This window comes from Leptonotus elevatus, chromosome 15 (assembly GCF_054856555.1).
Source record: "Leptonotus elevatus isolate MCC_2025b chromosome 15, RoL_Lele_1.0, whole genome shotgun sequence".
NCBI lineage: Eukaryota > Metazoa > Chordata > Actinopteri > Syngnathiformes > Syngnathidae > Leptonotus > Leptonotus elevatus.
Genome location: NC_141253.1, coordinates 1,862,752 through 1,977,500, shown reverse-complemented (window position 1 = coordinate 1,977,500; position 114,749 = coordinate 1,862,752). Strand labels below are relative to the sequence as shown.

Here is a 114,749-nt window from a genome sequence, read left to right as displayed (position 1 = left end):
CACCAATTGTTGGGAAAAATCTTTAAATTTAAATTTTATTCCAAATTATTTTTTTTAATTAACAAAAATAACCACAAAAATTTCATTTTCCACCCCAAAATTTAAACTTCTGGATTACTTAAATTTCACAGTACATGATTGATTTTTTTTTATTTTTTAGTAATGACATTTTTCTCTTATTTCCATAATATTGCTACTTTTTTCATGACAAAATTAAATTACGACTCAATTTAAAAAAAAATATTTCTAGCTAAAAAAATAAATACGCAAGAAAAAAAAACATCCGTTTGAAAAAAACTAATTCTCAAAATGTTTTGGCCAAAAATATGATTAAAATTGTCATTTTATATTTAGAATATCCATCCATCCATTTTCTTAACCGCTTAGTCCTCACAAGGGTAATTTTTTAGAATATTAAAACTTAAATTTTGTAAAATACTTTCTTTTTTTTTTTTACTTCTATGGGGAAAAAAAATCTTGAAATGTTTTTAAAAATGTATTTTCTTATTTGTGTAATATTACTACATTATCTTTAAGATTTCATCATTGAATTTTCGGGGGGGGGGGGGGGGGGTACACTTACAGAGAGAGCCCGGCAGCCCCGGTTGGTGCTGGCCACCAGGCAGCCCTCGGTGGTCGCCATGGGAATGTAAAACTGCTTGTCATCCAAGGGCAGCGGGCCGGCCACGCCCACCGGCACAGGCATGTAACCAATGACATTCTCGCAGCACGTGCCCATCACCTATCAAACGGCAACGGATGAAAAACTTCACATCAATTTCATTCTGTTGGAAATTTTACAACTGAAGTTTCACACTCCCTTCACCTTGGCGTAGTCGTAGTTCTTGTACGGAAGCGACGACAAGGCGGCGGGAACGGGAAGCTTGGAGGACAACATCTCCCTCCTGATGGCCACGCCCCTCTCGGGGGTCTCCAGAACAGATTCCAGCTTGTAACTGAGGATGTGACGCGACGCCACCAGGTTGATCACCTCGCCGTTGCTGAGGCAACGGGGCCCTCGCTGAGAAGACGGCAAGCGTTCGCGGTCTGACACGGTGGGCGCCGATATAACCTTGCGGGGGTTGGGAGGGGAGCTCACCTGCGGATGGCCGAGGACGTCCAGACATTCCTTCAACGTGCGTGGACATGCTTCAGCTTTGGACTTTGGATCGGGAGCCACTGGAGACGGGCTGGCCTCCGCTGCGGACAAAACCCACAGAATGACTTCTTTGCCACTTCTTTTTTTTTTTTTTTTCTATAAAGAGCTCAGTATTGTTCATTCGGAAATGTCATCATCATTGCTCTTTTTTTAAATTTATTTATTTATTTTTTCTTCTTTGCCACTTCTATTGAAAACCTTGTGAAAAATATTTTTGGTGGAACATTTTTTCCCCCCCTGTGAAAAATATTACTTCTTAAAAAAAAAAAATTCAAAAAACTTTTGTGAACCGTGACATTCTTGTCTTGAAATTTGTGAAAAATATCACTAGCTGAAAAAAATACATCAAAAAAAATCTTAAGCGGAGTGGAAGAAAGTACTTTTTCCATAAGAACTATTCTGTGAAAATTTGGCATTTTGGCCCCAAATACGACAAAAACAGAAATGTTTGTGTTTTTGTAAAAAATAAAATAAAATAAATAATTAACAAAAATCTTTTGGTGAAAAATGTTGTCAAAGAAACATGACATATTGCATAAAACAATATGATTATATATTTGGAGGGAAAAATTTTGTTACAATAAAATAACAGAACACTTGCAAAATATAATATTTTGCCCTGCATAAACAACAAACACTTTGTGAACCAATCCCACTTCTTACAAATGACGATATTTGTGCTTTCTCTTGAACGGAACCAGTCAGGAGCCTTACCTTCATCATTGCGCTCAAATCTTGACTCTGCCGCGGCGGCGGAAAAGTCCAGCCTGCAGCAGCAATCGGCCGGCGCCAGCCTGCAGGTGGGAGGCGAGCCGCCCGAGGGGTTCTTGATGGACAGCGACGACTCGGTGTCGCTCTGCTCGAAGAAGACGTACTTAACGGCGAGCAGCAAGGCCAGGCCCAGCGTGATCACCTGCTCCAGGTCCACCCTGAGGTACGACAGCGGCGGGATTAAGACGCGAGCGCAACACCACAAGCGCCTTAAATCTGTTCTTCCCTTTTTTAATTGGCAAATGAAAATCAACAAACGTTTACACGTTAAATGCAATATATGGCCGTGCTGTGAATAGTGAAAATTTGTGAAAAGTTGACGCACGACTTTTATATTTGACATGGCTACAACCTGATTAAATCAATCTCCTCCACTCACTTCAACATAATTACTTGGCAACAAGTTGCCACAAGATGGCGCCAAAGCAGTACTTCTTTTATTAGACTCCATTTTTGGCCTGACAACAAAAATAGCAAAAATCGGGGTCTTTATAAGACAAAAACTGTAATCTTACAAAATAGTCCCCCGCCCCTGGGAATTCTTCTTCTTTTTTTTTTAATAAGAAGAAAAGTATTTCCCTAAAAGTACAATATTAAACCAAGTGTATAAAAGACTTTTAAAAATACATATATATTTATTTATAAAAGTATTTTATTCTTTTATTCAAGATTTATTTATTTACTGAAAAAGTCAATTGATTTAAAAAAGCTACATTTTCCACAAATTTCTTTATTCCTCAGATCAAAGTCATATGGGGGGGGGGGGCAAATTCACAAGTTGTTTTTTTTAAGAGAAATCAGATTTGTCACAAAGGTTTTTTTTTTTCTGGAGACGTTTCAGAGAGAAAAACTAGTAAAATAAAATTCTAAATGATAATCAATGTTTTTTTTTAATATATATTTTTTCATATTTTGTATTAGTCACAAAAACAAAAGTAGCAAAAAGGTGAGTTTTTCAGTGAATAATAAGGCAGTGAATCACAGTGACAACAGGTTTAAAAACAAAATTGTGAATAACGACTATAAAGAGGAATACTGTAATTATAGTCACCTAACCAATGAATTACTAAAATCAAATTACATTTTGTAGTTTTGATGCGAGTGAGCCTAATATTCAAATGAAAAGTCCAAAACAAACAAGATAATCCCATTTTGATTGCCAATTGAAAATGGAATAAATGAACGATAGAAAAATTCAGAAGCAATCTTATTGCTGCCATTTTTTTTTTTGTACCCGTTCAGCTGCAGCGGCCACATGGACGCGCCGTGCTCCAGCCTCTTGTGCGCCGAGCCCGCCGCCGTCCTGTTGTGTCCGGGATGCTCGGCCGCCAGTCGCGCGTGAGCGTGGACCAGAGCGAGTCCCAGCGACTTCAAAGAAAGGCGTCCATTGTTACGCCGCAGCGTGCTCGCGCCGAACGCCGCCACGCGCCGAACGCCGCAACTCACCATGATGAGTTTAACCCTCTGCGTCACAGGATTGGGCTTGTTGTGTTCCTCTTCGGCCAGCACGTGGGCGAAGTGGCTCAGCTGCCAAATGGGACGACCCTCGCGGCTTTCCATCGACAACTGCGCACGCGCGGGATGGGAAACGTTAACATACAAACAAGCAAGGACCTCCACCAAGGCTTGGAAAAATGATAGATTTTAAAGATTTAAAGTGCTAGTTATCAAACTGTTACTTTGCTGTACAAATGGACGACAAGTTGCCCCACTTCGTGTTGAATATTGAAAGATAAAGTATATTACTAACTAACATGTCGTGGCTTTTCCGCCATCTTACCTCAAGTACCAGCGAGACGCAAGCCGGGAAGAAGGTCATGAAGACAAAATAGTTAGCCAGCACCGACATGCAGCCGAAACAGCACATGATCTCCAGCTGCGGCACACCTGGACAACATGGAATCATGTCAGTGATCTTGACAACATATCGTCATCATCATCATCATCATCATCATCATCATCATCATCATCATCATCATCGTCGTCGTCGTCATCGGGTGGTGTGAGGTGAGAAGGAAAAGTGTCCTACCCGACATGGTGCCGATCCCGATGACCAGACACTCCACCAGAGCATCCAGGGTGAAGGTGGGACCCAAGATGGCCATGCCCTGAGAGATGTTCTCCCTCACCTCCTCCTAAGCGCGCACACACACGAAGCATGTCAAGTGCTTTTACGCTCGCGGCGTGAAGGCGAGGCGTTATTGTGGCCGCACCAACCTGAGAGTTGGAGCTGAGTGCAAACTTGGCCAGCGTGCACGCTTTGGACAGGTCGATGAGGAGGAGGAAGAAAGGGAGTGCTTCGCTGAGGGAGGAAGAGGACGGACTTCATGTAAGTTACTGTGAATGATGGAATGCACATCTTCAGAAATAAGAGGGTGTGCACACTTGTGTTTGTTTTACTTCACATCGAGAAGATTTTGTGTGTGTGACCGAGTAGTACATGTTTTAGGTCACAAAGTCATTTTCATCATTTTCCAGTGGTCTCTTCGGGGGGGGGGGGGGGGGGGGGGTGTTCAGAGCCGTTTATGCCCTATTCTTAATATTTAATTGGAACATATATTTAATTGGAACATATATTTAAATATAATAATTAATTTGATGATTTATTAATAAACTGGGGAAAAACTTGTTTTGTTTTTTTAATGTTTTCATTTTCATTACCCCTTTATTCAATAATAAGACATTATCTCAAATTGGCAGGGCAGAAAAAGCACAAACTTTTTTTTTTTTTAAATTAAGATCCAGTTCCCGGTTTGGTCAGTAACATGGCAGAAAAATCGGACAAAATATTAATATAATTTTACAAAGTAAAAGCAGATATTTGCAAAAAAACAAACAAACACAAAGTCAGTCTGTTTTCATGGAGAACGACAGATATCAGAGAATATTTACTTTGTGAGTCTGAAATTGAGGATTTTGACTATTTTAAATTGATTGGATGATTAATCTGTTATTAAAATATTGATTAATTTGATCATTTTACTTGATTAGTAAATCATTATTGTATCTCTAGTTTTAACATTAAAACAGAATTTTGAGAAATTATCCAATCAAAACTAAAAAAAAATTCATGGAAAATAATTTTTAAATAAATAGATTAATAAAAGATGACTGCATTTATTATGCTTTTTGGCTACAAAGGGAACAGAAAAAAAAACGATTTGTGAATTTTTCAAATTAGCAGCTTCGAACGATGTGGATGACTTACTTGAGACCTGTCAACTCTCTGCCAAAAAAATGGATGACGACCGAGCTGAAAACAAAACTGGAAAATAATGTGAATAAGCCGACAATACCTGCAGGAGATGAAAAGAAAAAAATAGAGATTTAATGGGAGCACAAATATCTAAAAAGATGCCGCGTATAGATACCAACCCAGAATGTACTTGGAGCCCAGCTGGCGGAGGTTCTTAAACTGGAAGTAGATGTAAATGATAGCGACGCAGCGCGTCACAGTCAGGATGACGGCGTCGCTGCTGGGGGCCGGCTGCAAAGGAAACGCGTACGATCAGGGTTCGGGACGTTCGTAACACGGCCAGCGAGTCGTGCTTAGAAGCTTCACCTCACGCTCCACTTTGGGACATTCCTTCCAGCTGCACACGTGGCTGCTGGCGGTGAGGCCGTTCATGGACATGAGGCAGACAGCGAGCGCCAGGGTGCCGATGATCACCTCCAACGGGTGGGCGGCCACCAGCAGGCCGTGGAGCCGGAACAGCCGTGCCAACATGCTCTCTGCAAGGACAAACGCGTCACACTAAATATATGTCCCAAACAAATGCAATCATTATTTCACCAGCAAAAACTCCCAAAAAAAATTTGTTTGCTTCAGGTGCAAAAAAAGATCACAAATGTGTGGTTAACTTTTGAAGAACTAATGTGACTGAAAAACTCCCATATTCACTGTTTATGAGCACTTGGACCCACCAATAAAAAGTATCGCTTTGGCGCCATCTTGTATTAGACAGGTGTGCCAAGGAACTATGATGAAGAAAATTGAGAAGCTCCATGCCAAGAAACGTTTTGCTGCCATTTTGTGACAACGTTGTTCTTAGAAACTACGTCAAAGTAAGATTAAGAACTTCATTTAGACAAAAGTAGTGCTTGGCCAATGGAAAAACTAAGATGAAGTCAATTGAGTAACTTGATTGGTCGTATTTTTTTGCATCTTGGTGCCAAGGAATCGTACTGAAGTGATTTCCAATGCTTCATTTAGACTAGTACTTTGCCGACATCTTGTGAAACACTCGTGCCAAGAACTAGGTTGACGTGAGTTGAGGAGCTTCATTTAGTATATCATGTGGCATATATTAGCAATTTGTCAGCAACAAAAAATAATTTGCACTTCAAAGGGCAAGGAAAAAGACAATTTTTGGAAAATGTTGTTGAATTTATTTTCTAAATAATAAGATCCTGATCCCTACTATTTACGTCAACGTTAATTGGAGGCTGCAGTTGACATGAGGCCAGCATTTTAAGACAGGGACTTCAATACAAGTTTTATTTTAGGAGATGACACTTTCATACTTTTGTACTTTGTACGTTTTTAGTCAGAAACACATCCCCTTGAATTTAAGTAGCATACACGTAACTGCTGCCAAAACAATCATGAGGCGAAGTGTAGCTACATACTCCCGTGGTCATATTACAACTACAGACAGCCAGCTAACGTTTAAGGGACAGCTAATTTACCGATTATATACAAACACATACACAAACACAAATATGAGACAGACTGTCTTTCAATTTAGAGACATTTGTCGCGTCAACAAAAAATAACCTGTCAACTTTAAAGCTGGAGGTAGCGCGGTGACATTAGCATTAGCCGTCCGTCACGCCTACACTAATGACGACAGTCCGGCCGAAAACAAAAGTTATTTGGTGGGTACGAGGCGACAACACTCCCGTGTAATAAGGCGGTTAATAACATACTTACTTTTAAAAACGTGTTCCGGTGGTCAGGGAGGTGTTTCCATGATAGTGACCCAATGTCCCTTCCACGAACGTGTCGATTCGCTAGCTTAACTACGATGAGTAGCCGAAGGTGTAATCCGGAAGTGATGACGCACGGAAAGTACGTCACTTGCAATATGCGTAACTGACGCCATATTGGTGCGGGGTGAAAAGGGGTGGAGCCAACGTCGTATCTTTAAAACAAAGCAATTTAAGAGATGTTTTAACGTTTTATATATATATATTATTGATTGATATGTTGCTACTGTAAGAGTTGAGTAGAGCATAATCAGCTAATCATGCAATAGATTTAAATAAATAAATGCTGCCTTGCGCTGAATGGCACTTTGTTGTGAGACGTCAGCGCATCTGCCATATTGGATGTGTCAAATATGCCCCTAAACCTCTTATTCTCCCAAATCACTTCCTCCGGAAAACTTCCTATATTTGCATTTAAAGATGCACAAATGCAAACGTTTGGCCTCTGTGCTTACCTGAAGTTCACAAAATAAACAACAGTGACACTACTGCTTCCAGGTTGCATTTCAAAACAAACGCCTCTGATATTTATTTTTCTTTTGAGAAGACGATAAATATAGACCACTTTAACATTGAGCTTAAAGGGTTTACTTAATTTGGTTATTATAACGGTTCTGTGAGTTGTTGTCCTAAAAGACTCATACTTGGAAGTCATCTTTAATTTATTTTGAAATGTAGCAAAGTTTGACTTCCTCTATCGGAGTCGCTGACGACAGCTGGGAAGAGCCGAGGGAGGAGTGGGCAGAGATGGACCACCACCTGCAATTGCCTCCCAATTCTGAACGAAAACTACAAAACGAAGGTATGCGTGAGGTTTTGGTTTAGTTGCAGAAAATATTTCGTTTTGCGAGCACAGCGGGGTCTGCACTCTGCACTCAAGCTAAACTGAGTGGCGGCTGTCAACCAGATTGCTAACCGTTAGCTGCTGCTCCGGTGTTGTGATGTTAGGATGCTTTCTGCACTGTTTAGTTTATTAGGTTTTCAACTGTTGTCAGCCTGGCTGGAACGCAACACTTTTCCTTTTGTCGACCTGCATTTATAAGTTAATAACAATGAAATAAATTGCTTGTTCAAAAATAACCATAGAAAACGTATCGAACATATTTGTAAGCATAACAAGAAGTCAGGCATTTTGTGCTTTTTGGGGTGAAATTTCTGAATTTATCCCGAAGTGACTAGACCTTTACAGTGCTTTAGAAGTGCAGCCCACGTTTCCATATCATTGCCAGTCAGTCAACACAGATTAATGAATGTATTGCTTGTGTTTGTTAAAAAATAATACGTGGGAAAAGGACCTTGAAAAACAATGACGTTTAATTGCAATCACAATATTAAGGGGATGTAATTGCATTACATGATTTTTTTTAAATCACTCATCCCTGCTCGTTCTTCTATACATCACTGTATGTTAATGTTTTCCTGTTGATTTTCCAAGTTATTTCAGCGTTGCCGCCTGACGTCTTGAAAGTGACCGTCGTCAAAGAGGAGAGGCAGGAGTGGAGCTCTGGCACGGAGCAAGAGGTGGACATTTCATTGACTCGCATCCGAGTGAAGAGCGAAGATGAGGAACCTCACTCGTCGCACCTAACCAGCAGCCAGGCGGGACGCGACGAAGGATCCGAAACGGACCCTCAGTTTGATCTGCTCTCGGCCTCCTCGGAGACGGATAACGGCGACGAGACCAACGGACACTTGGCCATCGCCGACCGTCGCAGAGGCGAGGCCAGACGCCACGACGACAAGAAACCATTCAACTGTTCCGAATGCGATAACATTTTTGACCACAAGCGCAACCTGAAGAGACACATGCGGCGCCACACAAGGGAGAAACCCTTCTGCTGCTCGGTGTGCAACAAAACATTCCGTCAGCGCTCCAACTTAGTGGTGCACTTGCGTACTCACACGGGGGTGAAGCCCTTCTCCTGCTCGCTGTGCGACACCAGCTTCAGCCAGCGCATCTCGCTGGTGCTGCACGTGCGGACGCACACGGGAGAGAAGCCCTTCCCGTGCTCGGTGTGCGGCGAGCGCTTCTCTCGGAAGGGCACCATGATGTCACACATGCGCCGGCACACCGGTGAGAAACCCTTCAGCTGCGCTGCTTGCGACAAACACTTCACCTTCAAGTGCCAGGTGAGCAAGCACAAGTGTGCCGGGGCCCGCAGCAGCGCTAAATGAAGGACGGTCCAAGAATTCGGGCAACTTGGACGCTTGAGCCCCTTTTACACTGCCTTCGAAGCAAATTTGACAATGTCACCATGTGAAAAATAAAATGATTTATTTATTTCAAATGTTGGTCTATGACTGTTGAAGCAGTTCAAGGGTCAAGATGCGCATATGCACATTCATTACAAAAGGACAAATAATGAGACAAATCGGTTGAAATTGCGGGAAATTAAGAAATATTGCTAATTCTTATTTGTTTTATTCTCTCCTCCCTTTGTTGACTGTACCTGTCGCCATTAACTTATTTACATTTTGATAAACTATTATGCATACTGTTTTTTTTCAGGAGTAGCGTTTTTATGGTATTATTTAGCAGAATCTATTTCACCAACGGGGTACTCTGATTAATCTAATTAACATATTTCTAATTGTGAAGATAATTTGTGGACACCATGTTTTATAATTTGCTACTGTATATCCATTCATTATTTGAACTGCTTAATGGTGTATAGTGTTTAAAAAAAGAAAAAGAATGGCAACAGTAAATGCAGGACTATTGTTATAAAACCACAAATAAAAATGTCCAGAAGATGGCAGTAATGCTATGCCATTACTATTACATATCGCCCTCTACATAATCGAAATAAACTATACAATACGGAACTAGTGCAATGTCTGTAGCTGACAATTTATAATTTTATAAATCGTATTTTACACGATATCCTTAATGATTTCCTGTAAACGGCCGTCTTTGTTTTGTTTATGTAGCAATTAGTTGATGAGTATGTAAGGCGGGTTGCAGATACAACGTGATGTTCCTTAATTGCACTCGTGAATATGGTAAAATTCCACGTGTACCGTTGTGACAATCGCCCACTGAACAATGGGAGCCTGGCATATTATCCAAAATTGACCTTAAGCAATCTCAAAATCAAAATACTGACTGTTACTCGTTTGGTTCCACTGCGCTTCTGTGGCCGCTGAGGAGTTTTCACCCCTGAACCGGACGTATAAGAGCCGGGGGCCGCGCATGCGTACTGACAATTCAGATTCGGTTTATTGATTGAACGTTTGAAATAAATAGAATTTGTGAGAATACACGTACGCGCGCGCACACGCACGCGCGCGCGCACGCACACACACACACACACACACACACACACGTGAATTCATTCATTTTCTTTCACACGAAAGTGCGCAGTGTCATTTACGAGAAGAATATAACACAAAGGGAAATAAGGGCAAAAAGATCACGCTGGTAATGTCAGCCAATCAGAATGTGGCGCTGGCACAGTGACATTTGCAAGTCATGAACACGTAAAGCAAAAAAAAGAAAAAGTATCACGCTGGTAATGTCAGCCAATCAGAATGTGGCGCTGGCACAGTGACATTTGCAAGTCATGAACACGTAAAGCAAAAACAAAAACAAAAAAGTATCACGTGGGTAATGTCAGCCAATCAGAATGTGGCGCTGGCGCAGCCATATTTGCAGTAAGTAAACTTAGAGGAAAAAAACGTTTGAAACAGGATCAAGTAAACACTATCAGCCAATCAAGAAGTGGCGTCGGCACAGTTAGCCAATAGAAGTGCGGCGTTGGCACAGCTTTATGTAAATGAGCGCACTATAAAATGCGCCATCATACCACGACCTGGAGAGCGTCTAACTGACTATCACCATGCCTGAACCTGCAGCAAAAGCAGCGCCCAAGAAGGGCTCCAAGAAAGCGGTCACTAAATCTGCTAGTAAACCCGGCAAGAAGAGAAGAGCCCGCAGAAAGGAGAGCTACGCCATCTACGTGTACAAGGTGCTGAAGCAGGTCCACCCCGATACCGGCATCTCATCAAAGGCGATGAGCATCATGAACTCGTTCGTCAACGACATCTTCGAGCGCATCGCTTCTGAGGCTTCCCGGCTGGCCCATTACAACAAGCGATCCACTATTACGTCCAGGGAGATCCAGACCGCCGTGCGTCTCCTGCTCCCCGGTGAGCTGGCCAAGCACGCCGTGTCTGAGGGCACCAAGGCCGTCACCAAGTACACCAGCTCCAAGTAAACGGTTTTCATCAACAAACCCAACCCAACGGCTCTTTTAAGAGCCACCCACTTCCTCTCAAGAGTGTGTTTTCATTTTCCCGCTTTTTATTTATTATATAAATCTCGCTGTCTGATCTGTCTTTATAGTTTACGTATTTGGGTGGAGTTTTTAATGAACTAGACTATGTATTAGTTATAATATAAAATAAATCAACTACTGTAGATGACGTTAGTGATGGGATTGTGTCGTGTGTATATAGTAATTTAAGTGCAGCAGCGAATAAGACATAAGCTACTCACCAGATCCAGGATAAAATACATGCCCCTCCCCTTTCTCTTCCCGTCTCCTTGTACCGACTCGTTCGCGAACGACCCATCACTAGTCCAGTCATTGAAAACTCAACAGGGTTTGCCAAGGGTAAATGTTTATTTTGCTTTCTCAAATGGAAGATAATATGCCTGAGCAGTGACCACAGTGTTATAGCACACTTGGCCTTCCACATTTTTACGCAGATAATCTTATTAGTTTTTGGGGGGTTATATTTTCTATCAAGCAATACATAATAGTATAATCAATTTTGAGACTATATGGGGATAGGAAGGGTGTGCTTTTTCTTTGTAGCATCAATATAAAAAATATATATATATATATGTTGTGTGCTATAAATGTACATGTTAGAAGAACGGACCTCTGACAAGCCGTGATATAAACCTTCTAAAAGGCCAAGGTGTGTGTGTTGGAGGGGGGCTTGTGAGAGAGGGGGGGGCTGCATAGCAACAAAATAATTTATTTTAATACAATTTTTTTCTACTCCGAAATCACCCATCTTTTCTTTCCTATGCAAAAGACTGGGAAGTATGCATAGTGATTTCTTCACATTATTCCAAAAAAAAAAAAATGTCATGCTGTTTTATGAGCTGAAAGCCCAAAATATGTAAAAAATAGACAAATAAATACTTGAATCACAAATTGTGGGCCCTGAATCCATAATCTATGAACGTTTGACTTTTTGAATGGAATTTTGAGGATATTCTATTTTTTTGACGAGCACCTGTTCATACATACATGCATATGTACATACAATTTGTTTTGTTTGCACAAAAGTATTTTACGCAAAAATGGGACACCACAAGTATGGAAAAAAATAGCGTGAAGAAGTGTTACTAAAGCACTTCCGGCACTGGATGAAAAAACAAGTGTGTGTGCTAGCTGCCATCACAAAAATGGTGTCTTACTCCAAACTGACCATCAAAATATACGTTGGTGCCCTTTGACGACCTCGACAAAGATGTTTTGTCATCTGCAAAACGACCGCCGTTGATCTGTGAGCGATTTTCAACATTCGAGAGGTTTAACAAGTGAGAAAAGTCGGCGAGCTTCGTCGCTCCCACCGACGACGATGTGCCGCATGGAGGCTCGGTGACGCGAACCAAGCGCGCCGGCGAACTGTGAACCATTTCGATGTGGATGCTTGCTTGTTTTTTATAACTTCGAGCGATCTTTGCTATTTTAAGTTGGCTTCCATTGCGATTTTTCACCTTTTAACGTGTGTTAAGAAAACACAAACGCGTCTGCTTGACTCTCCACGGTTCTCATGGCTTGACTCTCCACGGTTCTCATGTGGGTTTTATGTACCGCCTTGGAAACTGGCGGAAGCATTTTCCTCAAGTCTTGAGTCTTGAGACACCAAATATCTGACTAAAATGGCCGCCGAAGTTGCTCCAGCTCCAACACCGGCGGCGAAAAGCAGCACCAAGAAGAAGACAGCGCCCAAGCCCAAAGCGCCCGGACCCAGCGCCGGCGAGCTCATCCGCGAAGCCGTGGCCGCGTCCAAGGAACGCAATGGCATCTCCTTGCCCGCCCTCAAGAAGGCTCTGGTCAACAAAGGTTACGATGTGGAGAAGAATAAGTCCCGTCTCAGGACCATCATCAAGGCCTTGGTGGCGAAGGGCGTTCTTATTCAGACCAAAGGCACCGGCGCTTCCGGCTCCTTCAAGATGAACAAGAAGACAGAAGGAAAGGCGGCGAAGGCGCCTGTAAAGCCTGCGAAGAAAGCAACCAAGCCCGCTGCCAAGAAAGCCGCCAAGGCGACGCCCAGCAAAGTCAAGAAGCCGGCAAAGGCGGCGGCCACTAAAAAATCTCCCGCGGCAAAGAAGATTTCTGCAGCCAAGAAAGCCCCAGCGGCTAAGAAGTCTTCAATCGCCAAGAAGGCTCCGGCCAAAAAGGTCTCCAAGCCCAAAACAGTCAAAAAGACGACTACACCCAAGAAGAAGTAATTAAAATATTGTCTTACACAAACGGCTCTTTTAAGAGCCACCACATTTCCTTTTAAAGAGCAATATTTCTCCTTTACATACGATGTGTAATATCACATTATCGAATCAACAAATTCTACCAATGCATGAACGCAACAATTTTAAGCAACGTTGTTAGCTGCAGTGCAACGGGACGACAGCGTGTGGCAGCCAGGGTAGTTACCCAACAAGGTTGCAAAATAGTCCATTTTATTACTCTACATATATTGTTTTTACTATGACGGGCTTAAAAAAAAGTGATATATCAATTTCTGTGATGTAATTCATTCACTTTATTAAAAACATTTTTGTTTAATCACTGTAATGTGCTTTTAGTATCACCGTGCTTTTGCCATAGAATGAGTTGCCTCGTCAAAAGCAGTCAATCTTTTTTTCTTTTTTTTTTACTTTATTCAATAATTTACAATCACGAAAAACTCAGTCAATCTATCTATCTATCTATCCACGTACGTACGTATGTAAAGCATTTCCTTCATTCAATGTTTGCAAGCCGTTCGTCAGTTGTACTCCGCGCTGATTGGTTCGATTTGATTGCAAGTCATCCAATAGTAAAACAGCTTTCGCGCGCGCTCTTCCAAAATGCACCAATCAGCGCTGTCTCGTCCGTATAAAATTCGCTGCTCGGGCGGCGTTTGAGTATTCGAACTCCATTCACGAAGATGGCAAGAACCAAGCAAACCGCTCGCAAATCTACCGGAGGCAAAGCCCCCAGGAAGCAACTGGCCACTAAAGCGGCCCGTAAGAGCGCACCAGCGACCGGCGGCGTCAAGAAGCCTCACCGTTACAGGCCTGGCACAGTGGCTCTCCGCGAGATCCGCCGCTACCAAAAGTCCACGGAGCTGCTGATCCGCAAGCTGCCTTTCCAGCGCCTGGTCAGGGAGATCGCTCAAGATTTCAAGACCGATCTGCGCTTCCAGAGTTCAGCCGTTATGGCTCTGCAGGAGTCTAGCGAGGCTTATCTGGTGGGCTTGTTTGAGGACACCAACTTGTGTGCCATCCATGCCAAGCGCGTGACCATCATGCCCAAAGACATCCAGCTGGCCCGCAGAATCCGCGGAGAGAGGGCTTAAATCACACCAATCCGACCCAACAACGGCTCTTTTAAGAGCCACCACATTTGCAACTAAATGTGACATTCCTAGAATTTTCTGCAAAAAATAATTTAGTTAAATGGGACCATACGATTATAAATGAATATAATTTTATATAACACAACATAAATCGTTAACACGTACATTTACCGGAAACACATACCCGGGAAATACATAGTGAGCTGCCGTGCAATGTATTACTCCTTATTCCAACTTTGATTTTTAATATATATATTTACCATGAAAGCATTTATCATATTTTTGGGATGTCATTTCTCCCTCGTGTATTTCCATGTTTTAAAAGCTCTCGTTATGACTTTCAGTTAAATAAAACTATCCTTAAAAGACACGCGATGGACTAATTCTATTTTGGGGGTAGAGAGCAGATTGTCATATAATTTTGACCATATAAGGAATGCTGTTTTAGACGTCACATTAGAAACAGCCCAGCTTTTCACAAAACATTGAAGTGACAACGTAGCTTGTTGCTGATTGGACAACCATTTTGCCGCATGAGCTGGCCAATGATGCTTCAGCTACTAAACAGAGCACCGATAAACCTAGCTAGTTGTTGATTGGACAACCGTTTTGCCGCATGAGCTGGCCAATCACGCGACAAACGTAGCTAGTTGTTGATTGGACTACCGTTTCCCCGCATAAACTGGCCAATCACTCTGCAGCACCATTGTCTATAAGTACCCTGCTCCTCAGACGCTGTTGTATCGCCACATAATACAGGCTCGAGAAAATAACTTAACGCAAGATGAGTGGAAGAGGAAAAACAACCGGCAAGGCTCGCGCCAAGGCAAAGACCAGGTCATCCCGTGCGGGACTTCAGTTTCCCGTAGGTCGTGTCCACAGACTGCTTCGCAAAGGAAACTACGCCCAGCGCGTCGGTGCTGGTGCACCCGTCTACTTGGCGGCGGTGCTCGAGTACTTGACCGCTGAGATCCTTGAGCTGGCCGGCAACGCTGCTCGCGACAACAAAAAGACGAGGATCATCCCACGTCACTTGCAGCTCGCCGTCCGCAACGACGAGGAGCTCAACAAACTTCTCGGCGGCGTCACCATAGCTCAGGGTGGCGTGCTGCCAAACATCCAGGCTGTGCTTTTACCAAAGAAGACCGAAAAGGCCGGCAAAGCCAAGTAAACGATCACGACCGCCCAACACCAAAACGGCTCTTTTAAGAGCCACTCACACTTCAGAAGAGTATTTCCACTTTTGTCCTATACAATGACAGCTATCTAAAGTCATGTACGTTACAATATTTACGCAAAAGACTCCCGCCATTTGGCCTAAGTGCTGGGGATGTTCTAAAAGTAAACTAGTTTACCAGATTTTTTACTAGTTTGTTTTGTTTGATTACCATTAGTTTACTGCTTGTATTATTTGCCCATATAAAAAGGACTTATTTTTTAAGTAAATATATACATGATCATAACTTGTAAGAGGTATGTTTGATACATTGCTTCAAACTCTGAAAATTTGTTAAGTATGATACAGTAGCTAGCTACTAGCATGCATGATTAAAATGTCATTGAATACACAGGTCTATTTTTTTATTTTGTAAGGCAAACCAGTTAACTAGTTTTAATTAGTACATTAAGTTCAACAGAAAAACCGCAACATGAGTAAACCAAAAAAGGCGCAAAGAAAGATGTTTGTTACAGTGTGATTAAAAAAATTATAAAATGCGCTAAATTGTTTACAGTGAATACATACGACAGGCGAGCTACAGTGAAGTGTCCGTTGAAGTTCTCCTTGACCGATTAAAACTAATGATTACACAAAAATCGACACATAATTGTCACTTCGAGGTTGAGGACAATTTAACAAATTAAAAACATCTAAAGAAATGATAAGACATCATGGAGTTAACATATTAATCCATTCTCGAAAGAACGCGTCATAAAGTAAATGTGGCGTTGTGTGCTCTCAACCAATCAAAGAGTGGCGCTGGCACAGTGCTATTTGCATGTGAATTTCTATAAGAACCCTGGCTCTGCTCCGTCCTCCCTCTATGGATTAGTAATTCCTAGAATTAAGACCTAAACCGCCATGCCTGAACAAGTCAAAACAGCGTCTAAAAAGGGCTCCAAGAAAGCTGTCGCCAAGGCCCCGGGTAAGCCCGGCAAGAAGAGAAGAGCCCGCAGAAAGGAGAGCTACGCCATCTACGTGTACAAGGTGCTGAAGCAGGTCCACCCCGATACCGGCATCTCGTCCAAGGCGATGAGCATCATGAATTCCTTCGTCAACGACATCTTCGAGCGAATCGCCTCCGAGGCTTCCCGGCTGGCCCTCTACAACAAGCGATCCACTATTACGTCCAGGGAGATCCAGACCGCCGTGCGTCTCCTGCTCCCCGGTGAGCTGGCCAAGCACGCCGTGTCTGAGGGCACCAAAGCCGTCACCAAGTACACCAGCTCCAAGTGATCAGTGATCACACCAACCCAACGGTTCTTTTAAGAGCCACTTACTTTTTCTCAAAAAGTGTATGCTTTCCAATAGCTTAGCATATTATGTGATAAATGCTAATTTAAATACTGATATGGTAATTCAGTCTGATTTAAATAATGTTGCGGTGATGAAGATTGGCTAGTGTATGAGTGTGGGCCCCAAAACGCTGATAAAACTTTCGAACTAGGTTTTCCCTGAGGCAGGAGAGGTGTGAGTAACCAGTTGCCCAAAAATAAAAATATTTTTTTCAAGTGGGATAAAAATAAAAGTGAATATGCAATTGTCAAATGTAGATGCTAAACTATTTTAATATTCGAATCCATGTAAAAAAAAAAAAGTTTTTTTTTTTTTTATAAAACATGTCCACGCTTGAGTTGGCATATTGCCGTGGCCTTTAAAAGGCTCAAGGACTTTTTTTTTGGTAACTGGATTACAGTTGCCTTCAATCTGACCTGAAAATCAAATATTTTAGTCGCGGCCGCCCATTGTGAATGCACGGGACGGTAAATGTTCACATTATGGCGTTTCAATAGCAAGACAAAGTCGGGGGGAGCTCAAGTCAATAAAAAGAAAAAGCGCGACAAACCTTACAAAAAGAGGGCAAAAAAAAAACACATTCATTTTGATTGAAAGGATCATTTACTTCACATAATCAAAGACCAGACAAAATGATCGAGCAAAGAAAGTAGATGACGCGATGACGTCATCAGAAGAGCACCACTTTGCTGTGCTTGGGTTTGCTCTTGACGACGGGAACGTGGACGTCCTCGTGGTCGGCGCTCATGTTGTTGGACAGCCAGTCCAACGTCACGTTATGGCCTGCATGAAAAACAAACAGGTAGCATCTGAAACATTGTTGTACTGTATAAACAGAATAATTATGTTAAAAAATATAAACGCATGCATGAAATCCTCGTTCTGTTTTCCCCCTCCATCCTTTTTTTGTTTTTTTCCCCCCTCTATTTCCCCCAAAATGGAATTTCCGCCCGGACAACAAGCCAGTGTTGTGTGTGTGAACGTCCACTAGGTGGAAGCAGAGTGCGGCTTTGGACTCACTGGAGGCTTGATGTTCAGGACAGTCCTTCTGGAAATGTTCCACTGATCCGCAGACGCGACAGCTTCCTCCTGGGATTCAAACCAGAGAGTCAAAATGGAGTCCACGCCAACAGTTCGTTAAATCATTGTTGATCGTTATTGTGCAAAATCAGCAGTGTCTTCACAATGTTATTAACTAATAATAATATATCATTCAAGGGTACTTGATCAAACTTCACGTTGATCAGCGCCCAAGAAATATATGAAGGACCGAAAAAGACAAAATAAAAAATTAATGACTAAATAAAAGTGAAAATAAAAACGGATATAAAAATATATACAGTGTTCCCTCGCATCTCAGATTTTCTTTTAGTGCAATTTTGCATGCATTTTTTTTTTTTAATGGTAATGTACCTATTTTATAAAATGTATGAAGATTTAAACAGTGAGAATGTTTAAACAAGAGAGAAATGCGAGAAAATGTAAATGCCTCGATGAGAAAAGTTTATAAACGGTGTTTTAGAGCCTTAAAACATTTATAATAAATGTAAAACATAACGCTAACTACTTTGCGGATTTCATTTATTGCAGGTATTTTTTTCCGAACCTAACCTCAGTGGAAAACGAAGGAACACTGTAACTAAAAATTAAATACAAAAATATATATATAAATGGCAATAAAAACAATATATATATATATATCCCTAAATAAATAAATAAAAGTTTTAAAAGAATAAAGATTCAAAATTAAAAATATAAAAATAAATGTCGAAAGAAAAATAAATATATAAATAGAATTAAATATCAATCCATAAATAATAAATTTTTGTATTTATTTCGACATGAATTTATTTGTATTTTTTTAATCTTGTTTCTCATTTAAAAACATATGCAATGTAGCGGGGGCGTCAAACCACAGTGGCTTCGGGGATGCAGCGTACCTTGAGCGTAAAGACCTTTGGGGTTGTCCTGGCAGGAGCGTGACAAATGTCCCGTCTGACCACAGATGAAGCACTTGGCGTACGGGTAGTCGCCTGGAAAAAGCAAAAGTCGCGTTCATCAACTGTTGTCATTTACAAAAGGAGGAGGAGGAGGAGGAGGAGGAGGAGGAGGAGGAGGAGGAGGAGGAGGAGGAGGAGGAGGAGGAGGAGGAGGAGGAGGAGGAGGAGGAGGAGGAGGAGGAGGAGGAGGAGGTCCTGACCGACGGCGGGGTCCACTTTGGCCCGGCAGCGCTGGATCTCGTGTTCAGTAGAACCGCATCGGTAGCAGATGCCGCGACCCATCTCCTGGTCCCGCTCAGCTTCGGGACAGTCGGCCAGGCCGTGGCCGGGCTTCCTGCATTTGAAGCACAGCTGCAGGCGGGATTCAAACCATAGCACAAAAAGCTGACTGATTATGGATTCACACTGTTTAGCAATTCATATGTTCAATCAAGACTAGAGATAGACCCATATTGTTTTTTTTCTGGGCCGATACGATTATTAGTAGTCAAGGATGCCGATAATCGATATTTTGGCCGATATTCGTTTCCACTAAAAGAAAAAATATTGGCATCAAAATAAAAATACAAACTCCTGTTCTGAAATTTTTAAGCATATGTTTATTGAACAACTTTTAGAGTTTGTAAAATATTGGAGTAAAAAAAAAAAATTTTTTTTTTTAAATATCTAGCATAACCCTATTGTTTTCTAATGTAAATAAAGTTCAAAATTTCTAAGTATTCACATTGTACTTATCTTAGTTTTAATTTCAAACCAAAACAGAAGGTGGAGAGGCTCTGCACTCTGAAAATTTAAATAATGAGTTGCCTGAAGGTTTTTTTTTCATGAACACTTTTTTAAAATGGAGCTATTGTCAAAATGCTGAATATCAGCGCGGATGGTCTATCCCTAATCAAGACATGAAAAAAGAAGAGCTTCACAACTAAGGGACTCTTTCACAGAATACATGGCCGAGTATTATGTTAGCTCACCATTTTGTTCTTCTTGTCCGTCTGTCTCTTGACCCTCCGAGTTTCTCTCCTGTGGTCCTTATTTAAGGCCACCTCCACCTCCTGCCTCAGCTCCCGCTGCCCGTGCGCCGTCGTCGCCGTTTGTCCTCTCTGCTGCAGATACTCCAGGAAGCCGTTGACATCCTGGTCCGTGTAGTCCTTCTTCTTCTTGTTGGCCTTCTTCGCCGCAAAGCCGTCCGGCTGCGTTCCCCGAACGTGGCTCCTCTGAGGTTCTCCTCGTCCTCGTCCTCCCGCCCTCAGCTGACTCCAGGGCGTGGCCTCGGACCCCTGGTGCTTGTGAACGTTGTTGGCCCTTGCCCACCTCGTCATGGCGACGTTGTCAAACTGCGAGGGGCTGTAAAAAGACAAAAACAAATTCATTAAGGAGGATGGAGGGACTGTCACTAGTCAAGTGCTTGAAAGTTTACATCCATTTATGAGCAGATTAACTGTAAATGTACAAAAGCTAATTGTCACTCAATGACACACAAAATAAAAAAAAAATGCTCTGAATGGTCACCAAAATTCACTTGCAGATTTCAACACATGTCAACTTCAACCCCTGAAATATAAAACAATCGCCACAATATTTTGGATTTTATGGGCATCAAGCCTTTTCACCAAGTTTTGATTGACATTTTTGCCTAAATCAGTGAAGAGCTTGTCGATGTAATGTGCAGCCTGGGAAAACTACAATCGCATTCACAGCGTTTTCAAGCAATTTCTCACTTCCGGACTAACGTGCTCTGCGTCTGTACGTTAGCATGTTAACACTATAGCTAGCGCGCCTGTTGTCGCTATTCAGTAACGTTACACAACCCTGCAGTCAATTAATCTAAGATTAAACAGCGACGTTTTGGAACAATTAACCCATCCTTTGATTTAACACAAAATCACAAGATTACCTTAAAAAGTTAAAGTTCTATCCATGTGGCACTGCTTTCCCGGAAGCTGCTTCAGTTGTTTTCTTGTTTAAAGAAAACAAGACAAAATGTCTCTCTATCGCCACCCTATGCTTCGGAGGACTTGATCAACTGTGATTACTTTTCTCTGACTAAAATACCATATTATCTGCAAATTATTGTTCTGAATGATTTTTTTATTATGCTTTAAACGTATATTTTACTTGTATGTGCGCATTGTCCCATCAAAAGATCCCTATTTAATTTTTTAAATCGTTATTTGTGAATCACATCGCTCGGCTCGGAAGTGGCATGATGTAAAAAAGCAGCGACGCGAGTGTGGCGTGACGTAGAATCTCTGCGACGCACGTGCGTGTTTGTGCAGTGAAACTCCAGCAATGGAGACTGAGATTCTTCAATTCCACGAAATGGGCCTTGACGACCGTCTTTTAAAGGTAACGAAGTTCTGCTCGATGTTTTACAGGCAAAATAAACTCAAGCGAAAGAGTTGAACCGCAGAACAGTCACATAAATGTAGTTTGCTACGTGCCTCGCTGCCCATCGTCATTCGTAAACACGTAATGAGAATAGCTGTTGTTTACTGGGCCACCTCCGAACTATTTTCCCCCATACTTAAAATACAGTTCAAAACCATTAAAAAAAATTGTTTTTAATGGAGGAATTGTAATAGAACGGGCTGGATACTATGTAATCTGCCATAATTATTATTATTTTTTTTAATTTCTGTCTAAAATGCTAGTGAAATGGGGCATTATCTTTTTTTAATGAAGAGGCTTGTAAGTATTTACAGTTGACACAAGGAATGGTCTCTGCTTTAGGCGGTGGCCGATCTGGGTTGGTCCAAACCCACCTTGATCCAGGAGAAGGCCATCCCTCTGGCTCTGGAAGGCAAAGACCTCCTGGCTCGGGCCCGGACCGGTTCTGGAAAAACCGCCGCTTATGCCGTGCCTGTCATCCAGCGCATCCTGGCCTCCAAGCAGGTGACAGACGCGAGCATCCGGCTTCTGAAAACCGAACGGGCCAGCTGTGACCGCTCGTGTCTTGTTGTCGTCTTCAGAATGTTCGCGTGCAGGACGTGAGGGCTCTGATCCTGGTGCCCACCAAGGAACTGGGCCAGCAGGTCCAGTTTATGATGCGGCAGCTGACTGCGTACTGCTCCAGGGACGTCCGCGTGGCCGATATTTCCGGGAAAGACGACGTGTCTGCACAGAGGTCACTTGAGTTCACTTCTTAAACCTGGCAGTTGTGTTCTGATAGTATCATATTATTCCTATTATAAGCAGGGACAATATTGAGAGGTTTTAAATGAAACATAACCAGAATAATGGACATGTTTTATTTCTTTCCTGGTTGGCACGCAGGCCCATCCTGATGGAGAAGCCCGACGTGGTGGTGGGCACGCCGTCCCGCGTGCTGGCCCACCTCAATGCGCACAATCTGAGCCTGCAAACGTCGCTGGAGACGCTGGTGGTGGACGAGGCCGACCTGCTCTTCTCCTTCGGCTTCGAGGACGACCTGAAGAATCTGCTTTGGTGAGAGAAACCACGCCAGCTTCGCGTTTGTCACGGCGGCGCCTCGGGCTGGACCAGGAATCCGATTCATTCAAATGTAGTTGTCAGGGTGATTTGTTTTTTTTAAAGTGGAAGTTAAGTCAAATTCTTTCTATGTTCCTGCACTAATCTAAATAATCAAGCAACAAATCAAGCAAATCAGACCAGTCCACTTGTTGTCGTCAGTAACAGGGCGCAACCGATTTGACTGGCTAATGGTTAGCCAGTTAGCAGCGAGAGGCTAACCTGAGCTCACAACAGTCAACTACACTTATTCGCTGACACCCACGTCACTCACCAGACCAGGCCCCACCTTTGAAAGCCACACACACTCAGTCACAGATACTACAGTGCATAATGTTGGATGGCGAGTCATGGCCCTAAATAAATCAAAAATATACCTGCAACTCATCTGCACACTGTTTTTTTTTTTTTTTTGATTGATTGATGGTATTGCTGATAGAATAATCTATTCTTGCTTCAACCCTAACTGTAAATGTTTTTAATTGAAAAATTAATCTTATTTTGTGGAAGTTAACACCTCAAAGCAAATTAATGAGGGGAGGAAACTATTTCAAAGATTATTTCGTATCAAGAGGAAGAAAGAAAAACTTGTTTTGAGTTGTGTTGTTGTCATTAGATTTTTCTATAAAGTCGATTTTTGTAATTTTTTTCCCTTTAACTCATTCACTCCCAGCTATTTTCACTGAAGCAACCCCCTGCGCTCCCGTCTGTTTTACTGGATTTGGACTGATTTTGCAAGAATATTGTGTTCCATTGCTATAAAAACATGGAACCTACCAAAAGAAAGATTAGAGTCTCTTCTTTTATCAGGAAAAAATATATATTCTATGGTTGATCTCTTATACTCTGCTGCCACCTGCTAGCCATTTTTTCTAATAACTACCATTGCTTTTAGCAATCTCTTCGAGTCAGAGGCTGCATCAAAGCCTTGTATGTTCTAGCATAAAAAACGTCTTTGGGACACTTAAAGCCTTTTGAAATGGAACGTGTGTATATATATGTTTTGGGAGCAAATGAGTTAATAATGTATTTGGTATTTGTGGTGATTCTAATGTATTATTTTGTGTGTTCATCTCTCCTGCAGCCACCTGCCAAAGATCTACCAGTCCTTCCTCATGTCAGCCACCCTCAGTGACGACGTTCAGGCCTTAAAGGAGCTTCTGCTGCACAATCCTGTAAAGTCCTCCCTAGAGCTGACATAATTAATCGATTAATCGACAAGTCATCGATTAGCAAATTAATCGACTGTTTTAATAATTGAGCAATTGTTTTGGAGCCTTTTATCACTGGTTAATAAACAGTAATCAGGGAAAGAAATACTTTTGTAATACACTTTAATGCAAAATTAAAATGAATCTGATTAATCGATTGAACAATCGCTAGATTAATCGGTCCTAAAAATATAAAGGTACACTATCTTAACGCATGATGAGAAACACCATAGGGATGCTAATAGAAATTAGCATAGATGTTTTGGTAAACCTTAAAACTTTGAATTCAGTCAACTGCTCCACCAAGAAATGGAATCGATTTGTGTATGATGGCCATATGTGGCGCCCCCTGCAGGTGACCCTGAAGCTGCAAGGCTCTCAGCTGCCGGACAGCAGCCAGCTGCAGCAGTTCAGCATCCGGTGCGAGGAGGAGGACAAGTTCCTGCTGGTCTACACGCTGCTCAAGCTGCGCTTGGTGCAAGGCAAGACGCTCGTCTTTGTGGGAACCGTGGACCGATGCTACCGCCTCAAGCTCTTCCTGGAGCAGTTCAGCATTCCTGCGTGCGTGCTCAACGCGGAGCTGCCCGTCCAGTCCAGGTCAGACCCCAGACCTCAACACCCAGTGGCATTTTTTTGCAAAATTGACTCACTTCGTGTCATCTGCATAGCCAGGCTAGTCAATATTAGAGTTCGAAAGGATTGAAGCTAAGGTTAGCGTTCACAAGTTGAACACAAGGGATCTTGTTAGCCACTCCAGCTAGTTCTTGCTAGCTCCTCGTTAAAGTTAAAGTACCGCTGATTGTCATGCACACGCCCAAGTGAAGTGAAATTTGTTCTAGCCGACCCAACTAGTTCTTGCTAGCCACTCTTGTTAGCTACTTCAGCTAGTTCTTACTAGCTGCTCTTGTTAGCCGCTCCAGCCAGTTATTGCTAGCTGCTCTTGTTAGCCGCTCCAGCTAGTTCTTGCTAGCCGCTCTTGCTCGATGCTCCTGCTGCTCACTCCAAATAAGAAATGGTAGATTTTTGGTGGTAGCCTTGCAAAGTGTGGTCTGTCTGAGGCACCGCAGTGCGCATGTGTCAAAATTGTTGCATTCTATTAGTTCACCACTAGATGGCACTCAATAATACACAACTCCACAAAAGTGAAGGCTTGGCCACCAAAGTCTGTTTGACTCTCGTTGTTTCCTACTGCAGGTGTCACATCATCACACAGTTCAATCAGGGATTCTACGACTACATCATCGCCACGGACGAGCGCAGTCTGGCCGACCCCGCCGCCACTTCGGGGGGAGGCAAGAAGAAGAAGGCGGCGGAGAAGGCGGGAAAGTGAGTCCTCATTCAAACAGGATTGGAACTCTTCCTTTTGGGAGTGATGGCCGAATGCCCTCAAATGGGATGTGTGCTGCGTTGGTAGGGCTAAAGAGAAAGAATACAGCATTTCCAGAGGAGTGGATTTCCAAAACGTGGCCAACGTCATCAACTTTGATTTCCCCGCCACCGTGGAGTCGTACATCCATCGAGTGGGAAGGTAAACAAACACGCTTGTCATCGAAAAAGGACGAGAGCTTGACGGTCGGTTTTCATTCAGGACGGCGAGAGCCGACAACCCGGGCACGGCCTTGTCCTTCGTCGCTAACGCGGAAGCCACTTTGCTCTCGGAGGTGGAGGAGACGCTGACGGGAGGTAAACCGAGAGCGTGTTCGCATGCGCGCGTTTTCACGCGCGCGTGATTGGCCTCGTGACAATCTCTTTGTTGTCTGCAGATAATGCAGAATCCAGCCTGAAACCTTACCAGTTCACCATGGAGGCCGTTGAGGGCTTCAGGTACAGATGCAGGGTACGTTTGTAGTCCCAAAGCAATGTCGGACGATAAAGTAAGGTATGTTTGAGGGGGGGAACGACGACAACGGAAATCATTTTGGAATTAATTGAAGAAGCGAATATTAATACTATTTTAGATGGAAAACCGTTGATCACGAATTACAAACGCAAACTCATATGACGTCATCGCACGGCGCTGTCGCTTCCTGGTTTTCTTCTTCTTTTAAGTTACTGGTGGATCACATCTCTATGGTGTATAGCGCCACCTACAGAGGCGGAGTCCCCTCTCGACATTGGCAAAAGAAGAACAGATGGAAACGGGCATAAGTCGCATGTCCGTTTTGCGCATTGTCAGCAAATTCGGCTAAAAAATTATTTTGGCAATAATTGAAATCATGATTATTCAAACGATTATTTGTTTTTGGTACAAAACGAGAACATTTTTAAGCATTTAAAAATATTAAGACCAATTAAAACAAAAAAAAAATAGAAACACTATAATTAGGCAAGTTCCCTTTGGACCAATTTATAATAATATTTATTTATTTATGTTGGCAAAAACTTGAAGTTGAAGTGCAGCTTGTGCAGTAGGACGATTATTTAGTTTTTGGTACAAAACGAACAAAAAAACACAAAAAAAACATTAAGACTATATTCTTTGAAACACAATAAACGCAAGTTCCTTTTGGATGAAACAATGTATTGTATAAAAATGTATGAATTTAAACAAATCAAAAATTTGTATTAATAATATTTTTTTTTACGATTATGCTGATTATGTAATTGTGCAGTGTAATAATTGAAATTGAAAAAAAAAATTGATTAATTGCACAGCCCGAGTAGGTCTCATAATAGGACCACGAGGAACCTCACAAATCAAGTCAAAAAGGCTCAACAAAAACAATCCAAAATTCCAGTGTAGAAAAAAAAAATTTTTGTCCCGTGTCGCTGACGTGATGTTCATTCTGGACTATTTCCCAACAAAGGATGCGATGCGATCGGTCACCAAGCAGGCGCTGAGAGAAGCTCGACTGAAGGAGATCAAGAAGGAACTGCTCAACTCGGAGAAACTGAAGGTGAGTCACGGCTGCTCATCTAAAGTGAAAGTGCAAAGGTCACGAGTGATCGCCCCCACTTGTCAACCAGACGTACTTTGAGGACAATCCCAGAGACCTGCAGCTTCTCAGACACGACCAAGACCTTCACCCTGCCGTCATCAAGCCTCACCTGAAGAACGTCCCAGAATACCTCAGTCAGTCACGGTAGCATGTTAGCATCTTCGTCTGCTCCGGGGCTAAAAAAAAATTGACTTTTGACCTCACGCAGTCCCCGAAACTCTGAGGGGTGTCGTCAACCCTATGTCCAAGAGGAGGAGGCGGAAAACGCTGAACCAAACGCCAAAACCACATGGAGTCAACAAAAGCAGCTTCAAGGTAAGACACGCCCCCTTTTGCCACATACTGACTCATTGGCGCCCCCGCACAAAGCATTTGGTATTGCAGTAGTGTCTGATGATGTTTTTCTTCAAGGGGAAGAATCCTCTGAGGAGTTTCCGCTACACAAAAAGGGAGCGGACCAAAAAGCCGAGCCATTCGTAATAAGTTGGGATGAAAGGTGATCCAAAATTCACTTGTCGACTTTTCCAAAAAAGACCCCCAAAATATCTAACCTTGTCTTATTTTTGTTTAGTTTTTTCTGTAAATTTCCATTCATATTAAAATGTCTACGCATTTTACCCAAATACATTTTTTCTTAATGTTTGACGCCATTTACTAAAAAATATTCTGGAACAACAGCCAAAAAATTGAAGTCCTGCACAAGTGCATATGTGACTATAATGGAATATTTGATCTAATGAATCAATAGAATCAAGCAATGGAATAATCAATTCTAAAAAATATTCCGCAGTTGGCAGCCCTAATGACACTTCCACCACACTTTCTATTTAGCATTCAAATTATTTTGTGCTTGAGTTGTGACTGTTCAATAAAAAGACGTGTGACCCAAGAAAGTGTGGTGAAATGTGTTATGCTTTTATTTTGAAGGTCTGACTTTGTGACATGATGTGTGTACGTAGAAGATCTTAAATTGTGGCCATCCGTTGAACCCTGAAGAGAATGGTTGAAGCAATGGTAGTTAACACAAAAAACGGCCAGCAGGGGCAGCAGAGCATAAGAGATCACCCAGGGCCATGTTGCAAAAAGCTCGAGTTGCCCACAGTTTTAAACAGATTTGTGAATAATGATGAAACTTAGCGATATTTTAATGCAAAATGGAAATAGATTGATATATACTTTTTTTTTCTGATGAAAGAGACTCTAATCTTTCTTGGCAGGTTCTATGTTTTTATAGCAATAGAACACAATATTCTGTGGGCCTTGCAAGTTCAGTCAAAATCCAGTAAAACGGGTTACTTCATTGAAAATGGCTGAGAGTGAATGTGTTCATGAGGGTTTTAGTCTCGTCGAGTTTTAGTCCAGTGAAAAATGTGCGTTGACAAAATTACTTTTGTTTAGTCTCCGTTGACGAAATTAACACTACTCCGTATCTCTGAATGATCCCTCTTTATTCCAGCCCCCACCAAAAACCACAACAATGTTTTAGGTTTTTTTAATAATGTAAAATAGCACTGGTTTGTATAAAAACGAGATTACAAATAAACAGTTTTTATAGTGTAATTATTACTGTACGTACTGTAATATTTGAGTGCTTGATGCGTGGCCTGCTGGTGTCAGTCATTCTGATGATGAGAGTCCAAGTGTGGCTTGTTCTATTTCCGTGTGACCGTTTGTCCCGTCTTCAGCTGTCAACTGAAATTGACATCAAAATGCCCTCGGGCTCGCGTTGGGGACCTTCAGATGGTTAAAAACCGGATGCGGGAATCTGCTTAATTCTTAATCCGCCAACGCAATATTTTGTGGGAACTTATCGCAAATGAATGTTTTGACTCAAGGTCCATTTTGCGTCTTGTCCCTCGGGAGGGTTTTGGTGTCAGTCGATGGTGAAGTGAAAGGGGTAGTCCTCAGTGGGCACCGAGTCAAAGATGATGCTGTCAAAAGGGTTCTCGGTGGATAAGTTGTCGACAGGGAACCAGGAGTCGTACCAGGAAGTGGTGGTCTGGGGTTTCCGTGTGGTGGTGGCGGCGGTGGTGGCGGCGGCGGCGGTCGTAGTCGTCGTGGCAGCGGTCGTCGGGGGCGTGGTCCTGAGGCCAGCGCGTTGCTTTTGAAGTCGTAGCCGGCGCAGCCGCAAGATCCTCAACCGGCGCAGTCGCTCCGCCCGCTGGGCGGCGGCGTGCTGCTCCTCCGGGGAGAGGCTGCTGGTGGGGGCGGGGGCGGCGCCAGTCGGCGTGGGCTTGGCCTTGGCCACCACGCGGATGGGCCGGTTGCCGTTGAGCGCCATGATCTGCTTGATGCGGTCCCAGTTGGACTTGGCCAGGACGAAGCTGCAGGGCGTGGCGCCCGAGTCGTAGCCCACTATGCACAGGCGGGTCTGCGGCGTGTGGCCGTCGGCCTTGGCCGTTACGTGGTACTCGCCGGGATTCAGCAGGCGCCAGTAGTCGCCGCTCGGAGCTGCCAAGAGAGACGACGGCGGCGTCAACCTTCCCTCACATTCCAAAATAAGGAAACCGTGAACCTCCGCTTTTTTACGGCGCTCACGACTTGTCTTGGTGCCAGCGCCATCAATAGTTGGGTTTTCCACCCCACCCATTTTTATTTGAATTCTCAAGAAATGTGAAAATAAAACTGGAAATGCTAGAAATTCGAAAAGGACCCAAAATTCGCAAAAACCTTTTTACGCATGGGGGGGCGTATCCAAAAAAAGGAAAATTCGAATTTTGGCGATGGAAACAACTTTTGCGAAAAACGTACGTTTGTAGTCCCAGAGCAATGTCGGACGATAAAGTAAGGTACTGTATGTTTGGGGGGAGGGGGACAAAACCAAAAATATTTTTGGAATTAATTAAAGAAGTGAATATTAATGCAATTTTAGATTTAAAAAAAAAAAAAAACAGCAAAGAAACACTACGGTTTATCAAGAATTACAAAAAGCAATCTCACACGACGTCATCGCACGGCGCAGTCGTTTCATGGTCTTCTTCTTTTAAATTACTGGTGGATCACATCTCTAAGGTGTATAGCGCCACCTACAGAGGCGAAGTCCCCTCTCAACATTGGCAAAAGAAGAACAGATGGAAACGGGCATAAGCCGCATATCCGTTTTGCGAATTTCCAGTAAATTCGCTTAAAAAATTTTTTTTGAAACAATTGGATGGAAACCTGACTATTGGCTGCGGGTGATTACGCTACATTGTTTGGCCCATCTGAACTGTTTTGAAGTGCGCCATAAATTGAGTGACGAGACTCAGCGTCCCAACTGCCTGATTTGCAATGCCGAGTTGAGCAAATCTACTCCAGCGCGTAGAAAAACGAAAGGAACAAATTTCCGTGAACTGCGTGGAGATGATGGGGAATGCAAGGACAAAAGACTTTCTGAATTCAAGGTAAAGAAAGCCAGATTAGCTGAAAGCGCTACTCTCGCTGTTCATTTTGCGCACCAGTAAACCCTTTACCTATGTTTTGAATTTGAAAAAAAAATACATATATATTTTTTGTTGAAGGGGTTCAATGAATAAGCCTAAAAAAACTGCCCGGTTTCAAGTACCTCCTATAAAGCTAAAGAACCACTTGGCTAAGATCTTATGTGGGGGAAGATGCTAAGTTTAGCTTAAGATGCTAAGTTTAGCTTCAGTTCTACACATTATGGAGGATGTCAATTAATGGTGAATTCATGGCTTTCGGGGGGGGGGGGGGGGGGGGTATACCGGTGATGATGTCATGACGAATCCCCTCCACAGATATGGTGGCATTGGCCAGTGCGTTTCCCTCCATGTCTCTGACCACACCTTTTATCCCACGATGTACCTGGACACAAAAAGTAGAACTGGAATGAAACTCTGACTTGGGGGGGGGGGGGCGTCCGTCGGCAGTTTCGAGGCGCCGCCGTGGTTCAGACCTGCTCGATGAAGGAGAGCAGCGCCTCGCGGTTGTTCTCCCACTCCAGAGGAAGTTCGCTCTCGTGCGGGAACTTGTCGCAGCCCAGGAAGATGGAGATCTCCAAGCAGTTGGTGTGCAGGTAGCTGAAGTCGTTCATGCCTGCGGAGGCGGGGTCACACTAAAGCGGGCTAATCGGAGCAATTTCCCGGCTAGCTGCTAGCGGAGGCTAATCTGAGAATCGGGGGGGGGGTTGAATAGAGACCACTGGATTCTCGGTGGTTGCTGAAGACGTTCCACGTGAAGGTTGTTGTTTGTTTGTTTTTTAAGTGTGGCTGGTGACCTGTTCTTCATCGGCCTGCTGGCAAAACGGTTGGTTGGTTGTTCAATTAATTAGTTTGTTGATGAATTTATTGCCTGGTCGGTCAGTTAATTGATTGTCCAGTGGTTCTCAGCCGCGGTCCTCGGGTACCCCCTATCCAGCCTGTTTTCCATGTCTCTCTCTGCTAACACGGGTTGTTTCAAACGATCAGCTAATCAGAAAGCTCTGCATGAAGCCTGATAACGATCCTCAGCTGTGTTGGCTAAAGGGAGACGTGGAAATTAGGCTGGATATGGGTACTTGAGAACCACTAGACCAGGGGTGCTCAAGTTCGGTCCTCGAGAGCCCCCTATTCCAGCCTGTTTTCCGTGTTTCTCTCCACTAACACACCTGATTCACGGTCAGGATCGTTATCAGGCTTCTGCAAAGCTTGCCGATTAGCTGAGCATTAGATTCAGCTGTGCTGCAGGAGGGAAACATGGAAAACAGGCTGGATAGGGGCTCTCGAGGACCGAACTTGAGCACCAGACTCTAGTCAACTCTTTGGTTAGTTCAGGGGTGGGCAAACTCGGCCCTCGAGGGCCGGAGTCCTGCAGGTTTTTTGGAGGTTTCAGCTGTGTTGGAGAAGGGAAACCTCCAAAACCTGCAGGACTCCTGCCTTCCTTGAGGAAGGACATTGTGTGCCCACTGGGTTAGTTGGTTGATTATGTGATTGGTTGGTTTGGTTGGTTGACCAATTGATTGGTTGGTTGTTCAAGGTCCCCTATTTCCAGTATTTACTCTGGCGAACGTGTCCATTGCTGGGTCTTCTCACAAGGTTTGTTGTTGTTTTCACCAGATGTGTTTGGTGGTTGATCATTTTTGCACAATAACCAGTTGTTTGCAAAATGACTTATCAGCGGACACTTTTCCCATGGAATGAGACTTCAGGACATTGTAAGCAGCAGAGCTCGGACGCGCAGCCCAAAATCTGCGTTCGCTATGACCGAATACCGACTTGAATCTTGTTACTTATTGTAATTTCCCACAAGTTTCCAGTTCCCTCCATTCAATGCACACAAGCCGATGTTAGAATCCACGCGGGCACTTACTTCCCACCGTGGGCTTCCAGTTGGCGCCGTTGGTGATGCCCTGGCCCCTGGTGACGTCGTCGCCGTGGCAGGACCCACGCTGGACCTCGGTCATGGTCAGGTGACTGTGGGCGTACGACATGGCCAGCCAGCGGAACATGACCTCGTCCGGCGTCTCCCGCAGGGCGCCCTCGTTCTGGCGCTGAATGCGGGCCCAGGTGTCCTCGCTCATCTCGTCATTGGCCTTCCAGTGGCGGCCATCGCTCAGCTTAGGACGGCAAAAGGTCGTCAGGATTCCGAGGTTCATGTTATGGCTCCCTATTGGCCAGCTTATAGTGGCGAGCTTTAACTCGTTAACAAATCTCACCTGCCGCTGGGTTTTATAGAGATGGAAAAAAGTTAAGATATCGTCCTTGGTGTCTCTGTTAACTTTGACTGAACGAACCATTCAGTTTTTTTCTGATTTTAACCAACACACAATCCTATAATCCAATTCCAACAATCTTCAATTCTCCTTCTGTTATTATTCATTAGGTGGTCTCTGGAATCCACTTAATGGTGGGTTGCCAGGATAAAACCATTTTGATTTCACAAACACTACCATGTCAATTTAGATTTTCAAATGTAAAAAGGTAAGACTCATCAAGTAACGTAGCTGAAGTTGAGGTTAAATCCAGTCTCATGGATACCAAGTCTTTCACTATTTTAAGGCGTGCAAGTCCCGAGTCCTAAAATCGCTGACTTAAGCCTAACTCGAGTCAAGTCACATGACCCTGGTCCCCCCCACCTCTACTGTGGGCCTTACCGGAATCTGCGGCCGCTGCATGTCGAAAGGGAACGTGACCAGTTTCTCGCCGCCTTGCAGGTTTGCCCCCAACACGAAGGGGGTTCGCTCCATCCACGAAATGATGGCTTTGGTCTCCACGGCCATCTGAAGGCCGGAAAGAAAACACCGTTTTTGTTTTAGCGGTTTGCGTTCGCAGAACAGTCAAATTGGTTTCTGAGCGCTGCTTCCCAGTATGTGTTTGTGGATGTTCGAATTTTTGTTTTGGTCCAATCCGAATTTAGCCACCGTTATTGCCTTGTTTTCCGATTCTGCCCAGAACCTTCATAAACAGTCACGCTAGGCCATGGAACTAAAAAACTACTTGCTGGTTCTTGATGTCGTCAGCATTTCTGTATCCTCTGGTTTGTCGGGGCAAAGATTGTTGTGGTTTCAGTTTTTTTTTCTTCCTTTTTGTATCGTATTTTTTTTTCTTCTTCTTTAAGAGCTCAGTATTGTTCATTCGGAAATGTCATCATCATTGCTCTTTTTTTTTTTTTTTGTTTTAATATATATATATATATATATATATATTATTTTTTTTTTGTGTGTGTGGGTGAGTATGTGTATGTGCGTGCGTGCGTGCGTGCGTGCGTGTATTTGTTAGCTCACCAGAAAACCTATTAGAAAAAATCTCATACCGTTCACCTAAACCGAACACCGCCGTCAGGAGACCCGAGGGGACCAAAGAAAACCAAGGAAGGCGAAATCCAGCACCGACCAGACACCCCCCACCAGAACTCCTCCCCAGCCCAAGAAACATCCAGACCCCAACAAATCCAAAAAACATCAAATCAGGGAGGCCTCAAGAGACCGAAGGAGAGACCGAGAAAAGGAAGGAAGGACAGGATTGTTGTGGTTTCAGTTTTTTTTTCTTCCTTTTTGTATGGTATTGATGGTTCGTGTCATTACGTTGACGTGATATTGGCGGTAATAGGAGACGCATCAAGTACAGTAAATTCCCACCGAAGGTCCATCTACCAAATGCAACGATAAGCATCAAACATCTCAACTCACAGATCCGTTGAGGAAGTTCTCCGGCATGGGAATGTGATGGTTGGATACAAAGCGTGGGACCCACCCACGGTCCTCCGCCCCCCACAAAATGCTGTTGAGATCCGGGAAATTTTGGAAAATGTCATAACCCTCCTCCGTCCAGTGGCCCACGACCCAGTTGCCCATCTCAGATCCCTGAAGGACAGAAAGACAACCGAATCAAGTCTCTTAACACGACCCAAAAGTGACACACCGGGTCGGCCGCTCTCGGTTCTTCGTACCGCCTCAAAGGCCAGCTCGTACGCGTCGGGGTTGAGGGACGGCACCAGGTGGATCCTCACTCCGTCCACCAGGCGGCGCACTCGAGGGTTTTCGTCCTTGTACTCCTTGCATAGGAACTGCATCAATAGGAGTAGGAGCTCCCGGCCCAGAACCTCGTTACCGTGGAGACCCGCCGTATACCGGAATTCTGGTTCCCCTGGACAAGAAAACATTGACTTGTTTTGTAAACATTATTTGACAAACAAGCGATCCCGTACCCATCTCGTGCTCCCCCGGGTTGTCGGAGATCTCCATGGCGTACATCTTCAGACCCTGAGAGCTTTTACCGATGTTGTAGATTCTGGTGATGTTGGGACACTCCTCATTTATCACCTTCATCATCTGAAACCGGCAAGAATATTAGGATGTTTACTACTCGTAAAGTTTATACGGTATTGATATTCAGTACTGAAGAGATACTGACCTGTCTCATGTCCTTGTAGTGGTGGTGTCGGAAGTCGAGCTCGTCGGACGACTTGACTTCGTTCTCGCTGTGGTGACTACCTGCGAAGATGATCATGATGTTACAGCTTCAAACATCTGACCCGCCTTCATTTCTAGGGAAAAGGATTCTGGATCAGGATCTGCTGTATGAGGTGCGTGGGAGTGTTCTCGGCACACTGACTGGGAAGTTGACACGCCAGAATCTCTGCCCGGAGACACAAGCTGCCGTTCCAGCTTTGCGGCAAGATTCGGATGTAACGTGCCACTACCGGCCAAGAAAACTGGTTCAGAACCGGAGTGTCTTTATCCACATTCCCGTAGAACAACTGGAAGAGGGAATGTTTGTTTTGTTGTCACTTTTTTTTCTGTCGTGAAAGTTCTCACCTCGCCCTGGCAAGGGTCCCGCTACTTACCCATTCGGCGTAGCCGTCGTGGAGAATCGTCCAATCGCGACTGTCATTGCTGAAGGCCACGAAGTAGGACAACACAAAGTCTTCGCTGCAACAACAAACAAATACAACGGATGGACAGTAATTAAAAACATAAATAGTGAGTTTTGTGTCTGGAACATATCCCGGTGATATTGAGAGACCCACATCTGCTCAGAATTTCTTCCCTGTGTGATGACGCCCGAGAACTCCACCTCTCGTCGAGCATCCACCTCAAACCAGCTGTTGGTCTCTTCGGGCTCTGCGCACCACGCACCCCCGTAAAGATCTTCATTGTTGGTGGAACCCTAGCACGTAGGACAAGCGTAAGTCCAGTCTGGTACAGTCAAGTGTGGAGTTGGTGGCTAAGTGTGATCTGGTGTTCCAGTCAAGTATGGTCTGGAGGTCCAGCCCAGTTCAGTCCATTGTAGTCTGGTGGTCAAGTGTAGACTGGTGTTCCAATCATGCCTTTGGGTTCTGGTTCTCCAGTGCCGTCTTGAGTCCAGTAAGGTCCAGTGTTATCTGATGTAATCTGGTGGTCCAGTCTAGTATGTTCTGTAGGTCCAGTTCAGTCCATTTTTGTTTGGTAGTCAAGTGTGGGCTGACGTTCCAGTCCTTCATTTGGGTTCTGGTTCTCCAGTGCGGTCTGAGACCAGTGAGGTCCAGTGTTATCTGATGTAATCTGGTGGTCCAGTCTCGTATGTTCTGGAGGTCCACTTCAGTCCTTTATAGTTTGTTAGTCAAGTGTGGACTGGCAATTCAGTCGTTCCTTTGGGTTCTGGTTCTCCATTGCGGTCTGAGTCCTGTAAGGTGCAGTATAATCTGGTGGTCCAGTCTAGTATGTTCTGGAGGTCCAGTTCAGTCCATTTTTGTTTGGTAGTCAAGTGTGGGCTGACGTTCCAGTCCTTCATTTGGGTTCTGGTTCTCCAGTGCGGTCTGAGACCAGTGAGGTCCAGTGTTATCTGATGTAATCTGGTGGTCCAGTCTAGTATGGTCTGTAGGTCCAGTTCAGTCCATTTTTGTTTGGTAGTCAAGTGTGGGCTGACGTTCCAGTCCTTCATTTGGGTTCTGGTTCTCCAGTGCGGTCTGAGACCAGTGAGGTCCAGTGTTATCTGATGTAATCTGGTGGTCCAGTCTCGTATGTTCTGGAGGTCCACTTCAGTCCTTTGTAGTTTGGTAGTCAAGTGTGGACTGGCAATTCAGTCGTTCCTTTGGGTTCTGGTTCTCCATTGCGGTCTGAGTCCAGTAAGGTGCAGTGTAATCAGGTGGTCCAGTCTAGTATGTCCTGTCGAGTTTGCGGTCTAGTGGTACAGTCCAGTTAATAAAGTGTAATCTGGTAGTCAAACGTGGACCAGTGTCCCATTCAGTTCATTGGATTCTGGTAGGTCTCGTCTGTTGTAATCTGCCAGTCCAGTCCAGTGTGTTGTGCTGATCGATCAATGGCGACGCTTCGTCACCTGCATGTTGAGTCTTCCCCTCTGAGCGGCGAACCCGTGTTGGGACTGCGAGGAGGCCAGCAGCTGGTCGTCTTCCACGCGGTGAGACTCCAAACCCAGAGGAGGACATTCTGAACACGCCACCAAAGACGCACTTCAGATACTTCAGCGGACACGCGAAGACAATCTTCATGTTTGGCTGATCGTCGTCTTACTTTTGGGTTCTGGTGGCTGTGAGATGTTTTTGAGTCTCTCCTCTTCTTCCTCCTCCCATTTCTTTCTCTGACGCTCGGCTTCAACGAACCACAGAACAAAAAAGACGTGTCAACGTGAGCTTTTGCGCAAACCACTTCCATGTGTCGACCCCCCCCCCCCCCACTGGTTTGATCATTCCTGACCTTTTTCCGCCTTTTCCGCCTTTTCTTTGCGTGCTTTCTCCTCTTCTTCCTCTTGCTTCTTCTTGGCAACTGTCAAAAAAAAAAAACAACAACAGTAGTTGACGATGATTTATTCCTCGACGTGCTGCGGGGCGGCGGCGGGCGGCGGACGTCGCGTACGGTCGTCGTAGTCGTACTCCTCGTACCAGGGGATGACAAAGGGGACGTCTGTGGTCTCCTCTGCAACACAAGCAAAAGTTTCTCCCGAGGGAATCGAGCAAGTTACGTGAGCCAGCGCCGGGGTTTGGAGAATACCTGGGATGTACATGATCACCTCCGGAGTGGTCAGTTCGTTTTGGGTTCTGCCTAAAATTCACAAACGATATCGAAATTATGGCTCCATTTAAACCAACTTGCATATTTGTTACTAAACCAACACTGACTCGTTTAAATGTCTAATCAGCCGTAACAACTGTTGGGAACTGGAGGTGCAACAATTACTCGACTAAAGGGCTGCGAAAAAAAAAGGCGACCAAGTCGGACAAGTCGACTTTAAAAAAAATAGCTTGACTGAAAATGTTTGCTCCACCGTCCATATTTCTACATGGACATTTTTTTTTGCAGTGGAGTGGACAGGAAGTTATTGTAGCCAAGAGGTTTACTGAAGCATCGGCTGTAAATCACTTTAAAGAGACTATTAAGATGCGTAATGGAGATATAATGACGTACTGTATGTGTGAACTAAATGGTAGCTAGTGTTTGTTTACCTTAAATGGTCATCACTAGTGCGCTCATGCTAATTGCGGTTGCTAACCGTTTAGCACGGGCTAAATTTGTTGATGGTTAATCATGCATAGGCTATGTACAAAAGTGAATAAATAATGAGTAGTTAAATCCACTCAATTGGATTAAGAAAAAAAAATGGAAAAAATGTGATTGAACATTTGGTTAGTCGATGGAATAATCGACAATACACTACTTTTTTTTTTTATGGATAGTGAAAGCTCTACTTGACCGTTAATCGATTATCCAATGAATATTTATTTGTGAAAAACGATGAATCATTTTAGATAACTTTTCTTAATTTATAATGTTTAGTGTTCTGTTTGTGATTGTTAGATGAAAAAGCAAAAATAATGTGTTAAGAACAAAATACATTGTGTTAAGAACTGATCAATTTGATGTTTGTAATCGTCCTTGAGACAGCAAACAATCAGTGTTAACTGCTGAGTCGAAGACTGCCGTAGATGGCACGTACTTCCGACTTCCGGGTTTCACACAGTGGCCGCGTTCCAACACGCCCCCCCCCCCCCAACTGCGCGCTCCCGCCGATGTGTCAACTCTCTGAAATGCTTCGCAACTGAGACAGACACACTCACTACACACTCGCACCCGTCGACGGGATCGCGCAACAGAGGGAGACAAAAGCGGAAGTGCAAGAACTGCGACACAGCCCACACGTCGCAAACAGGAAACGTAAACAAAAGCTGATGTGTGAAAAGCAGGAAGTTGGAAGTCCCGCCTCCTCTGTGGCATATAACCCATAGAAACATGTTTGTAGTTCTTTTTTGCAAAGCTAAATAAACCAAATGAACAACTGCATTATAGAAAACCATGTTAGGAAAATAGTAAATGATGGATTACTTTGAGATTTGTGTCGACGTTTAGTTAAACTGCAAAACATCTGAAGTGAGAAACTATTTTTTATGACGTGTGATGTCCATCTATGTGAAAAACTACATTAAAACAGAAAAAGATGCTCAAGCCAAAACTAAATGCGGACACTTTTCTAAATAAACTACATTTCCTTTGTTGGCCACACGGTGTCAGCACAAACAACACAGAGAATCGTCTGACCTTGACCACGTTTGTTTTTTTAGTTTTCACATCACCCACTGACCTGGTATCCTCCTGATCAGGTCTGGTTCTTCTGGCTCCTCCCATTTGGGCTGCGCGGTGGGGGGGTGTCTGGTTGCTATGGAAACAACAATAATTTTGTTACTCACCCATCACTCGTTGGAGAACATTGAGCTCCCGCTTGAACGGAAAAACAAATCAAAACCCACATACTTGCGTCTGTGGCGGGCTGAGTCAGTGGTTTGGTGTCTGGCGTCGCCGTTGCGGCGGCTGTCGCGGTCGTGGTGGCTTTGGGTTTTTTGGCCGCTTTGGGCTTCTTGGTGGCTTTGGGCTGTTTGGGCTTCTTGGTGGGCTTTGGCGTCTTCTGCTTCTTGGCCTTGGCCTCCTTCTCCGCCGCCTTCCTGGCTTTGGCTTGACAGAAGCACAACACGCGGCCCGTGAGGCCAAACTCGACTACTTCTTTACTAATTTTGACACCCCTAGTTAGCGCACTGTGATCACGTGATTGTTTTTATGCTTATTTATACTTATTTATTTATAATTTACTTGTTTATTTTTTTTAATTTATACTTATGTATTACTTACTTATTTGATACACTCCAGCTGCGGTAACAGATTTCAGGTTTAGTATTTCAGTTTAGGGTGGTTAAAAAACAAAATAGCATTTTTTTTCCCATAATGCCATGGGGTAACACCACAATTACATATGCGCAAGTCATTATTATTATTATTATTATTTGAAAAAAAAATGCTGTTTTTAGCATTTTGCCTACAGACAAATACGTTTGAACAACTTTCAGTACTTTTGAACAGCATTGCCAGTCAAAACTTTTTACTACAAATTGGCAGTTCATAGCGAATAAAAAAAACTAATTCAAGTGAACTAAATTGGTAAATTAAATACTAAATTACTTCTACTTCTCCGTTCAAAGTAGTGATGGGAAAATGAAGCTTCATGAAGCACTTACAATATTTTTTTTGTACTCCTCCAGATGGTGCTCTTGGTTTAAATTGAAATTCCCACTGTTTGAACCAAGAGCGCCATCTAGAGGAGTCCAAAAAATATCACAAGTGCTTCATAACGCCTCATTTGCCCAGCACTCGTTCAAAGGTCATGTCGGGTTCAACGCAGCAAATGGCCGGCCCCTCCAACGCAAGTCTTCATTACGTAACTTCCTATTGTGGAGAATTAACGGTGCCGCCGACTCTCACCTGCTTCCACCTCCTGCGGCGTTTTCTTCTTCTTCTTGGCTTTTGGCTTCTCCACCTCCGACGCCGGCTCGTCCGACGCTCGGTCCCCGGGGTCGTCTGGGGGGTGGCCACGGGGCTGGCCCGGCCCCCGTCTCTCCTCCAGCCCCCGGGGCTCCCTCACCTGAGCTCCCCCTCCCCCGTCCGGCTGGCCGCCGCACAGCAGGACGGCCGTCAGCGTCAAGAGCAGGCAGGCGGGCGCCAAAAAGCGCCTCATGGCTGCGGGAAGAAAAGCGACGAAAAGAAGCTGAGCGAGGAGCGACCCAGGGCCAGATGTGCTCCCCGAGAAGGCGGACGACGTGAGGCTCTCGCAGGGGACGAGACCGACGATGATTGTTTTCAAGTCTGGAAGCAGCCTCCTCCTCCTCCTCCTCCTCCTCTTCTTCTTCTTCTTCAGTCCTTTTTCTCTGTCCCGGCCAGAGGAGGAGCTTGTGGAGACACATGAGACATTGCAGTCTCAGAGTAGAAGAAGAAAAAAACAACAACAACTGCTGAGTCATCTGGAAAAGAGCGACCGAGGCCTTTCGTCTGAGTTATGCGATGAGCAGCTTTTCTCGTAAACCGACCGCGATTTTGGAATTTTTCCTGTTTTCGTTGCTGATCAGCGAACAATAAAACAAACGCAGACAGAAAAGAAAGTCACTCGTGCAAATCGGCTTTCCAACTCTCAGTTAGGGCTTCCAATTCCGGGTTCAAGGCAAGATTAGGGTTTTAAGCAAAGGGGTTGGCTTTGGAATGATGATCCCAAGATGGTCTCAATATATGGCCTCCATTTTGAAATAGGATTGTGGATTAGGGTCTGAAGACAAGATTGGGCTTTCAAGCAAGGGTTAGGGCTTCAAATTAGGGTTTGAAGGCAAGGTTCGACCTTAAATGGATTCTGGTTTCAAATTGTCGAAACCAAGATTAGGCTTTCAAACTAGGTTTAGGGCTGGTTGAAATTCGGACGCCTCAGGCAATGGATAGGGTTTCAAATTAGGGGTTGGAAACTGGGATATGGTTTCAAAATAGGGATTCAAATGAGTTTTAAGGCAAGATTTATATTTCAAACAAGGGTTATGGTTTCAAGATGGCAACGTTTGACGAGTGCGTCCACTCGTTTGCAATCAAATAGTTCGTGACCCCCGCCCGTCGCGATTTCTCTTGTGACCATTCTGTGTTTTACTGTCTTTGTTTACTTTGGCCTTCATCTGGTTCTCATTGCTGACTTTTTTCTTATCACGCCAGAAGGGGGAAAACAAAAACCCAAAACATCTGAGCAACATGCTGGACTGCACAACACACAAATATTCAAATCATTTCCCGTAACATTTTTTTTGTGTGGAAAAAAACTCTCTTAAATACCTGCCTTGACTTTTGTTTTGTTTTTCAGCCTTTTTTTTTTTTGCTACAAAAAAGGATTTGTGTGAGCTTCAGGCTTTCCACCACTAGATGGCAGCAGCAAACTTCACAACAACTCAATGTGCAAAAGTAAATATTGTTTAATTATTTATATTGTATTACATTTTTTATTACTGTATGTTGCCACAAAGTAGCCTACAATACAGTGTGTGTGAAGTCCTTTAAAAAAAATTAAAAAGCACATACATTTTGTGGGAGACTGAAAAAGAAGAATCACAGACATTTTTCAAATGCTGGCAATGTAGTTCAATCGACTTAATGACTTTTAACTGTGGCTTGACCAATATTGGATTTTTTTTCTCATGATTCCCCCTCACGAGGCCAAACAAGCAATAGGTCAAAATATATTTAAAAAAAATTATAATTTATTTTACATCACTACAGTTATAAAATATTTATAGTATGTCAGCGTTCACATTCTAGTCTCCACTTGTCACGTGATCATCTTTTCAATCATGTTCACGTGATCACATCCATGCTGATGTCGAGTTTGTTATTTCATTGGTCGATTACTGATCTCGATCTCAGCTGTAAAAAAAAAGTGGGCGTGTCATCTGCGGTGCGAAGGGGCGGAGCCGCGCGCCGACGATCTGACGACTGAAGGCGAGCGCGGACGACGACCACCAGGTGGCGACGTCGGCTTCGCTCAAGCGGTGGACGGGGTGCGCGCGCCGGGGCTCCTCCATCCTCAGGCCCTCCTCCTTCCTCCATTTCGTGCGCCGGTTCTGGAACCAGATCTTCACCTGCGTGTGGGTCAAGCCGAGTGTGCCGGTGAGGGCGTGGCGCTCCACGAGGCTCAAGTAGTGACAGTGATGGAAGCTCAACTCCAGAAGTTGAAGCTGGTCCAGCGTGAAGGCGGTACGCGCGCGGCGGCTAACGCACTTTGACCTCGCTGGCTTCTTCGCCCGCGTCGAAGGCGGCGGTCCGCTGGCGCCACCTGCCGACGGATCTGGCTTCTCTCTGGTGCCCACTCGCGCAGCAGCTGGGAAAGGAAGAGAATTAAAACTCTGGTCGTGCGTTCAGAAGTTGATTTCGCTGACGCTAACGACCCCTAAACTTAAAACGGAGGAATGTAACTCTCGAAAAGTTACACAAATACTCAATTAATCAAATGATCAGCATAAGTGATATGAAATACGGAAATGTTTGTTTGGCAAATACTTTAGGGACCTAAATACTCCTATATGTACTCAAACGCCTGTTAAGTTACTCTTGAATCTACTGAAATACTCTTAGATGTACTCAAATACTTTTAAATTGACTGAAATCATTTTTCAAAGGTACTTGTCGAATCTATTGAAATACTCCCTAAAAATGACCTGAATACTCCTTTTTGTACTCAAATAATAAAAGTTACAGAAAATACTCGTATAGATGTACTCAAACACGTACAGTACTCCTAAATCCACATAAATGCTCCCTAAAAGTGACAGAAATAATCCGAGGTGAAATACTTCGACGTGTATTAATTATAGTGATGCACAAAAGTATTTCTTGTACAAGACCTCGAAATGTCTTATCAGCGCAGTGTCACCCACAAGTGAGCGTGATGACGTCATCGCAAGGCGTACCTAATGAAGTGAGCGCGCATGAGCGAGCCGTATCGGGCTGCGCGGAGGCCCCGGTGAACTTCCGCGGGTCCAAGATGTCTTCCACGGAGAAGGCGGTGTTCTTCTTTCTGTTTTTGCGGCTGCCGAGCGTCACTTTGCCGGCGAGAGGCTCCATGACATGCGGGGGCTGAAGTGAGGAGGCTCGCGTCCCCCTCCGCCGCTTAAATGGTGCCCCGCTGCACGTTGTGCGTGTGACGTCAGTGACGCCGTCAGTGACGCCGTCCCCCGCCGTCCCTTCCCTCCCCTCCGTGGGGGGGCGCTGCGCTCAGTTATTTATTGACGGACATCTGCTTGAAATGTTGGCTTTTCTTGAACTGCGTGTCGCGTTTTGTGCTCCGGCTTGTCATGACTGACATGCGACGCTTCTTATGCTAATGGTTTAGCTTGTAATGCTAATTGATGGACTCCTCAAAGGGAAAGTGGTTCCCCTTTTGTCTCTTTGCAAATGGCGACATTTGTCCTTTTTCAGCCACAAAACATGTTTATGACTCTGCAAGCATCTGATGGACACAAGTCGAAGAGAGCAGCCTGCAACATTAGTCACCAGTATTGTCTGGAACAAAAAAGTGAAATTACTTTTCTAAATCGAACTATTGCGAAAACGTCCTTTGTTTTCATCTTCTTCTTCTTCCTTTTTTTTTTTTTTTTAACAAACTGTACATTAACTTTTGGAGTTCATTTAAAATGTAGCTATTTATTTTGCTGTTGCTCTACATCTGTAAAGAGGAAGGAAAGTCAAACAGTTGTTTGACTATTTTAGTTTATGTTATAATTTAGCGACCTTTTCTTTAACCTTTGACCTTTAAAAACTAAAACGAATACTATAAATAATAATAATTAAGAACTCAAATTAGGGACGGCACCAGGAATTTTTCTCTCTGGGTAGTCGGGACTCCTAAATGGGGGAGCAAAAAAAAAAAAATCTAAATAATTTCGGAATATCAACAAAAATCCTTTACTTCCTTTACTGGCACGCTTATTTAGCTAAACATCCTCAGTGACAGACAGCGGCTCAGTCGCAACTTGAATGCGCCTGAAAGAATTTGGGTGGGTTGTAAATTTTTTTGTTTGAGCATCACAGATGTGCGCCCCATTCAGAGACAAAGGGGAGGTGAACCTGCTGCCATTACACAGCTAAACAATAGGCCCTGAGGCCTTTATGGTGTCCCCCAGGGCTCTTGTTCATTGCTCTGCTCCTTTGTGCAACCCTTAAGACCCTTGAAATGCGTAAAAACTCCGGTGGTCTCGCACGGGCATGTGTCGTGTACGTCAACAACTGAAAGCTTCCTTTGGAATTTCCTAGTTGTTAACACCGCTACAAACATGACGCCATGACACTGCTCCAGGTACGGGGTGTCCTTTATTGAAAATCAATCAAGTGCCGTGTTCTTGAACAAAAGGTTTGTAAAGTGTTTTTAAAAGCACAAAAGAGGGAGGAAAAGGAGATTTTAAGTTCTGCTGCTGATTGATACCAGTCATCTGCAGCAGAAAATGGAAAAGAAGGTAGGTCAAAGAAAGTAGAGATTCTTGGGATTCTGAGATAAATGAAGCTACTGGAGTAATGTAATTATTAGCAGTTTGTAAATAAATAGAAAGCAGTGAATTTGTCTGAGAGAATGCAGCGAGGGACAGTTTGTTTAGCAGAAAGAACAGATGCTCGGGTGGTGTGAACGTGTTTTGCACCTCCCTGTCACCATCATCAAAAATTGGGATAATTCACTAAAATGTGTTTTGCAGAATGAGTTAAAGATAATTTGTTACGGTAAATCAAATCAATTCCAGATTTGACCTTTGTGAGCAAAGTGTTTAACTTGTAGCAGGTCAAATCTGTCAATGTCATCTATTGATGTGGATGTGTATATTGTCTATGCATGTCCAATGTTACAGACAACCGGGTTGGATAAACAACGATGATGATGATGATGATGTCATTCGAGAGGTCACGAAAATCGAAAGCGTCAAATGTACTTAAAAAAAAAAAAAGAAAAGAAAGAAAGAAAAAAGCGTCAAACTTAAAAAAAAAAATAAAGAAAAGAAAGAAAGAAAAAAGCGTCAGATGTCCTCCGTGCCTGCGGTGTCGCTGTGGAGCCGAGCAGGTCTCGCTTTGACGTCCCATTGCCACTCTCGCGATATCTCCTCTTGAACAAATTCAAACATGGCGTCAGAAGGAGAGGCGGGCAGCACAGTTGTGACTGAAACAGTCGCAGCCAGAAGGTATGTTCGCTTCTTTTACACATTGAAATGCTTTTAATGGCGAGAACATATCACGTTTTTAACGGCGCACTTATGAAGCACGTCTCGACGCCGTTTGGCTTCTAAAGCGGTCCGCAAACTGGCTAGTTGTCGTCGTAGTAGTGCAGAATGAGCCGGCGAAAAAGCGGCGAGCTTTGTTTTGGGGAAGCAAAAAATATGTTCATATTTCCTAGCGATTCATCTTATGATGCCAAACATATTTCACGCAATGTTGCAGGCCTGTGATCAAGTTGACGCTAGTTTTAACAAAAGTCTGCATGTAAATGATATTATGGCGTAATATAACGTGGGACAAAACACAAAAAGACCACAAGTTAGTAGACTTTAGTCGTTTTCATGGTGTGTTTGGCATAATTTGTTTATAATTGTTTTATTTAAATATTTAGCTGTTTTTGCTCATCTGCAAATCGTCCCGTTGCACCAAATGTGCTTTGTATAATCAGTCAATATAAATAAATAAAGAAAGAAAATAAACAACCATGTAGGTATGGACCGATATTAGATCCTGACGGTATAACAACCGTGAGCAAAATTTTGCGGTACAGTATCGTGGTAATTACAAGTACAGTATCATTGTAAGCAATTACAGCTCTGAAATGATATTTTTGTAAATAGTCAGCATTGTTTTCCCCATTGAGCAAAATCTATTTTATTTTTAGACAAAATGTAAAATATCTGGTACAGAAGAAATGTGTCCCGTGTTAAATTGAAATCAATAAATGCTACCATTCTTTTGTTTTTATTCTTTCCTAGTAAGTCACAGTTTCCTATCATTGGTGAGCTATTTTTAGAACAGACTCACTCAGTGTTGTCCTTGAGGCTAACTAGTACCCCTGACACTTTTTTTTTTAGGACAAAGTACATTAATAAAAGCAAAAAGGCATCTTTATTTGCAGTATCTTGTCTTGCTCCTTCCCTCCTCCTCCATTATATGCCGAGATGGAGGGAGAGAAAAATTAATTTGAAGGGAATTAGCTTTAATGAGGCGTCTACTTTACTCAGGATTATTTTGTGGCTTTATAACCTTTAAAATTAAGTATATTAAAGAATGTCATCTTTTTCCAGTGATACCAATCAACTAATTACGATGCAGGCATAAATCTGATTTTTTTTTTTATTGTAATAGAGATAGGTTTATTGCTTGTGTTTGTTAAAAAAAAATCACGGGAAGGAGGCCTTGAAAGAAATAATCGGGTATTGGAATCACAATTGCAATATTGAGGGTTAAAAAAAGCGCAATTACATTCTTTTCTCATGTTCTTAGGTCCTATATTGTACACAAGTTTATCAATCAAATCACATTTTATTAATGCGCATGGACCCAACTTCTATGTTGTCGTTAACTGTTGAACTTCTAATGGAAAATATGTAACTCCGTAGCGAGGCGGCGTTCAGTGAACTTCCCGTCAGCATGGACACGGAGTCTTCCGGCGGCAAGGAGGGCCTGGCAAGTATCTGATGATGATGATGATGATGATGATGATGATGATTATGTCGTTGTTGCGATGATTGTCACGTGACGAGTGGCCGTGTGGGCTCAGGAGGCGGCGGGCGACACGTCGGAGGCCGCCGACATGCTGACCGGCTCCGGGGACGAGGACAGCGGACGGCAACTGGGCGAGGTGGAGCTGCAGTGCGCCTTGTGCACCAAGTGGTTCACCGCCGACACCTTCGCCATCAACACCACGTATGTAAAAACACAGAAATCCCGCATCCAAATCTTAGGGACAGGATTTCAAGGCCGTTCTGTTGCCACGCCGCCGTCTTCCCTGCAGGACTTGTCTGCCCTTCATGACCAACTACGTGTTCCACTGCAACGTCTGCCACCACAGCGGCAACACCTACTTCCTCAGGAAACAAGCCAGTACGTCTCCTCGCGCCGGTCCGGTTCGGTCCGGTTCGGTCCGGCTCGGTCCGGCTTGGTCCTCAGCCGCTGTTTGGTTTTGTGCTTGCAGACCTGAAGGAGATGTGTCTGACGGCGCTGGCCAACCTGACATGGAGGTCCCGGAGCCAAGACGAGCATCCCAAGACCATGTTCTCCAAAGACAAGGTGAGCGGCGCTCATTTGGAGTCGTACAATTCATATTCATTTCAAAATAATGAATTCCTTTTTTTTAAATTAACGTTTTTTTTTTTTTTCATTTTAAAATGAACTCTGCCCCCCCCCCCCCCCACCCCCCCCCATTTTGGGGAGTGACTCATTGACTTGACTTTGCTTTATTTTTTTGGGCGGGGGGGAACAGGGCTTGATTCTTGTAGTTTTTCCTTTGTACAAAATTCAGCTCCACCTTATTTGCACCCGCAGCCTGAGTGACTGCTAATGAATGAGTGCTTTAACATTATAATGGTCATATTCTTATTAGAACTATTATTCTTATTATTGAAACATGGAATTATTATATGTTGCCTGTAAAAAAATAAAAGTGAGTAAGTTGAATTTACAGAATACGAGCATGTTACCTCGGCGGCGCCAGCAGTGAAGAAGACGGGCCGGAAGTGTTTACACGTGATAGGGCTGGGAGTGAATATCGTTATCGAGTTTTTTGAAAAAACATTGAGATTTTTTTTGGGGCCCATATCGCCCAACTTATTAGAAAGTAAGTTCCTCAATATTTTACTTTTATTAGCCGTATGTTGTTTTTCCGCATTGCTAATATGCACAAAAGCACAATGTTGTGCTATTTTTTTGTGTATGAGCTCATTTTTTTAGAATATTGTGAGCTTTTTTTTTTTTTTAAATATCGCCAACCCCCCCACAATATCGTGATAATTATCGTATCGTCTTCTTCATATCGTGATAACGTGATGTTAAGATATCGTTAAAACCATAGTAATTGCACAAATTATTTATTTATTTGTTTCTATTTTTTATTTGCATTTTTTTCTTCTTTTTTTTTAATAATCATGCCTTTACAGTCAATGTAATTGTTTTGCTGGCACTGGCAAAAAAACTATTTCTATTTCCAATGTTGACGTCTTCCAACTCGGGTGCAGGACATCATTCCCTTCATCGACAAGTACTGGGAGTGCATGACGACCCGCCAGAGACCCGGCAAGCTGACGTGGCCCAACAACATCGTGAAGACCATGGTAGCGTGTCACTATCCGGATGCGGTTCACGTTGGCGGCGCTAGCATGTGTCCTCATGCTACTTAAAAAAAAAATGTTTTTTTTTTGAATTCCAGAGCAAAGAGCGAGATGTTTTCCTGGTTAAGGAACACCCGGACCCCGGCAGCAAAGACTCCGAGGAGGACTACCCCAAGTTTGGCCTGCTGGACCAGGTATTAACGCTGGCCTGGTTGTCATGTTTGATTTTTTTTAAAATTGTTTGTATTGTAGAAAAACTTTGGATTACTAGTGCGTTTTATTAACAGGATTTTACGGTAATTACAATTAGTCCAGAGTGATTTCCTGTAATATAAATACATGAATAAAATAATATTTAAAAAATTCCCAATCATTTGGTGGGATATGTACAGAATATGGCGGAGTGGTTTTCTGAAAAACATAAAATTGTCTCTGTAACCCCAAAATTTAGAATGGCATTGAAATGAATAGTTACGATTTGTATGTAAAGTTTATTGTAGTAGTTAAATAAGATTCAGTTTAGGGCTGAACGATTATGAAAAATAATCTAATCGCAATATCCCCCCCCCCAAATTGTGCAATCATATGCGAATTTTTTACCCAACAAAAAGTTAATTATAATAAACAATATCAGATCTATTATAGGTTACAATATCTTAAGATAAAGGCAAATGAAGCCTTATTATGGCAATTTTTTTCTACTACAATTAGTTACAATTTACCAAAACATATCCAACTTTTAATTTTTTTTAAAAAATGCATTTATCAATAAATACATTCAATATACATATTTAAAAAAATAAAACATAGCGATCTCCAGTCAGTAAACTCACAAGTGTAATCAAAGTTGTTATACCTGCTTATATGACGATTTAATGTAAAAAAATAATAATAAAATCGCTCGCATTCTGTAGCAATCCTTGTGGGTGGGTCATGGGATTGGGTAGTTTCCCATGGTCTGGACGGGCCGTGAAGGCAGCACAGACTTGTTTTGGTAAGCTAAGCGCCTTCGGGGCATCATAGGGCCACATGCAGACCTATTTTAGTCTCAAAATATGAAACAACTCAAATTGATCAGCCGCTGCCAAACACTTGCGTCTACACTCGGTTTACGAAACGCGCGACACTACGGCAGCCGAAAAGCCATAAATCATCAAACGGTGAAGTGTTGTTTTAAAACCAAGATTAATCATGTTAGACACTCGTCTCAAGGTCTCATGAAACAAAAAAACTCACCAAAATGACGTGCACTTATGGCGCCAGCGGTGACGTTCCTGCCCCCCCCCCCCTTTCCTTTCTTCCGCTCAGTTTCAATGGCATTTAAATCTCAGCTTTTCACAATTACGCAATCGCGTTTTGTCAAGCCGCCACTTAATTGCAAATGCAATTAATCATTCAGCCCTAATTCACTTTTAGATCGGGCGAAAAGTCACGTTTTTTTGACGGAGATGTTGACAAATATTTCTGGAAGTGTCAGGTTCGAACCTCGTTTTGTCCATGTGAGCAATAATCAGAGCAGATTTTCCTCATCGGCCCGTTTAATTTGGTTGTGTGGGCGATGCCGTGCAGGACCTCGGGACCATCGGCCCCTCGTACGACTCCCAGAAGCAGACGGCCGTCACGCCCACCGCCGGAGGCCTCAACGGTCAGTAAAAGTTTGCCAGCCAAAAAAAAAAACTCCTTCCAGCGCACTTAAGGTCGGCCGCGAGAAGACGCGCTTGACCGTGATTGACGTTGTGTCTTCCCAGGTGGATCCTCTTACTCAGGTGAACGCTCGCTTTTGCGGCGGCAGACGGGTGCGCCGTCGCCGCCGCCGTCGTCGTCGTCGTCGTCGTCGTTGTTGTTGTTGTTGTCATGTGACCCGCTGGATGCAAGTTAGCTGTTTGTCGTTAGCTTCAGTTTGATTTCAAGCCAAATGGGGATGGGCATGAAAAAGACACAATTATGTTAAAAAAAAAAAAACAACAACAAAAAAAAAAACGGATTGCACGACTTGCCGCGATCGTCCCTCGCCCGTTTTATGAATATTATGTCACACATTTTTCGCTATCGTGTAGGAGAAGCCAGGAGGAAAGAGTGCACGTTATGATGCTACATACAGCGTTAACATGATGACTACTTGCAAATGTGCAGTTTTGGTTTTGCCGGCCTTTTTTACTTTGTTTTTAGCAAAAAAAATTAGTTTTAGTCTAGTCCTTATGTTAAGCTGTTATTTTAGTTTTTATCAGCTTTCGTCATGTTCATGTTTTTTTTTAGTCTAGTCAAGCTTTTTAGTCTTTTTTTTTTTATGTCAACTTTTAGTTGGGGCTGGGCAATATGGACAAAAAAATAAAATACATTTTTTTATCCCAGTCATTCTTGGTGATTATGATTTTAATTTTAGTAATAAACCCAACAAACATTTAACGTTTAAAGCTTTTATTGATTCAAAAATAAATCCTGTGCAAAATGTTCACGCAACGATAATGTATACTGTTTTTAAATCAGTTTAAACTAGAGCTGCCAAACGATTACATTTTGAATCTGATGAATCACATCTTAAAATGTTGATTATTCACTTAATCAAAAAGGCATTTTTTTTGGGCAACATTTTTTGCCTGGCAAATTTGAAGAGCGCGTTATTATTAATTCTTTCGACATTTCATCTTATGTAGACGTCGTCCACGTTTTTTGTTCCACTGCGCACACTCATTCTCCTCTTTTTCTAATTACTTGCATTATTTAAAATGAAAAAAAAAAACAAGACCCGTTAGTTAGACATGAACAAATATTCAGAATGTCCTGCTTTCCGCATCATCGCTCAGGTGGTCGTAATTCTTTAAAAGCTTCAGCTGGTTTGTTGTAGCCCCGTTTTTGAGGGCACCGACCGTCCCCGCAAGTCGGTGTCATTCACGCCATGTTGCTTAGGAGACACCATCGCACTCGCGGACGGTTACTCGCCTTTCTTGTCAAAATAGCGTCTTTTGCGGAGGATGCCGCCATTAATTATATGATTAAAATAGTCAATGTTAATTCAGGGGGGAAAAGTTGCGCCCGCGTCGTCCAATGCCCATCCTTAGCGCAAACAAAATGGCCGCTCCTTTATCGTGCTCAATGTAGTCTGTGTCCAGCCTTTTTTGCACGGGCAGCTTCCTGTTTGGTGGCGAGCTGTTGCTTATGGCGTCCCAACACCCTCACCCCCTTTTTCCCCTTGAAGGTCGCCCGTCGGGCCACGTTGTCCTCGCACGTGCCACTTCCTGTTTGCCGCCATCCAAAGCTACCAGCCTTTTTTTGCGTACCTCGTTGCCACAGTTGCATTCCGAATGTAGAAATATGCGATGTTCAAATGAATGAGCTGGAAAGACTTGTAGCGTTTGGAAGATGCCTCGCTGACTAATTCCTCCTCCCCCTGCCTCGTCCCCGTTCACACAGTTCCCGATACCCTGCTGCTGTACCGTGTGTGTGCGTGTGCGCGTGCGTGTGCGTTGGGGCTGGGTGATGAGGCCTTACGTTTTTTTTTTTTTTCCCCCCACCTAGCTCTGTTTAACAACAAAAAATTCTCCCCTTTGCTAATAATCAAAAAAAACAAATGACATTATTAGAAGTGCAACAATTGATCAAATGAATTGACAACTACTTTGATAACTGATTAATCATTAACTTTTTTTTTCTTTTTACTGAAAATTTTCCACATCCTGAGAAAAGAGCATCTATTCTCAGATTTCTGGACTCCTGCATGAAAGCAGACTGCAAATGTCACATTTTGATTAAAGATAAACACAAAGATAATCAAATCTCAGCTTTTATTTTGAAAATCACAATAAAGAACGTGCCTGTTTTCTGACACGTTACACACCAAACTCGTAACTTTATCATTATCAATTTGGTTGTGTGTTTCCCGCAGTCTCAATTTGGAACGATATCCTGTATTTCCATAAAGAGATTGAACTTCAATGTTAGTTTTTTTTTATCCGATTGTTTCATTGAAAAATTAATTGATAGATTAATTGATTGATTGAATAATTGTTAGTTGCAGCCCTAGACATTATTCTAAACAAGATTTGCCCCCCCCCCCCCCAAGTCAAAATGTACTTTATGTAAAGTCTGAAAATTTTAATCATCCTGACAAATAAAGTCAAATGAATTGCTGAATCAGCCAGCCCGACTTGATTTTGAATTTAAGATCAAATATGGAAATTGTGTATTTTGCGGATGCAAGATGTTCTGACTCGTCGTGTTCTCCAAGGCGCTCTGGCTCCAGTGGCGGGCAAAGGAAGAGGAGCCAAGCGTAAGCAGCAGCAGCAGCAACAGCAAGAGGGCGCCACCGCCAGCGCTACCAAGAGGACACGCAGGTACCTCGGGAGTTTCATGTCATGGTTATCAAGATATTGCTGCAAGACTGTCGTACGGAAAAATTTCAATCCTGGTAAAGATCCACGTTCGTCCCCAGGATCGTATAAGGATGAATGAAAATTCAGTTTTTTTTTCACATTTTAATTTTATATATGTAAAATTTTGTTCATCACAAAGTACATGTTCTGTACTCGTGTCCTGTTTGCATCAGTTAGCCACATTAGCCCGCTAGCATTGGCCACAGGCTGTTCGCCGGCAACCATTTGTACAGTAAGGGCATGTCGTGGACTATTTGCATACGAGATTCATCCAAGCGTTGTTGCTTCTTGCAAAGGGGGTGTGGAAATATGAGAAAAGATATATATTGTATGTGGCCATTCAAAATGTCACTATTTTTTACGGCCACTAGATGGTGACATCTCTTATATTTGAGTGCTTCAACTGCTTCAACTTTTTTAGACACACTGATATTCATAAATTTTTGCAAATATTTCTTACATATTTTCCCCCCTAAAAAATAAGAACAAATACTGGGGGGAGGAAAAAATCCGCAAGTATGCCGGGGGTTGACTGTACTGCTTCGAACGTGACGTGCCGTCCTGCGCCTCCCCCCTGCAGCGACCCGCTGTTCTCGGCCCAGCGCCTGCCCCCCCACGGCTACCCACTGGAGCACCCCTTCAACAAAGACGGCTATCGCTACATCCTGGCCGAGCCGGACCCGCACGCCCCTGACCCGGAGAAGCTGGAGTTGGACTGCTGGGCGGGCAAGCCCATCCCGGGCGACCTGTACCGGGCCTGTCTGTACGAGCGCGTTCTGCTGGCTCTGCACGACCGAGGTCAGCTCGCAAACGTCAACATACCAAAGAAAGAAAGAAAAAAAAATCGAAATTTGTATTTACAATTTTTGCTTTCCTTTTCCCACGTAGCGCCCCAGCTGAAGATCTCCGACGACCGTCTGACGGTGACGGGTGAGAAGGGCTACTCCATGGTTCGCGCCTCCCATGGCGTGCGCAAGGGATCCTGGTACTTCGAGGTGTCCGTGGAAGACATGCCGCCAGACACGGCCGCCCGGCTCGGCTGGTCCCAGCCTCTCGGTGAGTCAGTTGTCACTCTTAACTTTTTTTTAGCATGAGCACCACACGACGGAGGTCTACTTGGTATTCAGGAGCACATTTATCAGCATCTCACGTGTTTAAGTACAGTGCAGTATGGCAATTTCAGAGCCGCTAATTAACTCTTAGGAATTACACATTAGCGCTTTCTTTACCTTAAAATGCAACCTTTGCTGAATAGTTGTATCCAATCAGGCCACCATACTTGTTTTGTGTTGCACCAATGCCGAAGGACGCCAATACGAGGCCTAGCGTTAGAAATCACTTGCTTTCAGTAAGCTCAGTTTACAGACATAAAATGTAGCACTCACTAACCTAGCACCGAAATTAATATAGCATGCTAATATATGGCAGGTGAATTGGACACTCCAAATTGTCCATAGGTGTGATTGTGAGTATGGTTGTTTGTCTCTGTGTGCCCGTGCGATTGGCTGGCAACCAGTTCAGGGTGTACCCCGCCTACTGCCCGAAGCCAGCTGGGATAGGCTCCAGCAACCCCCTGCGACCCTTGTGAGGACAAGCGGTACAGAAAATGGATGGATGGATGGATGGATGCTAATTTAGTAATTTAGCATTAAAATGTTTCCGCTAGTTATCCTGAACAGGCAGCCAAAATAAATATAGCATGCTAATTTAGCATCGCATTTTTCCACTAGTTACCCTGAAAAGGCAGATATAGTATGCTAACTTAGCATAGCATTTTTTTTTACACTAATTACCCTGTTAAGGCAGCCGAAATATAGTGCGTTAACTTAGTATCACATTTTTCCCCCCCCACCAGTTACCCTGAAAACTCAGCTGATATTAATATGGCTTGATAGCTTAGCATTGCATTTTTGTTCCGTTATGCACCACGCAAAGGCGTTATTTAGGGATTGCAATAAGATGTGTTATTTATTTATTTATTTATTTGTGAGCAATAGGCCCTTTGCGTGTGATCTTGCAGGTAACCTGCAGGCGCCGCTGGGCTACGACAAGTTCAGCTACTCCTGGCGCAGCAAGAAGGGCACACGCTTTCACCAGTCCATGGGCAAGCACTACTCCGCGGGCTACGGCCAAGGGGACACTCTGGGCTTCCTCATCGAGCTTCCCGACAGCACCGAGACGGCTCGGGCGCTGCCCGACACCTACAAGGACAAGGTGACGCGCCCGGAACCCCCCCCCCCCCCCCCCGGGCCGCCTTGCCCCCGCACTCCTGACAGCTTGCTCTTGTTCTTTTGCCAGGCACTCATCAAGTTCAAGAGCTACTTGTACTTTGAGGAGAAAGATTACGTGGACAAAGCTGAGAAGAGCCTGAAGACGATGAGCCCCAGCAGGGTGAGAGCAAATCTAAAAAAAAAAGAATCGTGCAGATGGCGGTTGGGTGTTATCGGAGATAAACGCACTTAGAGTAGATGAGAGGAGGCTAAAAATGTTGTCAATATGACAGCCACGTTAGGGGTTTGAATATTTTTGCTTGAAACTGTTCATTTATTTCCATCCATCCATTTTCTGTACCGCTTGTCCTCACAAGGGTCGCGGGGGTTGCTGGAGCCTATCCCAGCTGGCTTCGGGCAGTAGGCGGGGTACACCCTGTACTGGTTGCCAGCCAATCGCAGGGCACACAGAGACGAACAACCATACTCACAATCGCACCTGTGGACAATTTGGAGTGTCCAATTCACCTGCCATGCATGTTTTTGGAATGTGGGAGGAAATCGGAGTACCCGGAGAAAACCCACGCAAGCACGGGGAGAACATGCAAACTCCACCCAGGAAGGCCGAAGCCCGGACTTGATCTCACAACCTTTGCACTGGGAGGCGGACGTGCTAACCAGTCAACCAGTTCATTTATTTATTTCCATAAATTTGAAGTAACTGTCCTGGTCATTTTTCGACTACAAAAAGGTGCATTACTATTGAGCGTTTTTAGGCCCCCCGGAAAAGCCGGCCTCTGTTTGAGAGAGTGCACGTGGAGGTGAAAGTGGCGCTGAGGCTTGTGATGTGCTTGCCGGCAGATGGTGTTCTACAAGAACGGCGCGAGCCAAGGCGTGGCCTACGAGAACCTGTTTGAAGGAATCTACTTCCCGGCCATTTCCCTCTACAAGAGCTGCACGGTGGGTCCCGCCTCTTTTAACGCTTCAGCTGGCACCGCACCTCACGGATAAATATTTTCTTCCTTTTAACAACAACAAAAAAAACTGTTGAAGAAAATTGGAGGCTGATAACCGATATTTCAACTTGATATTCATTTGCAGTAAAAGAGAAAATATTACCGCAAAAAAAAAATATAATTATAAAAAAGAATAATAATAATTCACTGTATGCGAAGATCTTTTGAAACTTTTACAAACCCTGATGAAAACCCCAAATTGCAATTTTGTCAGATACATGGAACTTTTCATTTGTGGGTTTATTTAAATTTCCCCACTTAATAAAAGATGATGCTGGCACTGGGAACTCCCTATGTTTTTTTATATATGAAAAAAAAAATGTAATCAAGAAATTATGTTGAACTTTTGGAAAACTTTATTTACAGTAGAAATTTTTGGGGAACTATTATTTGCTTAGTTTTTAATTTAGCTTCACACATGCTAATTATCCAGGAAAATAAAAATAAAAATTTTGACGCTAATATTTTCCCTTTTACTGAAAATGAATATCGGCTTGAAATATCAGTTATCGGCCTCCTTGACTGCTAATAATCGGTATCGGAATCGGCCCTGAACAAAACCCTATTGGTCTCTCACGAGTCGTGGCCCTTGCCATCCATCCCTTCAGGTGTCCGTCAACTTCGGGCCGCACTTCAAACACGCCCCCAAGGACGTCACCTTCCAGCCGGTAAGCGCCTCGCTGCCTCGCCAAAGCCGCCAAAGCCGCCGCCGCCCGTTTTCGACACTTGTTGTTTGGTCCGCAGATGAGCGACATGGGATGGGGCGCCGTCATCGAGCACACGCTGGCCGACGCCTTGTACCACGTGGAGACGGAGGTGGACGGACGCCGCAGCCCGCCCTGGGAGGGATGAGCCACCCGCACGCATCCGTGGAAACAGGCAGCTTCTTTTCATTACTTGGATTTTTTTTTTTTTTTTTTTGGTACACTTGCTAGCGGACGGGAAGTTCAAGTTGATCAGTGCTTTGCAACCTTCACAGAAATGTCCAATAAAAGTTCATAAGCGGGTCAAAGTATGTACCTTCTGACAGGACTCTTAAAAAAAAAAAAAAAATTGTTGAACCAATTTAAGAATAACAAATCAAATTGTCGATCAACTTTAAAAAAAAATTGGTAACACACGATTGAATTAAATTAGTCCAAAGTTAATTTATTAAGTTTAATTAGTTATGAGTTTATTACGATTAATATATTCACCTGAATTATGTTAATCCAAAGTTTAATGAACTCCTAATTAATACAATTTTATATACAGTATTCACTTTGGACTAACGTAATTCAATTGTTTGTTACCAATTGAAGCTATTTATTATTATTTTTAGTTGGTCAAAATTTGTAAATTGGTTCAACAACTCTTTTTAGAGTATGGAAGAGCTTTTATGCCACTGCCGTAGATAGATGAACAGAGGATCCCTCTTTTTTGTCGTTAATAAATACTTTTGGACCAATTAAGCAAAATGGGATCACTTCCCCGCACTTATACGGGAAAAGTTTGGGCATCGCTGAATTAGATTCCAGTTCACTTTTCTTGTCACTTTTATTGATTGATTGACAGGTGACACCGAACGACACTCTTAACGTCGCTTTGTGTGTCACGTTTTGAGTTCCTTCGCTTAACTCCTGTTCACAGTTTGTCTTTCTTTCTTTTTTTCTTTCAGTGGACTGAAATAAAAATAGGCTACATGGATTACGTTTGGCTCATCAGACTATTATTGTCATCGGCCAAAACGAAAATGATGTTAGCATATGCTAATGAACCACGAAGTGGGCTGGGGCTTGCGTGCTAGCAAGGGGGGCTTGCGTGCTAGCAAGGGGGGCTTGCGTGCTAGCAAGGGAGGCTAGCGTGCTAGCAAGGGAGGCTAGCGTCCAAATCGGACCCCAAGTGATTTTCCTTACAGCCTTAAAAGCCTTCAATTCAATTTGCAGATACCCGCACAAAAAAACTTTACTGGCAACAAAAGTGAGTTCACCCCTACATGAAAATGCCTAAATTGAGCCCAATTGGATCCTTTTCCACTCCATCATGGTGTCACTAAGCTGATGGATGTTGTAGACCTTGAGCTTGAAGAAGCCCCACAATAGGGTTTAAGTCTTGGCCAGTCCATCGCCTTCATTAAGCTGTTCACTAAACTGCTCAGTGTTGGACTATGAAAAGATGGAATCAAATAGTTACAAGAATGGGAGCAAATTAGTGACTTATGAGCTATTTTAAATGTCAGCGTCCTCACTTTGAAATGAAATCATTTCATTTTAAGGGTCATTTTTAGAGGTGAGATCAAAATGTTGTGGAATCCTAGTTTGGGGTATCGTAAGGGTTTCAACCATTAATATAAGCAATTCATTACAAAACACAAAAGAAGAAATATGTTTGCGACGGGTCTTGGTCCTGATGCCCGACCAAAAGCGAGGCTTCACTGTACAGTACATTTACAAAACGTGTCAAACGTCAACACGAACGCTAGGCCGCGCTAACCCGTACACGCTAAACGGTTTGCTTGTCGTTTGGCAGTCTTCAATTTGGCGCAGACACAATTCCCGACGCGAGGAAGTTGTTGGGCAGGGGGCTCCGTCGCCCGTCCTCGCCCGCCTCTGGGAGGTGCTGTGGGGCAAGAGGACACAGTTTAGCATTTTGCAAATTGACCCAGGAACACTATTGCTGATCTTGAGATTTTCTTGACCAGGTCTCAGGTAACAACCAATCACAGCTCAGCTTCCAGAGGTGGCAAATCCAGGTCCGGAACGTAAAAACCCTGCCACAGTTTGGCTTTAGCCCTTTGTGCTAGCTAGCTAGCTAGCTCCCTGGCAGGTAAACAAGCACCCGGGGCAGCTAGCTAGGGAGCTCGCCTAGCTAGGACAAAGGGCTAAAGCCAAACTGTAACAGGGTTTTTACGTTCTGGACCTGGATTTGCAATCTTCAGTTGACGGCAAGTAGCAAAATGGCCGCCCCCCCCCTGAGATGGATCAAAAGGCTGGATTTTGCTTCATCACTCATATTCCACAAATGTAATGTTAATCCGAATGTCATGTTTTTTTGTTTGTTTGCATTTAAAACAAAAGACCAGTGAGGTAACATATAAAATTGTCAAGAATTGTTTAAGGTTGACTTCCCCTTAATTAAAAAAAAAAAAAAACCCTGAACTCACGAGTTTGCGGAAGATCTTGTTGAACAGGCTGCTCTTTGGACTTCCGGGCTCTTGCGTCCACTGCAGGTCTTGAGGCCGAGAACCGTTGGGTCCAAAAAAGTTGAGCTCGTCGAAACATCCGGACTCGATGACCTGCGGAAGAAGAAGAAGACGACGACAAAGAGGAAACAAACGTCAGGCTGGGCTGGACTGACAAACGTTTGCGCGTGTGGCTGTCGAGCGAAGGGTGACTGGCCTCGTTCTGCCAGGTAATGGGAACGCGTCCCGTGTTGAATTTGGCGTAGAAGTTGTTGTCGTCTTGGTTGATGGAGACGCCCCTCACCGGAGCAAACTCATCAATGTCCTGCACGTCGCTGCAGTAAACCAGCCTGGGCTGCACAACACCGCAAACGGACGCACTCACTACTACGGAACAAGCTCAAAAAAAAAAAAAAATATATACAAATTGTCACTTACGTCAGGTTTAAATGGCGCCTCTACAAGCCCCGCCTCCAGCATGCGGAAGTTGACTTCCTGGAAGAACGGATGCGCCTGAACGTCTCGGCCTCCGGACGTCTGGCAGCCCAGCCTCTTGTTCGGGTCTTTGACGAGCAGCTGTTGACGAGACCTCAATGTCAACATCTGGTGCTTCATCTGTGATGACTCACAATCGTTCGGGTCACGGCAACCCACAAAAGTTGAGTGGAGGCAACTGGACTTGTCGGTTGTTGAACTTGAATCCAAACCTGACGTAAGATTTGGGAGCCACTTTGCCAGCAGACGGATGAATAACCGGTTCAACTCATCCAAGCAACCAATAAAATCACCATCTTACTTCTCAATTAATTAGTTAACTAATCAACTAACCATGGTTGGTTGGTTTGGTGCATTAGTCAACTGAGTGTTTGGTTGGTTGCTTGCTTGTTTAATTGGTTAGTCGATTAGTTGGTTTGGTTAGTAGGATAATTTGGTAGATTGTTCAGTTTAATGATGGTTGATTAGAGAATTGATTGGTAGTAAATTGGTGAGGTAGTTAGGGGTTTTGTTTGTTTGGTACATTGGTCATATAATTATTGTAGTGGTTGATTAGTCAATTTATTGGTTGTTCCCTTGGTTGGTCTCAATTATACAATGGTGTATTGGGCAACATATTTGTATATATTTTTTCAGAGGGGCGGTAAAATTAGCAGAAAAAAAGTTGCCACTTTATAGTGGCAAATTTTTCAGAAAAAAACTTACGACACGCCACAAATTTGCCACTTTTTAAAATGGCAAATTTGCGAGTTTTTCTCTCGCAAATTTGTGACTTTATAAAGTGGCAAATTTGCGAGTTTATAAAGTGACAAATTGGCGAGAAGAAAAACTCCAAAACTTATGACACGTCACAAATTTGCGACTTTATAAAGTGGTAAATTTGCGAGTCTATAAATTGCCAAATTGGCGAGGAAAAAACTCAGAAACGTACGAGCTAATAGCTTAGCTATAGTCTAACGTGAGGATTCATTGTTGGCTAATGGAAACACTTCCTAAAATGAAAATTTAAACTTTACTCGTCATACACGGCATCTAGAGCGACAACCCTTCCTGATCACCTATCAGCTGACTAACAAACTCACAAATTTGCCACTCTATAACGTTGCAAATTTGCCAGTTTATAAAGTGGCAAATTTGCAAAAAATAAATACAAATTCTCGCAATATTACTCCCCTTCTAATTTTTTTAAAAATAATTTATGTGTGGCCCTAATAAGTCGTTGTACAATTGAATAGAATAGTTAAAAGTGAAGAAGGCCATGTACACACGCAGCCGGGTTTTTTTTGCAAACGGGAGATATTTTTCTGCGGCTTGCCCTGTCATCCACACGTCCGCGGGGATTTTTTTCTTTACAAACAAAGTTTTCTAAAAAATTCCGGCCAAAGTGAAAATTTGCGTAGTTCTCCGGCTCCGCGGTCGCGTTTGTCCGTCAGTAAACAAAGTTTTACGTTGTCCTCTGCACACGTTACATCAAGTTGTTAAAAAATAGAATTGTATTTTTATATTATATTTATCATCTTTGATTTGCTCTATGCTCCGTTTATGATGTACTCATTGACTGTTAACAAGTTTTTTTTTTTATTAATAAAAAAAATAAATTAAAAAAAGTCTTGTGTGCTCTGACAGCACTGATCCGCATCTATACAGATCAGTGGCTGACAGTCCGTGCTTGTGCGGCGTCAAGAGATGAGCAGTATTTGGCCAACTACTGCCACCTAGAGGCTTGGCATGCATCTCATTGTAGGCCCAATTTGTGGAAGTGCCGTCGCCAGAGGCGGCGTACTCTGATTGGATCGGATTTGGGGAACTGTTGCCACCTTAAGGTCTGGCATTGTTATGAACTTACTTCAGAACGCATTCATGCGGTTAGCTGTGGATGTTTTCTTTTCTACAAACGTGGTGGTATGGACTCTTATTTTTTTTCTACACCCAAAGGAGGGAAATGTCCGTTTAAAAAAAAAAAAAATACCCTGCTACGTATGTACATGGCCTAATGGTGAAAAGTATTCAATAACTTGAAAGAGTCTAGTTGCCAGCATTCAACTTTGGTGGACAAACGCAGCATGTATGGTCGCCATGACAACTTGCGTGACGCCGTCGGACCTGCGAGCAGATATCTCTGGCCTGCGGTCCGAATCGCTCGTTGTATTCCTCCTGCATGGTCTTGATCCTTTCCTCCATGTCGGCCTTTTTGGGGTGCTCGCCCTTCTTCCTGAGGAGGGGCTGGCCCGCCGTCATCTCGTAGATGAGGCAGCCCAGACCCCACCAGTCGGCACTGGCGCCGTAATACTCGTGGCCGATCACCTCCGGGGCTGCGCGCGGGACGGAAGGAAGATTTTAGTCGCATTTGCAAATTCACACTCACATACAGGCAAGTCCCGTTTTTTTTTTTGCCTTCAGTGCAGTACCGTGTTGTGCCACAACTACAAATGTGCCGTCGATCACGGAACGTTGGAGAACGCTGGGCTTGAAACGGGTGTCAGCAATCTGTTGTGTCAAAAAGCCTTTTTAGGCCAAATGGATGGCGACAAAAAATTTGAATTTTTTTTTTGAAGATTGTGAGGAAGGAAAGCGTGTGTTCATGTTTGAAAAATTTGCAGCAACCAATTCGTACAGATTGATTTTCTTCTACCTTTTGTCTTCTGTTTTTGGATTATTATTATTATTATTATCATTATTATTATTTGTCTTTTTTTTTCTCTTTCTTTTTTTAAATAGAAATTTTATGGCTATTTTTTTGACACTTTTTCTTTTGTTTTTAATTTTTGTGTACATTTTATGGTAATTTTAAAAATGTCTTTTGTTTTGGGACATTCTATAGTTACGTTTTAAAATATTTTATTTTCTGCCTTAAAAAAAAATTAATTAAATTTTCTGACATTTTTGTCAATTTCATGTACTTTTTGTGGTAATTTTTTGCTCTTTCCCTTTTGGACATCTTATGGTCACTTTATGGACATTTATAGGTAATATTTAAAACTTTTTCATCTCCCTTTTGTCTCTCTTTTTATGGCAACTTAAAAAATTGGACTCTGACATTTTTTAAATATTTAATTATTAATTGTTTTAATCTAAATAAATTCATTTGAGCAATGTTTTATCTAAAAAATACAAATGCAAAATATTAATTTCTCTCTCTCTTCTTTTTTTTTTAATTTTTTTAAAGAAATCCACATGTGGCTCTTTAGGCCCTCTCATGTGGTTCCGGAGCCACAGGTTGCAGACCCCTGACCTAAGCCTTGAAAGTGGACCCCGATCGGGTCAGTAACTGACCCATGTATCCCACCGTGCCCACACGTCCTCGCACCACTCCGCTCTTGGACACCCGAATGGCGAGGCCCAGGTCGGAGATCCTGATGTGTCCTGTGTGTGGGAAAGGAAAAAAAAAAAAAACACACGAGTTTTCTTTTATCGCTAACATTTGTTGTAGTTATGCAAGATTAGGGTGTTTTCAAAGTCACACGTTAAATAGAGTAGGCCACCACGCCCGAACGGCACTTTTTAAAGTGTTGTTTCCTGCTTAGAGAGAAAAAAAACCCAACTTGTAGTATTGTAGCTAAAAATAGATTGCGTGTGCGTACCGTGTTCGTCCAACAAGATGTTCTCTGGCTTCAGGTCCCTGAAAGACAAGATATGGCGCTTGACGTCAGAGGGAGGTGGAATAGACACAAGCATGCCGTGCGGGTGTGGAGGCATGCGAGCATAGAAGGCAGGTGGAAAAACCCCCAAAACATATTTTTGGGAGATCTTATCGAAAGTTTTTTTGTTTTCTTTTTCTAGTGCAATAATAATGGAGGTAAGTAAATCGCGGACCTTCGCTAAAGGTTGGCTGGCCCAGTCTCTATCCCCGTGAATAGCGGAGGTCCACGGTCTTGGACTACAATAGAGCTGTCAAAATTTATTGATTACAACAATGCTACATACTCTAAAAAGAGAATTGTTGAGCCAACTTAAAAAAAAAAAAAAATGGTTGGCCAACTTAGATTGGTAACACAATTGAAATAAGATAACAAGTTATTATTGAGTTTAATGAATTATGAGGTTATTAACGATTAATCAATTGAGTTCATTAAACTTAATATATAAATTTTGGATGGACTTAATTCAATTGCGTGTTAGCAATTCAATTAAGTTGGTCAACAATTCTCTTTTTAGACGCAAATTGGTTCAACGATTCTCTTTTAAAAATCAAATCAAACTTTTATTTGATAAGTTTGGTGCGCCGTGTCGGCGTTTCAGACTTGACATAGCAATTAACTCGACTGTTGTCAAGGAAGAAGCTAATTGTGGAAATAATTGACAATAAGGAGTGTGTGGATATTTACAACGGTTGTTGGCCAACCGCACCCGTGTCGTTTGGCGACGCACTCTTGTGCTTTTCTTTTTCGAGCCACAAGAACAGATGACATTGCAGAAATTTGGGAACGTATCGTAAAGCGCAGACGAGCAAAGTCGCTTAGCCAAAATCCAAATGAGCAATTCTTGGTTGTCAACCAAGCCTCATTCGTTTTTTTTGGAGAACGATGGAAAAGGGTGCTAGCTAACGCTAAGCTAACCGGTCCAGTTGCGAGGATGGCGCGAGGCCAACAGCAAAGATGTCACATTTTCCAGACTTAGTGTATAAAAATGTTAAATCTGAAAATAATAATAATCTGAAATAATTATTGACGTTATTCCGTCACGAATATGCGGTGTGAGTGAGAGTTCCGTTTCTGAAGGGGGGAAAGCTTGCGCTCTAAAATTAAATAAATAAAAATGAATAAGTGAATAAAAGTGAAAATAAAAACACACGTTAAAAAATATAGTTCAAGATTTAAAAAAAATCTATATAGATGGAAATAAAAACATCAATATATATATATATCCATAAATGAAGAAATAAAAGTCAAAATAAATACAAGAATAAAAAACAAGACTCAAATATTAAATGTCAAAATAAATATATAAATAGAATTAATATCAATCGATGCATAAAAATGCTCTGCTCTCACATTCCTTTCATGCTGCGCCCACTCCACCATTGAAAGGCAGTTTGCAAGAGCGGAGCCCAACCCAAGACACACACTTAGGACCGCCCCCTCATTTGAATAACATGTCATCCTGACGGGGCATCTTTTTGGATTGATAAATAAAAACGGCCGGTTTCTTACGAGGTCCCCGGCCGACAAATGTGACGTGTCGCCGTGGCTCACCTGTAAATGATGGACTTGCGGTGCAGGTGCATGAGGCCGCAACAGACCTCGGCGGCGTAAAAACGCACTCGGCCGGCGTCCAGTGCGACCGTTCCCATGTTGTAGATGTGAAACCTGAGGTCGCCGCCACTCATCATGGTGAGGACCAAGCACAGGTCGTGTTTGGTCTCGTAGGCGTACGCCAGATTCACCTAAGGTCAAACAGCGGCTGAGTCAGTGTCATCCGTCGTGGCCCAGGAGATAACTGCGGTCCAAAAGCGACCGGGTCAAAAATAACCCAATTTTGAGATTAAACCAATTAAATTCATAATCCAAAATGCAACCTAATTTTTGTGGTTGATTAGTTTGACCCAAATTTTGGGGTTAATTGACTAACCCAATTGAATTTGGTCACAAATGAACTGACCCAACGTTTTGAATCCAAAACAGGTCAAATTAAATAATAACCCACAAAGCGACCCAATTTGTTGGATTGCTTTGTGGGTTGTTCTTTTGACCCAAATTTTAGGTGAATTGAATAACCTAATGGAATTTTTGGTCACAAATGAACTGACCCAACTTTTTGAATCCAAAGCGTTGGGCCAAATTAAATAAACCCCAAAGCAACCCAACAAATTGGGTTGTTTTGTAGGTTATTCATTTGACCCGACTTTTTGGGTAATTGTGAATGAACCCAGTTGAACTGGGTCAAAATTAAACTGGCCCAACTTTTTGAGTTATTAAACCTAAAAGTTGGGTAAAATTAAATGAATAAGCCACAAGGAAACTATTTTTTTATTCTTTAGGCCCAACTTTTTGGGTTAATTGGATAACCCAAATGAATTTGGTCAAAAATGACCCGACCCAACTTTTTGGGTTCAACGAATAACCCACAAAGCATCCAAATTTTGGGGTTGTTTTGTGGGTTATTCATATTCATTTGGCTCAACTTTTTGGGTTAATTGAATAATCCAAAAAGTTGCGTTGGGTCCTTTCTGACCCAACTGTTTTTAAGAGTATGTCTTACTTTGCCATTTGCTCTCACTTAGCGACTTGTTGAACTGTTCTCGCTAAAGGAACAAACGACTTTTCTTTCCGCTAAGAACCGGACAATGTGAGCCGCAGCCGTCCCATGTTATTCCTATATTTCAAATTTCCCACTTTTTCGGCATCTATCTCCTTCCACATAATTCATCCGATTGTCCTCATTCCAATTTTAACATATTCCAAAAATTCACGCCTTTCTCGGGTGTATTGTTCTTATTCCAAATATTCCCGCCTTACCCACAATTCCTGATATTGTACCTTACTTTTCCCCATTCATTCTTAATGGGAGATTCTACATTTCACATTCACTTCCCCATTTTTCATCCCATTCACTTCGTTCCAACTTCAATATATTCCATTTCACGCCATGTGCTCTTCCATCTATTCCACCGGTTTTCATTCATTCTTACAGCCTTCACACGCAATTTCTCCAGAAATGGCATTTTTTCCCGTTTTCATATTGTTGTCCGTATCACGAGGAAGAACCGTTGCTGTCCGCACGCAGCATGAACTCAAATCCAATATACGTATATCAAACCGTTGTTCTGGTTTTGGGGTGAAAAGCAAAGCTTCCTGTCGTCCGCAATGAAAAAAAAAGTTTCTCACCACAAAGCGGCTGTCCACGCTCTCCAGGATCTCTTTCTCGTTGAGCGCCATCGCCTCGCCTCGCCGCTTCTTCACGTGAGTCTTCTCCAGCTTCTTGCAGGCGTACATCATCCCCGTGGCCCGCACCTGACACGCCCACACCTGGCCGGGAAGCAAACCAACGCAAATGTCTGCTCGTGACGTGCGCGGTGTTCCTCAGGGTGCTGCTCGTGCACCTTTGCACTTATTGCCAGGAGTTCCAAAGACGTTACATATCATCTAGAATATTTGATTGGGGATCTTGTGAGCAGCAATTATTTTTATTTTTTTTAACTCATCTACACTAAACCCATTAGAGGCTCGTATGGTTCTTCGCGGTCCTTGTTGAAAGCTCGGGGTGGGAATCTTTGACTGTCTCACGATTCGATTTGATAACGATTGTTGGGTCTGCGATGTTTTTTGATGAAAAATGATTTGATCGGCCATGATTTTTGCTTCAATTGAAAGAATCGTCATGGTCGACTTCAGTCTGACTCGCTAATGCTAATTAGCGCGCTACTCGCGGCACTTTTATCACCCAGAAGAACGGCTATTCATAGAGGAAGGTACACAGAGAAGCATGTTAACATGACTCCCCGGCATATGCTCTCCCTACGCTGCAAAAAAAAACTGCTTTTATTGGAATAACTTGATCATGACTTTTTCCTTCTATTCTCCAATGTGGCTAAAACTTAACAGTGTATCACAACGTTTGGAACCACACTGCCTCTAATTGGCCAAATCATGCACAACATGAACATCACTCCCAATAAAGGCACACACAAAAGGGCAAGACAGTATGAAATAATTTAAATAAAATTGATTTGGGGACATTTAAAATTGATCCTGTATGATTCTAAATCGAATCGTGATTATTTTGAGAATACAATTTTGGGGGGGGGGGGGGGCACACCCTTAGTATTTGACCATGCTACGTCACCTCGGTTAAGGCATTATGGACTCTTGAGGTTCCGCAGGGTTCTATACTCAGTCCTTTTGAATTTCCACCCTTGTTTAAAACACTCACCCGGGATTCAAACCCTAACCCATGCTTGAATTGGAATCTGTCGACATATATTATTGAAACCCCAAAAAGTTTTCTTTTTAACCAAAGTAGCAAAGGTTGAGCCCGAGACTCGTCGTGAAAGAAAAGAATGAGGAGGTCACCTCTCCAAAGCCTCCTTTGCCCAACACTCGGTACTGCCGGAACTCGCTCTTGGTGACTGGCCTCCTGGAGGACAAATATGGATGACGTTAACGAGCCAGACGTTAGTCAATCAATCAATCAATCAATCAATGAATCGATCGATGAATCACTTTTCTAGCATCTTCCACTGGAGGAAGCGGTCAAAGTACATGCTGCACTGGTACTGCTGGAAAGGTTCTCCGCTGAGGAACGCATGAAGATCCCTGAACGCAAGAAGACGCCTGTCAATCAGAGTCCTAAGCTCCGCCCCCCTCCTGACAGCAATCCCGGGACGTACTCTTTGCAGGCCTGGAAGATGTTGCAGCAAAGTTCGTTGTCCAGATTCCAGATGCAGCCCCGCTTATATTTGGACACTTCGGGGACAAAGTGGGATGTCTGCACACACGCACAAACAGGTGAGGACGCACACACGCGCGCACACGCAATTGAGGACGTGCGCGCACACGCACATGAATGGTGAAGAACGTTTGAACGATGTTTAGTCCAAATGCTCGTCTGCTTTCATCTTTCTGCATTTCAAATTGGTCCTGGAGACAAAACAAACCGTGTGTCAAATTACCTCCACCAGGGAACTTGTGTTGTGTGGCTTTGATAAAGGTGTGACACACTCCCTGTGTGACTGGAATTCGACAAATAACTGGTTGCAATTACATCCTACTACTCACACAGGAAACCTGAAACCTTTGCTACCCAGCCTTAAAAGTTGTTGCAAAATATCATTTTTAATCCGCCAAACTACATTTTGAAAGATGCCATCTGCTTCTCCTTGCAACTCCAAATGTCTTCAAGACAACAACTGTCATTTCAAATACAGACTTGTTTGTGGATGTGAGAGCAGTGTGTGTGTGTGTGTGTGAGGGAGAGAGAATGTATGAGAGAAATAATGAGGGAGAGAAGGTGTGACAGAGAATTTTTTTGAGTAAAAGAAAGTGTGAGACAGAGTGAGAGAGGATGTGACAGTGGGTGAGTATGTGTGAGAGAATGAGGGACTGTGAGAACACTGAGAGTGAAGTGTGAGAGCGAGAGAATGTGTGTGTATGAAGCGAGAGAGGGACAGAGTATGAGTTTTATGGGCGAGCATGTGATTGAGGGAGAGAGAGAATGCACGAGTGACATAATTTTTGAGAGTAAGAGAATGTGTGAGTTAGAAAAAATGTATGAGTGCGAGTGAGGGGAAGTGTGAGAGTGAGAGAGAGAGACGGTGTGAGAATAATAGTGTGCACCTGTGGTAATTAGAGTGAGAGTAAATTGAGTGTGAGTGATGGTGCAAGAGAATGTGTGTGAATGAGCGTGAGGAGGGACAGAGAGTATGATTTTTATGAGACCGTGTGTGTGTGAGAGAGAGAGTGTATGAGTGAGAGAGAGAAAGATTGTGAGAGTGAGTATGTGTGAGAAGGAGAGAGAATGTACGAGTGAGAGAGGAAGAACGTTACAGTGAGAATTATTAGTGAGAGAGGAATTATGTGAGAGTGAGAAAGTATGTGTGAGAGCCTGAGTTTACAAGAGAGCGCGTGCGTGTGCAGGCGGTACCAGAGCCTGCCGCAGCTCCCCGTAACTTCGTAGTTGGTCTTGGCTGAGACAGAATTGGTCAAAGAGCTTTCGGCCGATGGGCTGCTCCACACAAATGTCCCAGAAGTCCCGCACTAAATGCGCACACACACACACACACACACACACACACACACACACACACAGTCTTTCGGTCACATGGCACAGGCACACCCAGAACCGACCCAGACCCACCCGACACGCACGCACCTACGCTGGCAGCCAAGTTGGTACATCGGCTGATTTGCGGGAAGCGAAGCATTTCCTGCCATTTCCAACTTCGGCCTTTGTTTCCGCCTCCTGCACGCACACACGTAAACACATGTTTGCACGTGAACGTGCACATGAAAACGCGGACCAACACGCTCGCCCGTACATGCGAAAAAGTGCAACAATTAATCAATGGCAAAATGTATTGACGATTACTTTGATCATTGATGACTCATTTTACGATGCGCCAAACGGAGCAGCGCTCCCAATTTCGTTGTTTACTTGTGCATATGTATATATATATATAAATATATATATATATATATATATATAAATATATATATATATATATATATATATATATATATATATATATATATATAAATAAATATATATATATATATATATATATATATATATATATATATATATATATATATATATATATATATATATATATATAAATAAATAAATATATATATATATATATATATATATAAAATGTGTGTGTGTGTGTATTTATAGAGCGAGAGAAAGTGAGACTGTGCCAGTTCTATTTTTAGCCTCTCAGGTCGAGCCTGTGCGACCACATTTTCGCGTGGTTTGACGTTCTCCTCTGATGACATCAAAATCCAAATGTGACCTTTGAGCACGCATGCGAGGAATAAAGATGAAAGTTGACTGAGCTCTTGACCCACAAGGTCACGACCCCCGACCCGGCAAATGCTCAATTCTTGCATAAAGCGCAATTGCGATGTGGAGGAACGTCACGCAGTCTCGGTAAGCTTGCAGCAAATCTTAGCATTAGCATTGGCATTAGCATTGGATTTAGCATTGGCTTTAGCATTAGCGTAGCAAGCAGAAACGAATGGCATGCGTACCTTCTCTGGCCCTCACAAGAGCCCTGTTGGCCACCAGACTGTCAATCTCCATCAAGGCATATGTGTGTGTGCGTGTGGAAGTGTAATCGTGTGTGTGTGCTGAGGTGTGTGAGTATGCACACACAAACACCGCACTCAAATACATGCGCCAACGAGGAGGAGGAGTCGTCGCTCAAGCGAGGCCCCGCCCGGCAGTGGAATGTTTTTGTTTTTTTTTGCGTCTCATTTTTTTTTCTCCCCGTCTTATCTCATCTTGTGTCGAACCTGCACTCGTCCGTCAGCTGCCTCAACGTTTGTTTTCAAAGTTATTTTTAAAACAGGAAACGCTGGCAGAATATTCCGTCTGGCCCATTAGTTTGGAATTTTTGCTTTTCAACTTAATGACGGACGACAAAACAAAAGCTGGTTTTGTGCCACTGACGCACATCGCGTTGTCGTCATGTACACATTGGACACAAACGGCGGGTATTAAAAGTCTACACACCCGCTTGGGGAATGACGAATCACGTTCAAACACCTGCCGCCATTCAAGTGCACCCGGTCAAGGTCAGCTGTTCTAGTAGGCTTTCACAAACATTTTTATTGATTTCTAGCTGAAGTTTTTTTTTTACTAACACTGACTTTCGATATTGCGATATTAAAATGGCCGCGATGTCGCCGTCGTCATCGGCTCCCGAGGAATTATTTACCTTTTAATGTATGACATTTTTTAGGCTCATTTATTGGACCTTGACAAGGAGCAGAAACATTTCAGCTTAATTCACCTTAATGAAGGAAGAAAAAAAATGGGTTACTATTTTAGTTCATAGTTTCCAATTGTTAGCGTAGCGACCCCACAACTTTTTCAACACAGACACTTTTCACACGCCTTTAAAAAAAAAATATATATATATATATATATATATATAGCAATGTAGTCCATGCCAAAAAAAAAAAAAAGGCTTTCGCCAGTGAGATTTGATCCAAGTGGGACACCTGGTGGCTAAGACGTCAACTACAACAGCTTAACGAATCTCGGACATCTTGGACTTGAAATCTTTTATTTATTTATTTTGTAATGACCTCTAATTCACTCATCGCGGGCGGCCTTGGAATGTATCACGCACGAAAAGTGAGGAACTGTCTGCTTACCGGCTTAAAAAAAAAGTTAAAATATTTCTTTGTCATGAAAAAGCATTACTAATTATTTCAATTCGAGTTTATTGATTAGACTCGGGTCCATATGACAAACGCAGGAACAGCACTTTATAAAAGAAGAAACATAAGATAATAGACAATTTATACCTCAACAAACCTGTACATGTCATCGTCACACAAACAGAGCTGTAACGATGTGACCCGCGCATGCGCAACTCAGATTGACTCAGATCGTGCAGGGGTCACAAATGGCGCCTTGACAATGTCCGCCTTTCACAGAGGAGTGCGGAAGTGCAATCCACTGCCATCCGCGTTTAATTAATAAGCAGGAATGCCGTAAGTTTCTTTTTTATTTTACTTTATGCACGTGAGTGTTAATATTAATGCATATTTCCGTCGACAGGTTGCTATAAACCACAGGATTCAAACGTGAGGCTCACGGCACTGGCTCCAAGGACAGCAACCGCTGAAATGTTTTCCCGCCTCCACCGTGACGCGTCAAAATGGCAGCGAAGCAGCCTCTTTCTTTTTGGTAAGTTGTGCTTTTACTTGAAGGGTTTAGCAAGAGTGCCGATTCTCAACGCGCGAGCCTATTATTTTAACAAGGGACACAGAATACAAGAATTGTGATCGAATCTAAAAAGGCAGATTAATTCAACTCGCACAGAAATGATGTAACATAATTTTTTTTTTTATCATTTTAAGCTTAAATGATCAATGCTATTCTCACCCGTGCACTGTAGAGAATCTTTTTTTTTTACTGCAATCTGAGCAGGCAACAGGTTTCTCACCAGTGTGGATTCTCATATTGTATTTTTAATGATCTCTTCACAATAAATGTTTGGGCTGAGACGGAGCAGGCAACAGGTTTCTCGTCGGCGTGCGTTCTGTTGTGAATTCCTAAATGTCCCTTCTGAGAAAATGTTTGACAACAAACAGAGCAGGAAAAGGGTTTCTTGTGCGACTTGTTACGCTTCCTTTTTTGTAAGAGAATCTTTGACCAACAACCATTTGTGTGCGCGCCGTCAAATCTCTGAGCACAAGATGAGCAGACAAACGGTTTCTCTCCCGTGTGTAGTCTTAACTGTCCCTCTTGTGTAAATCTTTTCTCCCTCATTAGTTTTCCTGTTGGACTTTTTTCTTCTTCTTTTTATTTTTTTATTTTTTTACCATTGATGGAATTGCTTTTTTTTATGTCACCAAACAAAATTTGAATATAGTTTTCTAAGCAGTTCACTGGATGAATACATTTCATTTGGAATTTTAAAGTGTATTTCTTTCGTTTCAAGACACACAGTTTCAAATATTTAGTTCAAATTGTATTAACTTATGTGTCAGAACATTTTTCGGATGATTTAGTTTGTGCAATACAATACCACTGTATTGTAGTGATATTTATTTTTAATTCTATCCTCATTTGTTGAAATCGGATCGCGGACCTTTTTCATATTTCGTGTTTGGACAAGATATGTACTTACTTGTCATGTGCAATATTATTTAAAACGAATCATCGCATGTAACTTGAAGTCGTAGACGTCGAAGAGTCATTCACCGAATTGACCGCCATTTTGACTTGTGACGTAGTCTCGGAATTGTTGTTTTCGCTGGATTGCCCGCCGTAAAGATCATTCCAGAATGTCACACTCACACAAAAAATACAGACGTTTTCATCAATATGAATTTTTTTTTTTTTTTTAGACGTTTACTGGATGGATACATTTCATTTTGAATTTTAAAAGCACTTACATTCATTTCCAATACAATTGTAGACATTACTGTCCTAATAGATTTTTTTTTATTTGCGCATAATGGAGATTTTACTACTCGGTTCATGACTTAAAATATTGGCATGATAACAGTTTAGATGTTGCGGAATGAACACACAAAGTCACAAAAAAGTAAACATGAGGTTTTTTTTTGGGGGACAAACGTGGTTGTTAGGAAAGTTTGCCAACAGGGGGCGATGTCATCCCAAATCATCTGGTTTTGGTGCTTGTGGATTCCTAAAAAGGACATTTAATGATAACAGATGTTAGTTTTTTTTTCAACAGGAAGATCATTTTCGAAAAAAACTAAAAAACAAGAAAAAAAATTATTATTATTTTTTTTTTACCACAGTCAAATGTCCGTTTTTGGCCCGGTAGACCACCGACTCGTCACCGCTCCTGAAGTCGACAAAACCTTCTCTGCCAGGCTGGATGTCAAATCGCACACTGGACATGACACACGCGCATGATTTGTAATATTATACACCAACATTCACCTTATGAACACTTGCGAGCTACAAACCCCTTTTTTTCTTTTTCACTCATTCGCTGCCATTGACGGCCACGAACGTCAAACATCCATTTTTGCCTCGGCTGGCAGCGAATTAAGTTTTAATATAGCAGCACCTTGAGATGTGAGTTGAATTCCTTCTGTGATTGACGCTCGCAGCTCAAATGATCTTTCCTAATTGAAATGAGCGTCGCTGTGTCTGCATCCGATTTTCATAACAGCTAAGCTAATTTGGCTAGCCCATCCCGACCCACCTAGCATGGGCGGGATCGGGTATCCGCCCACGGTGTAAGAGTTTTGGCGACAGCGCACGCACGCGTACCTGCCCTGGACCACCCGGATGAAGTCGCACGTGTCAACAATGGCGCTCAGCTTGGCGAGGGCCTCGAACAGGAAGTCGCACTGCAGAACAAGATCGCCCTGGGACAGAAAATGATGAAATATTTCCCAACTTTTCAGAGGGCGCTAATGTGTGAAACCAAAAATGGCTGACTTTCCATTGGATTCCTCGGCCCGGGAGAATTTTTTGTGCGGCCCGTTCTGATAGCCATGCCCACCAGAGGGGGCAATTTTTTTTTCTAATTTCTCATAGTTGTAACTGACTGTGGAGTGAATTTGCCTCAAAAGGCCACTTCAAATCAAAATGGCCGTCTTTTTGGTCAATTGTGAGAATGGGTCCTTGAGACTTTTTACAGAAAAAAAAGTGGTTCGTTGGACTTAAAAAAAAAAAATAATAATAATTTGTTTCAACTACATAAAAAAAAAAGTTGTTCTTGTTATATTCATGATTTGGTTGAAAGCAACAATTTCAATTTAATATAAATCAATTACATTTATTTCCCAAGCCCAAAATAAAGTTACACCTGAGTAACTTTTTACTTTGGAATAAACTAAATAAAATCAATTTGATTACTTTACCCCGAATCGAATTTCTGATTTCTGAGTATGAACAAAATTTGCAGGGTCTTAACTTCCAATCTTTGTTATTTGTATTAATTTATTTTTGTCAAACACGTTTTTTTCCCGATTAAAAAAAAGTTTTTCATTTAGCTCCCCTTTGTGCTTTTTGAACGAATGCATATGAGAATAGGAGAGAATCAAGAAAAAGCTTTCATACATTTTTGCAGTTCTCACTTTTTAAAATATATATATATATTTTTTTTTTACTTAGTTTAAAAAAAATAAAACAACTTTTTATAGGGACAGTTTTCTGTTTTCAATGGCAGATTGTTATCCAGGGTTCAAATGCAACCTCCAGCCTTCCTGTTAATTGAGCATGAAATTGTCCCCTTGGTGTGTGTGCGTGTGTTTGTGTGCCCTACAATTGTCTGGCAACCAACTCGGGTTCGACCCTGCAAATTCTCTTCATACTCAATCCGAAATTCCATTCGGGGTGAAGTCATCAAATTAGTTTATTCCAAAGTGAAATGTTACTTGGATGCAACTTTTTTTTATTCAGCTTGGGGAAAAATAAATGTATTTGATTGATATGAAATTGAAAATGATGCTTTCAACCAAATCACGAATATAATGAGAACACCTTTTTTTTTTTTTTTTTTACTTTCCTGGGCCTCTGAACGAAAATGTGCGTGAAAATCAAGTGTGCTCGCATTTGTACCTTTTGCTTGAGGTCGTCGCAGGCAACGTGGACAATCAGGACGTTGTCGCTCAGGTTGCTCACAGAAACTCCTGAACCCAAAAACCAAGACGCGTGTTGAACCCTTTTCCCTTTTTTTTTTTTTTTAATTCCTCAACTGGTCTCCGGCCGAAGGTGACCTTTCAGCGCGCCGTAACGGATCCTCTGCTTGATCTTGGCCTCGTCCAGCAGGTAGGCGGCTTCTCGGGTGAGGACGAGCTGCCGGGGACGAGGACGGAAGCCGTTGCGGTCGTACTTCACCACCGGGACGCTGTACTGCCGGCGGGAAAAGACACAAAATCCATTCAAATCTGATATTTTCATATTTGATGCCACGGACGTTGCTCGTTTGTTTACCTTGACGTTCTCGTGCTGAATCATCTGCAACACTTTCATGTTCATGTCTTTGATGCCTGCGTTCGTTGGAGAGAAGTAAAAAGCCGACGAGTGGTTTTTAGAAATGCAGTTAAAAACGTTGAGAAATATAAATATAAGCATAAGGAACGGGAAATTGAAATATTAGGAAATTGTTTGATGAAATTAAACAATATTTAAAGAATGCACATAAAATGTTAGAGATTGAGCAGCTTTTGAAAAAATAAAACAAGAAAATACATTTAAAATGCAAAATAAATATTTGATATTTTTGAATAAAACATTTGGTAAAATTAAAAATTTGATTTAAAATCAATAAACATTGTATTTAAAAATGCCATCAAAAATATAGCATTTTAAACATACATAGTTTTGAAAAAAAAAATGTAATTAAACATACATAAATATTCTTAAAAAAAAATTAAATACTTTTTCTTAAACATCTCTAAATAAACACAATTAGAAAAATATTCAGTTAAATTAAATTACCCCCAAAATGTTTTTCTTTCAAAGCAAAACGGGATTAAAAAAAAAAAAAGTATATTCCTAATTATAATAGATTTTTAAATGTATTCTTCTTTTGAAAATTAAAACAAATAATTTAAAGAACAAAAACATAACAAAAATAAAATTAAAACCATTTTACATTAAAAAAAAACAAAAGTACTGTCAATGATTAATCAAAGACAGTATTTAAAAACAAACCCCCCCAAAAAAAAAAAAAATAGTTTGAAATATTTTATACGGTATTTAGAAACATGAAAGTGCAATTGAGAAGGCAATTTTGAAAAGACAAACAAAGTGATCGGACTTGCCTATCCTGGTGTGCAGGAAGGGTGCGCGCACACTCGGCGGGTAATTCTCCTTTTTGCCTTCGAACACGGAACTCGTCTGCGCTTTCAACACGAGCTGCAAACGAGGACAAGGCGTGAAGTACCCGAGGCGCGCGTGCGCGCGTGCGTGCGCGCGCGCGTGCGTGCTACATACTTGCGCCTTCCTCTCCTCGCTGATTCCGCGCACGTATTTGCGGACCATGTGGCGCACGAAGAGCTGCTTCAGGAACAGGGACGCCTGCAAAGTAGGAAGGGGCGGAGCCAACATCACTTTGAAAAGTTGTCCACGCAAATATTGCTAAAAAAAATAACTTGAAAGTACTTTTAAATACTGTTACCTAAATACGCCGAAATCTACTGGAATACTTCCCTAGAAGTAATCCAAATACTCCTAGGTGTACTCAAATACTTTCAAAGTAAATCCTCTACTCCCTAAACCTAAAAGAAATACTCTCGAACGTCCTCAAAACACTTTTTTTCAAAGTTAACTCTTAAATGGACTGCACTGCTCTCGAAAATGTTTCGACGGTAACGACACATTTCATGTACTCGAATACTTTCTACTTAAACGCTAGCGAAATAGGCTACTCTCACATCTACGGAGGGAACTCACTAAAAGTGACCGAAATCGTCTCTAAGAAGAATGAATGTTAACAAATGCTCTTAAATCTATGAAAAATAATAATAAAATCGACTGAAATGCTTCCTAAAAGTAATCCCAATAATTTTGGATTACTTTTAGGTTAAGTAAATCTCCAAAATCAACTCCCTAAAAAAAAGTAATGCCAATACTCTTAGATGTACTCAAGTACTTCTTCAAAGCTTTACATCTTTTGAAGTATTATCCACCTAAATACTCCTCAAAGTACTCAAATACTTTTTTTTATTTTTTATTAAAGGTACCAAACTCGGCTCAAATTTGAATGTAGTGAAATGGAAACAATTGAAAACTCCAAAAGTGATGCCACACCTCCTTCATGATGGGCGGGGGGGTGAGCCACGCGTCTCTGTGCAGGAGCGTTTCGGGGAGGTTTCCCTTCAGGCGAGTCAGGTAGTCGCGCCTCACGTACGCCAGGTACTCGCGGTTGTCGGCGCCGCTCGGCTCGTTTCTGCTCATGAAGCCTTTGATGAACCTGCGGCGCAAGTTAGCGACGCCGCCGCGTCATGTCTTCACAAATGCATCACATGCATGGTTTTTTTTCATTCATTCATTTGCTCCCAAAACGTCTAAATGTGTTTTATTTTAAATATCGCCAGTGTCCCAAAAAACGTATTTATACGTTTTTTTAAATAAAAAATGTTTTTCTATGCTCGAGCATACAGAAGGCTTTGATGCAGCCTCTGAACTGAAGAGAAAGCTTAAAGCAATGGCAGTTATTACAAAAATGGTCCAGCAGGCGGCAGCAGAGGATAAGAGATCAACCAGGGCCATGTTGCAAAAAAGCTAATTTCCCCACAGTTCTAAATAGATTCGTGAATGTCATGATTTTTGGGGCGGAGCCATCCCAGATCGGCTGTAATATTTAAATTTTCCTGATCAAAAATATATATTTTTTCCCCCCCAGCATTTCAATTGCCGTCAATTATACGTGGCATGATTGGTTTTAATTTCATTTGACTATTTTCACAGCGAGAAAAAGGGTCTCGCGTGTACCTCTTGATGATCCCGACGGCCCATTCCCTCTTTTCTCGCTCCTTCCTGGCCATCAGGCCTCGCCAGCAGTTCTCGATCTTGGTGGCTGCAACGCAACGGGAATGGCTCGCACCGTTTTGTCATGTAAAAAAAACACACAAAAAACAAAAACAAAAACAGATCCAAATACCAACCGGCTTCTTTCTGCTTCAGGTAGTCGCCTTTCACTCGGTAGCCTTTGTACTTGGCCTGAATCCTTGTCGCTGTTGATGGAAAGAGTCCAAAAAGAGATTGTTGGCGCCATTACAAGAATTTTTTTTATTTATTTATTTATTTATTTATTTTTCATTCATAGTTTTGGTCACACAGGAAGAAACGGTAAGTGATGGCGCGTTCCGCTTTGCCTCACCGAGCTTATGCTTGCAAACTTGAAAGGCGTCTTCCGTGGCAAACAGAGTTCTCGGGTGGCGGATGAAGATCTTGGTCCTTGGGGGCGGAGCAAGGCGGCAAAATATGACTCTTTTGGGGGGGTTTTGGTTTCAAAAGGAGACTTTCATGGCGGAGTTCCTACCGGCCCATTTTGTACTCGTCGGTTTTGTATCCCAGGTGCTTGACGAGGACCCGCACGCCTTCTGCCGCCGCGCCTTTCCAGTTGGGCCAGGTGTCCGGGCAAAGAGGCTTGTACCTGGCCGCGGGAAAGAGCAAGCGCATCTTGAAAAATGGCCGCTTTTCAGGAAATGAGCGCCAAAGCAAAAATGATCTTGCATCGCTAATTTATGGCGCAAAAAGCAAACCACTTAGTTGCATCATTTTCTCACACTTTTTCAAAGGTCGCAACTAGAGTTGTCAAAATTAACCGATTAATCGATTATCAAATTAATCGATTATCAAATTAATCGATCAAGTAATCGTTTGGAAAATTTTTTTTTATTTGAAATTGTCCAAATCCTCTGATTTCAGCATATCAACAATAATTGTCCACTGATTTTTGTAGTCCTTCATGTTTTTAATCAAAATAAGACATTTGCAAACACCTGTTTTAACTTTTACTTTTTTTTTTCTTTTCTTTTTTTCTTCACTATACGATGACAAAGTACGAAATAAACACCAATCACCCGTCGTTGATAAACAGTAATCGGGGGGGGGGGATTATTTTGTAATACATTTTAATGCAAAATTATAATGAATCCGATTAATCGACTGAATAATGGACAGATTAGTCGATTCTAAAAATATTCGATAGTCTGAACGCAATGAATGAGTGATTCAATAATTGAAATCACGAGCTGACGACATAAAGTTATCGGCAGAAACGATTCATGGAGCTAATGCTATTATTTGTCATTGTGTAAGTGCGACCAAGTTTTTGATCTTGAGGCGACATAACGCTGCACGTCTCCCGCAGAGTGAGGAAGAGGCGGAGTCTTAAAGTTGAGCGAGTTGGAAAAAAACGGCGCATTAGCATCCATTTGTGTGAAAAATGTGAACTGGAGCCGATTTAGAGCGGATGCGCGAGGTTTTCCGCCCGACGACGGCGACGTTGACGCTTTGCACGCGCGACTTCACGCCGACGTTGCGCTCTTACCTCTGCAGGAAGATGTGGTACTTGCGGCGGTAGGCGAAGCCCGCGCGCCGGACCCTCAAGTGCTCCATCAGACCCAAGTACTTCACCTGATGCCTCACCATCACGTCGTCGAAGCGACCTGTCGGGAGGCGCCGAAAGCCGCGGGTGAGTTCCGACGCGTTGGAACCTTCGCGCGGCGTCGAGTTCGCGTGACGTGATATTGAGATTTCATTTTCGTGCCGTTCGTCTTCGTTCTTTTCTTTAGGCAACAATAATCGTTTTTTTCCCAGACGAACGTATCGAAGAGTAGCTTAAAATGAGAAATGCCGTCATTCTAATGAATTAATTAATTAATCAAAATTTCAAATCTATAGGTATAATATAGGCCAAATGCTAACTTATTTATTTATTGATTTATTTATTACTTGCCGCAAGACATGATGGGGAAAAAATGCTATGTTTTTAGCACTTAGCTTCCGTAACGTTGCATAATTAATTAGTAAGTTAGTGCTGCTCGATTTATGGAGAAAATAATAATAATCACAATTATTTTGGCCAATAATTGAATTCATCATTATTCAAACAATTATAAATTTTTTGGGTACAAAACAAGAAAATGTTTAAACGTACAAAAAAAAAAAAACATTCGTACAAATTACAATTATTAATAATTATGCAAGTTCCTTTTGGCTGAAACAAAATGTATTTAAATGAGTTATTTTTAAATTCACAAAAGATGAACAATTCAAAAATTAGTATTAATAATCTTTTTTTTTACGATTATTCCGATTTTGTAATTGCAATCATTGAAATTGTCACTGAATTTCCGTACGTGAAGTCGAACCGCTTTCGTTCTCTTGGCCGATCATTTTGCCGAAACGAAATACCTTTTCGTTTTTTGCAGCGTGGGACGCTGGGCCTCACCTGGCTGCTTGGCTTCATTTGGTTTGATGCATCGGACGTACCAGGCCTCTTTGGTCCCGAGGATCTCGGTCAGGCCCGCCAGGCTGCTTTTAAACTGAGTCACCACCTGCGTCGGTGCGACCGCTCAGTTCGAATGTCGAAAGGAAAAATGAAAACAAGCGAGCACGTTTTTTGTCATTCTCTTACGGTTTCGGGTCTTTTCTTGCAGTGCGGCTCGCTCGGAGGGAAGCAGTTTTGGATGATGGCGTTGGTGGACTGTTGCATTATCTTGATTGGAAAAACAAATCTGGAATTTGAATTTGAGGGGGCGGGGTCACACCAGATGGGACCGCCCCCTCGAAACGGGCGCAAATTCGATGGTGGGAGAATTTACCTCTTTTCCATTTCTGTATAGAAGATCATTGTTTTTGTCCAGAAATCCTGAAAAGTGATCATAAGTTTAATTGTTTTGGCGCCGACGCCAACCGATGAATTGATTTTTAAATGAAGAAAAATGCAGAACGAATAAAATAACTTCATTTTACTTCCAACAATCAATAAAGAGGCAGAACATTTGACTCTTGAACAATATTTTGAAAGGTGAGAATCTTTGAAAGTCTCACGATTCCGTTACGATTTTTGAGTGTGCGATTCGATTCAGAATCAATATTCGATTCAGACCGATTTCCGATTCAGAACGATTTGATTGTCAATGATTTCTGCTACGGTTTATAGATGTGCAAAGAACCGTCATGATCTCCTCCTGTCTGACTCGCTAATGCTAATTAGCGCGCTACTCACGGCACTTTTATCACTCAATGTAATTTAAATAAAAACTATTTTGGGACATTTAGAATTGATCCGGAATCGTTCTAAATGACAATCGCTTCGATTTTTTTTTTTTTTTTTTTTTGGGCACACCCCTAATATTTTGTCCTTCAGCTAAAAATAATTGTATTTGTGATCTCAAAGTGCTAGCTAGTTATTTGTGAGAGATGGTTGACATTTTGAAAGCGCTCATATGGGTCTGGCCCGAGATCAGGGGTGGGCAAACTCGGTCCTCCCTCCAGGGCCAGAGTCCTGCCGCTTTCTGGAAGTTTCCCTTCTCCAACACACCTGATTCATATGATTCTGCACAAACCTGTTCATTGGAGGAGGGAAACCTGTAAAAGCTGCAGGACTCTGGCCCCGCAGGACCCCGCTTGCCCACCCCTGCCCGAGATCGTAAAACGGACACCCGGATCCCCCACCGGCGACGCAGTACGTCACGTCTCCCGCGTAGTGAAGGAGGCGGAAGTCTCGTCGGTCCAGCGTCTTCCTCGTTTTCTGGTCTGCGAGTTTGTGCCTGCGGGAAGAAAGAAAACGAGGCTTCGTCGGCTTTTTTTTTTTTTCTCTCCCTCGTGAAGCCATTTATCGGAAAGACGGCGCTTTTTCCTCACGTGACGAAATGAGGATGAGCGCCGATTTGCTCCTCCATTTTTTCCAGAAGCGTCACGTCTGTGGCCTCTCCGGGACGCAAACATTCCTCGTCCTGCGCGAGAAGGACGAGCGTGAGACGAGCTTTTGGAATCAAATCTTCGTCATCGTCGTCATCGTCGTCATCGTCACCAATAAGGAGATGATGCCTCTGTGTTTCTCCTCCACGAGGTCGCAGATGATCTTGTTGTTGAAATATGGCACAAACTCCCACTGCGGGTTTAAAACCAGACGTCAAACGGACGCCGGACGGACGGACGGACGGACGGACGGACGGACCGACCGACCTCGATGCCTTCCATCTCGTACTCCTCCTGCTCGGACTTGAGGGTGAGCTGGATGAAAAGCTGCTGCAGCTTCTCGTTGCAATAGTTGATGCAAAACTGCTCGAAACTGAAATGAAAATAAAACGTAAACGATGCGATCGCGAGCGCCGTCGGCGGCGGCGCCGGATCGTCGTTTGGCGCCGTCGGGGTCAACGCCGCCAAAAAATGCGCCGTCGTGGTTCACTTAAACGTTGCGCAAAGCATTTCAGTCCGAACGGGCCAAAACATGCCTTGTGAAAATTAAACTGCGCTAAAAGAAAAAAAAAGGAGCCACCAGAGGGTGCTAAAACTTCACAATTGGAAATCAGCCCGACTTTTTTAACAGATGCGCTGCTTTTAATATCACGACGTTGCCGTTATCGTTCCATCCCTAAAAATGTGCACGTTCATAAGAAACGAAGAAAAACCACCAAGTGTGCTCGAAGGTTTTACGTTCCGGTGTCAGCAGTCTGGTTTCCATCCAATTGTTTCGAAATTTACTCCGCCGCTGTAGGTGGCGCTAGACACCATTAAGAGATGTGAAGAAGAAGCGGAAGCAATGACGTCGTATGAGTTTGCTTTTGTCATTCTGGACAAACGGGAGCGTTTCTTTTGCTGCTTTCCATCTAAAATGGCACGAATATTCGCTTCTTTAATGAATTCCAAAAGATTTCAGTTTCGCGCCCCCCCCCCCCCAAAAAAAAAACCCATACCTTACTTTATTAGAACAAACGTACGTGTGACGTAATCTCCGGTCTTGTCAGCGGTTATTCGTAAAACCTGTTTCCAAACCATTTTTTCGATACGCTTCAAAATCGTAAGCGTAAAAACGTTTTGCCGATTTTCTGGGCCCTTTTTGGCATTTCAAGCGTTTCCATTCAAAAAAAAAAATCCGCATTTCTTCAAAATACAAATTAAAATGCGCGGATGGAAATGGAAACCCGACTGGTGTTACGTTATCGGAGCATTTAGAAATCGGAGTGCGAGTATCGGTCCTGCTAAATTAACCGATCAGTTGCTCTAAAAGGTTAATTTGTGTTCAATTCCCAAAATAAAATGTTTGTTTTCATATGTAAAAAGTTCAAAGCAAAAATCGGAAATAAACAACCCAATGAAAATGAAATCAATATTTGAAGCGATCTCACCTGTTGACACTGAAAACCTCGAATCCGTAAATGTCCAAAAGACCGATCACGGTCTTCCTGGAGGAATCCTAGAAACGGTTTTCATATTTTTACGTCTATACTTCCGATAATTGACGATCTTGCGTTTTTCTTGCTCACCGTGTTCGCTAACGAGCGGTTGATCTTGCCGACCAACCAGTTGAAGGTGCGACCGTAGACGGCTTTGGCGAGGGCGTCCCTGGCAAATACGGCGTGCTCCGCCGTCAAGGGGCTGAACACCTTCGGCCGCGAGAGTAAAAACACAACTCAGAGAGACGCTTATTAGGAAAGTAGCACCTCGCCGACGTTTGATGCCGTCGGGTCACCTCCTCCGTTTTGGCTTCAATCTTGCGGTGGGTCAAGCCCCGTTGCAGCACCTGCGCGGGAATCCCGAGTAACTGGACGGCAAAAAAACGGAGTTACAATCCTTTGTCATTGGGCCGACCGTAAATGAGCGTGGTTTGGTGTGTGTCGAACCTTGGACAGCCAGTGCTTTTCCTGGCTGCCGCGGAGGCTGGCGAACCCTCGCGCGTCCGTCTCAAACTTGATGTTGCCCAAGTGGAGCACGCTGGCGATGATTCCAAACAGGTGCTGGTTCGAGTCCGGAGAACACGTTAAGGACAGTCAAGTTTAGTGAGCAAGACTCCCATTGTTACATTATATATATATATATATATATTAGGGGTGGGAATCTTTGAATGTCTCACAATTCGATTCTGATTTTTGGGGGCTGCGATTCGATTCAGAATCGATTTTCGATTAAGAACGATTTTTTTTTATTTAGAACGATTTGATTGACAATGATTTTTGCTTCAATCTACAGAAGTGCAAGGAATCGTAATGATCTACTCCAGTCTGGCGCGCTAATGCTAATTAGCGCGCTACTCGCGGCACTTTTATCACTCAAAAGAACGTCTCCACGCTGCAAAAAAAACCAACTTTAATGTCTCTATCTCTAATGTGGCTACAACTTAACAGTGTATCAAACCGCGTGGAACCACACTGCCCCTAAGTGGCCAAAATCGGGTACTACACGAACAGCGCTCCCAATAAAGGCGCACGCAAACAAAGGGAAGACAGTTTAAAACAATTTAAATAAAAGCGATTTTGGGACATTTAAAATGGATTCTGAATCGTACTAAATGAGAATCGCGATTCTTAGGAGAAATTATTTTTTTTGCAAATCCCTAATAAATAAATAAATATATATATATATATAGATAATTAACGATAAAAAAATTACTCCAATTAATCACGATTAATCGCTTAATTAAAAAGGCTTTTTTTAGCAAAAAAATTTGCCTGCCAAATTTGTTATGTGTTCATTCTTTCGACATTAATGTTATGAGGACGTCTTCCAAATTTGTTGACCCGCTGCCCACGCGCCTCCTCCTCTTTTTATCCTAATCAATTAATTACTTGCATAATTTAAAATGGGGGGAAAAAACGACCCTAGTAGTTTGAGATGAAGAAATATTCTGAATTCTGAAACATTTATTGAATGCTTCACTTGAACGAAAAAGTCCAAGCCACCGCCTTCTTTCCTTTGCGTCGCCCTCGTACCTGCGTTTCACTCTCGCCGACGTCAACGACCGAGAGCGCCTGTCGCACCGTCTTCCAGCCGCTTTTGTCGTTGACGGAGCTCACTTTGGCACAGTCGCCCTGGAGGAGATGCGCGCGCGGGTTCAAATGCTACGCTACGGTCTCCGGGACTTTTTTCCCGCCATGTCGCCGGCCGCGCCCCCCCGACCTGAAGCAGGTAGTCGTACCGCCGGCAGTTCCTCTCCAGGCCCAGCCAGCGCAGGAGGTCGTCCTCGCCGCCCTCCACCAGCTGGTAGAAGATGTGGAAGTTGCGCTCGCCGCGGTTCTGGCGGACCACGCGCGACTTCTCCAGCAGGTAACTCAGGATGTGGCCGCCCACGGCGCCGCCCTGAAACACAAACGTGGCTCGCTGACAGATTTGGGGGGGAAACGATCTTTTTTTTTTTTTTTTTTTTTTTTTTTTTTTACAAAAGTGATGTTTTGCAACGCGAGTCTTCCATTTCTTGAGTGCAAGAAAGTGAGAACAGATGTTAAGGAAATACTTTCAAAAGTTTATTTTCATAAAATGAACAGTTTTCCAATCAGGGCTGATCATGTGATTTTTCAATTGATCTATATCGGGTGAAAAAGATCGATTTGCATCGTTTGTTCATTTTTAAAAGTCATACAAGGATATGCAGTGTATCGTATTTTATGGATGAAAATGTTTTTTTGTTTCACGAAGACAAAATGTTTAATTTATTTGCGTCACTATTTTGCTGCGCCACCGATCATGCTGCAAGATTTGCTGACTTGGTTTCAATCAATTCGGATCACAGCCACTTAAAAATGTATCATATCAGGATTTTTTTTTTTTCGAATAAAAAAAAAAGAGATGCCCTCACTTTTTTGTTTTTTATTATTACCAAAGTATCAGATTGGACTCAAATGTTGTGATTAGGACAAACTTAATTTAAATGAATTTAAAGCAGGAGGAAGGACACATTTGTTTCTTTTTTTTTCTCCCAATTATTAATTTATTATTATTATTTATATATATATATTAGGGGTGTGCTCCAAAAATGTATTCTCATAAGAAACGCAATTCTCATTTAATACGATTCAGAATCGATTTTAAATGTCCCAAAATCGATTTTATTTCAATTATTTTGATACTTTCTTGCCTGTTTGTCTGTGTGTGCCTTTATTTGGAGCGCTGTTCATGTTGTACCCATTTTGGCCACTTATGGGCAGCGTGGTTCCCGCTCGTTCTGATACACTGATAAGTTGTAGCCACATTAGAGAGTAGAAGGAAAAAAGTCACGATCTAGTTATTCCAATAAAAGCAAGTTTTTTTTGCAGCGTGGACACGTTCTTTTGAGTGATAAAAGTGCCGCGAGTAGCGCGCTAATTAGCATTAGCGAGTCAGACTGGAGTAGATCATTTCGATTCCTTGCACATCTGTAGATTGAAGCAAAAATTATTGGCAATCAAATCGTTTTGAATCAAAAATCGTTCTTAATCGAAAATAAATAAATATATATATATATATATATACGTAGGCTCACAAAATGGAGGTGCTTGGAGTCTACCTGGTGATCAAACTGGATGTCCATGTACTTCCCAAAGCGGCTGGAGTTGTCGTTCTTCAGCGTTTTGGCATTTCCGAAAGCCTGCATGACAACAAGCCGAGGACGTTTAGAAGGAACAAGAAAAAGAACCACGGTCCGAGCGGGGCGGGCTGACCTCGAGGACGGGGTTGGACACCAGCAGCCGGTCCCTGACGTGACTCAGGATTTTGCCGCTGGGACGGCTGACGGCGTAGAAATGAAGGATCTTCTTGGAGGCCTCCGTCTTGCCGGCGCCGCTCTCGCCCGAGATCAGGACGAAGTGGTCGTCGGACTCCGCCATCATGGCGCGGAACACGTTGTCGGCCAAGGCGAAGCTGAGCGGCACACGGGCGGGAGGATGAGCGCGCGCGAGCGAGCGCATCTCGGCACGTTGTGCGAGACGGGCGGCGTCCGTCTTACATGTGAGGCGGCAGCTCGAAGAAGTCGACGCCCGCGTAGGCGGCCATTTGCTTCTCGCCGTACACGTCCAACTCCTTATAAGGGTTGAGCGAGACCAGCAGCGTGCCGATGTAGGTCTGCGGAGACGGGGGGGGTCGCGGAGGTCGTCACCTCTCGCGTCGCGGAGGTCGTCACCTCTCGCGTCGCGGACATCATTCGGCGGCCGTCGCGCCGCACGAACTTTTCCCGAGACCCCCCCCCCCCCCCCCCCCCGGGACAGCCGCGACCCTTCCGGAGTTTGCGGGTTTCAGCAAAACCAGTTGCTTCGTTCAGCGGGGACGCGTGTCGGAGGAAAGGTCGCTGGACGGGGAGTCCAAATTCCAAGAATTTTCAGCCCCCAAAAATTGAATTTTTTCGCACGTGACGTTAACAAACCCAAAAGTTCAGCTCTCATTTGCAGGAACTTCTTTTCATGTGGATTTCACAATCGGAATGATAATTATTTACTATCAATTTATTCATTTCAATTCCCTTCACTGATATTAGTGTTGGGTCAACGAGGACGTTCACATGGCATGATTACCTACGCGGGTGTCTGATTGTTATGCCAACATGAATGTCAAATCGGCGCGTTTGGGCAGAAACGCCAATAAAGTGTGACATTTATTTACTCTCTCGGGTCCGGTTGTTTTAAATCCGCGAGAGCGGGGCCGACCGATACGCTTTTTCTTTTTTGGGCCGATACTGATTTTTGGCAGGAGCAAATACAGATTGTCGAGCCAAGTCCATCCCCAGACAGAGCCGCCATTTTACCTGCCGACGCGGAGACGGAAGAAAAGAAACTGCCGCAAAAAAGCGAACAAGTGAAAAAGGGCCGCTGTGAAGTTGAGCAGTTTTCGCCGGCGTCGAAGCGACTCACGTAAATGAGATTCTCGCGGAAGCGTTTCCTCAGGTTGTCCAGGACGGCGTTCTCGCTGGTGTAGGCGTCCAACAGGACAAAGTCCTGGATCCCCACCCGGTCCCGGGCTGTGAGGGACGACTCCATGTTCCTCAGGATGCGGTCGCAGCGCTCCTCCAGGCTCTGAGCCAATCAGGAAGCCGACAAGTCAAACTTGCGTAGCGGCCGTGAATCGGTAACCAGGGTGTGCCAAAAACTCGATTCTCATTTACTACGATTCAGAATCGATTTTAAATGACCCAGAATCGATTTTATTTAAATTATTTTATACTGTCTTCTCGGGGTGTGAATTGCTGAGTACCTTTCGATTGGTATCACGATTCGATTCGATGCCGATTAATCCCGATGCGAATCTATAAATTGATTATTGCGATTTTTTTTTTTTTTTTTTTACTCAAATTAAGAAAATACTAATCAGTAAACTTGTTCATGAACACTGTAAGATTTGTATGAAAATGTATTTATTTATGTGAAAATTCAGGCTTTTAACTGAGCCACTGCATTTAACGTTTCATGTTTGAACAAATAAAACAAATAAAATATTAAGGCTTAATGTTCCATTAATATAACTAATTTAATGTGTGAATTCTAACCCTAAGACGTTTTGTTGAATATTCCCATAAAAAAAATTGATGTTTAAAAATCGATTCGGCCGCAAAACGAATCGATTCGAGAATTGTGCGCTGTAATATTGCGATATATTGCCGAATCGATTTTTTTCTAACACCCTTACTGTCTTCCCTTTGTTTGTGTGTGCCTTTCTGGGGAGCGTTCATGTTGTACCCGATTTGGCCACTTAGGGGCAGTGTGGTTCCGCGCGGTCTGATACACTGTTAAGTTGTAGCCACATTAGAGAGTAGAAGGAAAAAGTCACCATCAAGTCATTCCAATAAAAGTTGTTTTTTTTTGCAGCGTGGAGACGTTCTTTTGAGTGATAAAAGTGCCGCGAGTCGCGCGCTAATTAGCATTAGCGAGTCAGACTGGAGTAGATCATTACGATTCCTTGCACATCTGTAGATTGAAGCAAAAATCATGGACAATCAAATCATTTTGAAGCAAAAATGGTTCTTAATGGAAAATTTGATTCTGAATCGAATCGCACCCCCAAAAATCGGAATCGAACCGTGAGACATTCAAAGATTCCCACCCTTACGAAACAAAGTCGTGCTATCTAGCATTGTTTTACTAGAAATGTTTCTTTGCCCAGAATATTGGCAGAAGGATGCTGAGTTTTAAATGCCCGGCAGGAGGTTTAGAGGAAGACCAAAGAGGACAAGAAGGCAGAGGACAGGGTTCGACGGAGGCAACGGATTCGACCCCTGACGGGAAACGACCGCTTCAAATTCTCACCAAGAGTCGTGAAACACGTGCCGCCGTATCTCTGCTCCTTTTCGGCCATCCTGTTCCTGTTTTTGTGATTCCGAGTTCGAACCGGCTGCCGGGACCCTCCCCGCGTCCTCCCGGCTCGTGATGAATCTCAATTCAGACAAAGCTATCTAATCTACTCCCTTCCCACGCTGCTCATGGTGGGCGTGGCCTACAGCACGCGCAAAAATGAAGCCTCCGCGAGGACGCGTGTCCAACTCGGGGTTCGAGGGCCAGACCCGGGTCCGGTTTTTTAATGTGGCTTGAATGTTTGCCATTCTCTTCCAATCGAAAGTAGCTAATTTGGCAAGGATAACAATTAGATGAAGGTGCAATTACATCATTTGAGAAGATGATTTTTTTGGGGGGGTTTCGCACACGACAGATTAGGTAAAATACAAGAAGTGTAACTTGCTCATCAACCTTTACTGTCAAAAGAGCCAATTTAGGCCAAGTCAATAACACAAAAAAAATAATCTGTCTGAGAGGAGCCACGAAACATTTGAACTTTGTGATGAAGAAAACGTAGTGGATTTTTTTTTTGTATGGACAATTTATGGCTATTTTGTCAACTTTTTTTCCTGATTTTTTTGTGGACATTTTAGGGTAATTTTGGGGGATTTGTTTTTTTTGTTTTTGGACATTTCATCGCTTTTTGAATGTTTTTTTTCTGCCCTTTAAAATAATAATAATAATCCATGTTCTGACTTTTTTTTGGGCAATCCCTTTGAGATTTTATGGTAATATTCTGCCTTCCTTTTGTTTTTGAACATTTTCTTCTCTGACTTCCCAATTCTTTGGCATTTTATGGTAATGTTCTGATTTTTTCTCTTCCTTTTTGGACATCTTATTTTTTTATATTTTTAGTACATTAAAAAAAAAAATTTTTTTATCTACCTTTCGCCCCTCTAACAACATAAACATTTTTGACTCAGACCATTTTTGAATATTTAATTATTAATTTTTTTAAATCTAAATCATGAATTCATTTAAAGAATATTTTATCTGAAAAATGTAAATATCTGTCAATTTTTTTATTTATTTTTTCTCATTTTGATAGAGATCCACAGGGAGCCTCAGGAGAGGGCCTAAAGAGCCTCGTGTGGCCCCAGAGCCGCAGGTTGTAGACCCCTGGTCTCGCCAAACACCGAGCCCGTAAACAAACAGTTCAGCTCAGCTTTTTTCGAGCAGATCATTTGTCATCCCCGAGTACCGACGCTCACCGATCGGTCGGCTGTCGGGCAAACTGCGCCGACTTTAGCTGGCATTCATTGAATACTAAAAAAAAAAGCAATGGTTCTAAAGTTTGACGAGGAAAAGAAAGTCACCTACTGCGCGCTGACGGCCTCGGGTGCGTCTCTGTCCCGACTAATTGGGATTCGGCTCAGCGAGAGCGACGACAGGAAACGACCACGGATGAAACTTTCTACATCCTTCAGTAGGAAACCAGCAATATGGAGGTCAAAGGTCAAAAACAAAACCATTCGTCAAAAACATCGTGACCGGTTACACGGTCCGATGATACGAAAATTGTCCTTCCGACTCCATTGATGGGAAAATCCTGACGTGCCAGAACAGCCACTACCGAATACTTTATTAGTAGGTTTTAATTATGGATGTCGGTTTTATTTATTTATTTTTTTAATCCTAATTAATTGCATTATTCAATACTTAACTCGCGATTTATCATAAGTTTTATATCTGTACAATAAAATGTACAATAACATTTTTTTTCTAAGTTTCATACTCTTGTTAACATAAGTGGGGGGAAAAAAATTATTTATTATTTATTATTTATAATTTTTATTCTCATTTAGAACGATTCAGAATCAATTTCAAATTTCCCCAATTCGATTTTATTTCAATTATTTGATACTGTCTTGCCTTTGTCTGTTTGTGCCTTTATTGGGAGCGCTGTTCATGTTGTACCCAATTTGGCCACTTAGGGGGCAGTGTGGTTCCACGCGGTCATAATACACGGTTAAGTTGTGGCCACATTAGAGAGTAGAAGGAAAAAAGTCACCATCAAGTTATTCCAACAAAAAAAAAAAACATTACGGGTCTATCTTTACTCTGCGAACCCGTGACAACTTTTTCCCACAATAAACAAGAGTAAACATCAAATTTTGATGTCAGGCAGCGGAGGAAGAGGAAAGTCTATCCGGCCCCGAGGCCGCTCCTTTTGTCTTAGCCGTCCGTCCGGTACGAAGGCGGGATCCTGTTACGGCGCCGCGGCGAAAGAGAAATTCAGGGGGGCTCCAGCTGCCCAAGGAAACCTGACACGGGGCCCGGTTAGCCCCGCGTCGCTACGATTTTCACCACAAACATACCGAGTTTAGGACGGCGGTGACTTCGGGGTTGCGGCAAATTTGTGTCCTGCTACTTCAACTTTCGTACGTGAGCTTAGAAGAAGTTTTGCATTGTTACCTCCTTGACTTCCAAAGCCATGTGAGTCATGGCGGAATCGGTCCCGCGGCCCGGTTCCACTCAAACGGTTTTCCACTGCAATGCGGATAAAAAAAAACAACCTCAGTGGCACTTGGAGGAGCCCTGAGGTGCGCCCATGATGGAACGCCAGCAGCTTGTATGTCGTCTCTCCGGCGGTTGCTTAACGAGGCAGTAATGACCTCCGCGGGCGCCCCGGGCCCGGCCCGCCCCGGGCCCGCCCCGGCCCGGCCGCTTAAACATTCATGGAGCTCAGGCAGCAAACGCTCGTTCTGCGCTTTTGTGTGCGTGCGCGCGTGCGTTATTCTGTAATACAAGGATGGAGAAACTCGATCCTTCCGGGGTCTCGGCCACAAAATGAAAGCACAGGTATTTGATTACTGATCTTTGATTAGATAGATGGATTTCAAACTAATTACAAAGTGCACTTGAGATCCATGAAGGAAATGGCGTGATACTGGATGGTGAAATATCACAGTTCGATTCGCAATCGATTTTCGATTCACAATCGATTTTCGATTCACAATCGATTTTCGATTCGAAATGATTTTCGATTCAAAACGATCTGGCTGATGATGATTTCTGCTTCAATGATCCGCTCCAGTTTGCTTTGAAAGACAAATTGAGTCATTGAAGTGTCTTTTTATTTTTACATTTGTTAAGTTTTGAATTGTAAAAAAAAAAGTTTCAGGTTTATTGCTGAAACTTGTGTTGGTAAAAAAATAAAATAAAAAGTCACAAACTCGCACTAAGAAAAATCTTCATGGTAATGAAGGTGATGGGAAAACAAAGAGCAAACGTAGCCGAGGGTTTCTCGCCATCTCGAATGACGTTTTCAAAAAGAGCCATTTTTGGACCTTCTTCGGTTTACTTGACATACTTTAACTCATTCACTGCCATTGACGGCTATAGACGTCCAAAAATCATTTGAACTATTTCTATTAGTTTAATTTTTTTTCCACTTTTGTTAACAAGAGTATGAAAACCTAGGAAAAAAATATTGTACATTTAAAACAGATATACAATTTGTGATTAATCGTGAGTTAACTATTGAAATCATGCAATTAATTACAATTTTAAAGAAATTATTAAAAATTAATCATAATTAATTGCATGACTTCACTAGTTAACTTACGATTAATCACAAATTGTATATCTGTTCTAAATGTACAATAAAAAAATCTAGGTTTTTATACTCTTGTCAACAAAAGTGTGGGGGGGGGAATGTTAAACTAATACAAATAGTTCAAATGAATTTTTGACGTCTACAGCCGTCAATGGCAGTGAATGAGTTAATGGCAGCAGCCGCATCTTCTTGGGGTTCACTTTTAGCAACAACAAAAAGAAGACGAACTTTGGCCTCTCCTCAATATTTAAAACGGAGTTTCCTGTATAGGCATCAATAAAGGCTTCTAAGGTTTCCACCCAATGATGGGGCTGAACATATCAGTGACACAAGAGAACTTGTTAGAGGACTGCCACTAACATTTGTGCCATCAATTATGCGCATAAATTAACTGGGCCTGTTCCAAAGGTAAACATGCCCAATCCCATTGCGGTCTCATTTGCTGTCATTACAATTATGGACATTTTGGCATTTAAATGAGATACAATGACGTGGCAAAAAGACATGAAATAAATATGAAAATAGAAGATAAAAGGCAACTTAGTTTGTATGATCTCGAAAAATAACAACTGTCAATCAGCCGTAGCGAAAAATGTCCAATTTTGTCCAATTTGATTGCTCTTACCTTTGTGTCCATGCTGGAGCGAACGAGAGATGCTCTGCTTTGGCTTCTTCTGCTCGTCCGGTGAGTCCAAATAAGATGAAAGCGGCTGCCTGTATATATGCTGTGTTATCCCCCCGCGGTATTTATGAGTGTCCCAACAGTTTCTTCATTTCAAACATTACGCCCGTAATAAAGCCGTAAATACTCGGGAGGGCCCAGATTTGCAACTCGGCAAGGTCGGCCTTATCGCTGATGACGCGCTTTTCGGCAGACAGTATTGCATTGCGTGACCGCGGCTATCATAACGTTTGTAATTTACCAAGTGGACAAAAATAAAACATGTGTACCACAAATAGGGACGAAGCTGAAATGCATCTCTCGGGGTGAAATTAGTTTGACCTTCTCTAAACTTTTGAATGCACATGTAATAAAAAAAATATATACCACTAAAATATATTCCAGTACTGTTCTCTGAGGAACTGAGCGTCACAATTAACGAGTTTTCCCCCTTTTTATTTGCAATGAAATCCTCAAGAATGCAATGAACCCCTTGAGCTTGTTTTGACACTCTTCTTCTGCTGTTCAATTTTCTTCTTCTACGCCGATAAAGCGGCAGCAAAGCAAAACACGCTCAAGGGAAACAAACTAATGCGACCTTAGTTTGTTTCCCGGCTTGTGCAAAAATAAACACATAATGACAGATCAGATAAAGACTGGATTTCTGTTTTTCAATGTCCAATTTTAAACGAGAAACAGAAACGGTTTCGAGTGTCGAGTGCGCGAACATCTCGAAACTGCGTGATGTCTGTCTCCAAAATAAATGCGCGGCGATCCACAAACGCACTTTCGACAACTCGCAAGCAAAAAGTCATGGAAAACGCACACAAAATGAAAAAAAAAGACGTGAAAATCGCGGATACATTTGTGGATCCGAAAAACACACGTGCAAATCACAAATGTATTTGTGTGAATATTTTTTTTAGACAACTCTCTCCCCATACCGAGACACCTGTCAATCAGCTCATTGCCGCGAAAGCTCAACTCGTGTTTATTTCCACGCGCGTCAAGAATCCTCCGGCTCTCCAAATATGACTGTTACGACACAATAATGAATGCCGCCCGACTGAACAAACAAAATGTTTGATTAAATTAAATGTGTATGTGTTTAATATAAATGTCCGCTTTGAGGCATACTCAAACTCGATGACGGCGTTTCGTCACCGGCGTATAAATGTGATAATTTGATTTATATGACGCGGTTGTCATTTTAATGAAGGTATTTTTTTATATATATATATATATATATATTTTTTTTTTTAATCTGCGTTTTGCTACCGCGTACGTATGACCCCGCCTTCTTTTTCAGGTACGCTCGCTGTTGCCAAGTGGGTCGCAAACTCGACCAGCAGGTTCCTGCGCAAATGTTTCTGGTTTGTCGTCCGACATCGCGGACAAGTGGAACTCCTCCACATCCAGTCACTTGCATGCGCTGGAGACATTCGGATTACAGGTGGGGAACAATTGACCTGCTACCAATCGAGCTAGCTGTGCGCGTACGGCGTGTGCGCATGCGTGTCAACACGTGGGCTTTTGTGTCTTGTGTTATTAGCATGGATGAAAATGGCGAATCCTCAGGTCCCATCAAGGATGACAGCAGTGTGACCATTGGAGGTGTCCATCACGCACACAGAAAGTCTCCATGCTCATCGGCGGTTATTACCAAACTGGGTTTGTGTGGCAAATGTTCCATCTGCCATTTTTTTTTTTTCTGCATCCATAGTTAAAAATCTTGTATTTGAATCAGTTGTGTCTCGGCTTTGTCCTTTTTGCAGAAACCTTCACGCTCGACGAGGCGCTGGATGCTCTCGGCTTTGGCAGGTTTCAGTGGAAATTGTTATTTATCATCGGGTTTGCCTGGGTAAGAAGAAGGCGCTTTAGCCATCTTTTTTTTTTTTTTTGTAATTCCCATTTGGGTTGCGGCCGGCGTGAGCCGGAATCCTTGAGTGGGAGAAACGGGAACGCCGATCGACAACAAAAGGAGCATTTTGTGTGGAATTTCAGGTGGCGGACGCCATGGGGATGATGATCCTCAGCATCCTCGGCCCACAGCTGCACTGCGAGTGGCGCTTGGGGGGCTACCAAGTGGCTCTCATAACATCGGTAAAAGGCGCCTTTTTAAAATTTTATTTTTTTGTCCTCTCAATGGAAGAAGTCGTTCCAAACGTATGATTTGTGACGCACAAAGACCGAAAAGTGCCACACGAGAAGGGAAAAAAGTTCAGCGTCGCATTGGAACGCGACGATTCTTAAGACCTTTTGCGAGTTACCTGAAGCCAAAAGTCAATCTTACCTCGTAGAAGAAACATGATCATTTTAAGTTATCATCTTGTAAATGATGTGATCATTTTTTTTTCACATTTGAAGGCGATCAATAAATAGTGCAGCGATTGCAACTTAAAACAGGATCGTTATCGCGTTAAAACGGGAACATTTTAAAACTTTTAACGCATTAAACTTAATTCATTGTCACATTTTTTTTTTTTTATTATTATTATTTATTTATTTTTTATTATTATTTTTTTAAGAGCTCAGTATTGTTCATTCGGAAATGTCATCATCATTGCTCTTTTATTATTATTATTTTTTTAATGTATATATATATTTTATTTTATTTTTTGTGTGTGGGTGAGTATGTGTATGTGCGTGCGTGCGTCATTGTCACATTTTAAGTGATAAATACTATTTGAAAATGGTCACAACTCATTAAAACATGAACCTTTTCATGCTAAAACGTGAAACTTGTGCTAAAATGTCAAATTTAACGTTCCAAAAGGTGAGAATGATGGCTAAATTATGCTAAAACAAAAATGATTAGGCTAAATTGTGAAACTTAGCACACTGAAATGTAAAACAAATTACAAGTAAAATTAGGGCTGTGCAGTTATTGGTAGTCAATTATTGCACTCCACAAATACGAAATCTGCATAATCGTTAAAAAAAAGATGACACATTTTTGAGTTTTTTAAATTTATACATTTGCAACTTTTTAAAATTAAAAAAATGTAATACATTTAGTTTCATCTAATAGGAGCTTGCACAATTATAGTGTTTCAAAAAATATTTGTTTGTTTTTTTACGTTGAAACATTTTCTTGTTTTGTGCCCAAAAATAAATGATCGTCCGACTGCAAAGCGCACATGCTGCACTCCAATTTCATATTTTGGCCAATATAAATAAATGAATATATATTATAAATGTATATTGTTATGAATTCAGTTTGATCCAAAAGGAACCTTTATAATTATATATATGTTATTATATATTATTATATGTGTTTCAAATTTTTTTTTTTTATTAAAAATGTTATTGTTCTGTACCAAAAAAATAATTATTGTTTAAAAAATGGTGATGTTTATTTTTGCCATAATCGAGCAGCCCTAAGAAAAATGAGAACATTTAAGATGTGAAACTTCTCACGTGAAAATCAGAAATTTGTCACATCTTAACGTAACTTTTGGTTTTCCGGCGTGGCAGCCAGACGCTTCCTTCCTTAGCCACGGGAATTGTCCCGCGCACCCGAATTTGCATCCTGACTTCTCTCCTCTTCCCCCCCCCCCCGAGGTGGTCTTTTTCGGGATGTGCTTGAGCTCGTCGTTATGGGGCAACTTGTCGGACGAGTACGGCAGGAAAAAGGTCAGCTCATCTCACCGTGATTGCGTTGTACGACTTACCGGCGCGTCCTTTTTTTTTTCATAATTTTTTTTTGTCTCTGTGAACGCGCACGCAGGTGCTGACCATTTGTACGTGTTGGACTTTTTACTGCAGCGTGTTGAGCGCCCTGGCGCCAACTTTTAATTGGTTGTTGCTGCTGCGAGGCATGGTGGGCGTTGGCGTCGGAGGAGCCCATCAATCGTAAGATCTGTTATTATTGGGAGGAGGGAGGTCGCAATATATAGGTCAGGGTGAAATTTATATTTTTTTTTTGGGGGGGGGGTTTCACAAGATGTCAATTCTGTGTATATGTCTGTGACTATTTGCTGACTTTCAGGCTGACTCTGTTGTCTGAGTTTGTTCCACGCAAGTCGAGGGGCTTCTCCGTGGTCTCGATGGCGGTTGGTTCACGCGCATCGCTTTCACTCGACAATGAAACCGATGAGGTCACATTTTTGCTCCGTTTTGCTAATTGGGTCCAATGAAAATAAGACATCAGATATTTCTTCTTTTTTTATTTATTTATATGTACGAGTAATGTTTTGAGTATCACTAATTAATTGTAGTTAAAAAAAAATTCCACCTATCAAATTTCTACACTTTGGGTAAATCACAACAAAATAGACACACAAAAATGCACATTCACACCTATGGGCAATTTTCCGTTTTTTGTGTGCTTACATTTTAGGCATTCTGGACTTTGGGCGTTGTGTTCGAGGTCCTCCTGGCCGCGTTGGTCATGCCCAACCTCGGCTGGCGATGGCTGGCGGGCCTGTCCGCTTTGCCCTTGGCCATCTTTCTGTGCTTCTGCTTGGTAAGGATGGCGGCGGCGGCGGCGGCACAGGACACGCTCGAGTCAGGTTTATTTTTTAATTAATTAATTTTAAAATGAGTGCATTTAACTCATTCACTGCCATTGACGGCTATAGACGTCAAAAATTAATTTGAACTATTTCTATTAGTTTTCCACTTTTGTTATTAAGAGTATGAAAACCTAAAATTTACAACAGATATAAAATTAATCGTGAGTTAATTATTGAAGTCATGTGATTAATTACAATGAAAAAATGTATTCGCCTGACGTGATAAAAAAAAAAGAAGCAAATTTTTTTTTTAAATTAGGGGCGTCAGGCGGTTAAAATTTTAATTGTAATTAATCGCATAACTTTACTAGTTAACTCACGATTAATCACACATTTTATATCGGTTCTAAATGTACAATAAAAACATTCTAGGTTTTCACACTCACTCTTGTTAACAAAAGTGGGAAAAAAAATTTTAACTAATAGAAATAGTTGAAATGAATTTTTGACGTCTATAGCCGTCAATGGCAGTGAATGAGTTAATTTAACGCCACCAATTTTTGTAACGCGCGATTAATGACCGCCCCTTACTTGTAAAATATTCAGCAGTAATAAATGGAATAACAATGTATAGAGTTGTGGAAAAATACCCCAACATTTTTCCGCTCAAGTCCATTTTAAATGAACTGAAATGAAAATTCAATCCGCTAAAATAATTTACTATAAAAATAAAAAAACAGTGACCTTATTTGTGTTTTCGTACGCAGTGGCTGCCCGAGAGTCCTCGCTTCGACCTGCTGAGTGGAAACGCGGCCGCAGTCATGGCGACGTTAGCGACCATCGCCAAAGACAACCGCAAGGCCTTACCCGGAGGAAGGCTCGTCTGCAACGCACAGGTGTCGCCACACGGGGCGCCTTTCCGAGGGCCAAGATGTCATTTCGCGCTTGTTACCGACACCTTTTGTTCTCATTTCGATGCAGAAAAACAACCGTGGGCGTCTCGGGGCTCTTTTTACACGACGCTATTACAAAACCACGCTCCTCCTCTGCTTCATATGGTTGGCTTGACAAACATTTGCCGCTTCGTGACACGCGTTCCGGGCATGTCAGGACTCGTGTGTCGAGTGTAAGATCAAGATTTGTTGTTGTTTTTTGTGTTGCCTTGAGGTTTTCCTTCGGCTTTACGTATTTTGGAATCATTCTGCTGACAACGGAGATGTTCCAATCTGGCGATTTGTGTGGCGGTAAGCGGCGTCGTTTGCCTTTTTGCTCACCTTTTCTCCGTCGCACGTAAAAACAACAAAACCTCAATATGATTGACAGCCGCCCTGGGAGGCAAAATCGAGCCGCGCTGTAGCCTGGAATGTAAATTGCTGACATCAGAGGACTACAGAGACTTGTTATGGACCACCTTGGCGGAATTTCCAGGTGAAATCAACGGATGCAAAAAAAAAAAGAAAGAAAAAAAACAACCTTTCCAGTTTAACCTTGGTTTTCAGTTCTTTTTTAAAATGATCTAAATGTTACCCTTTTTTGTATTCCACAAAGCAATAAATCTCCAAATTGTGTAACACATCCTGTCAAAAGTCAGACCTTCAAAATAAAAGCATAATCTTGGACCACATTGTGACTTATTTAGTAGCCACACTCAATAAACAAGCACAAAGTAGTTTGGGTTTGGTGAAACTGACGCTGGCATGCTTTTATTTTGAAGGCCTAATTTTTGATTGGATGTTTTCGTAAAACGCGGTTCACTTTTCGCTGTCTCGTGGATTTTATTTGTGTGCAATTTTGCATGCATTTTTTTTAAAAACTATTTTATAAAATGTATTTAGGTTTGAACATTGAGAATGTTAAACTCACTCACTGCCATAAATTATTTTATTATTTTTTTATTAGGGGCGACAGGCGATTAACATTTTGAATTGTAATTAATCGCATGACTTCACGAGTTAACTCACGATTAATCACAAATTTTATATCTGTTCTAAATGTACAATAAAAAAAAAATCGAGGTTTTCATACTCTTGTTAACAAAAGTGGAAACAAAAATGTTTTAACTAATTAGCTTCCATCATATAAATAAAGAACGTCGAAGCAAATCTGCTTTTGCTTTGAAACTCCACACGAATGACAGCGTGACAGATGCCACACGTGTCATACGAAAGGCAATTATTTGTCGTTTGGCGGCGTAAACATCTGATGCGGCTGATTAGATTTTGAATTGAGATGAAGTCTTCTTGTTGCGGATGATGATGTTTTTGTTTTTGTTTTTGTTCTTGCTTTTGTTCCGCTAGGCCTGCTTGTGCTCTTTGGCACGGTGGACTGTCTGGGCAGGAAGAAAAGCATGGCCATGACCCTCTTCATCTTCACTTTCAGCATTCTGCCGCTCTACGCGTGTATTGGCAGGTAAACACGAATGCATCCATTTTAAAAAAATGTACATTAAATAATCGAATTATTGATCACTAACATGTTATTGAGGCACCTGGCAAGTGTTTGAACCCGTGTGCGTTTTCCTCGTCCAGGGCGACGCTCACCGTTTTAGTCTTCATCGCCAGAGGCTTCGTCTCGAGCGGATACCAAGTTGTTTTTGTGTACACGCCGGAGGTACGCAACAACCGCCGAGCGTCCCCAGTCGAGGTCAATGTTCGAAGAGGTCGGCTCAAAATGTCCGCTCCGCTTCTCAGGTCTTCCCAACCGAGATTCGAGCGTTGGCCTGCGGCACCTGCGCCGGCGTGGCCAAGTTGGGTGCCCTCATCACACCTTTTGTGGCACAGGTAGGCCTTTGTCAAGGGGAAATTCCAACAGGGGTGTCAAAATCAGTGCCTTCATTTAAAGGTCCAAAAAGTCGATTTCTCACGTTGCAGTCCCTTTAAGGCGATGAAAACTTGGAGAGAAAAAATATTGTACATCAACAAATATAACATTTGCAATTAATCGTAAGTTAATTACGATTAATTACGATTCCAAATTTTAATCGGCCCTAAAATAGATATATACTGTGCGGCGGAACGGCGCCGTGTTGTCGCCACTCACATTTGCAGTGTTTGGACCCGAAGGTGCTGCTCCGACATTCCGTGTCCTTGACGCTGGCGGCGTATTGCCTCGTCTCTTTCCTGGCCGGCGTCGCGTGCCTGCTGCTGCCCATCGAGACGTCGGGAAGGGCCCTCCAGGAGACCCGGCGGACCCCCGCGCTCGGCTCCGCTTAAAAGGGTTCGCTAAACGTCGCACGGCGGGCTTTCAGGCTGCTCTCAAAGATGGACTTTGGCAAAGGAGAAGGAGTCAAGACGCATATCATTAAAATGGAAGCAATTTCATTGGTTGCTTGGAGCACACTTTGTTGACACCAATATTTATTTGACATATGTTTTGTTGGACTCTAAACGTTCATGTTTGCAGAGGTCATCGAGGTTTTCCAAGCGTGAAAAAGTCTGTGAGCAAAATGACACGCCAACACAAAAAAAGGTTTGTAATTGCCTATAAAAGACACGAGATGGCGGCAAAGCGCATTTTTTTTTATTTGCAAACGATGCGGGCAGACTCGGGCTGTGTCAGCAGAATGTGCACATTTCTCCTACATAGTGCACAAGTACGGGCTCACGCCATTTTGTAGGGCTGTCCAGAAGAAAAAATGTAGTGCGCTCAAAATTACCCACAATGCACTTTGAAAAGTAGTGAACGGGTTCATATAGACCTCAAAGCATTGCGAGTATGGGGGGCGTGAATCAAAGCGATACATTAACTATATAATATGGAAATAATTAAATCGTTTTACTTGAAGAAAAAAAAATTCACAAGAAATAGTCTTGAGATTTATGCGTCATGGCGGTCACGTGATTATGTGACGAGGAGCAAGTGGTGAGCTGTCTGTCTGAATTGCCAAACAGAACGAGGGCACTACATATTAGGCAACGACATCGTTCTAGTAAATGAGGGCTGAGGTGGTTCTTCACCTGCGTCTTCTTCTGCTCCTCGCATCAGTTCAACAAGATGCCACCAGGTGGTGCCAGAGCAAACGTTTTATAAGTTTTGGCCTGAACACGAAAACTGAAGAATTGGGAGGGGGGGAAAAAAATCGGGTTTACTGTGTTTTTGAAATTAATATAATTTCTTCATTAAACTATGACTAACATAACATTACATCTTCATATTTGAAAATTTGACTTTGTTTTCTTAGTGTTTTTTTTGGCACAAAGTGCGTTATTTTTCAGAGAATAATGGAGTATATCGAGTTTATTATTATTTCTAGCATGGTGCTAACATGCCAAAGTCAGTTTTTTTATTTAGTTTTTAGGTTTAGCTTTTTTTCTTTATTTTTTAAGCCAAACATATTCTAAATTGAAATAAAAGCAGGGAAAGTAAAGCTATATTATTTGCCATTCATGTTTGTTTTTTTAAATACATTTTTTTATAGCATGTTGCTAAAATGTCATCATAGTTATTATTATTATTTTTTATTGTTTTTTTTTACTTTATTTATTTTTGATGGGGTGGTATCTGTTCTGAGTCTGTCCAGTCACCTTGACAACATTGGCCCAATGACAGCGCAGACGCGAATTAGGCCAGCCAATCAGAGGCGGCCTCCACAAAGCTGCATCGTGCGCGCGCGCGCGCACGTTCTGTTTGTCTCTCGCAATGACATGAGCGGCGTCACCATCATGCTTGTGCTCCTCGTCCCGGTTGTGCAGGGAGCGCCGGTGGACGAACCCCCGCACCAGGAGCCGCGTCGTCCGGCCTGACTCGGCGTTTTCTGCCCGGCGACAGCGGAGGCCAACCCGGCGCATCTTCCCTTCCCATCATCTTCCTCCTCTTCCTCCGGCCATGGCCCTGGTGACGCTGCAGCGCTGCCCCAGCCCGAGTGCAGCATCCTCGGCCTGCAGCGCGGGGGAGGTACGTAAACGTGCGTGGAACTCAAATAAGAATGATGAGTACATTCCGGCGTGGGAAGGGACGAGTATCGTCGCTTTGGCTTTCCAGCGCAACAACAAAGTCCTCATTTTGGCCACTTTATTAGGGAGACCTGCCTGTTTCAAGGCGACCAGGCTCAGTGTTGATTGGTTGAGAGCTGTGCCTAATATTTGGTCTCTTGGGGAAGGCCAAAATATTACGAACACCTCCCCGTCCTCAAATTGTCCATCGGTTTGAATGTGCGTGAGTTTTCTGTTTGGCCTTCGAGCAGCAGGGGGCAGCATCGCCCCACAATTTGCTTGAGCATGACAGGAAGACCAGGCGAGAGAATCGGCCGGGGTAAAGTCGACCCCCGCATACTCGCGGTTTGGACCCGCGTATACGCATTTTGCTGATTTTCCTTTCTTTTGACATTTTAATGTTTTTTTTTTGTTTTGTTTTCTGAGATTGTTTTTATTCATTGCACACGTTTTTCATGGGAAACGTTTATTGTCAGCATTTCATGAACAATTTTAATGTTTCCCCTTCCCTCAAGGCCCAGGCCTAATGCTCCATTTGAGGTGGGAAGTTGGAGAAATAAATATCTTGTTTCAAATCTTGTAAATTATGTTTTGCCATTCAAGGTCTGTCTCTCTATGGGGCTCGCCATTGTAGAGTGACAGACTGAACTCGGATGTACAAGATCCAAGGGGCGTCCCGTGATCACTTCCTGGTATGAAGTTGGAAAAGTCCGACTTTCCTCGAATGCAGCATAAGGGTCGAGCGTACACTCTGGACTGGTCGCCAGTCAAAGACAAACTCATTCTTTGACACGTATGTCCAATTTTCAGTTTTGAGTCTTCCACGAACCAAAGCTGATTTTTTTTTGTGAGAGAAGCGGGGTAAACCCTGGACGGGTTGCATGATAAATATGGACAAACTATTTACACCCAAAGATCATTTTGATGGTTCACTTAATTGAACTTGACTTTTGGCAACAGAAATGAGATGCACCCTAGACTGGTTGCCTCATAGCCAATAGCACCAAAACAAACTGTCACTCACATTGAGTGTTTCCAGGATTTAAACTCAAGCACATGTATGTTGTTATTTTTTATATATTTTTAAAAAATAGTTTTCCTTGTTTTTTGTCTTGCAGGATTTTGGAACCGACGAGGATCGTAAAAATAACCAATGGTGAGTTTGTCGAATATTTAATGTTTTATCAGTGACGGTAAAAACATATTCCACTGATTTTTTTTTTTTTTTTACTGCTTTGAGTATTTCAATTATTGTCCGTTGTTATCATTCAAACAGTCAGAATTGTTTCTTTAAAAAAAAGTTCTGTTTTTCTTGTGTGTTGTTGTCAGCATTAACGAGAGCTTCTTTATGGTGAAGGGTGCTGCCCTCTTCCTCCAGCAGGGCAGCACAGAAGGCCCCGACACGCCCACCCAGCACAAACATGCAGGTACGTACGTGCAAAGCCAACGAAACCCCAACAACCACCACAAAAAAAAAGAAGAAGAAAAAAAGGCCACGTTCACAACGCGCTTGTGTTTGTTTCCAGGCGACTTGCCTCAACACCTGCAGGTCATGTTTAAGATGCTCCGTTCGGAAGATCGTATCAAGCTGGTAGATATATATTTTATTATTATTATTATTATTATCATCACTATTAGGCTCAATGGAATGACATCTGGTCCGGAAACAACAACAATAAACTAATTGAACAAAGCAAATTGTTGCTGTCAGTCCGATTTAAAAAAAAAATTTTTATCGATTATGAAATTTGTACATATACATATTTGTTTTTTGTTTTCAAAATGACAAAATGGCGCGACGGTGTTTGCCAGGCGGTGCGCTTGGAAAGCGGCTGGTCGGAGCGCGTGCGATACATGCTGGTGGTGTCCACCAGCGGCCATCAGGACACGGAGGAGAACGTCGTCCTCGGGATGGACCTGACGGACCAAGACAGGTTTTTCCATCCCTGCGATATGATTGGGTCATCCAATGATTGTGTTTTTTTTTTTATGTACTCATTGCCGTGCCCCTCTAGAAAAATCTCCTCCATCGGGATGGTGCTGCCGCTGTGGAGCGATACCAACATACACTTGGATGGAGACGGGTAAGACAGTCATTAGGTTACAATCATAAATAGTTGGGTTTACATCCGCCCATTTGTATTCGAATTTTCAAGAAATGCGAAAATAAATAGAAACAAGGCCCAAAATGTGCACAAAAAGTTTTTACACTTAGAGGGGGTGGATTTTGAAGCGTATCGAAAAAAGGAAAATGCGAATTTTGGCGGTGGAAAACGGATACACGCGGCACGTTTTGACCGGACATTACGTCACACGAACGTTCGTCGTCCCAAAGCAATGGCGAACGATAAAGTAAGGTATGTTTGGGGAGGGGGGGACGAAACAGAAATATTTTGGAATTAATTAAAGAAGCGAATATTAATACTATTTTAGATGGAAAACAGCAAAGAAACGCTACGGTTAATCAAGAATTACAAAAGCAAATTCATACGACGTCATCGCACGGCGCAGTCACTTCCTGGTTTTCTTCTTCTTTGAAATTACTGGTGGATCACATCTCTATGGTGTATAGCGCCATCTACAGCGGCGGATACGTCGCATGTCCGTTTTGCGCATTTTCAGCAAATTCGCTTAAAAAATCGAAACAATTGGATGGAAACCTGACAAATGATATAGCCTGGTGCTATCATTCCCTAGGCCTTGAATTTGGCTTTTACTGACCTCCAGTGGCACAGCAGTGAATTACCAGCATTTATTTTTTTTATTTTTTGTGAGTTGCATGAGAGGAGTTGTTGCTGAAAATTGGTCACAATTGTCACGTTGTGTGTGTACACATCCCACACATGCTCCACTCGTCGTCGTCTTCTTACTCGTGTTCTTGTTGATGTTTTTTCCAGAGGCTTCAGTGTGAAGACGACGGGGCGCTCGCATGTTTTCAAGCCTGTGTCCGTGCAGGCCATGTGGTGAGTTGGCTCGGTTGATTCCCACCACAGGACTCATACTTGCTCAAAGTGAAAGTACTGATTAAACTATTGTATTCTCATTCATCATTACAGTATGGTTATTTATGTATCTGTCTACAGTGTATATAAAAAGTCTACACACCCTTATAAAAATAAAAAAAATTAGATCAAGATAATTTCCGCATTTAATGTGACTTATAACCTGTGCAACTCAATTGAATTATTTGTTTTCAAGATGGGAAGTAAAAATGGACATCTGAGGCCGATATTGGGCATTTTGCCGAATATCGATTTTGGCGGTCAGATTAAAAATTATTATTATTTTTTTTAAAGACCGATATTAAAAAGTAAATCTAAAGCCATTTTAATCTCGGAACGATTCATTTAAAATGTCAGTTAACTTTATAAGAGATGCTTGTTAACCTTGGGAACCTTCTGAACCATTTGTTTTTTGTTACTTGTTTAAGTTTCCAATTAACTTTTTAAGACGTACTGATAACCTTGGGAGCTCCCTTGGACATTTTGTTAGAAATTTAAAAGGATGTCTATTGTCTAAGATAAATAACAAAAGACTTGTATATTTTGACAAGTCAGGAAAATCAAAATTGACATTTGTATATACATTATTATTTTTTTTTACTATTTTTACTGCAACTGAATATCGGCTCCAAATATCGGTTATCGGCCTCCTTGACTACCAATAATCGGCATCGATACCGGCCCATCTCTAATCTCCGTCTTGTAGCTGGGAGGTGGCACAGCGTTCCAATGTGAATGAACTTGCCCATGTGTTGCTTAGGTGCGCCCTTCAGGTGGTGCACAAGGCGTGCGAGGTGTCCCGCCGCTTCAGCTACTTCCCCGGCGGGCCGTCCCTCACGTGGACGGCGTTCTACGAGAGCCGCATGTCGTCCGAGCAGAGCTGCGTCAACGAGTGGAACGCCATGACAGACCTGGAGAGCACTCGTCCCGACTCCCCTGCCTGCTTTGGGGACCAGTGAGTCCAAAGTCTCGTCTTCTGTGCATCTCAACGTGTGTCGGAGACTCGAGTCACATGACTTGACTCAAGTCCAATTTGAACGACTTACTTTTGCTTGGCTAACACTATGGCGTTAGCTTAATAGCCATTTTAACTCATTCACTGCCAGCCATTTTGATTGAAGCAATCCCCTTCGCCCCTGGCTGTTTTATTGCATTTTGACAGATTTTGCAAGGTTCTTTTACTATAAAAACATGGAACCCACCAAAAGAAAGATTAGTCTCTTTTTTTCATCAGGAAAAAGTATATTTGTATCTGTTTGCGTCTTGTAGCAATTAGCATTAGAATATAGCTAAGTTTCATCATTATTCACAAATCTGTTAAAAAAAAAAAAAAATTTTTTGCAACATGGCCCTGGCTGATCTCTTATACTCTGCTGCCACCTGCTGGCCATTTTTTGTAATAACTACCATTGTTTTAAGTGACCTCTTCATGTCAGAAGCTGTATCAAAGCTTCTGTATGCTCCAACATTAAAATAACATTTTTTTTTTAATGGTTTTGGGAGTGCAGGACAAAGTATTAAAGAAAGAATTAAGTGAGTGAGAATGAGTTAAGTTTACTGTTACAATATCTGTTAAAAATTCATAAAAAAAATATATATATTTAGCATGCACTTTTTTATTTTTTTATTGTGATGGTAAGTTATTATGGTTATTATGCTTTTTGGATAACGTCGCAAGTCCGAAAATCGTGGACTTAAGTCAAGTCGTGTGACTCAAAAATCTAAGTCAGGAATGGGCAACTTGCGGCCCCTTGTGGCCTATTTATATATTTTTAATTGAGGGAGGGGATTTTTATTAAATTTTTTACAACACCAAAAAAATATTCGCAAAATGCTGATGAATAATACTGACTTTAAATTTCTCATGATAAAGTGGGTGTAAAAGTGGAAAAAAATCCACATTGAAATAAAACCGCAAATGTACGTATGCGTCGACTGTAGTTGTAATATCACCTTTCACCACTAGACGGCAGACATGCTTTAGTTACATTGGCTTTCGTACCGCTTTACATCTCCCGCAGGCCGACGGACAGGGAGCGAACGGAGAGTCTGATCAGAGCCAAGCTGCGCGGCACGCTGATGTTCCAAGACTTGGAGGACGTCACTTCCAAGCAGGCGTGTGCCACGTCGGGCCTTCGCGCGAGACGACGAGGCGCGCATGAAGACTGATGTGAACTTTTGCTTTGTGTTCGGCCGGCCAGATCCGTCATGAGCTGGAGCAACACATGAGCTGCAACCTGAAAGGCTTGAAGGAGTTCATCGACAACGAGATGCTGCTCGTCCTGGGCCAGGTGGACAAAGCCACGCCCGTCTTTGACCACGTCTACTTGGTAGGCCGCCGCACGCTTCGGCGACAGCGACTCAACCGCCAGCCGACTTTTGGGAGTTGGAACGATTCGTGCCGTAATTGGCCCAGTTGCCGCAAATTAGGATATTTTCAATAGGGCTGGGTTTAAAAAAAAATAAAAAATCAAATAATCGATATCGATTTGATTTTCCTTTTCAAGCCCGATATGGATTCAGGAAACCATGAATCGATTATTTTATGTCTTTTTCCCATAAATTCTTAAGAAAATACATTTTGTTTTATCTTACTGTCTTCTTGAAATGTACTGTTTACATAAATAATAAATAAATTTAATACCGGTTATCATACCGGCAAAATCTCATATCAACCCATGCCTACTTTTGACTCAACTGTTTTTAGAGCGTTCAACACTTTGTCAAGAATTGAAACGACGACATTTCTTGTTGCGCAGGGCTCGGAATGGAACGCTTCCAACCTGGAGGAACTTCGAGATTGTGGGTGAGACGAGTCAGGACAATATAGCCAATCCATGATTTCAAAAAAAAAAAAAAAAAAAGGACCTTCAGATAGATTTGATATGATTTTGCAGTATCGGAGTAAAAGGAGATGAACTAAAGAAAGAAGCGTTTGTGTTTGCTTTGTCATTTTCTCAGCGTGGGCTACATTGTGAACGTGAGCAGAGAGATCGACAACTTCTTCCCGGGCGTCTTTTCCTATCACAACGTGCACGTGCACGACGAGGACGCCAGCGACCTGCTGGCCCACTGGAGCGACACCTACAACTTTATTGCCAAAGCCAGGTGACGGACGCCGTTGCGTTGCTTGTTACGGGACATTTCGCGCTCACCGGACGGACACTCGGTAGACAAAACGATCGGACAAAGGTATGAAAAAGTCGGCCTTTCATTTTGATGACACGGCAGGATTATCCAAATGTGAAAAATGTGCAGCATAGTCGGGCTGGGTATCAAGACTTCCTTTTGATTTGATGTAAAAATTTAAAAAAAAAATCTCCACATTGATCAATATATCAATTGCTCTTAAATATCAAAAAACATGATTACAAACTCCACAAATATTGTATTTCAAATGAAGTAACTGGTCAAATGATTTATTTTATTACCAAGCAAGGACGAGATGAAAATACAATTTTCACAGATGTAATTCGATAATTGTAAATAGAAATCGAAAAGACTCTGAACTGTCTGAAGTGCAATAAGTCAGGTGTTATGTAAATGTAGGGAACACATTTTAAATTCTTGTGAACGGTACATAAAAAATAAAAAATAAAAGAGTGAACGGTACATTTCAAAACAAAACAAAACAGCAAGATATAAAAAACAACAACATTAAGGCCTTTAAAAATTACATTTTCGTATGAATCCGTGGGGAAAACCCGTATTAAAATAATTGATTTATGGTTTATATAAATCGATATCGAGCTATGAAAAGGAAAATCGATTATTTATTTATTTATTTTGACCCAGCCCTACAGTACAGCATATCAATGTTTACAAGTATATAAAATCATCCCAAAAATTAAAAAAAAAAAAATGTATACTTTGCAAAAACAATTACGCTCTTATAGGTATTCATTTATATTATAACATACACCAATTTACATTTTAATATACATTCAATTTATTTTTGTTTTTAGTTAGTTTTAAGATTTTTTTTTTTTTTTTACTCAAGCAATAATATATGAACTTGCAATATAATTGCATGGAACTGTGCCAAGTACCTCATCACGTGCAGTCCACAATATCTAATACAGTACGACAAGAACATAAAAATAAAAAAGGCTTTTTGCTTTCTGACCAACCAATCAAATGCAGACGTCATTAAGGGCCGGCGAGGATGAATTTGAAATGCGGTTGGTTAAATTGCAAACTATATTGCTCATTGCTAATATAGTTTGCGTGACTCCTTTTGGAGGCTCTGGGCAGATTACAAGACATGGCAACACGCAGAGACTGACATCTGATTGGACACACTGGAAGCAGGACATCCAAAACTGTTGCGGATTAATCCGTAAAAATCTCATGGGACAAATATTAGAATTTCAGTTGTAAATAATAAATATAGGCGAGTGCAATTGTCCCTCCCCTCGTCCCCAGGAAGAACAGCTCCAAGTGCCTGGTGCATTGCAAGTTGGGCGTGAGCCGCTCGGCCTCCACGGTGATGGCGTACGCCATGAAGGAGTACGGGTGGCCGCTGGAGAAAGCGTACAACTTCGTCAAGCAGAAGCGAAGCATCGCGCAGCCCAACGCCGGATTCATGAGGCAGCTGGCGGAATACCAGAGCATCCTGGACGCCAGGTAAACGCCGCCGTACGGTCGCGCGAAGCCGCAAGAGGGGACATTTGTGATCAAGAGAGACGATATAAAAAAAAAAAAAGGTTCAAGCAAAACAGATGAACAAAATTCGGCTAGCGTTGGTTTCCATCTAGCGGTTTAGATTTTTTTGAAGCAAATTTACTGAAAATCTCTGTGTTTTTCTTTTGCGAATATTGAGAGGGGACTCCGGCGCTGTAGGTGGCGCTATACACCATAGATGTGATCCACCCGTAATTTAAAAGAAGAAGAAAACCAGGAAGCGACTGCGCCGTGCGACGACCTCGTATCAGTTTGTTTTTGTAATTCTTGATAAACCGTAGCGTTTTTTGTTTGTTTGTTTTTTGCTGTTTTCCATCTAAAATATCATTAATATTCGCTTCGTTAATTAATTCCAAAGAGATGACTGTTTCGTCGTCCCCCCAAACATACCTTACTTGATCGTCCGCCGTTTGCTTTGGGACTACAAACGTACGTGTGATGTAATATCCGGTCAAAACGTGCCACGTGTATCCGTTTTCCATAGCCAATGTTCGCATTTTTCTTTTTTCGATAGGCTTCAAAATCTACCCCCTCGAAGCGTAAAAACGTTTTTTGTGAATTTTGGGCCTTTTTTTTTTCTAGCGTTTCCATTCAGTTTTATTTTCGCTTTTTTTTTTTTATTCAAATAAAAAATGGGTGGATGGAAAAACAACTTTTGAGTGTAAAACGCCATAGACTGCTAACGGAAATTAGCATAAATGTTACAGTAGTAACAAACTTTTGAACTGCTTTGACTGTCTCACGATCCGATTCGGAATGTGTGTACGGTACTGTACTTGATATTTTTTTTTTTATTATTATTATTTTTTTAAGCAAACATCATCACAACAAGCTGTGGAGACCCGACATGGATGAGGAAGTCTCGGACAACTTGCCAGCCTCGAGCCAGGGCTCCGAGCGGCACGGGGACGAGGAGGAGGCCTGGGGGGTCTGCGGGGCGTCCCCCTGCCGAGGTCCGGAGATGGAGCCCCTGGACTCCCTCAACTACAACTACTACTTTCGACGTTTGTCCGACTCGGCGCTGGACAGTGAGCCCTCCACGCCGGTGCGGGGGCCCCCCCTGCTGGGCATGGAGAGGGTCTTCATCGAGATTGAGGACGTGGAGCGGGACGCCCTCCTGGAGGACGAGGGCTTCCCCGTGGCCCACCTGGCCTTGCCGAGCGGCGGCGGCGGCGGCGGCGGGGGGACGGGGGCGCAGACGTGTGGACGTCTGGACCCCCTGGAGGACATGAGGCTGAGGCTGGAGTTCAGCACGCTGGAGGAGGAAGACGAGGAGGAAGCCAAGAAGGAGGAGGCCGAGATGGCCGCCTTGGAGGGGAAGAAGCACGCGGAGGAGAGCCGGCTGGGTCTGGCCAACCTCAACACCAACAACAGCAACCGGCTGGCCGCCAAGCGAAGCTGCCCGGCAGCCTTTGACGTGAGTTGAAATTGGCTGCGCAAGTGACGAGGGACCCGATAGCCAAATCCATGAATTATTAGCTGCCGCCCTAAGAGAGGTTTGTAATTGCCACAAGATGTTCCTCGCTTAACCAGTAGAAGGCAGTCACTAAACATAGAAGAAGACAGGAACAGGAAGTTGTTGTTCTCATGTAGCTTACAGCTAGCTCTACCCAGGCCTTGTTTACTTGTGGAATAATGTTGAAGCGTCGTCTATAAGTGACTTCTAAGACACAATTTCATGTTGTAATGTTAGCGAGCTAATGCTAATCGCAATTGCTAACATTTTAGCATAGGCTAAAACACTTGTTTACTCGTGGAATAATGTTGAAGCGTCGTCTATAAGTGACTTCTAAGACACAATTTCATGTTGTAATGTTAGCGAGCTAATGCTAATCGCAATTGCTAACATTTTAGCATAGGCTAAAACACTTGTTTACTCGTGGATTAATGTTGAAGCATTGTTTATAAGTGACTTTTAAGACACAATTTCATGTTGTAATGTTAGTGAGCTAATGCTAATCGCAATTGCTAACATTTTAGCATAGGCTAAAACACTTGTTTACTCGTGGATTAATGTTGAAGCATTGTTTATAAGTGACTTCTAAGACACAATTTCATGTTATAATGTTAGCGAGCTAATGCTAATCGCAATTGCTAACATTTTAGCATAGGCTAAAACACTTGTTTACTTGTGGAATAATGTTGAAGCATCATTCATAAGTGACTTTTAAGACACTATGACATGTGTAATGTAGATAAAATGATGTTTGTTTACCTAAAGTGGTCAACGCTAGCGCGCTAATGGTATTCGCGATTGCTAACTGTTTAGCATAGGTAAATTTTGTTGGTGTTTAATGATGCACATGTATAGAATATAATACATTATGAGTACGTATATCCACTCAATCAATTCCATTTACGTACAACCTTCGTGGACTAACAAAACAAAACAAAAAGTTATATTAATTTTTCGATGGAATAATTGATAAGGGTAATCAATTTTAAAAAGATTGGATTGTAACAGCACGACACAGCTACGGCGTCTACATAGTGGAGTTATTGACTGTTTTACCATTTTCCTCCCTGCAGGACAGCGCGAGCGCGGGCAACCCTTTAAAAGTCAAACCCTCCTACCAGTCCTGCAAAGACTGCTGCCTGCGTCTACCGCAGGGTCGGCGCTGCGAGCGCCTGACGGGGGCGCGCTCCCACCGCCTCAACCCCTCTCGACACTGCGGCCTCCCCACCATCTGCATCGATCCTCCTGGGACCATTTTCATTCCACAGTCTCTAACGGATCACGCCCCGCCGGTCTCGAGCCAGTACTGCTGTTCCGCTGAGGTACCGTTATCGCGGCAGAAACTGGTCTCGCCCATCATCTGCGAAGACCCTACGCATGCTTGCAACTCTGCGGACGTGGAAGTCATGGATGAACCGGAGCCCGAAGGACAGAGCGCTTCTCAGGCTGAGTCGCAAATTGAGTGATTCGGGGACCAAATGCCAGGATGGGCGATGCGGTGTTACGTGACACGGGGGGGAACGAGCTTCCCATGACAGGGTAGCCCGAACTTGGACAGGAACGTTTTAGACTGGGCACTTCGTGTGGTAGGAATCGGACAAAGTTCGATTTGCTGAATGCATCCGGTTGGCCTTAGTCAAAAAACACTTTCTGGAACCTGAAAGCTGGAAACACAAACAGGACCACCAAGTCTTTTTACTCTCAAGGGGGTACCGTATGTCACTTTTTACAAAACCATGGAATCTAGGATCAGATTTTTTGGTCCATCAGTGATAAGATTGCAGTTTGACGGAAAATGTCTCAAATCAGTGTATCTCTTAAACAGTATTCACAAAGAATCTCAATGCTCACAGTACGCCACCAAGACCATAGCTCAAGTCCACGCGTCTTGATTTTTGCATATTTCAACCCAACTAGAGCCCCGCTTTTCAAGTGTCGCCGTTTCGTGTTCCGATCATGCCTCTATTCGGTTTTCACCCAAAAATATAAAAATGTGTCAAGTGTGAACGCAGGATGAAATAATCCTTCCATCTCGCAAGACTCGGGTTACAAATGGAGAGTAACTGAGACATAAAAACATGTCAGTGTTCATGCTGGTCAATTCATACTCCGATCTGGAGCCTGGTTATAATAATAATAATAATAATAATAATAATAATAATAAAGATACATGGGCACTGTTCCTTTCACGTTCACATTGGTTCAGATGGTACAAATATCAAAGTATGTCTTGGGTCTGTGCAGTGTCCAAATGAATCAAACTCAATAAAGGTTCACTTTCAAGCAGAATTAGACGCGCCACTTTTGTCTTTCGGGCCACAAAAATCAATGCAAGTGCAAGCCACTGTTTAAAAACATTCAACATTCCAAAACTGCTGATTTTCACAACTAGTTTCGAAGGGTGGCGTTTTCCAGAAACGAAAACCTGAATACAGTAGCGGCACCAATTTCATTTTTCATTCATTTTCAATTATTGTTGTGGCGTTATTATTATTATGAGCTTGAAGCGCTTCATGCGTGACTTTGCCATATTATCGCACCTGCTGCTCATTTTGCTCAGGAAACTTATTCAGTAGCACTTCCTGGAAATATACAAAGACAAACACACTATTTTCAAGGATTCTCTGAAGTAAAGAAAAAAAAAAAAAATCAGCCCCCAACACCTGTTTTAGTGATTGACGCAAAACTGGGCCA

General features: G+C 42.6%; 16 protein-coding genes and 1 long non-coding RNA gene across 20 annotated transcripts in view; 11 read left to right on the top strand and 6 right to left on the bottom strand.

The window, feature by feature from the left end:
- Nucleotides 1–7,009, bottom strand: part of LOC147161506 (3-hydroxy-3-methylglutaryl-coenzyme A reductase-like) — an 11,709-nt gene extending 4,700 nt beyond the window's left edge. The window contains exons 1-13 of the mRNA XM_086096403.1: nt 6,864–7,009; nt 5,493–5,662; nt 5,306–5,417; nt 5,139–5,226; nt 4,148–4,232; nt 3,960–4,065; nt 3,711–3,817; nt 3,377–3,496; nt 3,165–3,298; nt 1,874–2,088; nt 1,100–1,200; nt 827–1,021; nt 584–742 (exon numbers count right to left, since the gene is read on the bottom strand). Coding sequence (XP_085952529.1) covers nt 584–742; nt 827–1,021; nt 1,100–1,200; nt 1,874–2,088; nt 3,165–3,298; nt 3,377–3,496; nt 3,711–3,817; nt 3,960–4,065; nt 4,148–4,232; nt 5,139–5,226; nt 5,306–5,417; nt 5,493–5,657 — 1,587 coding nt within the window. The 5' untranslated portion in view covers nt 5,658–5,662; nt 6,864–7,009. The remainder of the gene's footprint in view (nt 1–583; nt 743–826; nt 1,022–1,099; nt 1,201–1,873; nt 2,089–3,164; nt 3,299–3,376; nt 3,497–3,710; nt 3,818–3,959; nt 4,066–4,147; nt 4,233–5,138; nt 5,227–5,305; nt 5,418–5,492; nt 5,663–6,863) is intronic.
- A 618-nt stretch (nt 7,010–7,627) lies between these two features.
- On the top strand, nt 7,628–9,745 carry LOC147161505 (uncharacterized). Its single transcript, XM_086096404.1, has 2 exons — nt 7,628–7,721; nt 8,355–9,745. The coding sequence occupies exons 1-2, from the start codon at nt 7,667–7,669 to the stop codon at nt 9,092–9,094; spliced, it is 795 nt and encodes a 264-aa protein (XP_085952530.1). The 5' UTR covers nt 7,628–7,666; the 3' UTR covers nt 9,095–9,745.
- A 1,005-nt stretch (nt 9,746–10,750) lies between these two features.
- On the top strand, nt 10,751–11,349 carry LOC147161504 (histone H2B 1/2-like). The gene has a single exon (XM_086096405.1). It carries the CDS (start codon nt 10,759–10,761, stop codon nt 11,134–11,136), a length of 378 nt encoding a protein of 125 aa, XP_085952531.1. The 5' UTR covers nt 10,751–10,758; the 3' UTR covers nt 11,137–11,349.
- A 1,318-nt stretch (nt 11,350–12,667) lies between these two features.
- Nucleotides 12,668–13,737, top strand: LOC147161503 (histone H1-like). Its single transcript, XM_086095953.1, has one exon. The coding sequence runs from the start codon at nt 12,822–12,824 to the stop codon at nt 13,392–13,394; it is 573 nt and encodes a 190-aa protein (XP_085952079.1). The 5' UTR covers nt 12,668–12,821; the 3' UTR covers nt 13,395–13,737.
- Nucleotides 13,738–13,869: 132 nt separating this feature from the next.
- Nucleotides 13,870–14,875, top strand: LOC147161502 (histone H3-like). Its single transcript, XM_086095954.1, has one exon. The coding sequence runs from the start codon at nt 14,093–14,095 to the stop codon at nt 14,501–14,503; it is 411 nt and encodes a 136-aa protein (XP_085952080.1). The 5' UTR covers nt 13,870–14,092; the 3' UTR covers nt 14,504–14,875.
- Nucleotides 14,876–15,254: 379 nt separating this feature from the next.
- LOC147161501 (histone H2A-like) lies at nt 15,255–16,069 on the top strand. Its single transcript, XM_086095955.1, has one exon. The coding sequence runs from the start codon at nt 15,288–15,290 to the stop codon at nt 15,672–15,674; it is 387 nt and encodes a 128-aa protein (XP_085952081.1). The 5' UTR covers nt 15,255–15,287; the 3' UTR covers nt 15,675–16,069.
- A 123-nt stretch (nt 16,070–16,192) lies between these two features.
- Nucleotides 16,193–17,001, top strand: LOC147161500 (histone H2B 1/2-like). Its single transcript, XM_086095956.1, has one exon. The coding sequence runs from the start codon at nt 16,584–16,586 to the stop codon at nt 16,956–16,958; it is 375 nt and encodes a 124-aa protein (XP_085952082.1). The 5' UTR covers nt 16,193–16,583; the 3' UTR covers nt 16,959–17,001.
- A 601-nt stretch (nt 17,002–17,602) lies between these two features.
- zcchc9 (zinc finger, CCHC domain containing 9) lies at nt 17,603–21,005 on the bottom strand. Its single transcript, XM_086095952.1, has 6 exons — nt 20,913–21,005; nt 19,990–20,362; nt 19,219–19,369; nt 18,959–19,051; nt 18,039–18,107; nt 17,603–17,801 (listed from the first exon to the last, which is right to left on the bottom strand). Exons 2-6 carry the CDS (start codon nt 20,335–20,337, stop codon nt 17,689–17,691), a joined length of 774 nt encoding a protein of 257 aa, XP_085952078.1. The 5' UTR covers nt 20,338–20,362; nt 20,913–21,005; the 3' UTR covers nt 17,603–17,688.
- A 233-nt stretch (nt 21,006–21,238) lies between these two features.
- Nucleotides 21,239–27,590, top strand: ddx56 (DEAD (Asp-Glu-Ala-Asp) box helicase 56). The gene is made up of 14 exons (XM_086096925.1): nt 21,239–21,364; nt 21,749–21,910; nt 21,988–22,142; nt 22,292–22,462; nt 23,589–23,679; nt 24,071–24,312; nt 24,910–25,041; nt 25,130–25,243; nt 25,304–25,398; nt 25,479–25,552; nt 26,523–26,612; nt 26,683–26,788; nt 26,863–26,969; nt 27,066–27,590. The coding sequence occupies exons 1-14, from the start codon at nt 21,308–21,310 to the stop codon at nt 27,132–27,134; spliced, it is 1,665 nt and encodes a 554-aa protein (XP_085953051.1). The 5' UTR covers nt 21,239–21,307; the 3' UTR covers nt 27,135–27,590.
- A 541-nt stretch (nt 27,591–28,131) lies between these two features.
- aebp1a (AE binding protein 1a) lies at nt 28,132–40,237 on the bottom strand. Its single transcript, XM_086097222.1, has 20 exons — nt 39,814–40,237; nt 38,815–39,012; nt 38,645–38,719; nt 37,060–37,110; nt 36,925–36,984; nt 36,766–36,834; nt 36,583–36,660; nt 36,389–36,498; nt 35,100–35,239; nt 34,917–35,001; nt 34,685–34,829; nt 34,484–34,563; nt 34,278–34,401; nt 34,020–34,216; nt 33,760–33,933; nt 32,725–32,850; nt 31,941–32,187; nt 30,550–30,689; nt 30,359–30,458; nt 28,132–29,105 (listed from the first exon to the last, which is right to left on the bottom strand). Exons 1-20 carry the CDS (start codon nt 40,064–40,066, stop codon nt 28,528–28,530), a joined length of 3,030 nt encoding a protein of 1,009 aa, XP_085953348.1. The 5' UTR covers nt 40,067–40,237; the 3' UTR covers nt 28,132–28,527.
- A 1,133-nt stretch (nt 40,238–41,370) lies between these two features.
- pnx (posterior neuron-specific homeobox) lies at nt 41,371–43,045 on the bottom strand. The gene is made up of 2 exons (XM_086097298.1): nt 42,822–43,045; nt 41,371–42,232 (listed from the first exon to the last, which is right to left on the bottom strand). The coding sequence occupies exons 1-2, from the start codon at nt 42,973–42,975 to the stop codon at nt 41,775–41,777; spliced, it is 612 nt and encodes a 203-aa protein (XP_085953424.1). The 5' UTR covers nt 42,976–43,045; the 3' UTR covers nt 41,371–41,774.
- Nucleotides 43,046–45,004: 1,959 nt separating this feature from the next.
- Nucleotides 45,005–57,485, top strand: ash2l (ash2 like, histone lysine methyltransferase complex subunit). Of its 2 annotated transcripts, XM_086096216.1 has the most exons (17): nt 45,005–45,074; nt 46,494–46,560; nt 46,655–46,800; nt 46,889–46,977; nt 47,069–47,163; nt 48,108–48,203; nt 48,299–48,394; nt 49,770–49,845; nt 49,949–49,966; nt 52,426–52,531; nt 53,151–53,368; nt 53,459–53,626; nt 54,591–54,784; nt 54,869–54,961; nt 55,642–55,740; nt 56,405–56,464; nt 56,541–57,485. In XM_086096216.1, the coding sequence occupies exons 1-17, from the start codon at nt 45,016–45,018 to the stop codon at nt 56,646–56,648; spliced, it is 1,788 nt and encodes a 595-aa protein (XP_085952342.1). In that variant the 5' UTR covers nt 45,005–45,015; the 3' UTR covers nt 56,649–57,485. The 2 variants fall into 2 exon arrangements, with proteins under 2 accessions (XP_085952342.1, XP_085952343.1); XM_086096217.1 differs by lacking the exon at nt 49,949–49,966.
- On the bottom strand, nt 57,314–70,280 carry grk5 (G protein-coupled receptor kinase 5). The gene is made up of 16 exons (XM_086096218.1): nt 70,140–70,280; nt 69,259–69,348; nt 69,031–69,143; nt 67,950–68,027; nt 67,778–67,875; nt 67,611–67,703; nt 67,461–67,524; nt 66,276–66,416; nt 64,644–64,834; nt 63,033–63,070; nt 62,725–62,814; nt 61,555–61,763; nt 59,395–59,532; nt 59,174–59,311; nt 58,939–59,070; nt 57,314–58,394 (listed from the first exon to the last, which is right to left on the bottom strand). The coding sequence occupies exons 1-16, from the start codon at nt 70,189–70,191 to the stop codon at nt 58,308–58,310; spliced, it is 1,752 nt and encodes a 583-aa protein (XP_085952344.1). The 5' UTR covers nt 70,192–70,280; the 3' UTR covers nt 57,314–58,307.
- Nucleotides 70,281–71,679: 1,399 nt separating this feature from the next.
- On the top strand, nt 71,680–81,081 carry LOC147161493 (uncharacterized). Its single transcript, XR_015097299.1, has 4 exons — nt 71,680–71,808; nt 79,624–79,759; nt 80,499–80,632; nt 80,727–81,081. It is a non-coding gene; the product is annotated as an uncharacterized LOC147161493 (long non-coding RNA).
- myo1hb (myosin IHb) lies at nt 73,095–94,027 on the bottom strand. 3 transcript variants are annotated; one of them, XM_086097383.1, is made up of 32 exons: nt 93,491–94,027; nt 87,891–88,052; nt 86,993–87,108; nt 86,709–86,907; nt 86,555–86,635; nt 85,192–85,371; nt 85,005–85,103; nt 83,919–84,032; nt 83,768–83,839; nt 83,562–83,681; nt 83,424–83,491; nt 82,261–82,366; nt 82,106–82,186; nt 81,937–82,028; nt 81,748–81,842; nt 80,892–80,938; nt 80,705–80,785; nt 80,519–80,624; nt 79,616–79,733; nt 78,602–78,715; nt 78,440–78,516; nt 78,225–78,293; nt 78,052–78,136; nt 77,368–77,530; nt 76,552–76,635; nt 76,380–76,473; nt 75,547–75,602; nt 75,330–75,465; nt 75,172–75,242; nt 73,876–73,973; nt 73,390–73,489; nt 73,095–73,279 (listed from the first exon to the last, which is right to left on the bottom strand). In XM_086097383.1, exons 1-32 carry the CDS (start codon nt 93,500–93,502, stop codon nt 73,253–73,255), a joined length of 3,123 nt encoding a protein of 1,040 aa, XP_085953509.1. In that variant the 5' UTR covers nt 93,503–94,027; the 3' UTR covers nt 73,095–73,252. The 3 variants fall into 3 exon arrangements, with proteins under 3 accessions (XP_085953509.1, XP_085953510.1, XP_085953511.1); XM_086097384.1 differs by lacking the exon at nt 93,491–94,027 and adding an exon at nt 90,627–90,687; XM_086097385.1 differs by lacking the exon at nt 73,095–73,279 and having other exon boundaries at nt 73,389–73,489; nt 75,330–75,460.
- Nucleotides 93,363–101,195, top strand: LOC147161491 (synaptic vesicle 2-related protein-like). The gene is made up of 15 exons (XM_086097387.1): nt 93,363–93,550; nt 94,836–94,979; nt 95,079–95,197; nt 95,302–95,387; nt 95,531–95,629; nt 97,004–97,162; nt 97,257–97,381; nt 97,518–97,581; nt 97,869–98,040; nt 98,751–99,227; nt 99,307–99,411; nt 100,281–100,392; nt 100,512–100,593; nt 100,674–100,763; nt 101,031–101,195. The coding sequence occupies exons 1-15, from the start codon at nt 93,501–93,503 to the stop codon at nt 101,193–101,195; spliced, it is 2,049 nt and encodes a 682-aa protein (XP_085953513.1). The 5' UTR covers nt 93,363–93,500.
- A 190-nt stretch (nt 101,196–101,385) lies between these two features.
- Nucleotides 101,386–114,344, top strand: ssh1b (slingshot protein phosphatase 1b). Its single transcript, XM_086097386.1, has 16 exons — nt 101,386–101,451; nt 102,675–102,876; nt 104,033–104,070; nt 104,244–104,341; nt 104,441–104,505; nt 104,727–104,848; nt 104,930–104,998; nt 105,812–105,877; nt 106,677–106,871; nt 107,938–108,031; nt 108,118–108,246; nt 108,676–108,722; nt 108,878–109,024; nt 110,342–110,542; nt 111,413–112,016; nt 113,129–114,344. The coding sequence occupies exons 1-16, from the start codon at nt 101,429–101,431 to the stop codon at nt 113,519–113,521; spliced, it is 2,493 nt and encodes an 830-aa protein (XP_085953512.1). The 5' UTR covers nt 101,386–101,428; the 3' UTR covers nt 113,522–114,344.
- Nucleotides 114,345–114,749: the final 405 nt, after the last annotated feature.

Coding starts and splice junctions, on each gene's coding strand:
- LOC147161505 (XM_086096404.1), top strand. CDS start 7,667: ATGGACCACCACCTGCAATTGCCTCCCAATTCTGAACGAAAACTACAA. Junction 7,722..8,354: donor ACGAAAACTACAAAACGAAG/GTATGCGTGAGG, acceptor TGATTTTCCAAG/TTATTTCAGCGTTGCCGCCT.
- LOC147161504 (XM_086096405.1), top strand. CDS start 10,759: ATGCCTGAACCTGCAGCAAAAGCAGCGCCCAAGAAGGGCTCCAAGAAA.
- LOC147161503 (XM_086095953.1), top strand. CDS start 12,822: ATGGCCGCCGAAGTTGCTCCAGCTCCAACACCGGCGGCGAAAAGCAGC.
- LOC147161502 (XM_086095954.1), top strand. CDS start 14,093: ATGGCAAGAACCAAGCAAACCGCTCGCAAATCTACCGGAGGCAAAGCC.
- LOC147161501 (XM_086095955.1), top strand. CDS start 15,288: ATGAGTGGAAGAGGAAAAACAACCGGCAAGGCTCGCGCCAAGGCAAAG.
- LOC147161500 (XM_086095956.1), top strand. CDS start 16,584: ATGCCTGAACAAGTCAAAACAGCGTCTAAAAAGGGCTCCAAGAAAGCT.
- zcchc9 (XM_086095952.1), bottom strand. CDS start 20,337: ATGACGAGGTGGGCAAGGGCCAACAACGTTCACAAGCACCAGGGGTCC. Junction 19,370..19,989: donor CGGACAAGAAGAACAAAATG/GTGAGCTAACAT, acceptor TCCCGCCTGCAG/CTGTGCTTCAAATGCAGGAA. Junction 18,108..18,958: donor CAAAGGTCTTTACGCTCAAG/GTACGCTGCATC, acceptor TTTGAATCCCAG/GAGGAAGCTGTCGCGTCTGC.
- ddx56 (XM_086096925.1), top strand. CDS start 21,308: ATGGAGACTGAGATTCTTCAATTCCACGAAATGGGCCTTGACGACCGT. Junction 22,143..22,291: donor GACGACGTGTCTGCACAGAG/GTCACTTGAGTT, acceptor GTTGGCACGCAG/GCCCATCCTGATGGAGAAGC. Junction 25,042..25,129: donor GCGGCGGAGAAGGCGGGAAA/GTGAGTCCTCAT, acceptor CTGCGTTGGTAG/GGCTAAAGAGAAAGAATACA.
- aebp1a (XM_086097222.1), bottom strand. CDS start 40,066: ATGAGGCGCTTTTTGGCGCCCGCCTGCCTGCTCTTGACGCTGACGGCC. Junction 36,985..37,059: donor GGTGATCATGTACATCCCAG/GTATTCTCCAAA, acceptor CTTGTGTTGCAG/AGGAGACCACAGACGTCCCC. Junction 33,934..34,019: donor ACGAGCTGGCCTTTGAGGCG/GTACGAAGAACC, acceptor TCTGTCCTTCAG/GGATCTGAGATGGGCAACTG.
- pnx (XM_086097298.1), bottom strand. CDS start 42,975: ATGGAGCCTCTCGCCGGCAAAGTGACGCTCGGCAGCCGCAAAAACAGA. Junction 42,233..42,821: donor ATGCGCGCTCACTTCATTAG/GTACGCCTTGCG, acceptor TTCCTTTCCCAG/CTGCTGCGCGAGTGGGCACC.
- ash2l (XM_086096216.1), top strand. CDS start 45,016: ATGGCGTCAGAAGGAGAGGCGGGCAGCACAGTTGTGACTGAAACAGTC. Junction 46,801..46,888: donor ACCTTCGCCATCAACACCAC/GTATGTAAAAAC, acceptor TCTTCCCTGCAG/GACTTGTCTGCCCTTCATGA. Junction 53,627..54,590: donor CGGCTGGTCCCAGCCTCTCG/GTGAGTCAGTTG, acceptor GTGATCTTGCAG/GTAACCTGCAGGCGCCGCTG.
- grk5 (XM_086096218.1), bottom strand. CDS start 70,191: ATGGAGATTGACAGTCTGGTGGCCAACAGGGCTCTTGTGAGGGCCAGA. Junction 68,028..69,030: donor GGGAGCTGCGGCAGGCTCTG/GTACCGCCTGCA, acceptor TTTTGTCTCCAG/GACCAATTTGAAATGCAGAA. Junction 59,533..61,554: donor CCAGAGATATCTGCTCGCAG/GTCCGACGGCGT, acceptor TCTCGTCAACAG/CTGCTCGTCAAAGACCCGAA.
- LOC147161491 (XM_086097387.1), top strand. CDS start 93,501: ATGCTGGAGCGAACGAGAGATGCTCTGCTTTGGCTTCTTCTGCTCGTC. Junction 93,551..94,835: donor TGGCTTCTTCTGCTCGTCCG/GTGAGTCCAAAT, acceptor CTTCTTTTTCAG/GTACGCTCGCTGTTGCCAAG. Junction 100,393..100,511: donor CTCTACGCGTGTATTGGCAG/GTAAACACGAAT, acceptor TTCCTCGTCCAG/GGCGACGCTCACCGTTTTAG.
- myo1hb (XM_086097383.1), bottom strand. Junction 78,517..78,601: donor GACGAGTACAAAATGGGCCG/GTAGGAACTCCG, acceptor TCCGCCCCCAAG/GACCAAGATCTTCATCCGCC. Junction 78,294..78,439: donor AGTTTGCAAGCATAAGCTCG/GTGAGGCAAAGC, acceptor TTCCATCAACAG/CGACAAGGATTCAGGCCAAG.
- ssh1b (XM_086097386.1), top strand. CDS start 101,429: ATGACACGCCAACACAAAAAAAG. Junction 108,247..108,675: donor TCTTTGACCACGTCTACTTG/GTAGGCCGCCGC, acceptor CTTGTTGCGCAG/GGCTCGGAATGGAACGCTTC. Junction 108,723..108,877: donor GAGGAACTTCGAGATTGTGG/GTGAGACGAGTC, acceptor TCATTTTCTCAG/CGTGGGCTACATTGTGAACG.